General features: G+C 36.9%; 2 protein-coding genes across 2 annotated transcripts; one reads left to right on the plus strand and one right to left on the minus strand.

The window, feature by feature from the left end:
* Positions 1 to 16,129: 16,129 nt before the first annotated feature.
* LOC149579474 (P-loop containing nucleoside triphosphate hydrolases superfamily protein) lies at positions 16,130 to 72,965 on the plus strand. Its single transcript, XM_089833008.1, has 13 exons — positions 16,130 to 16,967; positions 19,866 to 20,051; positions 35,491 to 35,676; positions 47,931 to 48,014; positions 48,194 to 48,235; positions 48,442 to 48,513; positions 48,627 to 48,725; positions 49,024 to 49,224; positions 71,551 to 71,589; positions 71,685 to 71,789; positions 71,874 to 71,942; positions 72,067 to 72,192; positions 72,313 to 72,965. Exons 1-13 carry the CDS (start codon positions 16,440 to 16,442, stop codon positions 72,520 to 72,522), a joined length of 1,947 nt encoding a protein of 648 aa, XP_089689134.1. The 5' UTR covers positions 16,130 to 16,439; the 3' UTR covers positions 72,523 to 72,965.
* Positions 38,461 to 41,484, minus strand: LOC149579475 (uncharacterized). The gene is made up of 3 exons (XM_089815525.1): positions 41,334 to 41,484; positions 40,684 to 41,237; positions 38,461 to 38,826 (listed from the first exon to the last, which is right to left on the minus strand). The coding sequence occupies exons 1-3, from the start codon at positions 41,482 to 41,484 to the stop codon at positions 38,461 to 38,463; spliced, it is 1,071 nt and encodes a 356-aa protein (XP_089671651.1).
* Positions 72,966 to 144,179: the final 71,214 nt, after the last annotated feature.

Raw genomic sequence — 144,179 nt, forward strand, 5'->3', positions numbered from 1 at the left:
ATAGGTCATCAAAGGAGGCTGTGATCCTGTTTTCTGCTGAAAAGCATGAAACCTAGATTTAGGGTGATTGTTTTGAAAATATTTTTATCATTTTTGTTGCTTTCGTCATTTTCACTAAATTCGCTATTTAATTTATTTCTTTATATTAGTTTAGTTTTTTCTTTAAATATTATTTTTTAGTTTCTATAATTTATTTAGTCAATAGAATATTTGTTAGAACTTTATTTTTTCATATTTTTAAAAATATTTTTCTTATTAATTTTTCATAATAGATTTTTTGATGGGTTTTTTAAAATGATTTTTTTATACATATTTGATAAACTAATTTATTTATTTATTATTATTATTAATCTATTTAAAAGATTTTAATAAATATAATGTTATTAAAATTGAAATTTATTGATAATCTAATTTTTTCACATAAGATTATATTTTTAAAAATAATTACATTGATCTCGTGTTGTGATATCTATTTATTTAACTTTTGATTTTTAAAATTGATTTTGATTTTAGTTTTTTAATTATTTTAATATATATATATATATATATATATATATATATATATATATATATATATATATATATATATATATATATATATATATATATATATATATTTATATTAGTTTAGTTTTTTTCTTTAAATGTTGTTTTTTAGTTTATATATATTGTTTAGTTAATAGAATATTTGTTAGAGACGCATTTTTTCATAGATTTATTTTTTTTCTCTTATTAATTTTTAAATAATTATTTTTTTCATTTTTGATAAATTGAATTTAAATTTTTTAATATTTATTAATCTGTTTAAAATATTTTAGTAAATATTATGTTATTTAAAATAAAAATTATTAATAATCTAATTTGTTCACATAAGATTATATTTTAAATCTCCACTTTTAACTATTGTTTTTGTTTTCTTATTTATTTTTAAAAAATTACTTGTGATCTCCACATTAGCCCATGTTGTGACCTCTATTTATTTAACTTTTGATTTAGGTTTTAGTTTTTTAAATTATTTTTTATATTAGTTTGGTTTTTTCTTTAAATATTGTTTTTTAGTTTCTGTAATTTATTTAGTCAATAGAATATTTGTTAGAACGTTATTTTTTCACTTTTTTTTTTTGTATTTTCTTATTAATTTTTCATAATAGATTTTTTGATGGGGTTTTTTAAATGATTTTTCTTTTTCATATTTGATAAATTGGATTTAAAAAATGGATATTTATTAATCTAGTTAAAAGATTTTAATAAATATTATATTATTTAAATTGAAATTATTAATACTCTAATTTTTCACATAAGATTATATTTTAAAAAACGATTTTATTATCGAGCACTTATCAACTTATTGTTGCAAGCATGGATGCTTTGTAGAGAAAATGGTGTGGGAGCGAGAAATGGCGGGCTATGGCGGAAGGAGGCAACGGTCACCTGGTTTTGAAGCTAGTTACCACAGGAGTCGGGGTGGTTTGAGTTCGAGTTTTTGCCAGATTGGAGGGCATAGCTATGGGCAGGACAGGGGTCCGAAATGGCCTTTCAACCGATATGCGGGAAAGCAAAGACAGAATCCATACGCCTAGTTTACTGCTAGGCAGTTTCAGCCTCCTCAAGGACGCTCAAAGCGTTGGAATGAATGGAATCGGGGTTTCTCATCCCAGGGCAACCAACCGGAGTATAGGAGGTTTGATAAGTTTGATTTCAAAAAAATAGCCCATAAATTTTATAAACCAAAACCACAGCTTGAGCAGGGAGAGAGTTTGAAGAAGGCCACGATGGAACCAAATCAGCCCACAAAGGCGAACATCACCTATGAGGTAATGTTCATAGTGCGCTTGGATAATGTCAAGTGGCAGGAATCTGTGGAGTTTTATAAAGAAAAGGCTTTCTTTTTTAAGTGGCTGGGTCCATGGCCCTCAGTAAGAACTATTAGATTGGGTTGCAAATCTCTATGGGGGGTTGAATGCAGACTAAAAACCCTATCGAATGGCTTTTATATGGGCATAGCTCCAAGAAAAACAGAGAAAAATAACATTCTGGAAAATGGTCCATACTTACTGGAAGGTAGAGGTTTTTTTCTGAAGGACTGGGAACCAAATTTTGACCCTTATAAAGAGAAACTACAGGTTTTCCCCCTATGGATCGATCTAAAGAATCTTCCAGTAGAATATTGAGAGAAGGATGCTTTAGCTGAGATTGGTAACACAATAGGGGCTTTTGTGAAAGCAAAAGGGGTTTTGAACACTTTGGATTCATCCTCTCATCCAAGATTGTTAATCAATATTAAAGAAGGAAACCCATGCCCAGATTTCATAAACATCAGCACAAATCACGGGGTGTGGAAACAAAATATAGAGGTCTGGGATGGTAGAATGGTTTCTAATCAAAATGAAGGGGTGAAAGACTACTTATTTACAAAAGGAAAAGGGTTGATGGAGGATAGGCTTCTTGAATTATTGGAATGGTAGGAAGCTCATAAAACAACTGTCGATAGCAACCCTACAACCCCCATTTATTTGGATCCACCAGTTTGTTAGGATATGATGCATGATGGTTTAGCTGTTCAAAAGGTTATAAATGGTGATGGAGATATATGTCTTCAGATAATAAAGGACTATCAACACAGGAGGTGTTGGAAAACCCCTTAGAACAATGGGCGAATAACAGGGGTGCGGCTGTAAATGTGGAGCTGGAGATATCGAGTCCCAATTCAGGTAATTTGGCTTCTGTACTATGGTTGGTTTAGACATTGGTTCTAGAAAGAAGGCTCAGCATAAGTCGTGTAGGAGGGATGAAGATGTCACCATGTGCTCTGCTCTGGAGGGGCAATTACAGGGCCGAACACCCACGATGGAAAAAGTGTTTGAAAATTTTAAAGACATAGAGATGTCCCCTACAAGGAATTTAAAGGATTCTTTTGAAGGCTCTATGCACAACAACTATTTGAAGGAAGATGGAGGTTCTACTCAAGAATCACTAGAGGATGAAGACTCTCTGAATGATCTAGGCCTTTCAGAAGTTAAAGGGATCCAAGAGGAGAGAACATTAGAACAGTCCAACTCTCTAAAGACAAAGCCTAATGTAGGAAGCAGAAAGAAGAGAGGTCCTAAACCTGTCAGTTTGAAGTTGGAGGCAGCTGGGAACGATGCAAATCAATCCAAAATTTTAAGATCGGGAAAGGGTTTAGCCTTTTCTCGGGCATTATGAAAACCTTATCGTGGAATGTCAGGGGCTGCAATGCCCCTAACAAGATTCGTTTGATCAAGAGATGCTTAGATAAAGCAAAACCTGACTTGGTGCTTTTACAAGAGACTAAAATTAAGGAGGAGGACTTTATGGCTTTCAAAAATAAATTCAAGAGATGGGAGTGCTTATTGTCGGGGTCTAATGGAGCGTCTGGAGGCATGGCCATCCTTTGGAGACTGGAGGTTTTAGAGGTAACTATTTTTTTCTTAGAGTGTAATTGCCAATGGTTTAGATTATACGTTAAACAACTTCACTATTCATTTTCGGTCTTCAATATCTATGGACCAAATAATAATGGTCAGAAGAGATTTTTATGGCAATCTTTATCTACAAGATTGGAAGGGTTAGGGAAAGAGGTAGCCATTTTTGGGGGGGATTTTAATGTTATTCTAAATTCGGGCGATAAAAAAGGGGGTAAAGGGTGGATCTCTGAAAGTCAAAAAGACTTCAGTAACTTTGTCAATGAAAATGGACTAATTGATGTTCAGTTTAAAAAAGGTGAATTTACTTGGACAAATAGAAGAGAAGGTTTTGTTCACATTGCAGAAAAGCTTGATAGATTTCTTGTAGCTAGAAATTGGGCAGAGACAGACTGGTCATGCTCAGCGAAAATTCTACCTTTCCAAGGCTCAGATCATTTTCCCATTTGCTTATGGTTTCAAGACGAAAATTCTCCAGAGAGGTGTCCTTTCAAATTTGAAGCAATGTGGATGAAATCAAAAGGGTTTGAAGACCTAATAGCTGATTGGTGGAATTATGCCCCTCAAAGAAAAGGAAATAAAGCTTTTATCTTTTTCAAAAAATTGCAATATTTAAAGGAGCAACTGAAGATATGGAACGGGACCATTTTGGGAACATCTTCAGCAAGAAGGGTGAGATCGAAGAGAAACTGAAAAACTTGAGTCTTAAAGTAATTGAAAAGGGGATGTTCGAGGATGATTTTAGGGAGGAGAAGATGCTGAAGAAGGATCTTGAGGTTTGCTTGAGCAAGGAGGAAATTTTTTCGAAGCAGAAATCCAGAGAGATGTGGTTACGTGAGGGGGATAGAAATACAAAAATTTTCCATAATTCAGTCAAAATTCGAAGGGCCAACAATAAAAATTTTGATATTCAAAAAGAGGATGGTTCTATTTTGTAGGAAAGGGATGAGATAAATGTAGAAGCAATTAACTTCTTCTCACATAGAGGTTAGTTGAGGGATCTGAATCAAGCTGTAGTGGAGGAGGCTCTTAATGTAATCCCAAGAACAATTATAGATGAACAAAATAAAGTACTGATGGAACCTATTCGGGAATGTGAAGTGGTAGATGCTTTAAATGGTTTGGGAGGGGATAAAGCCCCTGGCTCTGATGGGTTTCGAGCAATGGTGTTCAAAAAGTTAAGTTCCATTTTTCTAAAAGATATTTGGGATGTTGTTGAAGAATCTAGACAAGGTGGTTACATTCTTAGAGATTTCAATAATACTTTCATAACCTTAGTGCCAAAAAAGGAAAATCCAACTACCTTTAAAGACTTCCGACTGATATCCTTATGTAACACAGTGTATAAGATCATTTCAAAGGTTTTGGCCAATAGGCTGAAAAAGGTGATGGGTTCTATTATTTCAGAGGAACAGAGTGGTTTCCTGCTAGGGAGGTCAATTTTTGAAGGTGTTGTTGTTGCACATGAGGCAGTGCATTCGGTCAGGACTTCTAAATCACAAAATATGATGGTGAAACTTGATATCAAAAGGACCTATGATGAGGTGGATAGAAGTTTTCTTCTGAAGGTTCTTGAGAAGTTCGATTTTGCTCAGGATTGGTTACAGTGGGTAGAGAGCTGTTTAAGTACTCCAAGGTTCTCGGTACTGGTCAATGGTAGCCCCCAGGGATTCTTTGAACAAGAAAAAGGAATAAGACAAGGGGATCCTCTATCCCCTTTTTTATTCATTATAATGGTGGAAGTTCTAGGGAGACTCATCCTAAAGCAAAAGGAACTAGGCTTATGGAAAGGCATAAAGATTACGAAAATGGTGGAGGCTTTTACCCATCTACAGTTTGTGGACGATACTTTTTTAGCAGGGGTAGGAAGTATAGCAAAGGCTAGAATCATGAAGGAAACTTTAGAAGTTTATGGCAGGATCTTTGGTCAGTTTATAAATTGGAATAAATCAGAGATATTTTTCTTTAACACCCCCCACATTCTTCGTGTTAGGATTTGTAGAATTTTGCAAATGAGAGTAGGTCAGCTGCCAAATAAATATCTAGGTATACCTCTCTTTGAAGGTAGAAACAAATCGGAGTTTTGGGACAGCTTAATAGAGAAATGTCAAAGGAAAATGGAAGGATGGAAGGGGAGATGGTTATCCTCTGCTGGCAGAATCTTAATGCTTCAAACGGTCATCTCAGCAATGCTAGTGTTCTCTATGATGTGTATGGGTATACCCAAAAAGGTAGTCCATATTGTGGAACAAAAAATGCGAAAGTTTTTTTGGAATGGATCTAATGATGGAGACAAAATCCCTCTATTGGCATGGGAAAAAAATGTAAACCAAAAGAAGATGGCGGGGCGGGCATCAGAAATTGGGAAGTGTTGAATAAAGCACTAGGAGCTAAACTGGTCTGGTCCATGTATGAACATCCATTACAATACTGGGTCAGGATCTTGAAAGGAAAATACCTTGACTCAAATGTAGTGCATAGAATTTTTACCATTAAAAATCCTCCCAAAGGGTCAGCAATCTGGAACTTTATGATGTCTTGCAGAGAGCCTATAGTGAAACATATTTCATGGAGGATTGAAAATGGGTTATCTGCTAAATTTTGGGAGGATTCATGGAATGGGTATAAAGTTTTAGGTTTGGAAGAGGAGCATGCAGATTTAAAGGTTTTTTTCAAAAGAAAATGGGGTAATCGTATTGCAGATTACATGGTTAGGAAAAATGGCCCTTTGGGTATGGAATGGAGTTGGAAAGATGTGCCAGTAGGGGAGTTAACAGAGGCACAAGTTGTAAGAATGCAATCTATTTTTCAACATAGAGGGTTAATGGTAAGACCTTCTCAAGATATTATTATTTGGTGTGGTTCAATTTCAGGTAACTACTCAGTAAAACTTGGTTATTTTATGTTAGCAGAACAAAGTATTGATAAATTCACATCTAAAGATTTGTGTTGGAATAAAGATAACCTACCTAAAGCGGGGGCTTTTACATGGCTTGCATATAAAGGTAGAATTCTAACTACAGAAAGGCTAAAGAGGTTTGGAATAAATGGCCCATCAAGATGTCGACTGTGTGAAAAGCATGAAGAATCCATTGATCATCTCCTTGTTCAATGCTACTATGCTAGAAAGTGTTGGGATTATGTGCAAATCAAATTAGGTTGGCAGGGGCCTAGAGATAATAGTGTTAAAGGCGTGTTAAACAGTTGGCCTAGAGGTCAAAGTAACTCAACTCTATCAAGTATTTGGCTAGTAACACCATCCCTTATTCTATGGGAACTCTAGAAAGAACGTAACAGGAGAATTTTCAGGGGAGAGAAAGAAACATTGAGAAGGTTTTTAAACAGAGTGATAAATGCCATTGAAGAAACAATTAGCACTTCAGCAACACACAAACAAACAATGGCTATTCCCTACACTAAGGAAGATAGGAAACTACAGAAAGCTTGGCTAGGCATCAGATTCAAATCCCCCTCAGGAACTCTTGTTTTAAAAAAGAAAAATTTTGGTGTGCAGAAAGTTGTTTGGAAAGCACCTAAGGAAGGATGGGTGAAGGCAAATTTTGATGGAGCAGCTAGCAGCAACCCAGGCTTGTTAGGAATTGAGGTCATCTTACGAGATGATAGTGGTAATATCATCTTACAGGGAGCAAAAAAATTACCCAGGGGAACAAGTAATATTGCGGAATGTAATGCAACTCTTATAGTGGTCAGAATAGCAAAAAGAGAGGGTGTCAAAAAACTTCATCTGGAAGGTGATTCACTATTGGTAGTGCAAGAAATTACAAAATTGCAGATAAATGCATGGCACCTGGAATTGGTAATAAACCAAATTATTGATGAAATCAACCAATTTGAAGATTTTAATATTTCACATATTAAAAGGGCTAGTAATGTCGAAGCAGATTTTTTGTCAAAATGGGCGACTTCACTAAAAGATGATAACCTCAGAATTAGGCATATAAACAGCTCGAAGAATTTGAATTTAAGATTAGAAGAGGATTTAGTGTTAATGAATTATGTTAAGAATGGGGAAAGGACAGGTTTTATTGCTACATAGATAGATTTTGGGGATAATCTTTGAAAATTCAATGTTAATAAATGTGTTAATCAAATTGTGAAGTAAAAGGACGGCCTCATAATGCATGATGGAATTGGTGTGTAATGCATTTATGTTCAAAGCCCATAAGTTTGGCTTCTTTAATATATATGAGCGAAGATAGCACTTTAATGGTAATGTTTTGAGGGAGCGCAAGAAGAGAGTAGTCATTTTAATATGGAGCCAACGTTCACTTTCAGAACTACAAAACAACAAAAAACGTTGTTTGGAGCAGTGGAAGATCTCAGGATTAAGAAGTTGGTTAAATGCCCAACAGAGGCAGTCATCCAGGCTTTTCAAGCCACTTTGGGGCCATTTTTCCATGAAGCCGATCATAGGTGGAAGCTACAAGCTAACATTGCAGCCATGATAATGGCTTGGGGCCTATAGATTGGTGAACATGAGTTAGTGGTGGGTTGGGTGATGAAGGAGCTGTTTGAGAAGGACTTAACCCCAAATTTGGATTCCCTTTTGGAATGGGCTCATCCAGGATGGGCTTTTGATTTCAGTGAGGGTTATGAGGATGAAGCGAAGGGCATAGAGAAAGGAATTGTGCTATTTTTAAATTGGCCAATAGGTTTCAAAAACCAAGAAGCCTACACAAATGAGAGGCGTCAGGCGTGGAATGCATTAAAGTTTGGCATTATGGATTTCAAGGAGGAAGAGCGAAGGAAGATGGTGCCCAGTAATTTCCCCACTTGCAGAGGCTAGTTTTTGCTATCCTAAGGGAAGAAGATACGTGTTGTGCGATCGAATATGTTGAAATTTTTTGGGTGAATACTGCGAATTCAGGATTGTTGCAGGATAATTCAGTTTTGAATGTGTTTAAAGTGGAGGTTTATGCACACTTCCCCTGCTTAAAAGGATGATGAAAGGCGACACTCAGCGGATGAATCTAAGTTGGAGTAGTAGCAGATGTGCGACACTGTTGTTTGTGGAAAGAATGTTTTTGGTTATGACAGTCACAAACCAACTTTTGGCATTTTAGTTGTCCTCTTCACACGCCTTAATGTAAATGTTGTAATTGGCCTAAAAAGAGGTCTTTAAGGTGTTTATGATGTAGAGCTTCTTTTTAGAAAGAAGGTCCAAACTTATAGGTCCTTGTTTATGATGTAACTTTTTTACGATATTAATAAAACTATTTCTATTACCGACCAAAAAAAAAAACTTATTGTTGCAAGCACAAAAATATGCAATAGCTAGCATTATATTATTTTAAATTATATTATATCTATACTATAAATATATAAGTACAAATGTACATAAAGATCAATAACATTCATAGCAGAGCTTTCTCAAGTGGTGATGGCTCTCCCAATGGCTGGAGTGATTGCCTGTGACAAGTGTGGCTAGGGCCTATGTGCCCTAAGCTTGCTCGTCATCGGTGTTGGTGCTCTCCTTATGGACAAGTTCGTTTCTTCCGGGCCAGCGCTGGGGGTTGTTGATGCTACGGAGTGGGGTCGGGGAGTGTTTTCAAGTTTGGTGTGGGGTTTTTTGGGGGTTTTGGTTGAAGAGTGAGATTGGGGTCAGTTGGGGCTACCTAAAGTGTGTGGCCTCTTCTCTTATATTATGCTTTGTGCATGATAATTTGATGGTGCCTGAAGGTAAGGAGATTTTAGATTGGGGTTAGAGTTTTCTCAAGCATTTGACATGGGGCAATCAAAGACTCTTGCGTCTCAAACTTTGTCTGCTGATATGGAGATGGTTGATTCCTCCATGTTGATGCGGGCGAGGGATAAGGGCCAGATTGACTTCTCCCATCTGGGGTGAATGCTTCATCGTTGAAGGGTTTTGTCCATATTAAGAAGATGAATGGGTGTTTGGAGTGATCTGATGATTGACCAGTATTGGTTATTCAACTAGAGCATGTGCTTATCTATAAGTTTTTGGGTCTCCATTTTTCTCTTCTTGTGTTGGAATTGTGGGCGCATCGGATTTGGAATCCTGAAGGGGATATGGAGATTCTTCTGGCTGCTGACAACTATTTTATGGTTATTTTTTAAATATGACTGACAAGAATAAGATGTTTGAAGGTGGTCCATATTTCTTTAACCAGGCTGGGCTTTTTATCAAATTCGAGCACATTGGGTTTAACTCTATTGAGGAGATTCCCTCTCGAGTCCCAGTGTGGGTTCATCTACCAAGGCTACCTCTAGAATTTTGGAGAGAGGACATTCTTCACTTAATCTTGCTTTTGCTTGGGAAATCGGTAGGGTCGGCTACACAAACTCAAGATTGAAAGGTAATTCCAAATGCACAAATTTGTGTAGAGGTTGATCTTAATAATCCACTATCTGATTCTATAGAAATTTTCTTGGGCCCTATCTCATGGATTCAATAATTTGATTATGAGACTTTACCTTTTAGATGCAGGATATGCCATGGGTACGGGCACTTACAACGTAAGTGTCCCCGAAATAAATTCTCTAAAAAATTGGCTTCTACTAAGCTGGCCCCTAAGGATGATAAGGGTGAGGCGCCTATGTCAGAGGGGTTTGTAAACAAAGAGGGTTTTATCCTAGTTAAGCCACACAATAAAGGAAAAGGGAAGAAGAGAACCTAGATGGACAAACAAAATGATGGCACTTTTAACCGGTTTAATGTTCTGGATAACTTAATACAAGAGGAAGGCATACCAGTTGAGCTACCCTCGGGGGATGGATCTCTTCGGGGGCCCTAGGTGGGGGGAGGTAAGGAGTCTAGCCCAAGTATTAGAAGGGGAACAAGGTCAACCAGTTCTTTTGAATAGATTGGATCAGGAGAAAATTTGTGATGTCCCTAGAGGGTCATAACTTAAGGGCAACCCAAATATCACAACTTCTACTCTCCCTATCCAAAATGGGATGCTAAACATCACAATAGGTACTAAATTTGTACCTTCTTTAAGCTTACAACAAAAGCCCTTTTTAAAAGTGCCCTTAGAGAAGTCTACTAAGAGTGGAAGGAAGACTGATCAGAAGAAGGTTAAGATGATGGGAGAGACTTTAGTTGAGTCAAGGTTTGTGAAGCCCATTGATTCCCACTTCTCGTAACCTTCTAAATTATTCTCTCTTGGAATGTGAGGGGGTTGAGCATCATCCTTAGATAAAAGGTTGTTCGTAGATTGATAGATTCTCATTCTTCAGATATCATTTTCATTCAGGAAACTAAGCTTGCAGTTGATGATTTGGATAGTTGCGGGCCAAATTTGTGGTCCCATGGTAGCTAGTGGGGAGTGGGTGCTCAAGGTAGCTCGGGTGGACTTGCCTATCTCTAGAATCCTAGGAAGGTGACTCCTCTATGGTGGATTTCGAGTAGGTCCTCTATCTCTTTGATTGCTTCTCACTTTGAGACAGGAGAAAGGTGCATGTTCTCCAATATTTACGCTCCTAATGATTTGGAGGGTAAATCTCTTATGTGGTCACATATCACCTTTGTTCGCTCCTTAGATCCTTTCCTCCCTTGGATTGTGGCTGGAGATTTTAATGCTATTACTAGTTTAGAGGAAAAAAGAGGCAAGATTGCTCGACTGGGCCCTTCTTTGAGTATGCTTAGAGATAATATTAGTTCTTTGAACCTTATTGATGTTAAACCTAACACTGGTACCTTCACCTAGAATAACAGAAGGAGCGGGACAGAGACCATTTCAGAAAGGCTAGATAGGTTCCTAGTTTCTTGTTTTTGGATGGATATCAGATGGTCTACCAGATTAGAAATTCTTGATTGGAGAGGCTCTGACCATTGGCCTATTAAGCTTTTTGTCACTCCTTTTGAGGCTTCTAAAAATCCCTCTTTTAAGTTTGAGCTAATGTGGTTGAGGGATCCCTCTCTACAGGATCTTATGATATCCTTCTGGCATGAAGGCAGGGCTCCTCGTGGCATAACCATGTTTTCCTTCAAGAAGAGGCTTCAACATGTGAAATTGAGGCTTAAAAAGTGGAACAAATAGTGCTTTGGGAATCTTCAAGACCAAATGCATGCGACCTAGTCTAGGTTGGATAGTGTCACACGCCAGATCAAGGACCAAGGAAAGACTCTTGATTTAATTTTTGCAGAGTCCTCAGCTCTAAGGGCATTAGAGGAATGGGATCTTCAGGAGGAAATCTTTTGGAAGCAAAAGTCTCTTGTGGATTAGCTATAGGAGGGAGACAAAAACACTCCTTTCTTTCATAACACGGTTAAAGCTCGTAGGTCTGGTAATTCTATCTCTTCTCTCGTTTCTGTTTCTGGAGATCAACTCTCATCTAGAGGGGGGATTTCTCTAGAGGCCATTAGATACTTTTCCCAATTTTTCTCTAAGGAGGGACTAGTTCAATGGTGGAGACAAGGGTTATTTTAGATTGTATTCCCCAACTTGTTTCTAGCAATATGAACAGGAATTTGTTAAGACCTATTTTGCTTGAAGAGCTAGAGAAGGTGTTTTTTGGTATGAAGAAAGGTAAAGCCCAGGGCTCGGATGGTTTTCCTATTGAATTTTTCCAAGAATTTTAGGAGATTATTAAATTTGATCTTCTTGAAGTAGTCCATGAATTACATTAGAACAAACAAATGCTCAAGTCTTTGAATGCTACCTTCTTGGCTCTCATTCCCAAGATTGATGGGGCTAACAGTTTGGATCAGTTCAGACCTATTGCTTTGTGCAATGTTTGTTGAGATAATGAGTGTTGCACACATTGCATTATATTGTTATATTTTATTATTTTATTTTTTATGTAATGTTGCACCTAGATGGACGTGCAACATGTAAAGATTCCCATGAAATATTCTTCATGAGTTGTATTGTAACATTGTGATAATATTTTATGTAATTATTTAATATTGGGGAAAAGAATTAAATGCCCAATATTAAATGTGGGGTCAGTGGGTTAGGTAGCACATGGTTTTAGCACATGGTTTATGTAATACCACTTAGTGGTTTTGTGGGACTTGCTACTATATAAGTAGCCACAAGGGTAGTTGTTGTAGAGAGTAAGAGTGAAAAAAAAGGCAAGAGTCAAGTGGGACAAGGCTTGACAGGTTAGCCAAGGGAGCATTTGTGAAGGTTGGAAGCATGGCATGGGATGTGTGGATTCATGCTTGTTCACATAGTTTTCTCGGTTGTGGCTATGGCCATGAAGGCTTCCATGGTTGTATTGCAATGGTATTTTTTGCTGAATAATACATGGTGATGAATGCTTTTGGAGGCTGGGTTTTCCCCTCAATGAGGGTTTCCCAGGGTATATCTTGTGTCACAATTTTTGTGGATATGTTATCTATTCTCTTGTATGTGGATTTCAATTACATATTGATTTTAGATCTATTATGGGTTATGTGGAAACGATTATATTCCTTGTTGCCAAGTTCCTTACAATGTTACTTACAAAAATATCACCAAATTGATTGTTGAAAGGCTCAAGCCTTATTTGGCTACTTTGATATTTGAGGAACAGGGAGGCTTTGTTGGTGGCAAACATATTCTTGATCGAGTGGTTATTGCTTCAGAGGCTATCCACTCTATGACCACGTCTAAGGAAAAGGCTATGTTTATTAAGTTGGATTTAGCAAAAGCATATGAGTGGGTTAGCTAGGAGTTCTTGAGTCATGTGTTTCTAGCTTTTGGATTTGATGTGGAATGAGTTGTTTGGATTCTCAGTTGTGTGACTTCCCCATCCTTTTTGATTCTTATTAATGGAGAATCTACTGAGCTATTTTCTGTGTCTTGGGGACTCTGACAGGGGGATCCTCTCTCTCTATATCTCTTTATCATTATGGTAGAGGGCTTAGGGAGATTTGTAAAATTTCAAGCCGAGCAAGGGCTTGTCTATGGGTGGAAGTGGAGCAATAATATTCTAGCGTACACACACCTCTAGTTTGTGGATGATATTGGATTGATGGGCTTGGCTACAATAAATGAGGCAAGAAATTTTAGAATGATTTTTTAGACACTTATTTGAAAGCTTCTGGGTAGTAAATTAATGAAGGTAACTCATCTATTTTTTTTTTTAACACTCCACAACTGATCTAGCTCAGGATTGCCAAGATTCTCAGGTTTCAAATTGGCTCTTTTCCTCTGATTTACCTTGGAGTCCCCTTAGCTCTAGGGACCTAGTTGAAGGAGTATTGGCATGATCTTTTGGACAAACTTCATAGTAGGGTGAGCCATTGGACTAATAGGTGGCTCTCTTCCATTGGGAGAGTTATCCTCCTCAAGACAATGATTTAGGTTCTTCCCATTTACAGGTGTGTTGTGCAAACTCCTTCTACTAGGGTTATGAAAGAATTTGATGCTCTATCTCGACAATTCCTTTGGTTAGGTAACCTTCTCTCTTCTAAGTGGAGCTTAGTCAATTGGGACACAATTTTCTTGCTGAAGTTTTTTGCGGATCTGGGCCTTAAATGTATGGCTCTTGGTGCCAAGGCTTTAGCTGCTAAGTTATATTGGAGGTGGTGCAATAATCAGGATCATGATTGGGCTAAGATTATGGCCTAAAAGTACTTTCTGAGAGTGGATTATCAATATATTCCTAGATTGGCTCTAGATGGAAAGGGCTTCTTTATTTGGGATACTCTTAAAAAGGGAGCTCCTCTTATGGATATGTAACAAGGGAATCAACAAGATTCTTGGGATGGCCATCCTCACATTCTTTCTAGTTACCTCCACTTCCAACCTCTTTGCCATATTTTTACTACTCTAGGATGGACCAAGGTGGCACACTTCAAGACTGTCAAACAGTGTGGATCAGTGGATGTGGCTTGTTGGAAGGATCCACGAGAGTGGCCTCTGGGGGGTTCCTTGGAGATTCGAGCTAAATTGGCTAGTCTCCTCTCTAATAGGCCGAGTAGCTCCTCTAAAGACAAGGATATCCTTGCTTGGGGTCCATGTCCTAAAGGCAAGTTCAGTGTGGCCCAAGGTTATGCTTGGCTGGATAATCAAAGTCACGGAATAATTGAAGTTCCCTAGTGGAAGAAGGTTTGGAATAAATTTTCTTGGTTGAAGTGTAATTTTTTCTTATGGCTGGTTGCTTAGAGGAAATGTCGTAATTGGGATAACCTTTAAAGAGGAGGGTTCCACGACCCTTCTCTCTGTTCCCTCTGTATGTCGAATGGGGAGAGTGTTTCTCACTTATTCTTCTTATGCCCTCTGTTTAGAGAAATCTAGCATAAGTGGTGGGAGGCATAGTGTCATGGGTGCATCCATGCTGAGTTTCTTATTGAATTTTGGGATAGCCTTGGCAGACCTCTAGTGAAAACAATGTTCCTTTAGGTGGCTTGGGTTGTTGGACCCACTTTTATTCTTTGGAATCTTTGGCTGGAACGTAATCACAAGACTTTTTGTAACTCTAGTTTAGGAGTCACTGAACTATGGTAGATGATTTTGAGCAGACTCTAGGAAACTATCTATGCCAAGTGTGATATGACTAAACCTGTGGACCTTGGTGCCTACATTATAGTTAGGAATTTGGGACTGGTGGACAAAGGATTGGGATGCACAAGCGATAAGAGATCTCAGCCGCTCAAGAGAAAGGTTTGTAGGGTGGGGAGATGGAGACCGCCGCCGATGGATATCCTTAAAATTTATACTGATGGTTCCTCCTATGGGAACCCTGGACCGACAGGTATGGAGGGTATTAGAAGAGGTAAGGACGATAATGTTATTTTTATGTTCTCTATCTATAAAGAAGTTCATTCCAATAACCTGATGGAGGCACTGGCCATTAAGATAGCTATTGAGCGGGGATGCTCTTTAGGTTGGAGGAAGATTTTATGTGTGTCAGATTCTCAGATTGTTGTGGATATGATCAATAACCAGAGTGTGGATGATGTTAACTAGCAGTTAGCCTCTATTATTAGAGAGATTCTTTATCTGAGTAATTTTTTGGATTGGATCTCTTTCTATCATATTCCTAGGGAATGGAATGGAGTGGTTGATGTCTTGGCAAAATGGGTGTCGGAGAAAGGAGATGGTTGGGATATTTCAGGAAGGGATGGACTTCTTGCTGAGTATATTTTGATTTTTGAGTAGTTAGTGGAAAATGATAGGATCTAATTGTTCTTGTGTTTGAGTCTGGTTCTTTTGGGCCTGAGGCCTCTTGTAATTTTTGACTACGATTGAACAAATTTTTACCCCTTTTTCCAATAACATTCATAACATAATCAAATTTAAAAATGAATTATTTATTTAAGCTTACAAATATTTATAATTTTAAGTATAATGCTAATATGATTGAAACCTAAGTTTAACAATAACCATTCACTTAAGAAATATAGAAAAATATTATTTTAATTTAAAAAAAAAACTATATCAAACTTATAATATTAGGTATGTTGATAATGAAAATTGGTTTGATAGACATCTAAAAATAGAGAAGCCTTAGCCGTCATATATTTTTATTAGCACAATACTTTTTCCCCCTTTTTTTTTTTTCTCTTTTTCATATTTGATCTACTATATATTCTAATATTTTTATTATTATAAAATGAAGAATATTTTATAGATTATAGAATAAATTTTTAAGTTAAGATGTCATAGTTCTTTTTGTAACTATCATTTAGACATATTTTATACAAATAAATCTAATTTTATTTATCCTAATTGACGTTATATATCTATTCGACCTTCCCATTACACCTCAAGGTGGCACTCTAGTTAACTATGATCAATACTCTTAAATAATCCAATGATGTAAAAGCGGCTATTTGCCTTTGCCTAGTAATCATTAAACCTAAGTAAAACTCAAAAAAGGAAAATTGTTCTTCCCTAAACCCTAGTGTTACTTTTTGAGGTATACAGTGGAAATTAGTTCTTCCTTTCCCTAAGATCAACTACAGCATTAATTTCGACCAATTCGTGGACAATATAGGGTTTAGCGCTTTGTAGTGCAATTTTTTTCCGATTGATATCGGAAGACAAATTAGTCAAGGTTTGCGGTTGATCGAGTTTCATGGAGGAAATTGAAGTTCAGGATTCGAATCCCGCTGATGAGATAAATGTGGCTTTAACAGAGAAGAAACGGAAAAAATCTTATGAGAAGAAGAAGAAGAAGAAGAAGCACCTCGAAAGTAATGCAGAAGACCTCACACAACAGCTTCAACCCGTAATAAATGGAACGGGTTCAACTGACGAAATGGATGGGATGGATGCAGCAGAGCTAGAACTTGGCGAAGGAGAGAAAAAGAAGAAAAAGAATAAGAAAAGAAAAAGTGACATGAACACTGGACAGGATGAAGTAAAACAAGAGGAAAGCGCACTTGCCGCTGACAAAAACCACGAAATATTAGATGGAGGTGGCGACGTCTCTGATACACTTGAAAAGAAAAAATCGAAGAAGATAAAATTTTCTATCGAGCGGCTTGAAGGGGTGACTGTGAATGTTTCTGGAATCATGAGTAGCGTGTCATTTGAAACACTTAAGCTGTCGGAGCCGACTCTTAATGCCATCAGAGACATGGGATTTGAGAACATGACAGAGGTATGTCTCTTTTGATCGTTGCTATGTTGTTGTGGAAAGAAATACGAGAGTATCAGTGTTTAGTTGCTACGCAATTAAAGGAACTCAATTAATATATCATGATTCAGATTCATAGTAACGGTTAACTTTGTTTTTAAATGTCATGGAGGATATTTTAAACGGTAATATCATTGTTATGCTCGTTAGATTCACGAATAAATTATAAAACAGTTTACTAATCGATATTAGGCAGGCTAAATGGAGTGCACCTTTGTACTAATAAGCATGAAAATGTACATCTGTTCCATTGGTATATGCCAGTCATACCCAAAATTAGCAAAATAGCTGGACTTCAGCAAAAACTACCTAAAACATCCTATTCAGTACGATCTGTATTGCCATCGTGCTATGCCCCTATTAACCAAAATGGAGCTCAATCTATTAAATGAAATGAAATGAAATATTTTAATAATGTCCACGAGGCTAAGGCAGCCTATGGGACCCACACATAGCACCCACCCCCAAAATAGGGGAAAAAATAATCTAGCTGTAATCTTTTTTGATTAACTTGTCTCTCCGTCGATGAATTTTGATAATCAGGGTTGCTGTTCCCTTCAACTGATTCTCCTCAAATAAGTAGTTCAAGTCTCTTTTTTCTAAGATCTCAGCGTATCCAGATCTGAGGTCGCTGTATGCCAGCACTCCGTGACAAAGTGGTGCTCTATCTCCACCACCCCCATATTACAGAATAAACATGTCCTGTCTGCCCACTCTTCTTTTGGAATCTGCCATCTACCGGTTTCACATCTCAGCTGGTGAGAACTAGGTCTGAGTTGAGTTATAAGCATTTTTGCTCTCCATTTAATAGGTGCCCTTATATAGGCCTTTTCATCATGACTAGAAGTAGGGTTAAATTCTTTAATATAGTAAGATTTTTTCTGCCCCTTGTGTCTTGTCCAAATGATATTAAGAATTTTTTCCATAACAAACTTCTTTATTTCTTTATTACTACCCAGGCAAGTATGGATGTTAACATCCCATTTTTGCATCCACTTGTCATTTTGTTTCATCCATGTGCCTGTTAGCCTGTCAAGCTTTTCACCAGTGACGAGCCTAGGCCAATGATGTTTTTCCAAACCTTGAGTTTTCTTCAAATAACTTATCATCTGAACCAATGCGACGGCTTCTAACGGAAAAGAGCCAACCTCAGCCAATAAGATCTCATAGGGCACCATAGTCTTGGTTTTGAGATTGCAGGTAATAAAGCAACACTACACAAGAACATATTAGTCCCTATTTAAACAAAATTGGGCATCCTTTAACAGAAAATGTTCACAGATTTTCAACCTCATCAGAGCTTGCACCTTCTGTCGTAGCAGCCTTTCTGGCCTTCCATGGGCAATCCGACCCATACACGCTATGGTCTGTGCCCACCAATTCATCGTCCTCCTCCATCTGCAGTCCTCCTACCATCACTGGCACCTCTCCTTCGTTCATTTTGACTGGATTTCCCTTGTTTATGAAGGTGTGCAGCCATCCCAACCCCTCCTCCAGGACGGACCTCAAATTCCTAATCAGAAATAGGACTCCCTTCTTGGCAGCTGTTCTTAATATCTTCAGCTCTGCATAGTCTGTCGAGAAGATGGATGAATACTTGTCCATAGCAGGCCTTCTCTTCCAAGTGATATACTAATCTGGTGGCAAACGGATTCCAGATCTGTCCACCATATTGCTCAGCCTGTGCTCCATTCTACTCAGAAACTTATTCCAAATCATTTTTTCACAAAGAACCACTGCCATTTGCTTATTTTAATTCACATGAAGTTTGAGGCCAAGAACATAGCAGAGAGGTTGGAATTGGCTCTATACCTATGGTCTGCTTGTTAATCTAAGGTTGGTACACTTATTAAAATGTGGTTGCTTTAAACATCAACATCTTCTTTTATGTTGTCTTTGCAGCAATTTTTTAATCTACCAAATTCAAACGCTGTGTTCTCCTGCACGGTAGTCAACAAAATCACAATATGGAAGTCAAAGCAATTGCAATGCCTGCTGTTGCCTTTCTTGTATTAATGCTTGTTACAATACGCAGAAATAATAGAGTTGCATTGGAAGATAACCCAAAAAAATGGGTTGCTGAAATAGAAAAACATTTCACATGTCGTTCTCAATTGGTGTAGGTTTTGTCAATAACAAAATAATTTTAAAAATTGCATAGATGAAGTATTTTTAAATTGAGATTGGGAAGATATATGTCAGATTTTTAAAAAAATCAAACACATAGTATTTGGCATGGTTGGAAAATCAAAGTTTTTGGGCACACATGGTATGATATTCGATGAGTATCTGGGCTGTTACAGATCTGTATCCAAATTGGATACAGGGACACTCATGGCGAAGGAGGGTCAGGGGAGTTCTCGGCTACTGGTTTCAAATTATCATCTCTAGATTACATTTGGTTTCTCTTGTTTGTCTTACTTATAGTTTTCTATCACAAAATGCATCGATACACACATAAATTCGTATGTACTCTTTCTTCAGTTATTTTGAAACTTAATATTATACAGGATCATTATATGCAGCTATAAATACATACACAATATTATAGTTTTCTATCACAAAATATATCCATACACACATAAATACGTATGTACTTTTTCTTAAGTTAGTTTGAAACTTAGCATTATACAGGACCATTATATGCAGCTATAAATACATGCAACTAAAAAAGTTATATTGATTCTGAACTTTGATGAATTCTACATCAAGTCTTTATTGATCTTTCTAGTAATGTTGTACACCTTAAGTTATACTTACCATAATTTACTTTTTTGGCTAGTCATCTGAGTTAAGAGAATTATTGATGTTCATAAAATTTGCCTGGGCACTTAATTAATCTTATGAAATGCTTTATTTCAGATTCAATCGAGATCCATTCCAGAGCTAATGAGAGGCTCTGATGTCCTTGGAGCAGCTAGAACGGGTTCAGGAAAGACACTTGCCTTTTTGATCCCAGCTGTAGAATTGCTATATCATATATGTTTTACACCTCGCAATGGTACTGGTGTGATCATCATTTCTCCAACTCGAGAGCTCGCCATGCAGGTAGTGTTTACTATTTGGTCTGTTGATTTTTAACTTAAATGAATACAAATAGTGATTTTGCCATTATCTGATTACCATCATACTGTATGAAAATAATTTGCCTGATGCTATTTAGTTTTGAGATCTAGCGTCAAATTGGACATGCAAATTGAATGTACACTTTACACGAGTAGAATATTCATATTGAAAGCATTCTCTCCATTTAAGTCTTTCTATTAGATTTGTTGATTCAGTGAGTGTATAGAGGAGATGGACATTCGTTGTTGGGCTGTGCTCTTTTGGTGTGGCATTCAATCTCTGATATAACTTGATTGATAGATTGGGATATTGGAACCATAATTGGAAAACTCTCACTTGGCGACAACTCACCAAGCCCCTAAAAGTTTATTTGGGAAAAAATCTGTCAATTTTAATAAAAAACTTGGGAACCTAAAAAAGGGCTAAAATTTAATAAAAAATACATTTAATGAGTTAATTAGTTAATTAAAGAGAACACAAAAGAAACAAGCAGAGTTTAGATAAAGGCAAATTTCAGTGAGAAGATGCATTTAATGAGTTAATTAAAGAGAACACAAAAGAAACAAGTAGAGTTTAGATATATATAAATGCCTCACAACGCAGAAAATTCACTGGCAAACAAAACGATATCGTTTTTCCCTTTATCCTGCTGTCTTCTAACATAGCCGAGTTGTTTTCAAAAACTCGCCGATTACTTGGCAACTAAATGCAAAAAAAGCGGCAACTTTTTACTGTGCGATTAAATCTGCCAAAAACTCGCCTGCGTAAAAAACTCAGTGATTATGCCAACTATGATTGGAATACCTTAGCATTCAAATATAGCTATCTTTGTTACACAAATCAATAAGCAACACATTAAAGGAAACACATGAACTAATAGACAAGTCAAAGATGCACCTGAGACAGAGATTTACATGGGAAATCTTATGGTAAAAAAAGTCATCAGCAAAAGGACATCAACAATTGTATTGCTTAGGAGTGATGCTTCCAATGCAATAGGTCACTTCCACAGGTGCTGATTTATAGACCAACTAGTAGGACTTCACACCTTTAGGATACAACACATCAGATCAGTCTCATTCTGTCCAACCTTGGTGTCTCCATTTCATAGAATACCAACAGTCACATAAACATCTCAAATTTGTATCATGACTTTAGCGTGTTCTACATTTCATGCAACATGATCTCTCCAAATGAATGACCAACACACATAATGAACCACTGCTGCACTTTACTAGTCAAAGTTTGTTGGCCTGCATATTCTAAACTGTGTTCATTTCTTCCTCCACTATAAGCAAACACTGTCTATGGCTTCTGGTAGCAGAGACACATACTTGATTAATGCTAGCTACTTGCTGTACTTTTGGGAATCCTCTAAAACATCACAATGCCTGTAGGCATCTAGCAACACCACAAAGGCCCTTGCACTATCATAAACATTATCAATGACATACCTATAATTATATAGTTGTGAGTTTTCAATCAAATGTCTTGTGGTTGGGAATGCAGCCATGCTGTGCTAAATCATAACACATAATAACTCATCCCAAACTTTGTAATGTCCCCAAACTGGTTTCTATGATTATATTTAGTAATTTTCTGATTGCTGGAAAGAAGAATGGAGCTAAAACAGCAATTTAAATGACACTAAATGATGATTTAAACGACTTTTGGTATTTTTTTTGAAAGTTTGCAAACTGGAATAGATATGAGAGGGAGTATTTAATATAATTACTGAAGAAAACATACAAAATTTGAAAACTCTTATCAACATCTATTTCACAATTCACTGCATACTAAGTTGATGCATGTACAGTAGCTAAAATAACATCATCCTCATATAGATAGCAGCGTTGCTATATATTATATACACTTTAATGGTTATGATCTGGGAACTAAATTTTTTTTGGACAAGAGTACATCAAGTCTTCCATACTTGCATATGGTCATGACAACTCGAAATAATTCACTTTAGAATCTCTATATGGTGGAGTTCTACCTGGCAAAGAAAGTACCTAAGAGCTATTGTACCTCAAAGATAGTGCAAATGCAAGGAGGTGGAATGGCATGGTCAACTTGTTTGAATGATGAAAAATGGTTGATTCCATCCTTTTAAAAAATGTATCTTTAAGGTCAATCTCTCTCTCTCTCTCTCACTATGCTTTTTTTTCTTTCCTATTATGACTTTTATATGCTCTATCATCCTGCCCATGCTGTCATAGACTTCCCCAAAACATGGTGTGTCTATATTAGCAAAGCCTGAGCATACCTGTAATGTCCCCATTTTAGTAGTTGACCAAGTGTGTGTGCGTTAGCCTTGTTCTACATAGTCCCAAGGGCTAACGAAGGGTTTAAAGGGATCCTGGAGTGTTTTGGCCTAGTCATTTCCAGTTTGGGCCAAAACGAAGTTGATTTACTCAGTTTCAGGCATACTTACTATTTTTAGTAAGTCGGCAGGACACAGTGCGGGTCAATTTTGGTGATTGGATTCGATACTCCTCGGTGAGAGCTTTCCGATGAGCTATCACTCGCATTATTCGGAGTCCGATTGCTAATACATTTTAATGCTTGAAGTTTTATTAAAGTAACGTCTAATTTAATTGTAAAATATTAAAGTTTTACTTTAATATTTATTTTATGGTGATGTGTACCCAAGGGAGACATAAGGGGTATTTTAATATATGTTTTATATATTACACATCTTTTATCCCACATTGCCCATATGAGTTGAGCGGACCCTTGAAAATAGAATAAAAGGAAGCATTTGTGGCTTCATTAGGCAGGTTGAATATGAGAAGAAATTGGTGTGTGAGTTGCAGCTCCGTCCTTGGCATTTGAGGACGTTTATCCTCTCTTGTAACATTCTAGACGTCATTCCCTTGGGGTTTGGCCTTTGGAATTCTTTGTTATTGGCTTCATTATCAGGCAGTTTAGTTGCATTTCCGGCTACAGGCAGATTTGGTATTTTGCTCATATCTTCTTCACTACTTGTCCGATGCTTATGCCGCTTTGAGGGAATGGTATTACGAAGGTAGTGGACTGATTGAAGGACAAAGTATTGTAGCAGCAAGTTCAAAAGCATGGGCTGGAGTATTATGTCAATACTGCTGAAGTAATTAGTGAGTTGTTAAATCTGCCATGTATTTGGTTTTATGAATTCTGAAAATAACATTTTATTAGCAGCAGTTCATTTCCACTTTGCATATTATTGTAGTTTCTTTCTTGTTTATGTTGTATGATACTAATTCCATGCACAAAACACAACAAACAAATAAACGTTTGATTTCCGGAGTTATAAGGGGTTTAAAACATTAAACGGAGAAATAAGAGGTTGCATGCAAACTGTTTGACAAAATTCCTTTCAGCAAATTGGTTTAGTTTTTTGGGACATCCAGGGGTGCCCATTACAGTGGTATCAGAGCTATAAGTCCTGCCATCCTGTGGAGGTCTTATAGGGAATTTGGAACAGTCGGATAGAGGGAAAAAGTGTTTGACAAAATGTCAAAACACTAAAATCAGAAATAAATAAAAAACACAGGCTAAGCATTTATGTTTGAGCATGCGACAGGGGTCTTATAATTTCCGCGATACCAGAGCAAGACAAAATAGGATTTCAGACTTGCAAAGCAAACAGTCTAGTACATCCGTGCAGGTGGACATTGAATCCAACCATACAAAGACAGAGGAGATATTCTGTGATCAGGACAATAATATGGGTGATCGAGATGACAGGAATACAGGATTAGGCGGAGGCGGAAATGCTGGTCCAGATCAGGGGGAGGTACTGTTCAGACAGTTATTGGATACATTAGAGCAGGGGCAGCGTATGTAGCAGGAGCAGAATAGGCGAATGGACATGATGTTGCAGCTCATGGCTAGACAGATGGGTGTCAATATTAATCCAGGTGATGCCAACAACAGAAACAATAACAACGAGGGAAACAATAACCATGGAGGCCAAGGCAACAACAATGGTCTTGAGAATAACATTAATGGTAATAATGGACACGGCAACAATGGGAATGAGGCTGATAACTTTAGACACGTTGCACGCCCAGCACGGACTGCGAGCTCGAGACCTCTTCTACCCACTTTCCCACCCAGAGATCCGGTTCAACCAGTAAACGAACCGCAGATTACCGAGTTACAGGATCAGTTCAGGAGGGACTGGGAGGCTAGTGGACTGGAGTTTCAGGCGGATATTTCCCTTAGAGATCATATGGACTTGAGGATGAGACACATGCCTAAAGTAGGAGGGAGGAATCAAAACTTTGAGCTGAGGAAGAAAGTTGGAAAACTTTCTTTACCTTATTATGATGCTTCAGGGAAGATGACTGCACGAGCTTGGGTGCAGAAGGTAGATACATACTTGCAGCTAAATCCTATGCCTGAGGAGGAGGCTATCAAGTATGCGGCTATGCACTTGGATGGCGTTGCACATGAATGGTGGCATCATGGCATGGTGACTTTGGGGCATAATCAGATTACATCCTATGAGGAATTCACCGAAACATTGATTGAGAGATTTGACAGTAAGGATCCCGAGTTACATTTCAAGGAGCTAGCACAGTTAAAACAGTCAGGTTCTATGGATGCTTACATTGCCGAGTTTCAGCGCTTGTCTGTACTTGTTACTGATATCTCTCCTAGGAGATTGGTGGTGTTATTTTGTGATGGTCTTGCTGATCCATTACGAGGTTGGGTGAAGGGACATGATCCACTCACCTTAGCTGAAGCAACTAAAAAGGCACGAGATTTAGCCCCTTCGATATACAAAGGAAAAAACCATTCAACAGATTCTTCCTACCGGTAGGACAAAGACAAAAAACTGTTTCAGAAAGAGTATAGCAAACCCAAAGAAGGATCAAAGGGACTAGACAATGAAACCTTGAATGAACTTCGAAAGAAGAAGCTGTGCTTCCATTGTAGAGAGCCTTGGGACTTATCTCATAAATGTTCTCTTAAGGCTAAGGCAAATCAAATGGAGTATTTTTCAGCAGAAGAGTTAGAGTCAGAAGGGGAGGATCAGCACTCCGATTCAGATGAGGGTAACACTATAGAGGAGAGCAACATTCCTAAGGATGATAGATCGTTGGCACGCTTGACAGGGGCCCAAAAGGCAATCACATTTAAGGTCAGGGGTACTATCCAGGGGCAGAAAGTGATATCTCTTATTGACACTGGGGCTACACATAACTTCATAGATGCACAGTTGGTAGCCAGGAGAGGGTTACAGACAGAGGAGCATGATGGGTTTAGAGTCATGGTGGCTAACGGTGATAAGTTATTATGCACTCGGAAGATATCTAATCTTCGCATCAGGTTTGGAGATGGCTACGAGTTGGAGGATGAGTTCTATGTTGTGGACATGGGAGATTATGATGTCATCCTTGACATGACATGGATGGCTTCACTAGTTGAGTTCACACTCAATCTAGCGAAATTGGAGATGAGATTCCAGCATGAGGGCAGAACTGTGGTACTTAGAGGACTTTTAGATGGAGGTTGCAAAGTAGTGTCCTTGAGGAGAATGCAGAGACTTTTTCGTCATGATGACATAGAGTGGGCAGCAGAATGCTACATTATGCCAACTACACCAGAGCCATAAGAAAAGAGTCATCCACCAGATATCTAGAAGATACTTGATAGACACGCTAAAGTATTTAGCGATATTCCTCATGGGGTTCCTCTTGACAGAGGGATGGAACATGTTATTGAGCTCGAGGAGGGAGCCAAACCAGTTATGATTACTCCTTATCGTCATCCTAAGAAACACAAGGATGAGATAGAGAAGACGATTAAGGATTTGTTGGAGATGGGGCATATCAGGTCCAGTAAGAGCCCCTTTGCTTCAGCAGTAGTATTGGTAAAGAAGAAGGATGGGACGATGCGCATGTGCATCGATTACAGGGCACTGAATAAGAAAACAATTAAAAACAGGTATCCCATTCCTAGGATTGATGAGTTGATTGATGAGTTGCATGGGGCATGCTTCTTCACCAAAATTGATTTGCGATTCGGATACCATCAGATCAGGATGAGAGCAAAGGACATTGAGAAAATAGCCTTCCGATGTCACTATGGCCACTTTGAGTTCATGGTTATGCCATTTGGTCTAACCAATGCACCTGCTACATTTCAAAGTTGTATGAACTAGGTATTCAAGAAGCAGCTAAGGAGATTTGTCTTGATCTTCTTTGATGACATCTTGGTCTTCAGTAAGACCTGGGAGGAGCACTTACATCATCTGGAGGAGGTGTTATCTATTCTGGAGAGAGAGTCATTGTATGCCAAGGAATCTAAATGTGAGTTTTGCATGACTGAGCTCCTTTACCTGGGGCATATCATTAGTGTAGATGGCGTTCGGGTTGATCCCGAAAAGATTAGAGCTATTGTAGAGTGGCCTACTCCCACAAACCTTACACAGCTTAAGGGATTCTTTGGTTTATGTGGTTTTTATAGGAGGTTTGTTAAGGGATTCTCACAGATTGCTACACCCTTGACAGATCTTACCAGGAAAGGAGCCTTCATGTGGACAGGGGCAACACAGAGGTGTTTTGAGCATTTCAAGCAGGTAATGTCTTCATGTCCAGTTCTAGCTCTACCGGATTTCACGAAGCCTTTTGAGCTTCATTATGATGCATCAGGTGATGGGATTGGAGCAGTATTGATGCAGGAGAAGCATCCCATTGCATTCGAGAGTAGGAAGCTCCGGGGAGTTGAGAAAAGTTATTCTGTCTATGACCGGGAGATGTTGGCCATAATGCATGCATTGGCCAAATTTCAATCATATTTGGTAGGTGGACGTTTTGTGATCAAGACTGATCACAACAGTATTAAATACTTCATGAGCTAGCGTGATCTTAATGACCGGCAACAAAAATGGGTGACTAAATTGCAGGCTTATGACTTTGACATAGAGTTTGTCAAAAGTAAGAAAAATGTGGTGGTTGATGCCTTATCTCGGAGACCTCACTTATGTGCTCTGGCAGAGATTTCAGGAGATTGGAGAGATCGGATTATAGCAGAGTATGTCGGAGATGCTTGGGCTTCTGGATTGATTTCAGGTACCATACAGGATGATCGCTATGAGGTGATAGATGGATTGATCAGAGTTCAGGACAGGGTTTATTTGATTCCGTCATCACATTTGAGAGAGGCGATACTGAAGGCATTTCATGATGCACCCACAGCTAGACATCCGGTGGTCTTCAAGACCTACAGGCAGATCCGAGAGCGGTTTTCATGGAAAGGGCTCAAGGATGATGTTCAGAGGTATGTCAGGGAGTGTGTGGTTTGTCAACAGAATAAGGGAGAGCACACATTTCTTGCAGGTTTATTACAGCCCTTGCCTATTCCTGATAGGAAATGGGAAAGTATTTCGATGGACTTCATCACTGGTTTACCACGAGTGCAGGGAAGAGATTGCATCTATGTGGTGGTGGACCGCTTGACGAAGTTTGCTCACTTCTTTGCTATTCTGTCCACTTACACAGTAGCACAGGTGGTAGATCTTTTCTTTAGAGAGATATTCAGGTTACATGGGCTGCCCAGATTCATTGTCAGCGACCGGGATAGTAAGTTTATGAGTGTTTTTTTGGCAAGAGTTGTTTAGGTTGTGTGGTACAGATCTTACACCTAGCACTAGTTATCATCCGCAAATAGATGGGCAAACAAAGATTGTGAATAAATGGGCGGAAGGATATTTGAGGAACTATGTAACTACACAACAAAAGGCTTGGATTAGATGGTTACATATGGGAGAGTATTGTTATAACACCACTTATCATATGTCCATCAAGATGACTCCTTTCATGGCACTCTATGGTTATGAAGCACCTAGCTTCATGGATTTAGTTTTGGGGGACAGTAGAGTGCCCAAAGCCAAAAACTTATTGCAGGATAGTCAAGACATCCTGAAAGTGCTCAAAGAGAATATACAACAGGCCTAGAATCAATAGAAAATGTATGTTGATCAGCACCGAATAGAGCGTAGCTTCGAGGCAGGGGATATGGTTTACTTGAGGCTACAACCATATAGACAGTCATCGCTCAAGAAGAGCAGAGCTGAAAAGTTGAAACCTAGATTTTATGGTCCCTACAGGGTGATTCGCAAAGTGGGCAAAGTCGCCTATGAGCTTGAGCTTCCAGAGGGCAATCGAGTGCACAATGTGTTTCATGTGTCTAGGCTTAAGAAAGCCATTGGTCAGAGTGTAGTGCCTTCTGCAGATTTACCCCCTTTGGATGAGGAGGGGAAGCTTGTGTTAGTACCCGAGGCTATTCTGGACACCAGAGAGAGGAAGCTTAGAAACAGGATAGTGAAGGAGTATTTGGTCAGATGGAAAGACCTGCCGGAGGAAGATTCTACATGGGAGAGTGAGCAGGGTATTCAGCAGGTTGGACTGAGATTGCTTGAGGACAAGCAATTTCAAGGGGGGCGGACTGTAATGTCCCCATTTTAGTAGTTGACCAAGTGTGTGTGCGTTAGCCTTGTTCTACATGGTCCCGAGGGCTAACGAAGGGTTTAAAGGGATCTGGAGTGTTTTGGCCTAGTCATTTCCAGTTTGGGCCAAAACGAAGTTGATTTACTCAGTTTCAGGCATACTTACTATTTTTAGTAAGTCGGCAGGACACAGTGCGGGTCAATTTTGGTGATAGGATTCGATACTCCTCGGTGAGAGCTTTCCGATGAGCTATCACTCGCATTATTCGGAGTCCGATTGCTAATACATTTTAATGCCTGAAGTTTTATTAAAGTAACGTCTACTTTAATTGTAAAATATTAAAGTGTTACTTTAATATTTATTTTATGGTGATGTGTACCCAAGGGAGACATAAGGGGTATTTTAATATATGTTTTATATATTACACATCTTTTATCCCACATTGCCCATATGAGTTGAGCGGACCCTTGGAAATAGAATAAAAGGAAGTATTTGTGGTTTCATTAGGCAAGTTGAATATGAGAAGAAATTGGTGTGTGAGTTGCAGCTCTGTTCTTGGCATTTGAGAACGTTTATCCTCTCTTGTAACATTCTAGACGTCATTCCCTTGGGGTTTGGCCTTTGAAATTCTTTGTTATTGGCTTCATTATCAGGCAGTTTAGTTGCATTTCCGGCTACAGGCAGATTTGGTATTTTGCTCATATTTTCTTCACTACTTTTCCGACGCGTATGCCGCTTTGAGGGAATGGTATTATGAAGGTAGTGGACTGATTGAAGGACAGAGTATTGTAGCAGTAAGTTCAAAAGCATGGGCTGGAGTATTATGTCAATACTACTGAAGTAATTAGTGAGTTGTTAAATCTGCCATGTATTTGGTATTATGAATTCTGAAAATAACATTTTATTAGCAGCAGTTCATTTCCACTTTGCATATTATTGTAGTTTCTTTCTTGTTTATGTTGTATGATACCAATTCCATGCACAAAACACAACAAACAAATAAACATTTGATTTCCGGAGTTATAAGGGGTTTTTAAAACATTAAACAGAGAAATAAGAGGTTGCATGCAAACTGTTTGACAAAATTCCTTTTAGCAAATTGGTTTAGTTTTTTGGGACATCCAGGGGTGCCCATTACAGCATCATAGGCTTGGTGAAATTTAAGATATTCTACACAAGCCCACCAATTGTCGTCCATGATCAGTGACTTGATCTTTTGGGCTCTCTCTGAATTTGATTGCTTCCAAACACCCCATTGGTTGCCAAACGTTTGCAGCCATTGCCGCTTGGCTCTTGCACCTTAGAAAATTGTCTCATAACAATTGTATCTGATGCAAATCGCATCTCAACAATCTAGGATGATGTTAACGACACATTAACAATCTTTAAATAACACATTAAAAAATATTATATACATATTGAACGTGACATAAATATAATTAAATTTACCTTCAACAATTCCAACCTCAAGAAAGTCTTGAAAATGCTTTTTGAGATATGGAGGTTTGACACAAAAATTTGGATCCCCTCATCCTCTTGCTACATTTTTTTACCCACTTTATTCAAGTGCCAATTTTTTGCGTCACCAAATTAAGGAAGTGTAAGATGCATGGTTGTCCAAAAAGCGTGCTCATATCTTTGCTCAACCAAAATACTTGCAGCCTTACAATTTTTTGCATTGTTTGCAATGACTTGGACCACATTCTCATGACCCACCATCTCTATGGATTTAATGAGAATTTTGGAGATGAACTTCACATCGTTGATTTTCCCTTTGAAATCAATGGCCCTCCAAAACATCGTTCCTTTGGGGGGACACTGCAATACCATTTGTTAATGGGTGGTTTTTGCAATCTTTCCATCCATGGGAAATAATAAAAACTTCTGGTTCTAGAATTGCTGACACCATATTCCACTGTTATGATGATCTCACGAAGTTGAGAGGAAGACCACTGGCCTAAATGCAATGCACATTTTTTTGTTCTACAATATCTGTTGCTCCCATTTTGAATGCCTTGTCCAATGGGCTTCTTTTGCAGGAAAGATTGGGATTTTCTACTTCATCTTGCATAGAGGGTAGGCCCTTAATGAATTCGTAGGTAAAGGCATTATTTTATTTTTGCTGAAAAATGAGCTCTTAGTCTTGCTCTTTCAACCATACTATCAACTTCTTGTTCTGTAAGGTATTCTACTATTTGTTTGTCAAACAACCCCGTCTTGTTTGGCTGTTCACAGTTTCTAATCCCTTTGCTTGGAGGGCCAAAGAAAATTAAGTTTTACTTGATAATATGAGCTCCTAAAATTGGTAGTACATGTTAGAGTTCCAAAGATATAGATCACCTCCTAGAAGTTGTTCAAGCATTATAAAGCAGATCCCTTATCAATTTTAACTTTTTGGTTTGTGGTTGCATCCACACTTGCAATCTGATTTTGCTATTATAAGAAATTATCTAATTTTTCATTAGCAACAAACAATTAAACGCAAGCATATAAGATCAAAAAAACAAAGAGTGAAACTTTTTTTTTATTAAAAAAATCTATTAAAAAAATTGAAAAAATTCAGCAAAGACAAAAAATGTAATGTCCCCTTGTTGGCTCTCTTAGGGTTTCAAACCGAGTCCTTGTAGTTCCAATTGCAATAGACTTCTTTCTACCTATAACTTGTACACAACTCTTCTATTTATCGCAAGTGATTGTCTTGATATGGATGAAGACTAATTTGTAAGGGATATGTTGCCCAACAATGATTCTGATTCTTAATTTGCTGATGGAATAATTACACTATATAGTGGAATTCATCATTGATCAAAAAGATTGACTTTATGTCCAAATGCTTTATACAAGTTAAACATTGTTGTAACAAAGGTGGATTTGATTATACATGAGCTGGTATGCCTTATGTCAATCTGAATACGATATAAGATTAACCCAAATTTGCTGATGAAACCAACATTGATCTGATGTATATATTGTATCATGTGTATTGATCTATATACTGTAGTTTAATGTTGTTCTGAAATATAAGGGCTGGTCTTGGATTTGTAAGAATATCCAATCTATTCTGATATTATTATGGTCTTATATCAATCCAGGGAAGTAGAATTATTTTAACAATCTGTAATATGAATATTGCTGTTCTGGTCTACTACCTATTTGTGTATGTGATGGTCAATTCTCTGATTCAAGTGTTGGTCCTATAGAATAGCCAGTCTGAAGTTCTTTATTGGAAACTTTGATTTGAGGCTTATTGCTTATGCTGTGTTCTGTAGCTCAACTTGAGTGGTCTAGGTACGGATCCACACAGAACTAAGGAAACTGTTCCACAAGCTATCTCATGAGCACGGCTGCCTCTCAAACAAGTCACTGCTCATTCAACCTTTGTAATCTTATTGATTTGATCACTGTTTCTAATGAATTTGCTGCTCATCATGTTGACCTTTTTAAACATATCATTTATAAAGATATCTGATGAAGTTTATTGATTGCTGTGTATAGTCCTTTATCAAATCATCATTCTTGACTTCTGTAGAATAGCTTTATAACTACCACGTGTATCATTAGCAATCTATTTATGTGATCCTTTCTCCATCATAAACTTCTGATTAATGTTTGTTAATCTTAGCATTTCTTTAATATCATAAAGCCATCTTTACATATCTTGAAAAACAAATATTATTCAGGATTATTTCTTTCATAATTGCATTTTCTTATTGTTGCTACTGGCACTTAATGATTGCTGCATATTACTCCTTTTATTTGAGATGGTTCTTTACAGTTGTTTCCTTCTTTATTTACTTACTGCTAATCGTCCCCCTCACAATACTTGTGCTAATGAGACAGCCACATGAGCAAAAGTTTAATTGGAGCAACCATGAAAGCCACTATTTCTTCAGGTTCAGAATCCTTTTTTAAGTTTGATTTGGTAATGCTTGGTCTGCGGATAGTAGCCCTTAAGTTATCTATCTGCTCATAATCTGCTCATTGAACCTGAAATAATCTATTCAGTCTTTGCAAATTTCTGCATCATGAATATTCCATAGATCTGTGCTAAGATCTGTTTAGTGTTTCCCTCGGTCCAGCAGAGAGAATAGGCAAGTGAGATCAATTCCCTACAATTCTATGGCCGAGTTGATGCACAACTCCTCCAACTACTATCCCCTCCCCCCCAAGTGTGGGTGGTACATTAAATCTAGGCATCCGAGAGGCTTATAATTTTAGGGGGGGTGAGTGTTCATGGGCAAGCTCCCATCCTGGGGGCCCATATAATTTGGTGGGCTTTGCTGACCCGTCCTCTGCAGCTGTATTGGCTGGTGCAGAGTGAGGACCTAAGAAGGTGAGGGAACTAATTGTGGGTGAGGGAACTAATCTAATATATGTGTCCCATCCTTTGTTGACCTAGGATAAGCAAGCCGTTGGGGGGGCAGTCTGCATTCAGACCCATACTATGGGTGAGATGAAAAGTAGCGAAAGCACACTCGAGCTAGATTAGTTCTATCTGGTCATCCAAAGTTTCTATCCGGCAACTGGAAGGTAGTAGACAGCTCAGTCGGCTCAAGGGAAGGTGGTTGGATTGTTCGGAAGGCAATAGTTGGTTGGGGGGGGAGGGAATAATAATGCTGGGTGGGCCCCATTATAATTGGCCGATGCCATTGTTGGGTGGGAGGGAAATTTAAGCGGGGTTCGGGGGCCTCTGTTCTCTCTAGCTGCCTCTCAAGTCTTTGCTCTAGGCGCTTCAACTTAACCCATGCAGGGCTGGATCTATGAGGAGCATCTGAACCAATGAAGGTGCAGCATCAGACTCTGCCACGATCACGAAGGTATGCTGCAGGTTAGGAAAATGGAACTGAGTGAAGAGAGAAACTGGTTCATCCTTAAACTACTGCTTCAACGTGTGCTTCAACTACTTCTTCAACTGATGGTAGTTCTGCCTTGAGTCGATCTGGTATTCCTTCCCATCCTCCCTGTTTCCATCCACCTTCCCAAATATATCCTTAGAGGTTGAACCATATAAATTCCTTATGGTATTCATGGCAATGGACTGAGATACCCTTATACTCGGCAATGATCAATGTAAGCCCACGACCCATATTTATAATGATTTCAGAGTCTGCTGTTTTTGAACTTCTCCCTTCTTATTGTTTTGCTTCCCTCTTTGTACCTGTGTGTGGACGGAAAGGTGACCCTTCTTCAAGGGCTGTGACTTCCGAATTTCAGGGAGTTGATGTTCATGACTATGCGTTGGTTGAACATAGTATTTTATATTATAATATATATTATTTCATATATTAGTATATATATATATATTTTGATAGGTAATCGGCCTAAGCCTAGGTTATTTATTATTCATTTAATATTATTATTATGTGTTAATGTTGAGTAGATTCGAACCCAAAACCTCCCCAATGAGAGGCTCACAATTTACCATTGCATATTATTGTAATATTTAATATTTAATATATTTTATAATATATATATTTTAATAGTATATATTGTAGTATATTTCAGGGTTGTATTATGATAATTTTTAATTAATATATTATTAGATTATTGAGTTGTTTTAGCAACTCCACACATTTGTACCACTATTATACTTACCTATTTAACAGACACAACAAATAATGTTTTATGCATCCTATAATGTTCTAAAAAATCACACTAACAAAATAAAATATTATAATTACATAATAATATTTTGTGTTTGTCAACAACTTTATAGATAATTTAAACACCTATGAACGCTAACTCCCAACAGGCTATCAATTAAGAACATAAGGTTTCCACCTTTCAGTGAGAAAAACTTATTGCATTCTTTTATCAATCAATACGATAAGGAATAAGTTTGAAAAGTAAGAGTGCTTTGGAGGTCACTTTTTTGGAAATTTATAGGTTGCTTTTTTCAATATTTACCTCAATATATTTTGGTAGCTTGACATATGGTTTGATTACTAGTAGGAAAATTTTCTTATCCCTATATTTGCAACTGTCACTAGAGTAGGAAGATAATAGAAAGAGGTGTTCTAGTCTAAAGTTTCAGTTTGTGTCTCTTGTTTAAAAATTAATTAATTTTTTCCGAGTGTTGATTATTTAGAATAGTATGCTTAAGTTTCTTCTTCTAGTTTAAAATTTCAGTTTGTGTCTCTTGTTTAAGATATTCAATTTTTTTCCAAGTGTAGATTATTCAGAATAGTATGCTAACTGCTAGAAGGCTTTTCATTATTCGTTATTCTTTTTTAATATTTTTAAGTACTGTTATAAATGATTTATTTTTACTTTTTATAAAAATAAAGACTTTTATTTATAGCAAGAACTTTGACGTGAAATATAAATTTAAAGCAGATGTTATCAAAAAGGCATCAAAATTCTAGGTACAAGATGGGTTTTGATTGAATTGTTCAATAAGAGACCAGACCATTATCTAAAGAGATGCTGATGTAGTTTTAGTAAATATTTGATGTCCTACATATATGGACAACTGGTATTTAGTGTAGGCAGTTTGATAGAAAAGATTTATGCAAGCTGGAAATTAGCTGAAGAAATATATATTATTTTCTTATGGAAGTGTCCACCACAATTTAAGGAGTTAATACATTTTTGTGGATTAAGGCAACATCGGTACGGAGTTTATTGTTTTGTTAGCTGCTATTGTTTCAGTTAGTAATATTTTGAGCATCAGCAAGGGAAGATTCTTTTTTATATTTTCAGAGATGTTTTACCAATGTGATTTCGTAGCACCTTTTTACCAAACAGTAATGATGTTGGGTTCAGAGGGTCAGTCAAAGGATCTTGAAAAGAATAAATGTATTTCAAAAACAGAATCAGTTTAAATAACTGTGGTCTTTTCTTTAAAAATGGGCATATAATTTTTTATCAGATTATTAGAATTGTAAACTCTACTTTTTAAGCCTGTAATTTATTTGCTTGCCCTAGAGACTCCTGCAATTGCAGAGACTAAAATCTTTCTACCTTGAACACCACAGATATACGGTGTGGCGAAGGATCTTATGAAATATCACAAACAAACACATGGCTTAGTCATTGGGGGTGCTGCACGTAGAGTTGAGGCAGAGCGGCTTGCAAAGGGGGTAAACTTATTGGTTGGAACTCCTGGTAGACTTTTGGATCACCTTCAGAACACCAAAGGCTTTATATATAAAAACTTAAAGGTATCAATATGTTCTATTTAGCTCATGCTTTTCAGGTTCACTTTTTTGTAACATCTATTACTATAAGTGACTTATTATATTGGAATTTTGTAATGCAAATATGTTAGATCATTTTGGTTTCTATATACAGTAGACATGATCATATGGGTATCATTGATTTAAAAACATTTTATTGATCTTTCCCTTTAATTACAAATGCAAAATGGCATAATAATGAGACAAAATAGTGCATATTCAGAGGGGTTAAATCTATAATAAATATTAAATATTGGTTGTCCAAAGTTGCTATTCTAAGAAATGCCCAAGGTGAAAATACACTGGGCTTGTTCTTATTAATCTATTCTGCCTGAGAAACAGGATGTGCATCTACAATCTGCATTTTGCTGGTGTAATATTGATTTAATTTTTTTGGATAGACTGAAATAATTGGAGCACATGGTAACTTGTGTAACCATTTAGTAAGGCTTTTTTGGTATCGTTAAAATTTGTAGCATCATTATCTTTTCTAACTTGATGCTTAGCTGCAAGGAGGTACATGTTTGATCTTACCATTGTCTTTACCAACTTTATGTACCTGTGCAACTATTCATACTTGTTGGCTCATCAGTTCTGTCAATGCAGGCTCTAAGTCAAACTCAAATGCACCCTTCTGTTCAGTCATAAGAATAGAATCAAGCAACACCATTGTAGGGGTTGCAGATTGATTTGTGTGACGTAAGCTAACTGATTTACACAGTATACCTTATATATATCAGTTCACACATTCTTTTGATGCAAGCATTCAATCAGTAATTTGCTTGTCTGTTTATATTAAGTGTCATGCCTAAAGTTTGCTTGCTTAAATCAATTAGTGGCAGCTTATGTGACTAATTCCCTTCTGTATTATTATGGCGGGTTTCCTGTTTTGCAAAATCCATGGAATATGTACAAATGGTAGAATATACAGTAATAAATGTAAACATACAAACATCATTAATTAGTTGAATCAATCAATAACATGCAAACTTTAAGAAAATAAACTACACAAAAATAATGCCAATATTCTGCTTTAGTGCTATTTGCTGTAGAATACGAAACACTTTCTTAGAAATTGTAGAGAGATGAACTAGGGTAGATTTTTTTCATCAACTAACATGCAATGTAATCTTGTAGAAATAAATCAAAGATTCTACAAGATTAACTGTTAAATGATAGAGCTCTTAATTGCCATTTAGAGCTTGTAAGGCATCTTCACTTTTATACAATAAGTAGTTGTTTCTTTACAAACATAGAATCTCTCAATAGCTCTTCTTTGGAGGGATAAGGGTCCTCTAAATTGTAACTGCTTGGGTAGTTATTTGTTCTATTGAACTTATAACTACCTAGATAATAACTTTCAGAACTAGTTAAGGAACCCTTTAGTAACTCAAGTTATCACTTAAGTCGCTTTGAAAGTACAAAGTGGAATTGGGTGACTTAAGTGATGATTTAGACTATTTACATATAATCTCATGGTGTGGTCCATGACCTCTATGTGAGAACTTAATGTAAATCTGCATTTATATCTTATTGAACTTAACGATGGATTTAATCTTTTTTTAAGGTAATCAATGGCTTCCAATGACTTCAATGAGTTCTATTTGGCTACGAATTTGCCCATAGCAGTGAGGAAAACTGGGCTAAACTCTCACTAGTGAAGAAATTACCAAAGTCAGATTGTTTCTTCTTCATTCCTAGTTCTTCTATGTGTTTCAGCAAGTCAACAATATGATACATAAAGCAAGATGATGTGTCCTGTATGAGTGCTTGCTGATAACTGCATCAAGGAGAGGATAGGGAAATCTCCGTGTTGCAATTGATCTGAAGGAAGTAGCCCTGTTTGATAAAAAAGTATGCCTCATGTCATTTTGCATCGAGTTTGAGCAATTATTTTGACCAAACTTTTATGTGTATGTGCTTTAAATCTGGATCGTGAATCTCCACACATTGATCGTGTGGAATGACCTTTTTCTCAACTTGTATTGCATGATGCTTCTCAAATATTGAGAGCACAATTGAGTAAATTGGCACTATTCAGTTTTGGATTAAAGAAATTTGATGTTTGAGGAATTATAATGAGGGAAAAAAAAGTGTTCATCCGCTAGGCTCGAGACCTTTTTTCGCATTGCTCCAGTCTGATGAGGATTATGCCCCGATTACATATGTATTACCATGTTCTTTTAATTCATTAATGTTCAGCACATACATTTGCTCTGTATTAGTGAATTTCACTAACCGCCACACTTAGTTAACTATTAATGTATTGCTGCCCAACAAACACAGTATTATCAAACTACTAACTACAGTGGCTATAAGCTTCAACTGCTTGTGCTCAAGTCTTAACGACACCCTGGGTGTTGCCTTGTCATTCAGCGGAAAATAGGTCAACATCAAAGATTCAAAACATAAAAAATAAATCATAGTATCAAGTTCAAGTATCTTTGTTTCACTTTCATTATTCAACTAATGGAATAAAATCTATTAATATTCCAAGTTCTTCAGTCTTCATCTTCTTGTTCATATTCATCTTCTTCTTCTTCTTCTTCTTCTGGAGCATTAGTTGATTCGGCAATAGAGCTAAGGCCAATGGGATCAGCAGCAGCAACAATGGTATTGGCATCAAATTCTTCAAAAAATGACAATGCCAATGAGAGGCCACCAAAAGCATTTTGTAACAAACTTTTATGGTTGTGGATGCCAAAAACTTATTAAATTTTGCAAAAATAACACTTTATTGCTGTCTGCGGGGTCCAGAAAGCACGAGGTTCAAACTTGATTCAATTTTTTTGGCCTGGTTTGCCTGGTTCGAACCAGATCGAACCAGCAGGCAAAAATTGGAACCCTTCCTGAACCAGACTGCGAACCGGACCCAAACTTTGAACCAATTTGAACTTCTGCAGGTCCATGGGGTCCAGGGACGAACGATGGTAACTTAGGGTAATTGACATTACAATTTGTTTGACTTATATGTATATAAAAATCCTGTATCCTCATAAATGCAGGATATATTTCAGGTTTCTTTCTGTGTGCTGTCACTTGTAGACCCTTGCTTCTGCAGCTGCTTGGAGCTGGTGTTCTTGAATTCTTTAACTGTTTTTGCTGGTTGAAGCTTCTGGGATACTTTGCTGTTTCCTTGAGATTGAGATTGAGATATGAACTTTTGCTGCTTTTCACATCTAGATCCTTGGCTTTCCCACTAGCATGTTCTCCTTGTAATGTTTTTTGTGTTCTTGCTCTTCAACCTTGTCTGTCATTCATTGCCTCTGAATGAAGGTTGTACTTTTTGTAATGGGAAAGTGGATTTACTTTGATGGTCATCACTTGGGTGAGAATTTCATTTTGTGGTTAGAGCTTCACTCTGATTTGCTATTGCTTGTCTGATTATTTCTGCCTTTCTTTTAAATCTCCAGCTTCCACCATAGCCGTAATGCCACACCAAGGAACCCTTGGACAAAAACCAAATATGTACTAAGATGAAGATAATGATTTTTTTGAAGCATCAAATACATTAAACATGCATCACAGAACTGTAATTTAGCATAACCAAGAGTAAGGTTAACAGATTACCCTCACACACAAGAGAGATGGAATAACAAATCAGATTATCTAAAGGTCCAATGGCAATGACTATATTTAGATTCCAATAGAATGCCAAGTCACGAGGTTATACGATAATTGGCAGTGCAAACACTATTGTTTAGTTTAAGAGGCAACTAGAAAATATTAGAGATGCAAGCTCAAACATTCTGAAATCTGCAAAAAGGCTCACAAAATTAATTTAGTGGAGACGCCAAAGCAGGCACATTTGGTGATTGGCGCAAATGCCAATCCCCATCAGTCTCAGTTTGGGCAAGTGAAGGTGCTGAAAAGCTTAAACACCAATGTGGAGATGCCAATTAGCTAAAATGCTGTTTGACAAGCACATGCGCCAATGCGGGGTTAGAAAATTTCAGGGTCCAGACAACCTTAGTTCTGTCAGATGCAGCGCCAACAGACAAACAAAGTTGTCGATCTAGCATCGTAGCCCCAAACCAAGGTTTCTAAGCATAATAAAAGGCCAAATTCATAACCGCAAATGTTGTTTAATTAAACCTATGATAATTGAAACTATTAATGCCATTATGAACACAAGGTTTATACAAAAGGGCTAACTTATGATTACATTGCTTATCTTTACGACGCAATGCCAAGACCATACAAGGAGATACATAGACGTGTAATATTCTCGACACACCTTACAGTAAATACTTGATGGAAACCACCCGAGGGAAACCACTTGAGAGTGCTGTGCTGGAGGTAGCCGAAGACGTGTTGGAGGGAGCCTGAGGTCACGTTAGAGGGAACCAGAGGCTGTGCAAGAGGAATCCGAAGGCTATGAAAAGGGAGGCAAAGGCCATGGGGAAGGATTAATGTGAGATTCAACTAATCACTTAATGCTATATATTCACTAGATGCCAAAAGTAAGCCACATACAGAGATGTAATAAATTGTAGACAATTCTCAATATTATATTGCAGATAAGGATGGCACTTGGACTTGCTTGATCCAAACAAGTGGTATAGAGCATAGTTGGAAAACTCGCCAAAGGCAAAAACTTGCCAAGCCCCCCAAAAGTTTAATCGGGAAACACTCGACAATTTAAAAAAAAAACTCGGGAACCTGAAAAACCGCTGAAATTTGATTAAAAATACATTTATTTTGCAAAATTTAATGAGAAGATGCATCTAATAAGTTAATTAAAGACAATACAAGAGAAACAAACAGAGTTTAGATATATATAAATGCATAGTGTGTACAAAATTGCATTCTCATGCGGAATGCTCATGGTAGGAAGCAAAATAGTAAACAGTTTCAATATGTCAAACTAGAAGTAAATACTAAAAGTCTAAATACATCAATACAATGTCAATGACTCAATCACATCGTCCTCTTTCCACTTGCACTAGCAGGAAAGCGAGGGGGTCTAGTCCTAGAAGAAGTGCCCTGCACTGGGATAGGGTGTGAGTTGCGTGACTGTGAACTCTGTGGCTGTGCCCCCTCGCTCGACGTTCCTACTGACTGGCTCAACGTCCTAGAAGAGGATGCATCTCCTCCTAATGGTAATGCCTGATCCTCGCCTGAATCATCCTCGTCCTCGTCCTCGTCCTCATCCTCATCCTCAATGTCATCCATAGTGAATTGAAAATCAGCGTCAACCTCCCCCTCCATGGCCTGCCTCTCCAAATCAGTGATCTCATCTGGTGCAAACAATGGACCTGGCTCCTGTGCTATCCAATCAGAATAAGGATCTATCACATCTAGATCAAGTGGACCAGGTAGTTCTAAGAGCTGTGCCTTTTTTATGCGCAACTCAAGATTATAGTGCACATAAACAAGGTCATTAAGCCGTTTTTGAGTCATTCTGTTTCTTTTCTTTGTGTGGATGGACTCAAATAAGCTCCAATTGCGCTCACAATGAGATGAGCTACAAGGTTGGGATAGGACTCTGAGAGCAAATTTTCTTAAATTGGGGGTATTGCCACCCCAACTTGCCCACCAAGCATCTGCAAAACAAAATAAAAAAAGTTATAAAGCAATAAAAAAAATAATCAAAAGCACAACTTATCAATTAGCAAAAGTTTTAAAGTTTGACGCTTTACCTGGTGCTTGAGTAAATCTTGCTCTCTTTGCTAGCATAGAAGAGAACAAAGGACCCCTCGATTCCACATAGATTTGTTGTTCGGTCACAATAAGGTCTCTCTCCTCTTCACGTGATAGCATTCTCTCAATGCATTTAGAGAGACCTTCCATGACCTCTCCATTAGGATCTGAGTGGGAATCATTAGCCCTAAAACAAATAGAAAATGATATCAAGTTTTACTGCACAACCTTAAAAAGTAAAGTAAAATAAAGTCTTAGTGAAATCCCAACTTCAAGGACAATCAATTATCATGATTCATAGTACTTGAATTTGGGATTGAGGAAGTAGCCTGTTGCATGAATAGGTTGGTGGAGCATATTGTTCCACCTCCTATCAATTATTTCCCAAATGGGGTCAAATCTGAGACTGTCCCCATGATAGTAACTTCTAACAGCCTCTTTCGCCCTATCCATGGCCTCATAAAGACCTCCCATTGGGGATTGCTGCCCATCACATATGCGCAAGACTAGAACCAAGGGCAGAGACATCTACATTTGAAATTTGAAAAATACAAATTAGTTAATAACATAGTAAGTTATGAATTGATAATAAAACTTGAATAAACTAAAATTATAATGTTTTGATTTTTGAAGTTACCTCCACAATCTCCTTAGCCTTTGCAAAAAAGCTATCATCAAAGACTATCCGTGCCATAGCGTCTCCTTCGGGCTTCTTTGAGTAAGGTGAAGCAACCCAATCAGCACACACAAACATTTGCTTCAAAGCCAATATGCGTTCAATAATACTTTGCAATGTCAAGAAGACCATTGCAAACCTTGTCATAGCAGGTCTCATCAAATCTTTGCCTTTAGTGGCTTTTCTTATCAAACTGAGAACCCATGGGTGATTATAGATATATTTCGTGACTCGCCTAGCATCTTCCACAACTAGACTCACCCAATCAAGTTTTCCTATGTCCTCCAAAAGAAGGTCAAGGACATGTGCTGCACAAAGTGACCAAAAAAGTGTGGGATGCCTCTCTTGGAGGATTCTACCTAAAAGATTAGCAAAAAATCAATAATCAGTAACAAACTTTCCATATTTAGTATTTACAAATTACATCAAATATAAATTGAATAATACCATAGCATTACATTTATGATTCATATTGATTCGAATATAAAAAATTGAATTTACTTGCTGCCACATATGCTGCTGCATTATCCGCGATTATTTGCACCACATTCTCTATTCCCATCTCCATGACAACATTCTCCAACATTAAAGCCAATGTGACTGCATTTTTCACTTTGTTGGAGGCATCGACAGATTTCCAAAACACCACATCATCTTTGCAAGCAACCAAGAAATTAATAATGGTTCTACTTCTTCCATTTGTCCACCCATCAGATAAAATGGTGCAACCATACTTCTTCCACTCTTTCTTTTGGTCTTCTATAAATAATGTTGCCCTACCAACCGCTTTGTCAAGCAACCTACAAAATTTAGGTGTAATATTAAATAAAGTGTAAGTGTTAGTAAAAAATAGGAAATAAGTTATAACAATTAAGATTTAAAATATAACAATGAACTAAAATGAATCACAATTATTTACAATTACTAAAATTTAAATAGTAAAATACTAACCTTCCACTCATATCCTTGCGATTAGGCGGCTTGTACCCTTTGCCTGATATTGTTATTGCATTGATCATATTGACCCAATAGGGACTATCAGCGGCATTCATTGAGATATTGTTGAAAAACCAAAAATCAAATGCTGCAATATCAGTTTGCTCATGCACCTCCTTAAACCATGCAGTGCCCTCTAATGATGGCTGTGCTCCAGGTGTGTTCCTGGGCACAAAATAACCCCCTATCCTTGATGGGGATCCGGATGGTGATGAAGAAGTAGGAGATGTAGAAGAAGTGGAACCGGTAAAAGAGAAATTTTGTTTGCGGATCCGTGGGCCACGAAGAGATCCTGGTATGTTCTCAAGTGCTTCTTCTTCCTCTTGCATATCAAAAGGAGCTCCTTCAGATTCAGCTATGGTTGCCCTCATAGCTAATTTTGCCCTCCCCATATTCAATTTTTTCTCTTCAGCAGCTGCAAGTAGGGCATTGATGAATCTTTTTTCTTCATCAGTTACCTTGAGACAAGGATTTGAATCATGTTTCTTTATGCCTGCAAGGTGGTATTTGAGGCGGTTTATGCCTCCAGAAATAATTCTCTCACATGGAATGCATATCAGTTTCCCAACATCATTTGGAGCTTCATAGGCAAACCGCCATGTCTTATCTCTTGCATTTTTAGGCCGAGTGCCTATATATCTAGAAGGGCATGGTGTTTGTGGCCACTCTTCTTGCGGATTTGTCATGTTTTTTTAATGCTTGACCGCTGCCCTACACATAAATTTATTGGAAAATGAATAAGCAAAGTTAGAACTTAGAAGCTAGGGTTTCAAATGATTCAAACTTCAAACTTCAACCATATCCTTAGCAAACAACAAACTTCAACCATATCCTTAGAAGCTAGGGTTTCAAATGATTCAAAATGATTCAAACTTCAACCATATCCTTAGAAGCTAGGGTTTCAAATGATTCAAAATGATTTTAAATGATTTGAAAACATTTACAAACAACAACAAAAACAAAAGAACATTTGTTATAAAACTATAAAAAGTTTTCAAACTATGATAAGATGAACATACCTGGAAAGAAATTTGTCTTCTAAAATCGGTTAGAATCCTCTACAATCCACTCAAATCCGCCTTGAATCATTTGCAATCAGTCAAGAATGCCTCCAAACCTTCTTCTCTTCACTCCTCAAGGCTCTAAACAATGCAAATACAAGAAAGAATGAGAAAAAACACACTCACTGCCGCTTTAACCCGTCACAGGCCGCGGGCAAAATATTCACCAGTAAATCGCGAGTTTTTAATAAAAACTCGCCGAGTTTTTGCCGATTACTCGGCGAGTTTTTACCAGACTGTCGAGTTTTTAAATCGGCAAGTTAACTAGTGAAAAACTCGCCGAGCTAGGAAACTCGGCGAGTTTTAAAAACTCGGCGAGTTTTAAAAACTCGGCGAGTTTTCCATCTATAGAGGACCAAAACTGTAGAAGCCAAATAGGGAAGATCCCTCACTTCCGAAATGGCAAATAACACAAAACTCCAACAGGAATTCACATACAATAAAATAATAAATCGCATCCCTAAAACAACCTACAAGACGACCTTATAAAGGGCTTCAGGGAACCTTCCCAAAGGATTACAAAAATGCCGACAGGCCGACAAGTTATGACAAAATAAAATAAAGAGTGGGCCCCTTTATTAATTAAATAAGTCCTTATTATATTATTTGATTTTTAGGACCATTTAATTAATTAACATAATTAAATATTTTATTAAAATATTGGGGACATCCAATAAGAGACATAAATCATAATTTCATCAATATACTAGCATGAAATGATGCTAATCAATATCAAATCAAATCCAAGATACAAGATTATATAGGATACATCAAAGAATCATTGAGTCCTAAAAGATGAATACATAGATTCTATAGCATCATAATATGCGAAGTACACCATCACATAAACATAATCTATGCTATCCAAGTGAGAACTAATTCCAATAAATGAATTTGCAAGGATATAATTTTAGGGTACATCACCTTGGTGTCACTAGTTTAGAAGTGTGCAAATACTGTTTAGGACTGCTTGATACTCGTACTCCAATTGTTAACAACACTTGGTCACACTAGTTGACCATAAGGAACCCACAAGTCCTCTCTCATCGTACTCATAGAGGTAATCATGTGACCCACACAACACAAGCCAAACAATCACACAAGGTTTACATATATGCAAATCCACAACACCACACAATTCACAAGAGGCATGAATATACAGAATACAGGGTGTCACACACTCCCATTCGAGTATACCACAAGCTAGGTCAAGTTATCAACACCAAGCAAGATACAAGAACTCAACATCACATGACCACTGACTCAATAATCCATCCAAGTGGGTACACAATCCAAGATTGGGAGTGTCATTGCATAGTCCCAATGGGGAATGGAGTAACCCATCGCCTCACCATGTTGTGATTATGCGGCTCCAAGCAACCTCTCGCAAATACAAGGGTCTTGACATGCTGGTGACTCCAAGCCATCTATGGATTGTATCTCTAAGCCTTCTCCAATATGTCCTTGGATAATGGGATCCCACAAGCATGTAGGAGGAATCTTAGTGGGGCTATGCCTCCACTTGCCCACACATACGGAAAATTGATAAGGTCATTCACATTCACACATGAATGGTGAGTTGCCGCCATGATCCTTGACAATATTATACCCATCTCAAAGATGCAGGTTGTTTCCAGTGGTTTTCGCATGCATTCACAAGAACTGATTCTCATTTTTCAAGTATTCTCATGCACATACTTGACCTCATAAGGGGTGAGAAACAAATGCAAAACAACCACGGCCTTGCCATCGCCCTCACATAAATAGAGTGATCCAATTTTACAATGGAAAAGTAATTCAATGACCCAAAAATGCATAAACTTGGATTTGGGCATATTATGATCAAAATTCATCTAAATATTGTTAATGTTTAGACCTAGAAAGAGATAAACAGCAATAAAAGAGCATCAACAATACACAAGATACTCAAAACATTTACCGTGGGAAAACCCTTCAACTTGAAGGGTAAAACCCAACCACACCAGCAAAATATCATGTTTATTGATCAAGAATTGTTCATAGTACAAGGCTTTCACTTCATTCATTTACAATATACCAAGCAATCATATAAATAGATTGTGTAAGACTCTTCATCTTTCCATAGGCATGCCTCTTCACATGACATATGACACATGTCTTTTTACATAATATTAACTTAAATATAATCACAAATATATCTTTCATTTACAACAACATATTTCTATCTCATAAAATCAGAGATAAAGAGATCTATCGCAGCTACAAATTTCAACAAATATCAAGAAATAGTGAAAACCCATTTGCCCTCATGCATTGACAGCCCTAAAATGCATTCAAATTATCAACTCAACCATAATAGTTCCAGCCATGGATGAAGTAAAAACCCGTTTTTTCTACGAATACAACGAATTTATGGAACTCTTCAACAATCATAGAATCTATTCTATAGAACTCATAGCATTGCAGAATAGCAACAATCACAAGCTTTAAGGCAAGATTTGAAGAGAATGAATCAAACTTAACTTTCAATGAGCCAAAACCCCTAATAACTTAAGAGAATGAAGAAAACCTCACCGGAAGCAACAGAATTTGGAGGAGGACAACTGGAATCAAGAAATCCAAAGGAAAAGCACCCAAAATAATCCTTTGTCAAAATTATGCTTTCCCAATCAAATTCGAATTTCACCTATGTTTTGTGAAAAAAAAAAACCTCTAAAATTGGAAAACCAAGTTGAGGAAATGAAGTAAAAGTTACTTTTATAAAATTATCAAAATCACTTTATCTCCACATAAAAATATAAAACCACCATGATAGTAAAATTTCATCAATAATCAAATAGATGTCAAAAACCCTCAAAAAGAAATGTTAAAACTACAATATATTAAAATTTGCTCAGAAATTAGTTGGCAATAGCAATTACGCCCAACTTGCTGACCGGCAACATTGAACACAAAGGTACACATACAATGAGAACAACTACGGTACAACACAGAAACACACCATAACATGCATCCAAGTCATTCATATCAAAATAACAGAGCATTGCCATACTGCAACTGGTGGGTGTATAAGCATATCAGGAGAAACTGCCGTTTAAAAACTGGAATGACAATTCTGGCTGGATATAAGTTGGCCACATGATTACCTCCATATTTAACCATTGATGGGGTTATTTGTATATTATGGGCATACTTAGACCTGCCAATTCGAGTGAAGTTGATGCCTAGTACCTGACCACATAAGTACAATAACCGAAGCACATAGGCACATATATATAATATCTAACAGTGAGTGAGTAACTACGAGTTCGTCCCTTTTTATAGAAACACATCATACAAGCTACGACTTTGTCCTTGAGTTTTGTCTTGGAGAAATTTTCTTTGAACAGGATTTGCATGTTTTCAAAACATATGTGGTGTTTGGTAGATGAGGAGCGATCAATTAGGGCAGATTCAAGAACCCAAGCATGCTTAATGCCAGTTCTATTCTCTTTGATTCTGGTGTTGACAGATGTGGAAGACTATTTCTTGCCCTTCTGAGCAAAGAGATTATTCTGAATTGTCTGATAATGGATAAACTGCTTGTTGAACTGAGTGCTTACTTGTTTCTGATATTTATAATTACCTTGACATATGTTTGGTTTGGTTCTTGAATTTACTTCAATATGCTTATGCATTTTAAACTTTGATATGCATAAGACTTGTGAAGCCAACTGATTTGTCACTATTATGACAACAGCAATTCTTCATAACATCTAATTGCAAAAGAAGCCTTCGTTTGGCCATCTTCAAAATTATAACTACTTGTCATGTTGCCTTTTTTTATATGTTCAGTTGTTTTAATTATCTTCTAATTTCATGGTTTAATATTGCAACTTTTCCAGTACCTAGTAATTGATGAAGCTGATCGGATTCTAGAGATAGGTTTTGAGGAGGAAATGAAACAGATCATCAAAATCCTTCCAAAGGTGAGCTCTGGAATTTTAATTTGATATAAATCCACCAAGTATTTTTTTTTATGTAGAACTGCTGAAATTTGCACAGAAAAGCTATTTTTCTACTTTTCAGTTTATTTAAGTTTAGAAGATTTTCTTAAGTGTTTTTCCAAGAACACAGCTTATAATGATAGAAAAACAAAATTTTGCAGGAGCGGCAAACTGCCCTTTTCTCTGCTACACAAACAACAAAGGTCAGCCCTTTTTTTTGCATGCATAGAAACAGTTGGCTGTATAAATATTTTGGAGCGAGGGAGCAGAACTTCATTTATTATTTATTGTTAGATATTTACAAATTTTTATGGTAGTATGACTGGATTTCATGTTTGTTGCAGAATAGGAACTCTTAAAGTCTTGTTGCTATATTCATTGCCATATATAATATAATTTTCAACTATAGGTTGAAGACCTTGCACGTGTTTCATTTCGGCATGCACCCAAGTATATTGGAGTTGATGATGCAAGATCAAAGGTGATTTGTCTTTTTTGTTTTGAAAGATTAGTGTTTTCCTTTAGTAGGCATTGCACTTTAAACAATTCATCATTAAGATTTAAAAAAATGATATAATGATCTGTTTGTGTCAGGCCACAGTGGAAGGCTTGGAGCAAGGCTACTGTGTTGTGCCAAGTGCAAAGAGATTTCTTCTTTTATTTACATTTTTGAAGAAGAATAAGTCAAAAAAGGTAACATTTCAATTTTCTTGCTTGTTCAAATTCGTAGGAGAGTATACCTTTCTATCTATGATAACCATCTTTTAATAATTATCCTCTTGTCTTTTCTCTTCTCATTTTAGAGTCTGGATTGGTGAATGGTTGTTTTAGTTGCTTTTGATTACGTGCATATTTTCAGTGCATTTACCTTCATTTTCTACACAACAGCTTTATTTTATTTTATGCATATTAAATATTAAATAATGGCAGCATCACATGTCTATAATTTGTTGTTTCTGGTCATTGACTGCCGGCATGTTTATGGTTACAGATAATGGTCTTTTTTTCATCTTGTAACTCTGTAAAGTTCCACAGTGAGCTTTTGAATTACATTGACATGCCATGCCATGATATTCATGGCAAGCAAAAGCAGCAGAAACGAACCACCACTTATTTTGAATTCTGTAGTGCTGAGAAAGGTGTACTACTTTGTACTGATGTTGCAGCTAGAGGACTTGACATTCCAGCTGTGGTATGTTCTTCCATCATTTTGTTTTTCATGTTTTCTCTTCCTAACTTCTTTTTTTCATGTTTAAAGTTGATTTCATCTATGATAGTGGCCTGGTAAGCCTTATGTTACACGTGTGCATGATTAGGTCTGATATTATGAAATGTTAATAATGGTGGGAGCACATAGTGATTTACCTTTTAATACTAAATGAATCCTTCACTTTACATATTCAAAACTCATAGTAACTTTTGAATTTATATTATTCAGTGCAGAAAATTGCCAAGCAATCATCTAGCATGGTTTCAGGCCCCAATGAAATGTGTCTTCCAAATGCTCTCTTGTGAAAGCTCCTTTTTTCACCTCGACCATAAAGAACAAATCAGAGGCCATGACATAGTCTTCGGCAATCCCAAGTTATGATAACACAATCGTTTTTGCCACAACTCATCAAACCGTTATTTCCATACAATTTTAATGCCTACGTTTCTGATGATTAACTTTAGGTGGTGATTGCCCCCTCGTAATTTCCCAACATTTTTTACTAGATCATGGGGATAACTTGAAGACTGCTTAATTTTGCTAATTGACTCACTCAATGATTGATAATTCAGGAGGTTTTACATAGTTGCTCAGTCCTCTTCTCAGCTAAATATGACGAGATAAATACTAAATGCCAACCAATAGCTAAATATTAGATATTTAATATATATCTTTATCAATTAGCATTAAGTGGTGATACTCTTAGCCGTCTTAAGTTCTTGATTTTGGTCTTTACTCTTTGTAATCAAATTTCTTATATGATAAGAGATCCCAATAACTAGTGGGGGTTTGAGAGTGGAGACACTAATGGGTTTTAGTGGCAGCAATGGTAAGCTCTAGAATGTGTTATATGTGAGAAAAACTCAATGAGACAGGGTGTGTGGGGCTATTGAAGTATTATTATAATATTTAATATAATGTTCATGTAACTCTCTTTCTTTTTAATTCAGTCATCTCTTAGTAACTTTCTGTTTTTTGAGTTGTTTAGTTAGTTTAGTAACTTTCCACCAAAGTAACGTGACTCGGACCCGGCTCGGACTCGGCAAGGGTAATTTGACTTGTGACCTGGCTCGGACTTGGAAATGACTCAGCGGTGGCTCGGCGGTGACTCGGAAAAGTGAAAAAATGTCATGTCCCCTTTTCAAATAATTAAAAATAATAACTTTTGCTAAGGCAGGTAGGCCGAAAAAGTGAAGTTTTGGCAAAAGGGGCTAATTTTTGGAAACCAGTGGATTAAGAAATGAAAATTATTATTAAAATATGTATTATTGACTCCTCTTGGTCGTGAGTTAGTGTTATGCTCTCTTTTAAAGAGATTTGGAGGCATTTCAGGCTCATTCTAGAACTTGATTTTTGCTCATTGCTTTGTTGTTCTTCAGAGGCTGCCAAACTTGTGGAGAAGGAGACCCAAGTATGGGAGTTTGCAGGTTTCCAGGGAGGCTAAGGACGGGAGTTTGAGGCCATTCCATGTGCAAGCTCATGCAGAGTTTGTCCTTGTGCTGAACAATGCAAATTTGTGAGTTTTTGGGTGTGTTTCTTGTAAGAGTTTGGTGTTTCCGATTGAGTATTTCATATCAGTTTGGTTTTCTGCTGTGTTGTAGACATTTAGATGTTAAAATAGAGTTGAATACATGTATTCGGTCGTGGTTATACTTCTGTGATAGATTATTAGTGTTATGTGGTGTTTCTGGGCTATTTTGTGTTGTTTTCGGGAGCCCGATGAGCATTGTTTTTGTCCTCCGTTTGGGAGCTGTTGTGTAAACTCTATACAGATCTGGAAATGTCATTTTGTGGGTTGTTATGTTGGCAAAATTTCTGTAAAAATGTCTACTTTCAGATTTATTAATAATATGTGAAGCTATGAAGTTTTTGGCATTATTTTGGGCATACCTGATTTGGTTTTTATTGAGAAATTGGTTGGTCTTTTGAAATATTGGTTGTTTGATTTTAAAAACTGATCAGAGGCTTTAAATATCATATAAAATTAGAAAGGGGACATTTCAGTGGTATCAGAGCTATGATCTTGCCAGCCTGAGGGTTTGTAGAAGCTTGTATGCAACTAAGTGAAAGAGAAAAGAGATATTTGCAGCGAGAAAAGAATAAATAAATTTTGATCAAACCTCTAGTTAAAAGTAAAAGTACAAAATCCAAGGAAGGAAAAAGTATGGCTGACCCAGATGAGATGGCAAATAAATTCTTCCAAGACATCCAAAATACTCAGAAGCAAACAATGGATAGTTTGGCAGAAACTAGAGAGGTTTTGTAGATATTGACAGAAAAACTGCAAGGAGTTGTATCTATTAATGAGAAAGGGAGCACTTCAGAGGAGCCAAGAAATCTGAAACCCACACCCTCTAAATCAACAAAAACTATTTTTCTGCGTGCAGATGAGCCACCGGTACCAAATCCGGCCCTTAGTCCCGTGGAAGAGGTTACAGGTAACTTGATTGCATTAAGAGCTACTTACAATGGCTTAGATGATGACTTTCGCAGTTTGGTTCCTTTTAGAGAATATGTGGATATGATGAACACTTTGATGCCCAAGAAAGAGTACAGGAGGGAGCATGACATAAGTGGAAGAGAGCTCAAAAATAAAATAAGCAAGTTTACAGCACCTACTTTGATGGAACAAATAAAATTTCAGTGAGAGCATGGCTAAAAAAATTATAGACCTTCTTCACACTTAACCCCATGAAGGAGAGTGATGCCGTTCAATTCGCAAGTCTACACTTGGAAGATGCAGCCTTTGATTGGTGGTATCATGGAATGACTACTCAAGGTCATGATCAGGTAACTACATTTGATGATTTCAGTCAAAAAGTGATAGATAGATTTGACCTCAAGAATGATGAAGAGTATTTTAAAGAATTGTCAAAGTTGAAGCAAACCAAATCAGTTAATGAGTATATAGAAGAGTTTCAAAAAGTGGCTGTTATGGTACCTGATATGAGTGAAAAGAGGATTGTTTATCTTTTTCTTGATGGTTTGGAAGATTCTTTTAAGGGTCTAGTTAAGGCTTTCTCACCCTTAACTTTACAGGAAGCTATCAAAAGAAGCTCACAACTTAAAACTTGTGTGCCTATGAAACCAGTCACTAATCAAAAACCCCCAAATCTTTGGCAACATAAGGGGAATTTTCAAAAAAAGACTTTTCTAGCACTACCACCAAAGAATGTGATAAATGTAGCAAAAAAGAAGGTAGATGAAGAGACTAGGAGTGAATTACGAAGGAAATTTTTTTGTTTCACTTGTAGAGAACCATGGGTTCCAGGACACAGATGTTTGGGGAAAGGTCAAGTCCACTATATTGAAGTTGCGTTACAATCTAATTCGGATGAGCATGAGGAATTTCATGACACTGAGGAGGAAGAAGAAGAGAAGGAAAAAGAAATCAGCAAGGATGACACTTTAGCAGCATTATCAGAAGTCTCAAAATACCATCCCTTTCGAATTCGAGGGGTACTAGTAGGGCAAAGGTTGACAGTTCTTCTTGATAGTGGGGCAACTCACAATTTTATTGATGAGGGATTTGTCATGAAAAGAGGGCTTAAAGCAGAAGATTTTGAGGGATTCATTATTGTAGCTAATGGATTCACTATGCCTTGCACATGGGTGGTGAAACAACTCAAGATGACCTTAGGAGATTATGAGTTATGTGATGACTTCTCTGTTGTTGGCATTGGGGAGACAAATCTTTTATTGGTTGTTCAATGGTTGCACTCTATTAGAGGCTATTACATGAACCATCAAACTATGGAGTTTAAATTTCATTCCAATGGGAAAGAAGTCTTATTGAGAGACTTATCGAATGGAGCACCTAAGGTGGTCATTGCAAAGAGGATGGAGAGGACTTTTCGAAGAGGACAAGTAGCATGGGTAGTAGGAGTCATAATCCGTCCAACAAGCTCTCCAAAGAATCAAGGTGATTTCCATTTTGAAATTCTAAATTTTCTTGATAAGCATAGTATAGTTTTCAATGATTTGCCTCTAGGATTACCACCAGATAGAGGTTTTGAACATGTTATAGAGTTAGAACAGGGTGCCAAACTAGTTATAACAACTCCATACCGCCATCCAAGAGGTTATAAGGAAGAAATAGAAAAAAACTATTAAGAAACTCCTAGATATGGGATTCATAAGGCCTCGCTCTAGTCCATTTGCATCATCTGTGGTACTTGTCAAGAAAAAGGATGGTACAATGAGAATGTGTATAGACTACAGGGCTCTAAACAAGAAGACCATAAAAAATAGGTATCCCATACCATGCATAGATGAAGTCATTGATGAGTTACATGGTGATGTATACTTCTCAAAAATTGACTTAAGATCAGGGTACCATCAAATCCGAATGAGGAGGGAAGATGTGGAAAAGACCGCTTTCAGATGTCACTATGGGCACTTTGAATTTCTTGTTATGCCATTTGGCCTCACTAATGCACCAACAACATTCCAATCTTGTATGAATAAGGTATTCAGTAAGCATTTTCGAAAATTTGTTTTGGTATTTTTTGATGATATCTTGATTTACAGTAAAACATGGGAAGAGCATCTAAAGCACATAGACGCTATTTTGGGAATCTTGGAGCAGCAATCCTTCTATGCTAAGCTATCTAAATGTGAGTTTGGTTTGACAGAGATCCTATATTTGGGACACATTATAAGTTCTAAAGGAGTACAGGTTGATCAACAAAAAATTCAGGCAATTTTGGATTGGCCTCCACCCACTAATCTTGCACAATTGAGAGGTTTCTTCGGGTTGTGTAGCTACTATAGGAGATTTGCCAAGAGATTTTCTCAGCTTGCTGCCCCCTTGACAGATTTGACAAAGAAAGGAGCTTTTGTTTGGACAGAAGAGGCACAAAAAACATTTGATAAACTTAAGGAGGTAATGAGTTCATGCCCTGTGCTTGCAATTCCAGATTTCTCTTTACCTTTTGTTGTTGAATGTGATGCTTTTGGAGAAGGTATAGGGGTTGTCTTAACTCAAAGGGGACATCCAATAGCATTTGAGAGTAGAAAATTAAATCAATCAGAGAAAGGTTACTCTATCTATGATAAGGAAATCTTGGCAATCATGCATGCACTTCATAAGTTTAGATAATATTTGGTATGTGGGAGATTCATTGTAAAGACAGACGATAATAGCCTCAGGTTCTTCTTGAATCAAAAGGATTTGAATAATCACAACAAAAATGGGTAAGCAAATTGCAAGCTTATGATTTTGATATTGAATACATGAAAGTAAAGAATAATGTGGTTGTTGATACTCTCTTAAGAAAGCCCACTTTGTGTTTCTTAACATCTATCTCTGCTGATTGGAAAGTCTCCATAATTTCAGAGTATGCTAAAGATTCCTTTGCCACCAAGATTTTGGATAAGTTAGTGGATGATAACAGGTACAAGGTTGTTGATGAATTGATTTATTACAAGAATAGGATCTTCTTAGTGCCAGGATCAAAAATTAAGGAGAGGATATGGAGGGCCTTTTATGACACTCCTTTGGCTGGTCATCAAGGATACTTCAAGACATATAGGCAACTTCGAGAGCGGTTTGCATGGAAGGCTATGAAGGAGGATGTCCTTAAACACATTAAGGAATGTATGGTATGCCAACAAAACAAGAGTGAGCAAATTTTTCCTGCAGGGTTGTTGCAGCCACTTCCTATTCCTGAACAAAAATGGGAAAGTATTTCCATGGACTTTTATCACTGGGTTGCTCAAGGTTCAAGGTAAGGATTGCATATATGTGGTGGTAGATAGATTAACTAAGTATGCACATTTCTTTCCCATCACATCTGATTTCAAGGCATCACAAGTGGCCGAATTGTTCTTAAAGGAAATTTTTAGATTACATGACTTGCCTAGAAACATCGTTAGTGACCGGAACAGTAGATTCCTTAGCTCTTTTTAGAAGGAGCTCTTTAATTTGGCAGGAACTGAACTCACTCTCAGTACTAGCTATCACCCTCAAACAGATGGACAAACAAAGATAGTTATTAAATGGATTGAGGGATATTTGAGGAACTATGTTTCAAATCAACAACATGCTTGGCTGAAATGGTTGCACCTAGGGGAGTATTGTTAGAATACATCTCATCACATGTCTATTGGTATGCCTCCTTTTCGTGCTCTTTATGGTTATGATGCCATTTCCTTTGTTGATCTAGTGCTTTCAGATAGCAGAGTACCTGCAACAAGTGATTTTGTCAAGCAAAGCCAAGACATAATAAGGTCCCTCAAGGATAATCTATAACATGCACAGAACCAACAGAAGTTGTATGCTGATAGGAAAAGGACTGAAAGATCTTTTGAGGTGGGAGATTTGGTATTTGTTAGGTTGCAACCATGTAAGCAAAGCACCTTGAAGAGGAGTGGGGCACAAAAGCTCAAGCCAAGGTTTTATGGGCCTTATAAGATCATCAGGAAGGTAGGAGAGGTAGCTTATGAATTGGAGCTCCCACCAAACAACAAAATACATAATGTTTTCCATGTCTTTTGCTTGAAGAAGGTTCTAGACCAGCAAACCATAGTATCTACAAAATTACCACTTCTTGATGATGAAGGGAAATTAGTTTTGATACCAGAAGAGGTTTTGGATACAAGAGAGAAAATATTGAGAAATAGGAGCATCATAGAGCATTTGGTCAAATGGAAAGGATTACCTTTGGAGGATGCAACTTGGAAAGGAGCACATATTCTTGAGCATCCCAACCTTCATTGCTTGAGGACAAGCAATATTTGGGAGGGGAGCACTTGTCATGTTCCCTTTTCAAATAATTAAAAATAATAAATTTTGCTAAGGCAGGCAGGCTCAAAAAGTGAAGTTTCGGCAAAAGGGGCTAATCTTTTGAAACCATGGATTAATAAATGAAAATTATTATTAAAATATGTATTATTAACCCCTCTTGGTTGTGAGTTAGGGTTATGCCCTCTTTTAAAGGGATTTGGATGCATTTTGAGCTCATTTTAGAACTTGAATTTTATTCATTGCTTAGTTGTTCTTCAGAGGCTGCCAAACTTGTGGAGGAGAAGACCCAAGGACGGGAGTTTGCAGGTTTCTAGGGAGGCTAAAGATGAGAGTTTGAGGCCATTCCATGTACAAGCTTATGCAGAGTTTTCCCTTGTGCTGAACAATGCAAATTTGTGAGTTTTCGAGTGTGTTTCTTGTAAGAGTTTAGTGTTTCCGGTTGAGTATTTCATTTCTGCTGTGTTGCAGAGATTTAGATGTTAAAATAGAGCAGAATACATGTATTTGGTCGTGGTTATACTTCTATGATAGATTATTAGTGTTTTGCGATGTTTCTGAGCTATTTTGTGTTGTTTTCGGGAGCCCGATGAGCATTGTTTTTGTCCTCTGTTTGGGAGCTACTGTGTAAACTCTATATAGATCTGGAAATGTCATTTTGTGGGCTGTTATGTTGGCAAATTTTTTGTAGAAATGTCTACTTTCAGATTTATTAATAATATGTGAAGCTGTGAAGTTTTTGGCACTATTTCGAGCATACCCGATTTGGGTTTTATTGAGAAATTGGTTGGTCTTTTGAAATATGGGTTTGATTTTAAAATCTGATTAGAAGTTTTAAATATCATATAAAATCAGAAGGGGGACATTTCAAAAAACTTCGAAATTTTGAGATTTTTTGGGATTTAAAGAACATTCCATGCACCCATTATTAAATAAAGCTTAAACACACAATAACATCATTAAATAGAAGATAATTTGATCATAATGCACATAGTTAAAAATCTAACATACATTGATTACATAAGTACTATTAGAAATGCTTTAGAATAACTGAGAGGGGGGGTGAATCAGTTATTCAAGGTCCAAATGTCCAATGAAAACTTTTTTCATGAAATAAAGTGAGCTTTTAAAACTGTTCATTCATCCAAGCTTACACTTTCCTACTTAGCAAGTTACTGTAAACCAACATGCAAGCATAACACATGAAAGATCAACACATAACACAGTGATTTACGTGGAAACCCAATTTGGGAAAAACCACCAGTAACATGCTACTCAATTCTCACTCTTTTGAAGTGATGCCCTGTGAAAGGCCTGCTCTGTTAAAGGCTACAACACTGTTAAATGTGACCTGGTTAAAGGATTTATCCACCCTATTAGAAGTGGACCTGGTTAGAGGACTTTAGAACATTCAGTTGGAATGCCATCCTGTTAAAAGATTTACAAATGGCTGCTAAACCAACCTAAGTCCATAAGATTTTACCCTAGCTTGCACAATTGTTAGACAGTAACAACAAGGGCTTATGATCTGATACAACTCACAACTTATCTTGTAGATTTCAGATCACAGTTCAACTCTTCACAATTTGCCTGGCTTTCAGTCTCTGCAACTCTGACAGCTTGTCCTCCTTTCAAGCTTGGTCTCCTTGAGTCTCCATGCTCGATGTACCAATGCAATCTCCTATATGACCACTAATTGAAGCAGTCTCCGTGCTTTGTTCTTCCTTCTCCTCTTGATGTCTTTTCTTTGACACCTTTCAACCACTTTGCAATTTTGGCACACCAACAACTCTTACTTCTTGGCCTGTGACTCCTTAAATAGAAGTTTGGAATTGCTTTTCCCGTTCGATTCTTCCCTCTTTTAATTTTAGTTCGAATGGATTAGGTAGGATTCATTGAATCTAACCTATATCTTGTTCTTTCTAGAAACATCATGAAGAATCCTCTTGAATTCTCTAAAAAACTGTTTACATAAAATTTTGTGCCACTAGCTCATCATCCTTATCCTCCATTTGGTTCACAAAATTCAAGGTAACAAATTTGTCGGCTCAGATTTGGCGAATCTTTGACTTTTCAAATAATGCAAAAGCTCGACACTATTGAAATTTTGGTGTTCGGCACATACTGTGTTACTCGGCATCAACTACGTTTTACTGATGCTCGACACCTATTGTGGATTCACTCAGCATCCACTAAGTTTTTACTTTGCTCGGCACCTGTTACTTTGCTCGGCACCTGAACATGCTCGGCTCCTTCTGTATCACTCGACACACACTAGATTTTTCATTTGCTTGGCACTAACTGAAAATCTGCTCAACTCGAACTAGCTTGCTTGGCACTCACTAATGAACTTAGTTAAGCTTTGCAGTCAACCTTGTTTCAACTTATTCTTCTAGTGTTTCTAAGTGTGGCTAGCCTTTGTATCTTCAAGTATATTATCAATACATCATTACCATTGTTTTAACTGATCCTTGCACTTCATTACAAAACCATAAGTCAACCTTTCCCTTAGGTGCTTTTGTTACATTTTGTTGATTAAATCCTCTTCATCAATCAATTAAGTGATAGTACTTGGATCTTATAAGCAATTGCCATTCTAGCAAATAGCAAGTTTGACATCAATGACAAAACAATGATTGAAAACATTCTTTATCAACCATTGTTCTTCTTTGCAACAATTTCTCTTTGCAATCAGTCTTCTTCTTATAATATCTTTTCAATCAGATTTCCAACAATCTCCCTCTTTGGCATTGATGGCAAATCAAACTGATCAACCAAGTTAACAAATGCTAACTAGGTTAAAACAGTAAATCAAATGCCAAAAAAAAAACTTTATTCAAAACTATTCATTTTATCAGCAACATAAACTAGCTTATGACTCCATCTAAATTCTTTGCTGATAAACTGTCTTCCTCTGATTGATTTTTTTTTGTACTGATTTCTCCTTTTGAGCTGCTATTTCCTTTTACATATTTGAACATTCTTTTTCTTTTTGCTACACTAGACTCCTTACATTATTTCTCCCTCTGCATGCATTGATCATGTTCTGGTATCGGCTACTCTCTTTGTCCATTTGATCCTGTCGATCAGTTTCTTACATAATTTCTCCCTCTTTGACAACAATGCCAAAGACATACTGTTTTAGCATCTTAATATGCAAGTGAAGTATTTGCAGGTACTCCAATTTCTCCTCTGTCACCTTGCTTGTGACTGATTTGGAACTTAAGCACTTTGATTACTTCAGGCATGACCCTAAAGTAAACATCCTCTGCATCAATGTATGATATGCCGATCAATCAACTCATTTGATGTAGGGCAGTCTTGTTTTATCTCAAGTAGCCTTGGCTAGGGGTATCACCCCTAACTTACCTCTAAGATACTCAAAAACATCTTTAGGTAGTGCTTTTGTAAAGATGTTAGCAATCTGTTCTTTTGAATTGACATATTCCATCTTTATTTGCTTGTCCTCCACCAATTCTGACATAGTGATACGTGATTGCAATATGCTTTGTTTTGGCATGCATTACAAGATTTTTTGATATGTTGATGGCACTTGTATTATCACAATAGAGTATCACAGGTTCAGTTACTTTTTCCTTCATACCTTGCAACAGATGTTTGATTCATACAATATTAGTGCAGTTGATAGCAGCATCAACATATTCAGCTTATGTTGTGGATTGTGAGGTACAACTTTGCTTTTTGCTAGTCCAAGTAATCAATCTTTTCCCTAAGAAAAGTGCTCCTCCACTGGTGCTCTTTCTGTCATCAATATTACCTCCCTAGTTTGCATTAGTTTAGGCTTTTAACTCAAACTTTTCACTTCTCTTGTAGTATAAACCAAAGTCATCAGTTCTTTTTAGGTACCTCAGTATTCTCTCTATTGCTATTAGATGATTCTCTCTTGGATTAGCAAAAAATTTTGCCACTATTCCAACAGCTAATGCAATGTCTTGTCTACTATGTACAACATACTGCAACTTTCCAATCATTAATTTATACATTGTCTGATTCACTTAAGCTGACTCATTATTTTTCGATAACTTATGTCCTATTACCATTGGTGTACTGACTAGTTTTGATTCTTCTAATCCAAATGTCTTGAGTATCTCCTTGATGTATTTTGATTGGATCACAAATATGCCATGCTTTAGTTGATGTACTTGTAATCCAACAAAGAAATTGATTTCTCCAAACATTGACATCTCAAACTCATGTTTCATTTGATCAACAAAATCTTTGCATAGAACATCTTTTTCTCCAAATATTATATCATCAACAAAGATTTTAGATATCAAAATGTCTTTACCTTTCTCTACCTTGATATACAGGTTGTTGTTGTCATCTGTTCTCTCAAACCCTATCTTCACAAGGTATTTATGCAGTCTCTCATGCCATGCTCTAGGTGCTTGTTTCAAACAATGAAGTGCTTTATGCAATTTGCAGATCATATCCTTGTTGCTGTCATTAACAAATCCCTCTGGCTGTTCTATGTAGACTTCCTCTTCTAGTATACCATTCAGAAAAGCAGACTTTACATCCATTTGGTAGACTTTGAAACTTTTATAGGCAGCATATGCAAGTAGTGTTCTTACTCCTTCCATTCTTGCAATAGGGGCAAATGTTTCTCCACAGTCCAATCCTTCTTCTTGTGCATAGCCTTTGCAGACTAGTTTGGCCTTATTTCTTGTTATCTCTCTATTCTCATCAAGTTTGTTTCTAAAGACCCATTTGGTACCAATTACATTTTTATCAGCTGGTCTTGGAACTAGGGTCCAAGTATTGTTCTTCTCAATTTGATCTATCTCCTCTTCCATAGCTTTATGCCAATTATCATCTTGTATTGCATCTTTCACTGTTTTGGGCTCAACCTTGCTGAGCAGACATGATTCATTCCTTAGTCTGTTTCTTGTCATTGGTCTTGCATCCTTGTCACTAATGATTTGTTCTGCAAGGTGATGTTTTCTCACATACCTGGATAGTCTTAGTTTTATCTTTCTTTCCATGTTTAGTCCTTCAGCGTCAGAGTCACTTTGCACATCACTTTCTGGTATTTCATTATCTCTTCCATGTGTATTGATTTCAGAATCAGAATGTGCATTTTCTTCATTCTGCAACTCGGCTTTTGAATGCAGCTTGGCATTCACTGGCTTTGACTCGGCTAATACTGAGATTTGTTGTTGATTCCCAACTTGATTGGTAACATCATCTTCAGTTGGTATTCCTTCATAGAAGTATACAAAAGATCTATAATTTTCTAGTTTCTTGGATTCAACAACTTGGACTTCTACATGCTCATCAAAATTTACATTTGCACTCTCCACAATCTTGTTAGTGTTAGTATTCAAAAACTTATATGCTTTGCTTCTAGTGGAGTAACCAAGGAATATGCCTTCATCACTCTTTGCATCAAATTTGCCATTTTTAGTATCTTTAAGAATATAACATTTACAACCAAACACTTTGAAATGTTTTACATTAGGTGAGTGTCCATACCATAGTTCAAAAGGTGTTGCATTTATTCTTTTTTTGACTTGTACTTGACTCAGGGTGTAAATAACAGTACTTACAGCTTCTCTCCAACACTTCAGAGCAACATTTTTCTCCATCATTAATGTTTTGACAGTTTATTACTGATTTATTCCTTCTTTCTGCAATGCCATTTTGTGGTGGAGTTCTTGGTGCTGATGTTTGCCTTTTGATACCTTTATCATTGCAAAATGCTTCAAATTCTTTTGATGTAAACTCTCCTCCTCTGTCTGATTTCAGGCACTTTAGACTCTTTTCTGTTTCTTTCTCAACCTTGACCAAATACCATTTAAATATTTGAAATGCATCACATTTTTGCTTTAAAAACATGACAGTCATCATCCTAGAGTAGTCATCCACAAATAGCATTGTGTATCTATCTCCTTGGTAGCTCTGTTGAGCTTAAGAACTTCTCTCTTGGACATTTTGATCTTCCTGCTTCTAGTACCTTTAAACTAAATCAGCAGATGACTCTGATACCAATTGTTAGAAATGCTTTAGAATAATTGAGGTGGGGGTGAATCAGTTATTCAAAGTCCAAATGTCCAATTAAAATTTTATTCATCAAGTAAAGTGAGCCTTTAAAACTGTTCATTCATCCAAGCTTAAACTTTCCTACTTAGCAAGTTACTGTAAACCAATGCAAGCATAACACATGAAAGATCAACACATAACACAGTGATTTATGTAGAAACCCAATTTTGGAAAAACCACCAGTAACATGCTACTCAATTCTCACTCTTTTGAAGTGATGCCCTATGAAAGACTTGCCTTGTTAAAGGCTATAACACACTGTTAAATGTGACCTGGTTAAAGGATTTATCCACCTTGTTAGAAGTGGGCTTGGTTAGAGGACTTTATAACATTCAGTTGGAATTCCACCCTGTTAAAGGATTTACAAATGGCTATTAAACCAACCTAAGTCCATAGGATTTTACCCTAGCTTACACAATTGTTAGAGAGTAACAACAAGGGCTTTTGATCTGATACAACTCACAACTTATCTTGCAGATTTTAGATCATAGTTCAACTCTTCACAATTTGCTTGGCTTTCAGTCTCTACAGCTTTGACAACTTGTCCTTTCAAGCTTGGTCTCCTTTAGTTTCTATGCTCGATGTACTAGTGCAATCTCCTATATGACCACTAATCGAAGCAGTCTCTGTGCTTTGTTCTTCCTTCTCCTCTTGATGTCTTCTCCTTAACACCGTTCAACCACTTCGCAATTTTGGCACACCAGCAACTCTTACTTCTTGGCCTGTGACTCCTTAAATAGAAGTCTGAAATTGCTTTTCCCGCTCGATTCGTCCTTCCTTTAATTTTAGTTCGAATGGATTAGGTAGGATTCATTGAATCTAACCTATATCTTATTCCTTCTAGAAACATCATGAAGAATCCTCTTGAATTCTCTAAAAAACTGTTTACATAAAATTTTGTGCCACTAGCGCATTATCTTTATCCTCCATCTGGTTCACAAAATTCAAGGTAACAAATTTGTTGGCTCAGATCTGGCGAATCTTTGAATTTTCAAATAATGCAACAGCTCGACACTATTGAAATTCTAGTGTTCGGCACATACTGTGTTACTTGGCATCAACTACATTTTACTGATGCTCGACACCTACTGTGGATTCACTCGGCATCCACTAAATTTTTCTGATGCTTGACACCTGTTACTTTGCTCAGCACTTGAACATGCTCGACTCCTTCTGTACCACTCGACACATACCAAATTTTTCATTTGCTCGACACTAATTGAAAATTTGCCCATCTGGAACTAGCTTGCTCGACACTCACTAATGAACTTAGTTAAGCTTTGCAGTCAACCTTGTTTCAACTTATTCTTCTAGTGTTTCTAAGTGTGGCCAGCCTTTTTATTTTCAAGTATATTATCAATACATCATTTTACCATTGTCTTAACTGATCCTTGCACTTCATTACAAAACCATAACTCAACCTTTCCCTTAGGTGCTTTTGTTACATCTTGTTGATTAAATCCTCTTCATCAATCAACTAAGTGATAGTGCTTGGATCTTATAAGCAATTGTCATTTTAGCAAATAGCAGGTTTGACATCAATGACAAAACAATGATTGAAAACATTCTTTATCAACCATCTTTCTTTTTTGCAACAATCTCCTTTTCTGCAATCAATTTTCTTATAATGATCTTTTCAATCAGATTTTCAACAAGTACAATACTACAAAGGTAAATTGCTAAATACTATATTACTAGTAATTAAAGTTTAAACAATAGTTGAAGGAAATATTATAAAAGTAAAACATAGAATCATATATAAAATAATAAATCCATGCAACCCATCAAAATGTATATGTATTATGAAATCCAACACATCAAGATTCAATAGTCATCATCAAATGTCCCTCATCAATGTATATGTTCCAAATTTTGATCATATGTTAAGTTAAACAAAAAGTTAAAACAAGACTATAGCTATGGCTCCTAGTCGGAGTCCTCATCATCATCCTCATCCTCATCCTCATCTTCATCCCCAACCTCAACCTCAATCTCAAGCTTAGTATAATCTATAAAATGCCTCTTAGTAAGGCGTCTAAGGTACGCCTTAGATGATTGATTAGCCATAGCATCAGCCTGTGAGGTGCCTCTAGGATCAACTGTAGTCTCTGGCTTTGCCAATGCCTGTGAGGTGCCACTAGGATCAACTGTAGTCTTTGGCTCTGCCAATGCCTGTGAGGTGCCACTAGGAGCAATTGGAGCTCTCTGGTCCTTTGCTGCCATAGCCACAGCCTCAGCCTGGCTCTCTCTATTTGCCTGGTCAACCCACTGTAGGTCCTCATCATCAAAGACAGGATTAGTAGCCTTAGTGATCTACTCAGACTCTGGATCAACCTCCTCTAGAGTATTCGAAGAGGTGTCACCATCCAAAATCTCCCTGGTCCTAATGCGCAGGTTGTAACGCACAAAGACTAGCCTATTCATTTTCTCCATAGACAACCTGTTATGTCTTTTCGAGTGGATGTGCTTGAACATGCTTCAGTTGCGCTCACATCTAGAAGCGCTACTTGGCTAGCTCATAATGTAGATGGCGATTTGCTGAAGGTTTTTGGTTGAAGGCCCAAACATTTGCCACCATCTATCTGAATTTTGAAAAAAGGAAAAGAAAAAAATATTAGTCTCATTTCAAAAATTTCACTTGAAAAAATGGGCCTTGATGCATTATTATAGGCATCCATCTCAAGCAATATACATGTGGCATTAGTGGCCATTTTCAATATCACAGTGTATAGGCCACTAAGAACCTCCTCATCTTCCTTGAAATCTTCATGGAAACGGTATGCTAGATTGAGGTAATAGGCTGCTGCGTGGATGGGCTTATGAAGCTGATTTTGCCATCTTCTATCAATTATGTCCCAAATAGGGCCATAGTTTTCCTCAACTCATACATATTTGGCCTTAATAGCCTCCTTGGCCCTATCCATGCCCTCTTATATGTAGCCCATAGAGGGCTTCTCCCCATCAACAACTCGTAAGAGGGCTACAAGGGGCTCAGTGATCTACTAAACATTTAAATAAAAAAACAATTTAGTGAATGATGAAACTTTGCAAAGTTGCACAATGAAAATAAAACAAAAATATGTATGAGATAAATTAATTTATAAAATTTTAAGACTCAAGCTTTTAAAATTTAAATTACCTCTACAATCTTCGAACATGGCTCCCAAAAACCTTCATCATCATAAATGCATTTTGTTGCATCTATCCTTACAGGGCTAGTGGCAAAGGAGGAGGAACTCCATTCTGGACCAGCAAATATGCACCTCAAAGCTAACCTTGAACTCAGCAAAGATTTTAGTGTGATAAAATTAGAGGCAAATCTTGTGATACCAGGACGAGCCAACTCCTTTCCCTTCATGTATTGCCTTATAGTGTTGAGTACCAAGGCATGATAATAGATGAACTTACAAAGATTTTTGGCCTTAGCAACACATGATTTCACCCATACAAGCTTTGCTAATATCTTCTAACATGAGGTTGATGCAATGGGCCGCACATGAAGTCCAAAAGATTTTGGGTGTCTCTCCATCAAAAGTTTTCCTGCAGCAATTTTAAATTAGTTAGTAAACAATAAAATTTTTTGATGTATTAAAAAAACTTTTAATATTCAAAATTTAATGAAAAACTAAAACAATTTATTTAGAACTTAGAAAGTTAGAAATTAAAATTTTACTTGCAGCAACATAATTAGCTGCATTATCAAGTAGGATCCAACATAATTAGCTGCATTATCTATAGACCTCAAAAAATGGTGGATCCTGAAAGTGAAAATTAAACAAAATATTATCATTCAAGAATCAATAGTCAATAAAACAAAATTTTCGTTATTCAATAATACATTAAATTTTAGACTTCAAGAAGTAGAGGATGATGAATTACCTCCGCTAGAAACAAAAAAATTGAGGAGGGTCATATTCCTCCTATCTGTCCATCCATCCGTCATAATGATACACCCCTTTTGGCTCCAAATCTTTCTATGGTCCTCCAACTCAAGTTTTATCTCCTCAACCATATTTAGTAAAAGGAGGCCACTCAACTCATCTTCAGTGGGGGCTTTAAACCTGGCACCACAGATGGACACTGCATCAATCATCCCCTGCCAATAAGGAGTCCTGTTACATTTATAAAAATATTTTAATTAGCATATTTCAAATTTTCAACATTAAGTTAAAAGTGTAAAATTGAATTTAAATTTTAAAACTTAAAAGTTTAAAACGTAAAACAATTAAATATAAATGAAGTTGAAGTACTTGGCTGTTATAAATGGAATGTTGCAGAAAAACCAAAACTTGCAAATTGCTCTTATTCCAATTCCATGTATCTCCTTATTCTAGCCCAAGCTCTCAAGTGAGGGTTGTGCACTAGGAGTGGAACACGGTACAAAAGAATTGTCCAACCTAGATTTTTTGACTGTAGGACGAAAGGTAAAGCCAGTAATACTAGAAGGGGCAGCAGTCGCAGCATCACTATCAGTGCAAGGAATAGATGTAGAAGAAGTACGACTAGTAGAAGCACTGAGACGATAGTGGGGAAGGGAAGAACCTTCTCCAACACAACCTATTGACTCAGAAACATTTCCAGATGAGCGTGGAAGGGAATTGGAACCAATCTGAGCTAACTCTGCTAATTATTATTTTTTAATTCCTTTTCTTGTTCATATTTTTCTAAGGCAACGTAACAAAAACGTTGAGCCTCAACAGTTGCACCTCTACAAGGCTTAGTATCATGACCACGTATGCTAGCAATTTGGTATTTCAATCTATTTATCCCCCCACTATTAATGGTTTTACAAAATAGGCATTTTGTTTGGGTTCTAGCTCTACCCGGAAAGTCTATGGTGTACTTCCAACACTCATCTTTTTTGTTGCCTATAGAGAGCCTGGGTTTTTTTACCTCCAGGAACCATTACGAGTAAGGAAAAATGTAAAAGTTGTTGCAATAAGACATTTTAGACCAAATATTACCATTTAAGCATTGTATTTTATGAAGATCTAAAGTAAAAAAACCCATAAACAAACAAAAACAATTCATCCAAAAAACCCATAAGCATAGAGAAAAAAATCGTCAAAATCTAAAAAATCAACTCTTACCTCTTTCAAATGCTTTGGGAAGTGTTGAGAAGAGCTCTTATAAATTCTTTGATGATCTAAATGCAAGCTCCAATATCACAAATGCAAGTTTTTCTCTTCTTCCTTTCAGCTGGTTGCAAAACAAGGACACTCTATTTCTCTTCTACCCCTCTCTCTCTTTCTTCTTCTCACAATAGAGTGTTATGAAAGCCCTTTTAGGGTTATAAGAATAAGAAAGAAAAAAAAAAACATTAAAAAAAATGAGTTTTTTAATTTTTTTCGCCACCCAATTTCTTGCTGCCGTGGCCAGGTCAGCTTGCTCGTGATCCGTGTGTCACGATGTGACCCGCAAGTCAAGCGAGACACGTTACCTGACTCGCCGCTCACTGGTCACGGGTCATTATGATTGGGCTACCAGGTGGTGACTCGCTGACTCGTGTGACTCGCCCGACTCACTGTGAGTCACGTTACTCTGCTTTCTACTGTTTGTAGTTCTCGATTGTTTCAATAGTGGAAATATCTTGTTATCTCTTATTTGAGGATTATTCCTCTTCTTTGTTTAATATTGAATATCGAGATATTGTCATTTCATCGTATTGCAGCTAATATTGTTTTTGGCCATGACAAATTGTTATGTTATTACTTGAAGTATTTTTAGAAGTTTTTAGAATGGTTTTTGAATAAAATTGTGCATTTTTTTGAAAATTTTTCAGAAGTTTTTTCCGTTTTTTACCTAAACAAGAGTCAAGTTGGGTTCCTCAGCACCGTATTTCAGCTCACAAAGGTTATTTTTTGGATGAGATTTTCCACACAAATTGTGGTTTTTTGTTTTTATATGAATTTTTAAGAACAAAAATCGTGGCTTCTGCAGCTTTCTCTTTATATTTCTGCAAGGGTTTTTTGTTTGTGCGATAGGTTTTTGCAGTTCTGCAGTACCACAAAATAATGGTTTTTGTGACCATTGTAGGGCTTTGCATCTTGTTTCCCCCAAAAATGTGATTTTTCTGATCTAAGAGGGTGTCACACAACAGGTTATTGTGATATTTTCCCTAAAAATCATGTCATATTTTCCCAGTAATAATTTTGATTTTAATAAATGGATAAAGCCACATTGCATAAAGCAGAAAGAAAATAACTGCACTAGCTTTGACCTTACATCAATTGAACATCTGCCCTGGAGAACCTAACCCCCAAAACCAGCTACTGTCGTTACAGAGCAGACCAACCCCATGAGTACTTCCTCAACCTTTACAGAAAGATGTTACATTACAAACCAGTACAATGCTAAGAAACTGGGCTTTCAGCCATGCCCTGACCACTCCACCAAACTCAGACCATGAACATTGCTGTGATAACAAATACTTTGTCATTTGCAGTTATATGATAGAAGAAAATTGTGACTTTAAAGCACACAGACCTGTTCCTTGCACCTTCCTTAATCATTGCTGAATGATTTTGGATTTTGCCTCAGTAAGTTTTATCCCAAATTGGGCCTTAAACCTGCCCTAACCAGACCCTTGACCAAACCATTACCTATCAATGCTTGCAAACAAAATTGGCATTTACGTTTATGCCATTAAGGTTGTCTTTAAAAACCAGATCCATTCTTACCACCAACTATAGTACCAACCAGCTAGATTTGCAAAGTTTTTACAAAAAGCTTCTGAACACTTTAATTTAACCGACAACAGCACAAAGAGAGCAAACACCAGGATACCAAAGGGAAGAGAAGGATCAACAAGAATTCATTGAAGGGCTTGTGGGATAAAGCCCTGAATTCTTGCTCCCAGCATTGCATTGATGCAGTCCTCAGACAAATCTTCCTCAGCTTTGTTTGTTTTCGCCCTAGCGCACGAGTTCTTGAAACCTTTCTTCATCTGCAGCAGTCCAACCTACTGGAGCCTTCATTTTAGTAATGCCTTCACCAATTATTTGTTGTGTAACTAGTAATTTTAGGGTGTACCAAGCCTTCCTAGCTTCCCTAAAACTTTTGTTCCTCAACCCTTCCTCAAATCTCTTGACAAATGGTGTGTACTTTGTTCCTGGAATCTTTTCCAGTCCACTCTGCTTGATACCCAAATTGATTCCAATGCCTGGGATGGATGCCTCCAGGATTTTATCCATGCCCAACAATGCCCCTTGTGGAACTAGCTTCGTCATCATAAATCTAACTGTCTTTGCCTTCTCCCAACTGTTATGCCCATGCCATGATCATCGAGTAGATGTCTGTGTTAGTTTGATGGCAGTTTTCCACTTGGTAAGCATCTCACCCCATAACTGATTGACCACCATGGGAAGTCTGTGGTGAACAAAATTGAACATTTTGTCTAGGCAAACCTTCCTGCTATGCCCATAAAGTGTATTTTTTTGGTTCTGACATTGGAGTGTGAATGCAATTTCCATCTTGCTCAAACCAGAACAAATCCTGGACCATTAATTAATTCTCTGCAAGCTGCAGTCTTTTTTGGTTTTGAGGGCACACAGCTCAATCACTTATCACGATTATCTATGGAAAGGTAATTAAAAACCTGTCACATCCACTGCTGTACTTTACACAGACATCACCTTAAAACCATCTGCTGCATACCGCATTTATGGGAGGGAGCATGGTGACATTCGCAATGTGTTTGAGAATCAATGTTCGAATGATTTCATTCCTCCCAAATGATATCAAGAAAATTCTCGATAACAACTTCAAACATCTTAAGACATACATGATATTAGCCTCTTTGTTCCCTTGCCTTTTGATGCACGATAACTTAAAATCTTCAAAGGATGCCAACTCATCATTAATTTTGGTAATGAAGTTCTGTAGGTGCCAGGCCACCATGTCACATTTGACAATAGCTTTGATAATAACCTGGGAGTCACCTTCAACATGTAACTTTCTGGCTCCTAACTTTTTGGATGCTCTGATTGCCAAGAGAGCCACTTCAGCTTCCGCTACATTGTCTGTTCCATCCATTAGATGCATTCCTCCACAAGTAATGAAATCCCCATTTGAATCTCTAATTATGAATCCTGCATAGGAAGGACCAGGGATCCCTTTTGAAGCATCATCAAAATTATGTTTCCACATCCTTCTTTAGGCCTTTCCCATTGGACAATGTCAAGCAGCGGGAGAGGGATTAACCTCTAGACACCCATTCATGGGAAAATCATGTTATTTTTTTGTAAAAAGGTTTTTCTCTAATTTTTATTTCCCAGAAATCGTGGTCTACTTTGTTGTAGTTTTGCTGGATTTTCGGTTTTTACTGTTTTTCCTCAAAATGAAGTTTTTGATGATTATTTTCACAAAATTGTGGCTTTCAGTCATTTGACAAAATGTTTGGAGTCTTGATGATTTTTTATAAAATTGTGTTTTTTTGTAGAGTTTCTTGGGTTAGACCTAGGGTTTTTGGGGCAAACTGTGCTGTTGCAAATGAATTGGAACTTTAGTGTGATTTCTGTACAAAATCACGTGTTTTGCTATTTTTGTATAAATTTCTGACCCTAGAATAGATAGGGAAAACTCCTTTGTTACTGCAAAGCAATTCTAGAAATGAACACCATGATTTTTCTCTTGTATTTCTGAGATACAGAAGAATAAAGTATGCAAATTTAGATACTAAGTACCTTACATATTTTTCTCAAACTGTCCTTCAAAAAGATTCGAGTCCTAGTTGACCTTGTCAAACTCCCAATAAAGCAGAGCTAGGTCTGACAAACTTGTCCATTCTGTTGCCAACCTCAATGATGCTTAGAAATAGCTAAGCACATTGCTGAAGGCTATCAAACTGAACCCATAGCTCTAAATTTCATCTCCAAATCTGTCTCCAAACAATAATTAATTGAGCCAGCACTAAACTTTGTGCTTCAACAATAATATAAATAATTTTCCAAACAAAATTACTTTATTCTGAAAGTAGCAGCAGTACCTTTATTTCTGAATCAAATCATTAAACCCTGTAAATTTTTCTCTAATGAGGACTCCACAAATTTGTCCTAATTGTGAACTTCATCACAAATCCACCCTTAGAAAGAGCTAGTGTTTCGTCCTACCCTTGTTGATGTACTGAAGGTTCTTGTCCTCAGCTTATTAATCCTCACTAATTCGTCACATCAAATCCATAAAGCATGCTTACTACAGCTCAATGAGGCTCCTTATAAAGAACGCCAACCTTTATGATTAGGTCACATTTAATTTTTGTAAGGCCTCATTGAATATTTGTCATGAGCTGACAACTTTGTTTAATAAAGTGATTCAAATTATTATTTTGTCTTTTTCACTTAATTTTATAATTAATTTAATCAATTAAAGTTGTTCCTGTTATAGTAATAATTTTTTTGGAGAATGTATTTAAATAATTTAATTAAGTTACTTTATAAAATTTTGGGACATTAGAAGTTGGTACTCAAGCTGCTTTTGATGAAGTTAATTCATTCATGCAGGATTGGATTATTCAATATGACCCTCCTGACGATCCAAAGGTTTGCCATGTGTTTTCTCTGTTTTTAGTTGACTCACGTCTATTTAAATAATAAAAAGAGAATACATTTTACATGTGAAATATATGGAATTGCAGGAGTACATCCACAGAGTTGGTCGAACGGCTCGTGGTGAGGGTGGAAGAGGCAAAGCTTTGTTGTTTCTCATACCCGAGGAGTTGCAGTTTCTTCGGTATTTAAAGGTTTGCCCTCTCTTACAAGTGTATTCAATTCAGTCCTTTGATAGACAGTAACTGTTGATTTGATATCCCATGGTTGATTTGTAGGGTGCCAAAGTGCCACTGCATGAATATCAGTATGATGAGAAGAAGACTGCAAATGTGCAGTCACAACTGGTATGATTCTGTGCCCTTAAGTGCAATATTTGTGACTTCATTATTGTTGCAGGTGTTTATATGCTGTCATTTTGAAATGGGAAGTTTTGTAGTCTTCTAAAAGCTATAGTTGGTGTGGCTGTAGGAAAAATTGATTGAAAAGAACTATTACCTTCACCAGTCTGCCCGTGATGCGTACAGATCATATATTTTGGCATATAATTCCCACTCTATGAAGGATATATTCAATGTTCATCGTCTTGACCTTCAGGTAAAACTCTATCCTTCTAATATGAATGGTAAACTATGTATGAATCTCTTCATAGGTTTGAAATTTTATGTGCACTGTATTATATAACAGTATAATTTATTGACACCTACTTGATTGTAGGCTGTGGCTACTTCGTTTGGTTTCAGTTGCCCACCGAAGGTCAACCTTAACATTGATAGCAATGCAGCTAAGTTCAGAAAGAAGGTTGGACATTCAGTAAATGGTGGCAAAGGAAAACTTGATAGTAGAAAGAGTGGTCATTATTTCAGTTCAAATAATCCATATGGTAAACGACCAGAGGGAGATAAGAGGCAGTTTGTGCGTTATTAAGAGCAGCAGTCTTCAAACAAAAGCTTCACAAGTTGATAGCCTGGCCATAAAGATATATCAAATTTAGGATGCAATTACTTCCCCGGAGAGGTTTTCAGCCCTCTATTATTATCAGCTTCCCGACAATCGTCCTCTATGTTACTCTATCATTTCACCAGTGGTGAAATGATTTGTCTGTTTTGGAGAAACAGATGTCTCGCGCATCTCTGATTTTGTACCACTAGTCTACTTTCACATTTAATTCTGCATTTCACATTCTGTAATTTTGTTCTACCAGTTTTGAAGGCCATAATGTGGCATTTTTTTACTTAACCCACATTTATAAACGCCAACTGTAGTTGACAGTTTGCCGTGCGGATTTTTTTCTTGAAGGGGTTTGCCAATTTATGTATGCTTGCCAAATTAGATCCAAGCAATATAATTTTGAATCAATTGTTTAAAAAGTTTTTTCTCTGTGTGGGTGGGATTACTTGTACATGTAATGTCCCCTTTTTGACAGGGATCAGCTACTTATTTTATTTTAGCCTTTATTTTGTCTGGAGGCTAAAAAAGAAGAAATAAGGGGGAAAAGATATATTAAATTAATTACTTATAAGGTTACTAAACAATGAAATATTAAAAAGTAACTTTATATTTAATTGATTTAATATTAAAGTGACTAACATAATAAAATATCAAAAAGTCACTTAAAAGAATAAGGTGTTGGATTCCTCTAGAAGCTTCTTAGAGTTGCTTGTGAAATTTTTATAAGGAGCTTTTGGGGTTTCATTTTACACATCTTGAGTTGCATATTCATCTATTGTGCTAAGAGCCTTAGTGCTTGCATACTTGCCTGAGGGTTTGAAGATTCTAAGGTGCCAATTTCAGTTTTGAGATATCAACCTTAGTTGGGAGTGGAGGAATTGGTATTCAGCCGATTCATTTGTGATTAATTGGGAGAAAATATTCAGTGATTTTTGTTCAGCCCGTGTATCTAATTTTTGACATCAGTTGGCAAGGAGAAAGGTTTCAGTTTTCGCAGTGAATCCGAAAAAGCAAAATGAAAAAGCAGAGCTGAAAAAGTAGATCCGAAAAAATAGTCCAAAAAAGCAGATCTGAAAAAGCAGTTCGAAAAAGCAAAGTGAAAAAGCAACGTCGAAAAAATCGATTCAAAAAAGTAGTTCGAAAAAGTAAATTCGAAAAAAGCAAAGCAAAAAAGCATGTCATCTCAGCTACTTATTCTAGGTTCTTTTGGTATTTACATTTGGCAATTGTAGATGGATACATTTGACAAGTGATATATGTCTTTTTGTTATCAAAGTATTCAGTCATTGTAAACATTGAAGTATTGAAGGGAAATCAACTTAATTCAGCTATTCAATTTTTATGCCAAATGTTTGTAAAAACATCTCATTGCATAGTCATTCATAGGATGCATGCCAAGTGTTTGTGAAAATATCTCTTGGCTGTAGGTGTGCATTTTACATCAGAATCTCATGTACTTGCATTTGGAAAATAATAAAAAGAAGTTGCATATCACTTTGATTTCCAATTAGTTATTTTGTAATAATTTGTATTCATCAATATCATTGGCATTCAAAAATCATAGCAAAACAACAAACATCAGCAAACTGAGGCTGCAAGGGAAGTGTTTGACAAAATTCCTAAGGCAAAAAAAAGGGATAAAATTTCAAAAATTGTCAAGGCACTTTACAGTGGTATCAAAGCTAAAGTTCTTGCCATCCTGTACGGGTTATGAGTGAAGAGTTTTCAAATGTTCCATTCATAAATCCTTTGGATAAATTCTATAACAGGGCAAGAAAGGGTTTAAGTCTTTTAGAACTCATGGAAGAAAGCAGTACTCAGCAAATGCTTAATGCTCTTGCAAGAGGGCAACAGGAGTTGAGAGATGAAATGGCAAGAGGAAGAGAAGAACCGTCACTTATCCTTGGACAGCTGGTAGATAACAGAAACAATGGAAATGATAGGAACCATAACAAGACTAATGGGCAGAATGGACACAATGGGGGTCAAGAAAACAATGACACAGCTCAAAGCAATGCTAGAACAACAAGTAGAGCTACTCCTAGGCCTCTTGTGCCTACATTTTTGAGAGAACAGGGTGCTGCAAATCACGACCAACAAGTAAGAGAAGAGGGATATGGTGATTATTTGAGGGAGTACAACTCTCTAGGTGATGATTTCAAGGCTGACATGTCACTAGTAAACTTTTGTGGTCTTAAATTGAGAAATAGACCAAGAACAAATCAATGGGGAGTGCAAAATCAAGACTTGCAGCGTAAGGTGGGAAAACTAACTTTACCATCATTTGATGGAAGTAACAAAAGTACAATTAGAGCGTGGGTTTAGAAGCTCGACACATATTTGCAGCTCAATCCTATGTTGGAAACAGAGGCTATCCAGTACGCCACACTCCATTTGGAAGGTGAAGCACATGAATGGTGGTACCATGGACTTGTCACTTTGGGGCATGCCAACATTACTTCATATTTGAAATTCACCCAGAAGCTCATTGACAGGTTTGATCGTAAGGATCCTGAACTCCACTTTAGGGAGTTAGCACAACTCAGGTAGACTAATTCAGCGGATGCTTACATCACAGAGTTTCAACAGTTGGCAGTTATGGTGACAGATATTTCAGAACAGCGGTTGGTTATGCTTTTCATTGAGGGATTGACAGAGCCTCTTTGTGGTTGGGTTAAGGCTTTCAAACCAGATTCTCTCTAGGATGCTATCACGAAGACTAGAGACATGGAATATTCTACATCTAGCATTTGGGCTCCTAGCAAGCCTTTCACATCCCATAAGGATAAGGGGAAGAAGCCATTCTAGAAAAAAAGTAATAAGGAGAACTTTGATGAAGCCTATAGACAGGAGTGTCGGCTTAAGGGGATTTGCTATCATTGCAAGGAGAAATGGTCTAGTGGACACCGTTGCCTAGGGAAAGACAAAGCTCACTTAATTGAGGTGATATTAGATGATGAGAGTAGTTCTGAGGAAGAGGAACCTCAAAGGGAAGACAATAACGGTTTAGATGGGGAAAATCATGATGAGATCATTGCTTCTATCTCGAGTGCTCCTAAGTTCAACTCTTTCAAAGTTCGTGGGGTCCTACAAGGTCATTAGATAGCAGTATTGATTGACAATGGAGCTACTCATAACTTCATTGATGCAGCATTGGTGAACAAGCGACAAATTCCTCTAGAGGATTTTGAGGGATTCAATGTGATGGTGGCTGATGGGCGTAAGATAGCTTATACTCAATGGATTCCACAGTTGTCTATTATGATGGGCAACCACACAGTTACAGATGATTTCTATGTGGTTGACTTGGGTGATATCCATGCCATACTTGGGGTCCAATGGTTGCAGTCATTAGGGAAGTACTCACAGAACTTCCAAACCATAGAACTCAAGTTTAGAGATGTTGATGGGCGTAGAGTGGTGCTTAGAGGTATGGCATCTAAAGCACCTAAGATTGTTTCAGCTAGACGTATGGAGAGTATTTTCAGGCATGATGACATAGTTTGGGCAGCAGAGTGTGTGATCACTCCTAAGGAATCTATAGATTCAGGACAACCAGTCCACATTGACATCAAGGAGCTATTGGGAAAACATGACAAGGTTTTTGGTGAGATACCCCCAAGGAGGCCACCGGACAGAGGCTTCGAGCATACTATTGGGTTGGAAGAAGGGGCCAAGTCAGTGACTACTACCCCTTATCGCCATCCTAAGAAATTTGAGGATGAGATCGAGAAAGCAATCAAGGATTTGCTTGATATGAGACACATTCGTCCTAGCTCCAGCCCTTTCGCTTCTTTAGTGGTCCTGGTGAAGAAGAAAGATGGGACCATGAGAATGTGTATAGATTACCGAGCCCTCAATAAGAAAACAATCAAGAACAGGTACCCGATACCCAAGATCAATGAGTTATTGGATGAGTTACATGGGGCAGTATATTTTTCAAAGATTGATCCTTGATCGAGTTACCATCAGATTAGAGTGAGGGAACAAGATGTGCACAAGACTGCTTTCCAATGCCACTATGGGCACTATGAGTTCTTGGTGATGCCATTTGGATTAAATAACGCACATGCCACATTCTAGTATTGTATGAATCATATCTTCAACAAATAGTTGCATAAGTTCCTCTTGGTATTCTTTGATGATTTGCTCATATACAGTAAAACTTGGGAATAACACTTGCAGTAGCTTGATGAGATCCTTACCATCATGGAGGAGCAGTCCTTGTACGCTAAGGCTTTGAAATGTGAGTTCGGCCTTAGAGAGATACTTTATTTGGGACACGTGATCAGTGCAAAGGGTGTCCAAGTGCACCAAGAGAAAATACAGGCTATTCTAGATTGGCCCACACCACGGTCACTTACAGAGCTACGGGGCTTCTTTGGACTGTGCAGTTACTACAAGTGTTTTGTTAAGGGGTTCTCACTGTTGGGGGCACCTTTGACAGATTTGACCAAGAAGGGTGCATTTTGTTGGACAGTAGAGGCGCAACGAGCTTTTGATAAGCTCAAGGAGGTGATGAGCAGTTGTCCAGTGTTGGCACTTCCTGATTTCACGCAGCCTTTCATTCTAGAGTGTGATGCTTCAGGTGAAGGTATTGGTGCAATATTGATGCAGAATCGACACCCTATCGCCTTTGAGAGCCATAAGTTGAGGGGAGTTGAGAGACTGTACTCCATCTATGATAAGGAGATGCTTGCCATTATGCATGGCTTAGCGAAGTTCAGATAGTATCTAGTTGGGGGGAAATTTGTGGTGAGGACAGATCATAATAGTCTCAAATACTTCTTAGAGCAGAAGGACTTGAACGAGAGCCAATAGAAGTGGGTTAGCAGGATACAGGCATATGATTTCGACATAGAGTATGTTAAGGGGAAGAAGAACATTGTTGCAGATGCTCTCTCCAAGAGGCCTTTAGCTTGCTCACTCTCTGAGATTTCAACAGATTGGAAATCCATCTTACTGGTGGAGTACTCCAAGAATACATTTGCTTGTGAGTTGATGGATGGATTGATTCGGGATGACAGGTACAAGATAGTTGATGATGTGATTTACTACAAGGATAGGATCTACTTGGTACTAGAATCAAAATTGAAAGAGAAAATACTACAATCTTGCCATGATACACCCCTAGCAGGCCATCAGGGCTACTTCAAAACTTATAGACAGATTAGAGAGAGGTTTTCATGGAAAGGCCTCAAGTATGATGTGTTGAAGCATGTGAAGGAGTGCACGACTTGCCAACAGAATAAGTTCGAGCATACACATCCAGCTGGTTTACTTTAGCCTTTGCCCATTCCTGAGCGGAAGTGGGAGAGCATTTCAATGGACTTTATCACAGGCCTACCCAAGGTACAGGGGAGAGACAACATCTTTGTTGTGGTAGACCAGCTCACAAAATATGCACATTTCTTTGCTATTCCGACAGAGTACAGGGCTTCACAGGTGGCTGAGCTATTTTTCAGGGAGATCTTTAGATTGCATGGGCTACCTAAGAACATTGTTAGCGACAGGGATAGCAGGTTTATGAGTGCTTTTTGGCAGGAGCTGTTTAGACTGACAGGTACTGAGTTGACACCCAGTACCAGTTATCACCCTCAAACTGATGGGCAAACATAAATTGTTAATAAGTGGGTTGAGGGGTACTTGCGTAATTATGTGGCAGGACAATAGCAGGCTTGGATCAGGTGGTTGCATTTAGGAGAGTATTGTTATAATACCACACACCATATGTCCATTGGAATGAGTCCTTTCAGAGCCTTGCATGGGTATGATGCACCTTCATTCGTGGAGATGGCTTTTGGTGAGAGTAGGGCACCTAAAGCAAAAGATTGGATTCAGGAAAGCCAATATATATTGAAGGCACTCAAGGATAATTTGGTAATGGCACAGAATCAACAAAAGACTTATGCAGATAAACACAGGGTAGAGCATAGCTTTGAGATTGGTGATATGGTATATCTACAATTGCAGCCCTATAGATAGTCCTCTCTTAAAAAGAGTGGAGCAAAGAAACTAAGACCAAGGCTCTACGGTCCATACAGGGTTACCAGGAGGATTGGGGAGGTAGCATATGAGTTAGAGCTGCCTGCGAGCAGCAAGATTCATAATGTATTTCATGTTTCATGCCTCAAGAAGGCATTAGGTCAGCAGGTTATCTCTTCCATGGATTTTCCACCACTTGATGAGGAGGGACATTTGGTCTTGGTGCCTAAAGAGATCATTGATGTCAGAGAGAGGAAATTGTGGAACATAGTGATTATGGAGTACTTGGTGAGATGGAAGAATCTGCCTGTAGAGGACACCACATGGGAGAATGAGCAGATTTTACAGCACCCGAGTTTGCAATTGCTTGAGGACAAGCAATTTTGGGAAGGGAGGACTGTAATGTCCCCTTTTTGACAAGCACCAGCTACTTATTTTATTTTAGCCTTTATTTTCCCCGGAGGTTAAATAGGAAGAAATAAGGGGGAAAAGATATATTAAATTAATTACTTATAAGGTTACTAAACAATGAAATATTAAAAAGTAACTTTATATTTAATTGATTTAATATTACAGTGACTAACATAATAAAATATCAAAAAGTCAGTTAAAAGAATGAAGTGTTGGATTCCTCTAGAAGCTTCTTGGAGTTGCTTGTGAAATCTTTATAAGGAGCCTTTGGGAGGTCATTTTACACATCTTGAGTTGCATATTCATCTATTGTGCTGAGAGTCTTAGTGCTTGCATACTTGCCTGAGGGTTTGAAGACTTTAAGGTGCCAATTTCAGTTGTGAGATGTCAACCCTAGTTGGGAGTGGAGGAATTGGTATTCAGTCAATTCATTTGTGATCAATTGGGAGAAAATATTTAGTGATTTTTGTTCAGCTCGTGCATCTAATTTTTGACATCAGTTGGCAAGGAGAAAGGTTTCAGTTTTCGTAGCGGATCTGAAAAAGCAAAGCGAAAAAGTAGAGCTGAAAAAGAAGATCCAAAAAAGTAGTCCGAAAAAGCAAAGCGAAAAAGCTGTTTAAAAAAGCAAAGCAAAAAAGTAGAGCCCAAAAAGCAGTCCGGAAAAGCAGATCCGAGAAAGCAGTTTGAAAAAGAAAATCCGAAAAAAACAAAGCCAAAAAGCATGTCATCTCAGCTACTTATTTTAGGTTCTTTTGGTATTTACATTTGGCAATTGTAGATGGATACATTTGACAAGTAATACATGTCTTTTTGTTACCAAAGTATTCAGTCATTGTAAACATTGAAGTATTGAAGGGAAATCAACTTAATTCAACTGTTCAGTTTGTATGCCAAATGTTTGTAAAAACGTCTCATTGCATAGTCATTCATAGGATGCATGCCAAGTGTTTGTGAAAATATCTCTTGGCTGTAGGTGTGCATTTTACATCAGAATCTCATGTACTTGCATTTGGAAAATAATAAAAAGAAGTTGCATATGACTTTGATTTCCAATTAGTTATTTTGCAATCATTTGTATTCATCAATATCATTGGCATTCAAAAATCATAGCAAAACAACAAACATCAACAAATTGAGGCTGCAAGGGAAGTGTTTGACAAAATTCCTAAGGCAAAAAAAATAGGGATAAAACTTCAAAAATTGTCGAGGCACTTTACAATACATGTGTCTACATTATTGAAGTTGAAACTGTAAAAAGTAAAAAACCCAGCCATGAGAACAATTTTTTTTTCTTTTCATACAAACCAAATGTAATCATCTACATGAAAGATTTAGTGCGTACAATTACAAAGCCATGTAATCAAATAATCAGAGTGAAAGATCATGACATCGAACACTTGGAGGTGGATATAAAATTGACTGGTCATGATTGGCACCTTTTTGCCTGAGCCTCCATTTACCCTTTTTGGAGGTGCATTAAACCCAACCAGATATACCACTGCCCTGTTCATCCCAACCAAGTGGACCTACCAATCTATTTTGGGAACAATCTTATGAAGGACCAAGTTGGTAGATTCAAGTGATGATTGATTTTAATCAAGGATCAATCGGGGAGTGAATTCAATGTATCATGTACTACATTAGGAGTACTTTCTCAAGCCATTAGGGTCAAGTACACATCAAACAATTTGGAAGAGGGTTTGATGTATTGCAAACTATATCCGAGGGTCCATCAATTAGAAAATGGTCATATACGTACAATAGAGATTTCCCAAGTAGTGAACCTATCCAACCAAGTAGATTCCAACTTCAATTGCCCCTTGGGCCAGCAACAAGTTTGTCCACCCAAGAAAAAGTTGCTTCTAACTTACCATCTTGCGAATTTAGTGCTATTGTGAGCTATCTTCACAATGGCTAGCAATGGTCATTGATGACCCCCGTGCTAGAGGTGACTGTTTACTAGCCTTCTCGATACATTGTTATTTGAATATTGTTAACTGCATGGCAAGGTAGCTACCTACAGGTCATGAGGTTTTATTGCAGTTTGGACTTTGGAGTGCCATTTTTCCGCAAAACCTACAAAGTTGCGTTGTTCAAAGACGACATGGACACCATGTCATAATTGGCACAACCTTGCCAAAGCCTATGCCGCCACCATTAGTGCCTGTTTTTCTTCTCGTCTGCAAAATAGTCTTCAGTGAGTGTTAATGGGAGATGGAGGAGTTAAATTAACTACACGACTGGTTAGGGACACTACTAACAGGAATGAGGAACTCACTGTGATGGTGTGACATAAGGCGATTCAACCTCCTAATTGCCATACTAGGTTAGGAGGTAGAAGGTTAGTTCTCAAGTTTTTGCAAAACCTATTCCAATGCTCTCACACAACACATACTTGTAATTGCAATCATGTAGAACCACTAAATTCACACACCTCCATTACTTGATGATTAGACCAATGGACAATAAAAGTAAGGTTAAGACATTTGTCTATGCAAACTTTACAACCATAATCAATGCTTGTGTTCCATCTTTGTGTTAGATGATTATCACAAATGGAACTACAGAATTTGTAGGGATATGACATAATCTAGTACTTGAGCGGACCAGTTTTATTATGCGTAGATTAATTAGTGTATTAGAATTGCTTCATTTTAGATATTCCAATGCCTTCCATTTATTTTTAAAAGTTAATTCACACGTTAAGCAAAATATGACTTTTTTAGAATCAGTTCAAGAGTCTGGGTTTGGATTCAATCTTCTTTTTTTGAAGGGTTTGGGTTTGTCTGTATAGAAACATATAATTAACAAATAAAAATAAAATATACACATCAATAAATAAGTACAGAATACATCACCCTACTAGCATTTAAAATAACATGACAAAATACACCACCATACATATTATGTTATGGCTCAAAGAACACAAATGCCAAATACAGCACCATACCAATATCAGTTAAAAAATAATAATGTCAACTTCAACTGTCAACCATCATTGATAAAATATAAGCAAAAGTCGTCAAACATATCATCATCTTCCTACTGTGGCAAATTAGGAACACAAATAGTGCCATTACTTTTGGTACTAGCAATCTTAGCCTCAAGATTAGCCTTACGATAACTAGGTAGCTCACGGTCATCATCAACTCCAAGTGCACCAAGGTGAACAACTGAATCATCCAACTCTGTGCGGTCTAGTTCAACATCTTACTCCTTTGTCTCCATTTTTTGTAGGTATTTTCTTTGTGTATTATAAGCTCAAGTTTGAATGCACACAGACCAAGTTTTCTGCCTTCTAAGTGTAGTTTATTGTGCTTTATTGAGCTTATGGAGGACTATGTGCTCCATTTCGTCAAGGATGATGATTAACTAACAACCTATCAAGATTTACAATTTTGAAACAAGAGAGTTAGAGAGTAATTAATAATATTTTTAGATTTAAATTCAATATTCATCGACAAAAATATAGAATATAGAATTTTATTTGGATCAATAAAAGGCAAGTGCCCATATTTTATTAATATCAAAATATTTACAGAATGACATGAACCCTGTTCAAGTGTAGGCATTGGGGGAAAAAGAAAAGGGTGAAGAAAACTGCTTGTGTAGCCTGGGACCGAAGTCTTGCACAAGTACAAATGCTCAAAATAGGGACTTGAAGAGGGCATGCCCTCTTTTACTGAACTTTACAAATATATTAATGAAGTTTGGCTATTATACTACATAGATCTTCTCTTTAGAGAGTAATATAGTGAAGAAAGAGAATTAAAATCCTTTGATATGCCATCTGGAGGAGAACTTGGAGAAGAAGACTTCAGCTATAGGAGACCCATCGAAGATAAGACCCCAACTATTCTGAACCAAACCTACCAAAACAACTAGTACAAACTTTTTTCTGGACTAGGAAGGAATGTTAAGAGTCTTATAAAGTCATCCACATCAAGTTAGGAGCTCGTAAAATTTTAGAGAGGAAAAAATAAAGCAAACAAGAGATTATTATTAACTTTCTTCAACAAGTAGTCTTGACCTAGTATCCAATTTGGATACTAAAAATAACTGCAGCATGAAAAGAAATCAAAGTACGAGGATCCTTTGAGAAGGGGGACCAGTTTCAGTAGGTAAGGAGGATTATACCCAAACCTCAACAGTACATCTCTGTTAAGGCCACTCTTAGTCATCTACTTGAGAATGCCCCAAATAAAGAAGAGCAGAAATCAAACCATCTTAGAATCAATGCCTATCATCTTGGTTAGAAGCGACCTAGACCTTCCAGCCACCAGTGAAGACCAAAATCAGGGTATAGCCTTACTGGTTGATTAGTGGGCTAACCTTATAAAGGTCTTATACCTAGGTTATAAATATACAATATGGTTCATAAACATTCCTAGTTAAAAGATAAGCATGAGTACTAAAAATTCGAAATTAAACATTGAACATTTGAACAAAGTTAGAAGCATTCCTTGACTGGCTCAATATTTAATAGTAGCCCAATTAATATTTTAATGATTGAATTTTTACGAATGAGAAAAACAAGAAAGCACCTCAATTGTTGCTAAAGATGCTAAAGCAAAATATAACCAGCAATATTTGATGACAAAAGTAAGATTTGATATTCATGCTAATTGGGAAAAACTTTAAGGGTACCTTAACTCTAATAATCTAGTCCCTATGGAGAAAATAACCAAAAAGTATAGTTTGGTTCAACAGTCATAACTTATATCTTTTACAAAAAATCACCGAGTTTGTATTCTTTCGACATTCAAAAACATATATTTTAAAAACAATTGTTCAAAAGGAGAAAATAGCAGTTCCTATAACTAAAAGATGTTGCTAAAGACATTAATCTTCCTTGAAAGCTTCAAGAAGGTCTTCAATGGATGCCCTTAGGGAACACTCATGCATAATCCCCTCCTCTTCAGAGTAATACTCCAACCAGTCTTCATTAGTGGAGTTCAAAATAGAAAAGAAGAAGATAAGATAAGATAAGATAAATTTATTAATGTCCAACAAGAGACCAGAAGGGTCTATGGGATTGAAAAGTGTACAAGAAACTAGACTGCTAGCAACAAGATCACCAAATGGTGCCAAGGAAAGAAGAAAACAAGAAAAACAAGAGAAACAAAAAGAAGCAAGGAGCACAAGAATGAGGCAAGGACTAAGGGTCATTCCTTGGTAAAAAGAAGCCAAGCATCGAAGGGTACAAACTAGTGAACTAGGAATCTTAAGTTCCTATGGTAAACTTCTTTGTCCTCCCAGAAGCCTGTCAAATGTTCAGTGAAGATTATCGGGTAGGTGGGGATTGGAACATCTCTGATGTCAAGCACATTTTAATTGGCCAATAGGGGAGTTGTAAGGTCCCCTCTAATATTAACAAGCATTGTATCAAGATTACCCAATAACTGTTCGTCCACTCACGACAAAGACTAGCAATGAACTTGTTATCATCGTAAAAATTGTAGGCAACTACTATAAACATAGCCACTATATTTGCATTAGAGCAGAACTTATTAGGAAAATTTATGTATTGGGTTCCCAAGCATTTGAAAACAACCCTCCAAATTATTTTGTTTCTAATAGAGACAATTTGCATGATTCTTTCTATCTTGATGGGATGATCAAAGGCCATGGGATGAGCAAGAGAGGTAAGTTTAATAGGAGTATCCATGTTATCGAATGAAAATAACAACCAAATATTCCTTCATAAATAAAAGAAAAGAATGCTCAAGTCATTTGCCTTTCTCAGGAAATTAAATGTAATTAAGGCTTGCATGAAGATTAGGGTGTACTTAGATGCACGGTAGGTGCTTGCCACCTTGTCAAAGTATTAAATTGACATTAATTTGAAAGTACAACCAAGATTAAAATTAAATGGAAGAGGGATACTTGGGAAAAGAAAAATAATTTCCTTCTAAATGAAATCCATAAGGTACCTTTGGAAATTGAGCAAATAAAATGGAAAAGCAGTACAAAAAATGTGAGGATGACTTGCTACCCCACCCATATCGGGCTTGAAATAGAAAGATATCAATAAAAGATGAACATAGGTTAGATTAATTAATAAAATAATATATTATTAAGATGGTTAAGTTAAACTAAGAGAGAGTCCAAGAAGGATAAAGAGGGAACCTCTAGGTTCCACCCTTCCTTATTCATCCATTATAAGCCATATAATCTACTAGGTTTACATATACTTGGAACCACTATTCTATTGATGTCAAAGAGGTTATAAAGAGGGGAGAATTGGGAAGTCCTTATTAATTTCACTTAGGCCAGGTTGGCCGTTTGATCAAATGCTTTGAATTATACTAGTCGTATTAGAACCATCAACTCCTTCATTTGCCAGGTGATCGCTAGGCTATTCCCATCTCTATAGATATGGTTAATTGTAATATGTTTGAATAATTGAAGGAGCTCTAAGGCTTTTGCTAGCAGTGTTTCTAATTTCCAATTAGGCATGGAGCCCTTGCAGAGGGCATTAATGATGATGGATGAATCACCCTCAATTTCAATATATTTGAAATTGAATATTGAACATAGCCACATGCCTTCCACAAAGGGCTTTTAATTTTGCCTCATTATTAGATGCAATACTAATATATTTGCAACATTTGAGCAGTATGTCTCCCTTATGGTTCCTAATACAACAACCAATGCTAGCAATTCTCAGGTTCCTCTTGGAGGCTCCATCAAAATTAAATTTCATCCAGTGCTTTTGTGGAGGGGTCCAAACACGCCTTTCCCTTTCACTCTTATTCTTCCCTATTCCTATGAAGGGAGGAAGTTTAAGTCTCGTCCATCTATTTCTCATAGATCCGTCCCACTAAGTTATAGATAAATGAGATACTCCATTACTGTAGACCTTACTGTTGATTACTTCAATGATCATGGTTTTAATTTTTACTATTAGCTATTGGTAATCCATCTTCATGTTCGTAAAGATCCTCATATTCCTTTCCTTCCATAATTCCCATAGAATTATGGAAGGAGATATTATCCATAGTCCTATGAAAATGTTCTCTTTGTTCAGAATAGGTGAAGATAAGAAGAGAGAGAAAATATAGTTTGGAAGAGATGTCTTCAAGGATATTTTCTTAAAGAACCAATTCCAACACATGATAGCATAGTCACAATTTGCTAATAAGTGGTTGGGATCGCCCTCCTCCTTTTCACGAAGCAGACATGAAGGGGGCCTTCATATCCTATTCTTCTGAATTTGTTAGAAGTCAGATTTTTCCCTTGAAGAACGAGCCAAGAGGAAGCTCTAGCCTTGGGAAGACAAAGGGCATCCCATCACAAGGTCTGGGGCAGTTTCGATTTGGGATGATCTCCTTTCCATCAGGTAGTTATAACCTTCTTTTACTGTAAACTCCCCTGATTTAGAGCCTTTCCAAATCAATTTATCTTCTCTACTAGATAAGTAAAAGGTCTTGCTTTTAAGGATGGACATAATAAGTTCCTTTTCAGATTGGGGAACATTGAAATTATGGATGGATTTTCCTCGCCAACCCCCCATAGATTATTTGTCTATAACTACATAATTACAAAGGTAAGGACCCCAAGCTTCTTCCAAGGTTTCTCTATTTATATAGAATTTTCCTATCTTATTAATAATAGGATGACCTTCCCAAGAGTCTGTCCAAAATCTTGCCTTATCTCCTTTCGCTATTCTCCATGTAACTTTGTCTAAGATGATAAATCTGCAATTGATCATGAAATTCCATATACCAGATCCCATTGGAGGAGATTGAGGGGATCATTTGGATCAAGGTAATTTTTGTATATAATTCTTGCCCATTTCAAGTGTGGGTTCCTAAACATTCTCCAGGCTAGTTTTGTCACACAAAGCAAGGCTTGATCTTTGATGTTTCTTATGCCAAAGCCTCCATTTACTTTGGGCCTGTAGACCTTCCAATCCAATAGTGAAGTCCCTAATTTTTTAATTAAAAATATCTCTTTTCTAAGTAGGCAGACTGGAGACTGAAAGGTGGTAGATAGGTATATTGTTGATAGCCATTTTTAGCAAGGTTAGTCTTGCTACCAAAGAAAGCCATTTTCCTTTGATTGGATTCTTGCTTTAATATTTCCTATTAGACCATCCCAGCTAGCTAACAATTTCATCCCAGTCTCTAGATGGATGCCAAGGTATTTGCAAGGAAAAATACCTTTTCTAATATTAATGACTTTCTTGATACATACTTCTAAAGAAGGATTGGTGTTTAAAAAGACAACTTCTTATTTGGCCAAATTTACCTCTTGACATGATATCTTTACATAATTATTAAGAATGATTTTAATGTTTCTGGCTTCCCCATATAGCATTATGTCATCCAAAAATTGCTTGCATGTAGTAGGTTCATCATCCCTTGCTGGTGGAATTCCTTTAAGCATTGTGTTAGAACAATTAGCTTGGAATGCTCTACCTAGGGCTTCTGATATTAGGATAAATAGGAAAGGATACAAAGGGTTCCCTTGCCTTAGCCCCCTTGAAGGATTAAAGTATCCTTCTAGGGATCCATTAACTAGTACTAAGAATCTTTGAATAGATATACATTTGAAGATTAAGTTGACCCAAGTTTTAGCAAAGCCAAATGCTTGGAGACATTTCAATAGGAAGTTCCACTTTACTCTACCATAAGCTTTGCTTGTCTAGTTTTATGAGCATCCCAAATTTTCCTGGTTAATTGTAGAGAGTGCATAATATCTTGAGCAATAACAACCCCATCATATATTGATTTTCCAGGGACAAAACCAGTTTGTTCTTTATTAATGAGAGATGATAGTAGCCTTTGAAGCCTATTGGCTATGGTTTTTGTTAGTAGTTTATACAACATATTACAAAGAACTATAGGTCTATAATCCTAAAGCTCTCAGGAGATTCCTTCTTAGGGATTAAAGAAATGATGTGTGTTTAACTTCCTTGAGAAGCCCTCTAGAGTTACAAACTCCTTCCAAAGCCTCTGTAACTTCTTCTCCTAAGAAATACTGGCATTTTTGAAAAAAGCTAGTCGGGAAACTATTTGGCCTTTGGGACTTAGCCATATTCATTTGATTTATAATAGTTGCCACTTCTTCTTTAGTGAATCTTTCCATGGGGGCTTTATTTTGACTCAAGGATATTATGTTAGGAATGTTTTTGAGGAATTCTTGTTGATTTAAATTTGAAAATTTTTCATTGAGAATAATATTAAAGAAGGAAAAGGCCTCCTCTACCACCTCTGAGGGATTTTCCAAAAAATATCCATCCTCCGCTTGGATCCTAGTAATCTTATTCTGAGCCCTTTGAAGCTTCGTACTGTTATGATTTTTTTTGTTTTTTGTGTTCTTATCCCTAGATTTCCGCCTCTAGTAAACTTCTTATATCACTAGAATTTCTTCTAGCTTTAATTTTAGGATTTTTTCACAGGTATAAAGTTCTTCCCCCATGCCCACTACCATGACTTCCAAGTTTACTTGTTCTAGTTCAGCCTCCACTTCCCTTTTCTGATCAAAGATATTTCTGATCTTGGATTTATTCCACTAAACGAGCTAATTCTTGATGATTTTTAATTTTTGCACCACCTTATACATTTTGGATCCTGAGACTTCTGCTTCCTTCCACCAAGTTTCCAATTAGGGTAGAAGAGAGGAGTCAAGAAATCACATTTGTTCAAATTTGATAGGGTTTCTAATTGGTGCTTTTCCCATACTCATATTGAGGAGAACTCGGCAATGATAAGAACCTAAAAATGGTAAGGTCTTTGAGCTAAGATAGGAGATTTGGTTTGGAAAGATACCCCAAGAGTAAATCCTATCTAATCTTTTTATTATTTGACTGAAGGCTTGCCTTCTATTATTCCAAGTAAGGGATTTGTTTACTATGGTTACTTCCACCAAGGCATTGGTGCTAATTCAGTGATCAAAATCTATAGAGGTTTGAGGAAGTTTTGACAAACTTCCTCTTTTTTCTCAAGGCGAGGTTATTGCATTGAAATCTCCTCCTACAATACAAAATTGAGTAAGGGCCTGAAGATGTGTACCTAAGTCCTGCCATGCCTTCCTTTTATTAGAGGTAGAGGTGGGGCCATATACATTAAACAATGAAAAAAAAAATTCTTATTAAGATCTTTAACTTGATCCAACATCTAATGTTTATCTGCCAAAATAGGAGGGATGTCAATGTTGTGGGGGTTCCATATGGAGGCCATAATCCCTGAAGCATCTTCAACTGGGTTTTCCCAAATACTTTTGAAACCCAATTTCTTGTTAATCTTAGACAATTCCTCTACTCATTTTAGCTTCTTGAATAATAGCCATATAATGTGTATATTTATTAAGACAAAACTTTAGAAGGTGTTGTTCGTTAGGGGTATTGAGGCCCCTAACATTCTAGGTAGGACTAACATTGCCCCTTGGGAAGGCTCTTCCCCTTCCCTACTTCAAAGAGATCGGTTAATTTATTGTCCTTCAGCTTCAGCAACCTGAGTTCTAGTTCATTCAAGGATTTCCTCGCTCTTTTTTGGATAGCCTTGTCTAGGTTAGGGGAGGCTGGAGGAGCATCTGATTGTTCAATGCCTCTAGTTTTTTCTAATTCCTCCAATTTTAGAAGATTTGCGTGAAGGTTATCCATAGGGTAGCCTTCCCCACCTGGGCAAGCAATTGATCAATGAGAATCTTCTTGTGAAGATCTAAACCATCCTTAACTACATCCTTTGTAAAAGTGTTGATAAGATCCTTTCTCAACTTTTCACAGAGGGCTTCTTTCTCTTCATTACTCAACCTTTTGTGAGAGAAGCCTCTACTATTAGAGGGGGAGGATCTTTCTTTGAAAGAGATTCTAGGAGATCCTTCCATTTGAGCATTGTGATATTGATCCCCCACACTGAAGGGCTGAGGAGGAGTTTGCCTAGGATTATCCATGGAACTATGAGCTATTACTAGGTTCTTATCATGGTTAAGGACCTCTATGTGTTTTCTAGTAGCCATAGAATAAGGAATACATCCTCATTCACTAGAAGGATTCTTCCCTCTAATAATATAAAATCCTCCACCCGAAGGGTTGAGAGAAACAAAAAAAATTCCATATTATTTCCCTCATATGAAGGAGGATGGGAGGAAGATGGCAAGATCCCATTTAGGGCATCCCTTAAGTTATCCTTATTGCCGAGAGTAGGGGTCAGTGGAGAGCTCGCCCTAGGAAATGATAGACTAATCTTTGTCCAACATTCCCTAGAAAGATTGATTTTGTGGGAAATACCTTTAGTAAAATGATTATTAGAGCTGGTTGGTAGCTACAATAGATGACTCTCATAAGTTCCCATGAAAATCTTTGGATTAAGATTATATATATATATATATATATATATATATATATATATATATAATGATTCATGATAATTTTGAGGGGTTTTGGAGAAGATTCATTAAGATTCAGGTCAACTAAAATTTTGACATCAACAAAATTTAAAAATTTTTCTTCTAACTCTCAAAATTCCCCCAAAGAATCACTGATTTGTCACAAAATGTCCTCTTGGAGGAGCTCTACAGGAAGATTTTTGAAAGTAAGCGATTTCATAATTTTATGATTATTTAAATTTTGAACATTAAAATTTGGCACCCATTCAATGAATTTTACATGTTCTCCATCCAAAAAGAATGAGACATCATAAAGCAATTTATCTCTAAGTTCCTTAGTTTTATAGTTGATAAAAAATGTATTATTGAGCAAGTTACAAATACTTACCTATTCTCTGAATACTGATATCATTCAAACAAACAACTTTGTCAGTAGTGGACTCGATCCACTCCATTTGGCAAAAAGGCCATAGGTTTTGCATTGTTCCCACATTTAAAAAAAAAATTCATTGCTGAGGATTAGGGTTTGAATTTCTTCTTGTTTGTTAAGGAGAACATTTGACACCAGGTGGGTCACCCACTTAAAATCTCAATGCAGGCAATTACTAGAAAGTGGGTTAGGGTTTTCATTAACCCTTCAATGGAGATTAATAAATTAACATTCTTTCTTGCCACTCCATGCCCCAACGTAATAGAATTGGCTCTCGTTGCAACAAAAGAGATTCGAGTTGACACCACCCACAAGTTATTGTTTCTAGCTATCCCTAGATTTCGAGGAGGGATTTCGTTTGGAGATAAATTTTGAAAACCGTTGGGAATTTCCTTTGTGCTTCTTCATGAGAAGGACGATGATTCGTAATAGTAGATTCATTGCATTTAGCCATAGCCTTATGACCGACCCTAGACCCTTCGTTGAAGTAGGACAATCCCTCTCCAAAGTAGAAAATGAGTTCTTGTTAGGAATAGAAGCCCTAGTAATGCCATATTTAACCCCAGGAATTTGAGGAGTAGCCAGATCGCCCTAAGGAGTTGAAGGGGCATAGGAGTAATTGCCTTGTGCAAATTTCCCCTATCAAAAAGCGATAGACCTTTTCACTATTTTTCTCACCATACATAGAATTTAGATTATTAAGAGCTAAGTGCTTGTGATAAATTTTTTATTGCAATGGGTTGTAGGCATTGGTATTCTTCTCCACGGAATCACAACCATTTATGAACATCAATGTTTCATTTATCAACAATAGCATCAAGACCACCATCATCTGTGTGGAAAACTCATAAATTCATACCTCCCCATAGGTCGTACATCATTAAGAAAGCTATGAAGGGCTTCCTTGTACCCTTGATAAATTTAAAGATCTCTATATGAGGCAGTTGTAATGCTACCATCATCAAGAACCACCCAAAGATAGTACATACTTGGGGCTCAATGCAAAGGCAATGAGTTGTAAAGTAGTAGTCATTTTGTTTCATCTCTCCATTATGATTTTGTATGGTACCTTGAAGAATGTATCATCAAGGTCTTGTTTTTTCCCTTTTATGTTTATATTTCACATCTCAATAATTGGGTCGATGCCATTTCATACCTCACCCAAGAAATGCCTATCCGTGTCAGTGTATCATGTCATATTCAATATGGGCTCATTAAAGCTTAGGAGGTACCCAACATGACCCCCTCAAAAGTCATATATTATCATTGCAATAATGACAATCGTCCTTTTATATTTAGATTGCCTCCATACACTCCAATTAACACTACTTACCTTTATAGGTAATGGCTTATACATATTCACAAGGTGCTTCAAAATAATCATGTTGGAGAAAAAATTGGTCTCATTGACCTATTTCAAAAATAAAAATAAAAATAAAAAACTAAAAAACTAAAAAAAACTCAAAAAGTTTACTATAGTAAAAGACATTTATAACCTAAATAATTTGACTTGTCTTCAAGAGCTCAATCTTGAGAATTATCAAAACATGCCATGTACCTTATGGTGGTTGATGACGATTATTTGGATGTCATCGACATCAACATACATTTGTTTGATCCAGTCAATTTTGCTCCTAATATTTTGCAACATTAGGTTGAGTGGATAACATAAGGTGTTAAAAAACTATGATCATAACACTCGTCAAGCAATAACCTAATGACCCTATAATTTTTAGCATCGTCTGTTATCATCTAAACAACTTTTCCAACACTAACTTTCTCATTAGTGTGGAAAATAATGTTGGCAATAAATGGACCAGATCACTTGACATTAACAATCCATTGCTTATAAAAACATTGCACATTTTATTAACAATGCATAACATTGATTGAAGGTTGATTTCATGCACACTTCCATTTAGGAAATACTATGGACACTCTTGTTTTGATCCATGAATCTTTAATCAGGTTCAAGGCACCGTCTACATATTTTATTTGTTTGTCCAATAAGGTAGTGCACACCTTCTCATGACATAGGATTTTGAACCCATTTGGAAACTCATTAATTGATCTCACCATTTTTTGCCAATACAATGAGTCAGTACGATTAAATGTCATTTATGCATTTGTCTATCTTCTATGATAATCTTGCTACCCTCATTCTGAAATGTCATTCCGAAGGACCTCCTTTCTTTATTGTTGAATGCCAATTCTTGAGGAACAATCAAGAATGGATGACCCTCTACATGTTCTTGATTGGAAATTGATGTAAAAGTGCCTTCGATCCCTTTTTACTTCTAGACTTTTTCAAACGCTGAGGTATTACTTTGCCTACTTCAATAGATTTCATCACAATAGAGTTTGCAAGAACACTCTTACTTTGAGGCCTTTCAACAAATTTTGACTTGTCTTGTACAAAAAATTGATAGGTTTTTGAGGGATATAGCACAAATGTGCTTTCACTTGACTATAATAATTGTTTTATTCCTCTTTGCAATGGCTACAAATCTAAATGTTACTTCCACCACTTGGTAGGTGTTGTACAATTTTCACATATTTTCATAGTGAAGAGTTTTTGTCTATTTTACACACAGACTCCTAGAGTTAGAAGCCCTTGCCCTTCTATGAATAAATAAACAATATACAAAGCTAGAATCCAAAATAAAAACCAAAAAACAAAATTAGAGAAGTTCATTTCATTTTATAAAAAAAACATAAAATTAAAAATTAAAAAACCAAACACAAACAATAAAAGGCCACCTCTTTTATTGAAATCTTCCTCTTCATTGTCTTTTTGGATTTCTCAACACTTGTTACTATGCAGGGATATCCCACAAACCAACCTAGAACATGCAACAATCATGCCTCAACACTCCTTGAGAAATGACAAATAAACAAGAAAGTTCAACAATTAGTGTAAGACGTTTTGTTTTTATCCGCAAATATACAAATAAGATAAGTTTCACCCTTTTATTATTTTAAGTGCTCAATTTTAGATTAGGAGATTGTGTTGACCCAAAAAGAAGAAAACAAGTTATTAGAAAAAAGTTTGAAAACTTAATTTTTTTTTTCTTGGGGTTCCTTTGGTAAAAGATATTTTTCATTTGAATATTTTGGAAAATCAAACAAGCCTTTACAAGTCAACCAATTTAATCTCTATCAAAGGTTGTGAGGAATATTAGCAGTTTAATCTCCATCAAAGGTAGTGAGGAGTGTTAGTGTTTGTTAAATTTTATTCATACTTTGAATCTTTGTTATTACTAACTCCTCTAAATGTTTTAAGTCTGACTAAACAGACTGAAGATTGCTCCGTAGACATTTTGACTTGCCTGAAGGAACCCACATCCCTAATAAAATCTTAAAAATCCTGGAAATCCTTAACTCACACATCCAGTCTACACGTCGACGTCTCCAGCTACATAAAGACATCTTTGCTCTCTTTTCACCATCCACGCAGATCGATGTCTTAGATCTGAGACTGATATATTCTCTCTGTTAATAAAGTTCATATTTTTTTGGTGTACTTTTGGAAGTTAACATTCAGTTTTATGATTGTCAACTAGTTTTACGAAACTAGATGCTGTCAAAAAAATCAAACTTCTTAAGTCACAATGAGCTAACTTTGTCTGTTTACAGATCGGTGTCTCCATAGTCCAATTGATGTCTCCCCTTTTCAAAGTTCATGGAGGTATTGTGACATGTGTGAGTTAAGCTCTGTATTTTACTACCTTTTTCAGTTGATCGCTGTATGCACAGATCATCGTCTGTGCAGATTGTCGTCTCTCACATGTCATACAGAACTTCAAAATTGTATTGATTTTGTGTTACTAATTTGGTTGTCATTCACAAAATTTAGGATTGAATTTTTAAAATTACTATCAATTTTCATGTAGGTTCCATAGAGTGATTTTTTTGAAATAAAACAAACTTGAATGAAATAACTATTGTCTTGGAAAGAATGTTGTTCATAAATGAAAATTTACCTCATGTCATTCTTGAATGTTTAAGGGAAAAAATACACTATCATGAATTAATTAAAGGAAAATCACATACACATTTTTACAAGTTTTCATATTTGCTGTGTGTGGGAAGCAAATCGGACATGGATGTTTAATCATAATAATGGTTCTTTTTTAAAACTAATCACATTTGGTTTCTCTAATTAGGTTCAATTTAGAAATGAACTCTTCTTGGGGTCCAAAATTATTTTTCAACACTTCTTTTGAGCTATTTGTCATAGATAAATCCCTTTATTCTAAGTGAGACAAATGATTAAACTGTACTTGTATCATCTCCCCTCGCCTTCATGGATTTTGGGTAAAGAGAAATCTTAGATTAATCATTGCTTTTAGTGAGAACTGTCTAGTGGGGGAGCTTACCCCTTTAGTGGATGCCCTCAAACCAATAATTTGTTTGCCCATATAGAAATTAGACTGTAAGTAAACTCTGGTTTTATTTCCTCAAGCTTGGGTGAGGAGCATCGATGATAGTCTAGATTAGGTGGATATCACTAAGAAATCAACATGGTCAACTAGGCTCTTACATGAGTCACACACATATAAACCGATTGGGGTGACACTATGAATCTAACTAAGAGTTGTTAGATTAGTAGCCTACTCAAATCACCTCTAAAAGTGTCATAATCTTTGTGCAAGGATGAGGAAGAATGTCTCCTAACAAAACTCATTATATTTATCCTCTTGAAATATTTAAAGCAAATAATATAACATTAGAGGTCTCTTTGTGTAGCTCCTTTGACTGTATTGCACACATCTCTTGCAAAAGGAAAAACACAACTTCCCTTTAGGGGGTGACATGAATGTGTGAAGGGATTTTTTGTGGCCGACAAAGTTTTTGATCACTCAACCAATTCCTTAGGGTAGAAATTGCTTGTATTGTTTTCAATGTTTTAAATCATGTAAACACACAAAATAACTTGAAAAGGTCATTTCATAACATACACAAACAAAGTATCAAAGTGGTATCATACTTTTCCAAAGTCACAATTACTTGCCTCATACAAAGTTGCTTTCTCCCTTGCAGGATTGTTTTCAAGAACTACTCGTTATGCCTAAAATTTGAGTCAAGGTATAGCTAGCGTAGTCAATGCCTTTTATGTATTCTTTATAACTAATTCTTTCCTAATGGACAAATCCAAATTAGTCAGTGCCTAATCACTCTAAACATTTGGTAGTTGAAAATTATCACAAAATACCCAATTGTTGTCCATGCCTTGGCATAATTGTTTTCACAAATCATCATTTGTGTCTGAAAATATTGTCTCCAAAAAGAAACTACGAGCTTCAAACTTTGCTGAAATCTTGGATTTCTATTTTACTAATGGTCCTCAAAATATTTTGTCCTTATTAATCAAATTGGTCGATTGAAAATACAAATTTCTCTAGGCTATGTTTGATTCAGTGAAATATAAGATGCTCAAGATCCAACAACCTTTAGCCTATGAAGAGAAGAAAGTAGCCAACCAAGATGCCAAGACAAATCAACACCTTATAAAATCAATCTTAGAAGAAATCCAAGAACGTGAGAAATACATCAAAATCATCTTCAAGAACAAGCTTTCACACTTTATCAGAAAATTTCACTTTAACTATGCCTTTGTGAACTTCAAAACATATGACCAGACTTATCCTTTTTCTCACCACGGTCTTGCATCAACATAATTACAAAGGGAGTTTCCATTAGGAATTTCACTACTACATTTGGGCCCAAATTTGTTGGGCATCAAACTTTTGCCGTCACAAATTGCGATGGCAAAAGCTTCCATCTCAATTGTGACACCAAAAGCTGTCGTGAATTGAAGTCAGATAGGGCCATACACCGTCAAAATTGCGGTGGCTATCCATCAGAGTTACCATTTGTAAGTGCGACGTTTAAGAGAAAACAATGTTGTGGATCAGATGGCTATCCGTCGAAGATGACGTCACATGTGAGACATTTATGTGACAACAATGTGGGTCCGATCACTAGTTGTCAAAATTGTGATGACATCACAATAGAAAAAAAAATGGAATGTGTGACATTGGAGAGAGTGCTTTTCTAACAAATCTATTTCTAAAATTTGAATTTGGTTATGAACATTATCAGGAGACTGCAACGCTCTTACCCTTATAACTAGTTTTCCTTTTATTTTTATCTTTTGGGAGAGACCAGATGATTCTTGTGATTGTCAAATTCTGCACATTGCGGGGAGGATCAAAGACTAATGGAAAAAAGGTGTCTGCATATTGAAGCTTGATATAGACAACCTTTTGCCATTAGTCTTTGATCCTCCCCACAATGGGCAGAATTTAATAGTCACAAGAATCATCTGGTCTCTCCCAAAATATAAAAATAACAGGAAAACTAGTTATAGGGTTAAGAGAGTTGTAATCTCCTGATAATGTTCATAACCAAAGTTAAATTTTAGAAATAGATTTGTTAGGAAAGCACTCTCTCCAACATCACACATTCCATTTTTTTCTATTATGATTGCAAAATTTAAAGTTACTGGAGTTTTGTTGGTCTATATATACATACATATACATATACATACATAAGCGACAACAATGTTGTGGGCCCGATGGCTATCTGTCGAAGACGCGGTCGCATGCGAGACATTTATGTGACAATAATGTGGGTCCAATGACTAGCCATCGAAATTGCGATGACATCACAATAGAAAAAAAAAATGGAATGTGTGATGTTGGAAAGAGTGCTTTCCTAACAAATCTATTTCTAAAATTTGACTTTGGTTATGAACATTATCAGGAGACTGCAATGCTCTTACCACTATAATTGGTTTTCCGTTTATTTTTATCTTTTGGGAGAGACCAGATGATTCTTGTGACTATCAAATTCTACCCATCGTAGAGAGGATCAAAGACTAATGGCAAAATGACATTTGTATAATCAAGCTTGATATAGACAACTTTTTGCCATTAGTCTTAGATCTTCCCTGCAATGGGTAGAATTTGATAGTCACAAGAATCATCTAGTCTCTCCCAAAAGATAAAACTAACAATAAAAATAGTTATAGGGGTAAGAGCATTGTAGTCTCTTGATGATGTTCATAACCAAAGTTAAATTTTAGAAATAGATTTGTTAGGAAAGCACTCTCTCCAACATCACACATTCCATATTTTTTTCTATTATGATTCCAAAATTTAAAGTTATTAGAGTTTTCCTGGTCTATACATACACACATACATACATACATACATGTACATACATATATACATAGAAGTAGAACTTGCTTCTTCAACTCCTTACACTCAATTCTTCACTGAAGTTATTCTTCTAGTAGTGAGAATAGCTGCTACAAATTCCTGGGAGCCAAGGGACCCTGAACCTATGCTATGTTTTCTAGAGACATGAGAGGAGTTTTCATAACATTCTAGATCATATAGTGATGCCCAAATTAACAACAACAATAGATACTTGGGATCCTCGCAGAGAGAGCGTGCCAATACATGTATAGTTACATTCTTGGCTTCCACTATTGGGGCAACGTATGGAGCCTTTATATTGAACCATTCATTATAAATTGGGGAATGCAATTCATGCCTAACATTCAAGTGATGCATCTGCATATGCAATTTTATCACCTTAGAAATCTGTAACTTTGTTCATTTTATCATGCCTAATCTAATGATAGTTATATAGGAATTTGTAATCAACCCACCTAATCAGCAACTAGACCAATGAATCACAGTGACAAAGGCATAAAATCTATGACTAAACTTCCTAAGAAAAGAGATTTAGACAATGAATCATTTGAGATGGTACTGGGAAAAAAGGGAAAAAAGGAGAAGATATGATCATGACCATGATAGCGAAAATAAAAACTATCAACATACTGGAATGAATTCTAAGAAAGGTTCTAATCAGAGCAATGAGATTTATGGAGGTACCGAACACGATGATATTATATATGATGTAGCTCGAGAAAATACAAGAACAAAGATATGGAAAAGAATTTTTCTGATCGTAGAACTGGTAAGCATCATACCTTTGTAAAAAGTCAAGATGATACAGAGCCTAGAAGGGTTGAGACAATGGGAGAAAGAAGTAATTGGGGTAGAGATGCTGAGGATGATAGGTAAAAAAGCACAAGGAAGACAGTAATAAATAATTTCTGCTAGCTAGGAATAGCTGATTGTTCATTTTATCGTACCTAATCTGATGATAGTTCTATAGGAATTTGTAATCAATCCAGCTAATCAGCAACTAGACCAATGAATCGTAGTGACAAAGGCATAAAATTTGTGACTGAAGTTAGAGAATGTTTGCACGAGCCTGCAAGCTCCTTGAGATATTATTTTGTACAATTTAGTATGTACATGGTATGGGATTTATTTTATCTTTCTATAGACATGTTACTAAGAAGTAAAAGGTTTTATATTTTAGTTTTCCATTGACTCATAATCTGGTATGGTGGGTTACATATTAGAATTTGGTAACTGCAATATTTGTTTTTTACTATATTTCAAAATAGATTTCTATTTGTAGATTGGCCAAAAAACATTTAAGGGCTTGCCATTTTGAAAATAATTAGAAGGTTGTTTGATTAATATCAACAATGTACTTCACTTGAAACTTCATTTTTACCTTAAATGAATCATGCAACTTGAAATTCAGTTTGAAAAGTGTATGGGCAACTCATTTTTTTGTGGTACTATTTCTTAAGTTATTGAAAGTTAACTTCTTTTTGGTTCATGTTGGATTAGAATGTATCTAAAAGGAAACAATGAATTTCCAAGATTTCATGTCAAACTACTTGTTACTTATAAGCTGTTACAAAAAATGAAAATGCAAGTAGAAGTGGCGACTCTCACTCTTGTAATAATGTTTTTACTAAAGTCTTCATAAAAGCAAACTCATACTGAAAAAGCAAAAATAGTCTTGGTGAAATAAAAACCACTTTAGGAAAACCGACGTTGAATTAAAATTCAAGAGCCATTTACTTAATCTTTTTTGTGATGTATATACATAACTGTTGGTGTAAATAAGTATTTACTATTTACACTTACTTAAGTTTCCTTAGGTTAATGCATTATTTTATTATTTATTTATTAGTCACCTAGGTGTATGTGCACTCTTGTGAGTTGTCATGTTGACAACATAGGAGTACACACCTCTTTTATGCACATGGTGTCTACAACACAAGAGTTAGCACACTAATTAAAGACATTGTGTCTACAACCTTCTCATTCTTATCCACTCATCTAGAATGTTGGATAAGGTGTGTGCTTAGTTGTCAATGCTTATCTTATCTCCTAGTTCTTTCTAGAGACATTCTAGGTGCTGAGAGGCCTTTATATATAGGCACTCCTAGTGTGTTTGAACATCACATACTAAAAAAAGTAATGTATTAGGACATACTCTGAATAATTGATCATATCCATTTTTGGTCTATAGTTGTGCTTGTGTTTGGGTTCTTAGTTCCTGGGTGAATTTTGCCCTTAGGAAAATTCTTACAATAACTTAGTTAGGCATGACCCAGTTGAGGGTATTATATCAAATAGGAGATGTTCCATTTTTTGGAATCTAGGACTACACATAGACAGACAGACAAACAAACACACACATACATCCTTTTCATGGTTTAGAGGTAATGTCATTGTGATAGAGGCTTTTGCAAGGGAATGAGCCTCGAGATTTAACATATAATATCTTAAAATAGTTAAGTGCTACCTAACTATGTCTAAGGCATCTGCACATGGGAGGCATACTCTGCCTACCAGGCTGCCTACATACCCGTATCTACAAGATCAAGACCCTTGAACTGCTCACTCTAATGAATATGTAGTTCTGGTTTCTAATTGATTTGATGTAGCTATATTCCTAGCAATAACCACTGGTGAGCTTTACTCACCTAATACAACTCTTCGCCATCATACACCCACTTGGGCATATCAAACGATTTTTAATAATTACAATATTGTAATACCCTGGTGCAATATTTGTGTTGTAGTTTATAGTTAATGTAAGGTTAACCTATATACGTCCTAACTCACTCCTTATATAGTTATTGACAATAATCAATGTGACAAAAGCTTGTTTAAAAGTACATATTCCTTTTATTAAATGTAAGGTTGGTTACTTGAATATCCATACGTGTATAAGCATGGTAAGTTACCTGGAACTTCATGAGATCAATCTTTAAAGTACCTAGAATATTCTCATCGCCTCCTACTACTCTTAGGGGAAGTCCATCTTCATTGTTCACAAGCAATTCATCACACAGGTACGTCTAGGAATGTCCTCATCACCTCCTACATAAAATGATTGCAATATTACAAAATGCCCCCAAGTAATAATAGTTCAAGTGAAATAAACACATGAAAAATGAGAGAGAAAAAAGGAATCTACTTACCAATAGGTGTTGTCATTGTATTTGTGGCCATGCTACCTATTGAGTGAGTTTTATTTTTTTTCTCTTATGCCAAGATATCTCTATTTATATACATACATACATATGTATATACATGCATGCATGCATGCATACATACATACATACATACATACTATATGAACAAGAGCACGAAGATCACAAGGGTACAACATGACAACAAAATGCAGCGATCATAAGGGAACGACAACAAAATCCTAGATCTCCACTGATCTCCACCAACATTCAGAACTCTCCACCCTCGTTCGAGGCTCTCCACCCTCTTTCACACACAAATCTCCATAATCAATCAAACAAATAGGAGCCATTGGATAGAATCTAGGAAAGTGTTGTGGTAGGTACTATGACATTGGAATCACAACTTGCAAGTGTCTTTGAGAATTTACAGTCCAATATCAAATGATTATAAGAGTGTTTCAAGTATTGGCACAGTCTCCCTGCGATGATCCCAAGTATCAAATGCTTATAAGAGTGTTTCAAGGTTGGGAACTACTTCAACATCCTTTGCATAATTTAGAGGTAATGTCATTGTGGCAAAGGCTTCTGCAAGGGAATGAGCCTTGTGATTATGACATTTACACATAAGCAAAACTTGCTTCTTCAACTCCTTACACTCAACTCTTCACTGAAGTTATTCTTGCGGCAGTGAGAATAGTTATTACAAATTCCTGGAAGCTAAGGACCCTAAACCTATGCTACATTTTATGGAGATATGGGAGAATTTACTACCAGCTTCAATACTTCATAACATTCTGGATCATATAGTGATGCCCAAATTAACAACAACAGTAGATAGTTGGGATCCTCGCAAGAAGAGTATTCCAATACATGCACGGTTACATCCTTGGCTTCCATTGTTGGAAAAATGTATGGAGCCTTTATATCCAACCATTCATTATAAATTGGGGAATATGTTTCATGCCTAACATTCAAGTGATGTATCTGCATACACAATTCTATCACCATGAAAAACTATATTTGATCTTACTAGATGGGAACAGATGATTATTCGTTTTATTGTACCTAATCTAATGATAGTTCTACAAGAATTTATAATCAACCTAGCTGATTAACAACTAGGCCCAATTTACTTGGTTATGGCTAGTTTCTTTCTAAAAATATCTGCTATGATATGTTTTTGTAAATTTTATTGCAAACTTTGCCCATTTTTCCTAGTCTGCATTATTTTTGTGGGGGATCTTGAGGTAAGTCACTTAGCATGGGTTGAGTGAGTTTTATTGTTTTTTTATTTGGATTCTGGAATATGAATGCAATTGGATCAATTTTTCTATTGTGCTAATATGTAATAAGCACCTTAAAAAATATCTCTAAATATACATGTTTCGAAGGAAAGATAAAGAGATACCTATTTAGCAAGGAGGAGATGCAGAAGAAATGATTGGGATAATTAGCTTCCAAGTGTCATCAAATGTATGTTTTGTTCAGTGGTTAATATTTGTCAAGTCAGATGTTGCCCAATTTTGGCAAAAGTGTGGGCTTAGAAATGTACTTGTAATGGTTCCCCAGGGTCGATAGAAAAGTATGATAGCCTACGAGGAAGACTGCAAAGTTTACTATATTGCATATAGGAGATAAATTTTGGAGACTGGTGTCATGGAAAGAATAATATGCCAAGAGAAATAGTGGAAAAAGCAATGTAATTTTGAATTTCTAATACAATATTAATACAAAATATATTACCGATCAAAAAAACCAAAGAGAAGCAGTTGTTGATTGTTGTCTTAAAATATCTAATAACTATCAATGACATCATTTAATAAGTTAGTCTGATAGAAAATACAAAACAAATTACCACTTCTATGCTTGCTCTTTTACAAGTTATTTTATTCTTTTCTATCTTTTTTTTGATTTATTTATTTGAATTTGCTATTAACATTTAAAGCTATTATTTTGTGATAGATTGTGTTATAATAACAAACACAAATTCAAACTAAGTTTTCATACCCAGACTCATAAACATAAAGGTGGCACAATCTTAAAAACATTTTTGAATACAACTTTAAAGTCTAAGTTTTCTATAGCAAGGCATTTTCTAAATACTTCTAGATAGCTTAATTTTATGCTCTTGTATTGAATTGAACCGAAGCTTGAAAAGGAACAACTACTGCATAACCAAAGTTACCTACACCTATTCTTGATAAATTCCTTCAAAGAAGTTGCCCACTAAGTACTTTTTCACACTTTTTCCACCTGATACAGTGTGACGATACATTAAAAATGGTTAAATAGAACAAGCGAACCACAACAATTCATAAACTACAAGGCATTATAATCTTTAAAAAAAAGGGCATCAACAATTCACTCACTCTCGTTCTGGCTAGTAATATAATTAACCCATTCATTGAACTCTATCTACAAGTTGCTATGGCACATGAAATTCTCCACGAAGATCCTCAAGATAGTAGCAACACCTCCCCTTTGGATACTGCTTACCAGAAATTCTTTTGGTATGTCCTCCATCACAAGCCAGGGCACATAAAAAATGAAATGAATAAAAAAATGCTCCAAATATAAGGGTTTCAATGCATAAAAGCCCAAACACCTTGTTTCAGAAAATACAAGAAAGCAATTTAGAGTTCCAAGAATAAAAGAGAAAGAAATGAATATGAATTGAATGCATAGACTTTTCCTTTACCTTTGGTTGTAGTATCGCTGAAAACCAACTAAATTTCCATTGTTTTATTGATTTTTTTCAGCTCAGCTCACTGCTATTGTTTTTCAAAGGCATTTTGATAGTAGTGATGTCCAATGTTCTATGTCGTGGTAGGAATTGGACACTGATTGTGAAGGAGAAATTTACTCCAATTTGAGTAATATCATTAATTTAAGTCGTTTGTCAAAGATTATAAATTGTTAAGGGAAAGTACTCCTTACACAATACTATAATAATATAAAACGATATTCAACTATGAAGGTTAAAATTATAACTAATTGGATGACATTACCCTAAAAAAGAGGAAAACAACTTCATATTAAAATTATAAGTTTTTGTAAAATTTCTTGTGAACTCTGCCCATTTTTTTTGGTTTGCATTATTTTTGTGGAGGATTTTGAGGTAAGTCACTTAGCACGGGTTGAGTGAGTTTTATTGTTTTATTATTTGGATATGCAATTTTATCACCTTAGAAAACTATATTTGATCCTGCTAGCTTGGAAAAACTGATTGTTTATTTTATTGTACCTAATCTAATGATAGTTCTATATAAATTTTTAATCAACCCAACTAATCAACAACTAGATCCAATTAATTGGTTATGGCTAGTTTCTTTCTAAAAATATCTACTATGATATGTTTTTGAAAAAATTCTTGCGAACTATGCCCATTTTTCCTAGTCTGCATTATTTCTGTGGAGGATCTTGAAGTAAGTCACTTAACACAAGTTGAGTGAGTTATTATTATTATTATTATATGGATTCTAAAATATGTATGTAGCTGGATCAATTTTTCTGTTGTGCTAAGATTTAATAAGCACATTAAAAAGATCTCTAAATATACATGTTCAGAAGGAGATATAAAGAGATACTTGTTTAGAAGGAAAAGAAACCAACATTTACATACCCTTGAAGAAAATCATAGAGCTAGGGCATGGCAACAAAATTACAGAGCGAAGACAGAACACAGAAGTGAAATCACAGATCAAGGGCACGACATGGTAACAAAATCACAGAGAAAGGTCATGACACTGAAATCACAAAGCAAGGGCACAACAACTAAACACAGAGATGACAAGGGCATGAAAACCAAATTGCAGAGAAAGGGAACGACAACGAAACACAAAGATCACAAGGGCATGACAACCAAATCACAGAGCAAAGGCACAACAACTGTTGAGATAATGGGTGTTGCACACATTGCATAATATTGTTATATTGTATTATTTTATTTTATTATGTAATGTTGCACCTAGCTGGACTTACAACATGTAAAGATTCCCATGGGATATACTTGATGAATTGTATTGCAACATTGTGATAATATTTGATGTAATTATTTAAATTGGGAAAAAATAATTAAAATTCTAATATTAAATGTGGGGTTAATGGGTTAGGTACCACATGGTTTATGTAATACCACTTGATGGTTGTGTGAGACTTGATACTATATAAGTAGCCACAAGGGTAGTTGTTGGTATGAGAAGAAAAAAAGGAAGAAGGGAAAGAGTCGAGCAGGACAAGGCTTGACAAGTTAGCCAAGGGAGCATTTGTGAAGGTTAGAAGCATGGCATGAGATGTGTGGATTTATGCTTATTCACATGGATTTCTTGGTAGTGGCTATGGCTTTGAAGGCTCCCATGGTTGTATTGAAATGCTATTTTTTTGTTAAATAATACACAGTGATGGATGCTTTTGGAGGTTGGGTTTTTCCCTCAATGAGGGTTTCCCAAGGTATATCTTGTGTCATAATTTTTTTGGGTATGTTGTCTATTCTCTTGCATATGAATTTTAATTGCATATTTATTTCAAATCTATTATGGGTTATGTGGAAACGGTTATATCATTTCTTGCAAGTTTCGTTACAAGTGGTATCAGAGCTATGATTGTGTTGTTGTAACCATAGATTGAATCCATGAGAATGCATGAGAGGATAAAAGGAAGGGCAAGATATATGAGTTGTTTATTGAAGATTTGAGAGTTTAGGGCTTGCTATTATGATGGGATGTTGGTATAATTTTGGGCATGTGAAATTGTTGGACAAAATGATTTTTCAGATATTTCATTTAAATGAGGGTTTTAGGGGGAGCTTGTAGAAATGATCTCCTAGGCAGAAACAAACCTCACCATTAGATTCGGGCCAATGTTTTCATAAATTTTAATATATAACATGCCCTAGTTTGGCCATGTTGAGACAAAATGAAAGTGTTGTTTAGTTTCAACCCGTGATGGCCATCAAATTTAATCTTGTCGGAATTTTTGTCACACAAAAAAAAAATCACAGTGAAAATGGTAAAAAGATTGTCTTAATAAAATGACCATAACTTTCTCTCAAGATATCAGATTTTAGACTTCTTATAGGCGTTGGAAAGCTAATTTAGAGCACTACAATATGTTGTAGGTTTGGTTTTGTTATTTTGACATTTTGTTAGGTTTTAGAGCCCAAAAGTTAGATGTTATTTATTTTAAGCATAGATTAGGGCATAACTTGGGCATATAGAATCGGATTTTGGATTTTGAGTAGTCAATGGAAAGCTCTTGAAGAGCTCTACACATTGATTTAGATTTGGTGTAGGTTTGGTATGGTTCATTTGGTGATATATTAATTTGAATAATTTATGATATATATTGGCTATGGTAGTATTATGAGTTTATGACATTGTATGTTTAAAGATTTAAGATTTGATGTCATTGTATACTTAGTTCATATTTCAGATTGGTCTCATGATGATATAGTTATCAATGTTTGATTTGGATATGTATCATGACTTGTTGCGTCTATAAGTTGTGCAGTGTTATAAGTGATCTATACTTACAAATTGCATTTATGGCTTAGATATGGGTTGTCTTTTCTCATTGATCTTTCATTATTGATGCAAATTCAGATTGGTGGCTTAGATTTGGGTTTTTTATGCTCCAAGTCACATGATTTGTTGATTTTTTTTCATGTAGAAGGGATGAGATGTTGTTACCAGGTATAATCATGGTAGAGGATTATGGTTCACTATTTTATGCTAACATGTTGGACATATTGAGAGTCAGATGCTCAGTTCATGGATGTGATCATGGTGTCATAGATTTTGGCATGACATGATTGAATATATAGGTACATCCTTGATATTCATTGGTTTGAATTCTTGATTTGGTTATGGTGGTATATCTTCTTGGTTGAGGATCATGGTTATTTGGTTTCTTTTGAGGAGCTCATGATGTGCACTTTGAGTTTTTTGATGGTTTCATGCCTTGGTTGATTTTCATGGTTAGAGGATGATTTTTCATCATGATGTCATGGATAGCTTGGATACACAGTTTAGTGAGAGCTTGTGACAGTGATCAAATGACAGTGTAGGATTAGTTCATGGTTTGGAGATCTTGGTTTCACTTGGTGCTAAAACTTTTGTTGTGTGAGTGTAGACCTGCTGGATCTTCATGTAGGAGATGGATTTTATGATGCCTTGGTACCATGGTTGAGTGAGATTTTTTTTTTTTTTTGGCATTGATATATTTATTGAGTGTTTGTAGATGTCAGAGGTTTGTCTTAGATCATGTTGTTGCAAAAGCGTCTTTGATATTTGCATGGTGCACTTGTTATCTTCATGGTGTTTGAAGATGGTTAAATATTGAGGAATCATGGAGTTCTTGGTTATCTTAATGGTGTGTGGAGGTGGTTCTTCATGGTATGTGGAGATGGTTTTTTTCATGGTGTATGGAGATGGTTGCATCTTTAGGACTCACAAAATTCTTGGTAAAAGTGTGGTTTATGCTTTCATTTGACATGTTATCCTTGGTATGAGGATGGTTTCATTATTATGTCATTATATACTCTTGATACACATTTAGAGTTGTGACATATTATAGTGTGTTCATATGAAGCATGTTATCTCTTTTAGTTGAGATGGTTAAGATCATGTTGCCATGTTTATGTTCTTGAGGCCATGGTTGGAACTTTGAGATTGATCTTGGTTTAGTTTCTTGGTCTTGAGTACATTGATCATAAGTTGGATACTTTATGATATTGCTATGTTACATTTGGAGTTGGCATGGATTGATTGGTTATATGTGCTCATGAATATTTAGAGATGGTGGTGATGTCGATTTCTCTTGGATTAGAGATGTGTTTGTTGGGATAGTTGATGGTTTCAGCAGGAGAGTTTGAGGGGCATTCACATGTTATGGACTTGAGAGGAAATTATTCTTAGACGAGTCTTGGATATTTTGATAAGCATTCTCATTCCCCACTCTTGTTCTAATCGACAGTTTTTCTACTTGAGAGGTATAGCCCATTATTTCTCTCATGTGCATTATGTTTATACTTGTCTTTCATGGATATGTAACTTGAACTATGGTACATGAGTTAGTTCTAGAGGGTTCATTTGAAAGATGGTTTAGAATTGTTTATCTCCATTTGCATATGTTGTTATGCTAGTTGAGTTTGGGAGATGGTTTTATATTGGGCATATTCCTTGGATTAGGAATGACTTATGAGTTTGATCTTCTTGTGAGAGGCTTACATCTGTGATTATTCATATGGTATGGTTTGGGTGTTGTTGAGGCTTCTTGGTTGGGGTTTTATGGAGGAGATCATACTTGCATAGTTTATGTCTACAGGTGTGTATAGAAGGACATGATACATGTTATGATTTGCATGGTTTCTCTTTGGTCTTGGTTATCTTCTTGAATGTTTGATTTCACTTACATTAAGTTTGAGATTGGTTGGAGATTGTGATCACTGGTTTTTGCTCATGTATGTCATGTGAGAGATGACATGGTTATTTCTTTATCTCTTTCCTTTGTTGTTTGTGGAGAGCTTGAGAGAGTGTTGGAGACTTGTTATGAGAATTATTTTTGTAGGCTATTGCTTTATGTAATGTTGATGTCATTGAGATTACATGGATTCACTTCTTTGAAATGGTGTGAGTGGATTAGTTATAGATTTGACATTATCTTTTTGCAATGGGAGCTTCTTAGTATATATGTGGCAGTTACAGGTATTACTCTTGAGGTTCGTGATTGTAGGTTACAGATTAGATATGTTGATGATGTGAGATTCACTTGGTATGCCTTTGGAGGTATGGATAGTTGGATGGGTTTGGCACTTGCTATGGGTTCTATTTCAACTATGGGTATTTTGACAATTACAGATACATGTGATTATCTCTGGATCATGTTTTTTGTGCTTGGCATTTTAGTCGGTACATGATTTTATGATCTTCTAATGAGACAGGTTGGGTAGCTTTCTCTTTAGGTGGCTTCTATGTATGTTTGGTGGCAGTGACATAATAGGAGGTGAGTTCATTCATGTTTGAGATGCTGGATACTTTGATTTTGTTGCGGGTACCAGGATGAAACACATGACGTACTTTGATCTATGATGATGGATGTTTTAGGAGGGATTATTCCCTTGTTCATTTATGTGTCTACAGGTTGACCTTATGAAATGTATACAACAAGTGGGATATTGTTGAGATAATGGGTATTGCACAAATTGCATAATATTGTTATATTGTATTATTTTATATTTTATTATGTAATGTTGCACCTAGATGGACATGCAACATGTAAAGATTCCCATGGAATATACTTGATGAGTTGTATTGTAACATTGTGATAATATTTGATGTAATTATTTAATATTGGAGAAAAATAATTAAAATTCTAATATTAAATGTGGGGTCAATGGGTTAGCTAGCACATAGTTTATGTAATACCACTTGATGGTTTTGTGGGACTTTCTACTATATAAGAAACCACAAGGGTGGCTGTTGGTATGAGAAGAAAAAAGGGCAAAAGGGAAAGGGTCGAGCAGGATAAGGCTTGACAAGTTAGCCACGAGAGCATTTATGAAGGTTAGAAGCATGGCATGGGATGTGTGGATTTATTCTTGTTCACATGGATTGCTTTGTAGTGGCTATGGCTTTGAAGTCTTCCATAGTTGTATTTCAATGGTGTTTTTTTGCTGAATAATATATGGTGATGGATGCTTTTGGAGGCTAGGTTTTCCCCTCAATGATGGTTTCCTAGGGTATATCTTGTGTCACAATTTTTGTGGGTATGTTGTCTATTCTCTTGCATGTGGATTTTAATTGCATATTTATTTCAGATCTATGATGGGTTATGTGGAAACGATTATATTATTTCTTGCAAGTTTCCTTACACCAACGAAATGCAGAGATCACAACAACAAAATTGTAGAGCAAGGGCACGAAAATGAAATGCAGAGATATATCACAAGAACAAAATACACCAAACACAAGGGCATAACAACATTTAGAGCTCTCCACCCTCATTTAGAGCTCTCCACCTTCTTTGACGTACAACTCTCCACAATCAAAACAAATGGGGAATGTTTTATGTTGTGTTTTCTTTTTTTTGGTTTATACTTATGCGGGCATCACAATTATGACCCTTACATCGGTATTGCGATGATGTTGGGAAAGATTGCAAAAAATAAATGAAAATCACCACAAATTATACCATTGTCGCAAATTGTCATCGCAATTTGACTCCAAATGTTGTAGTGTTTAATCATCATTTTAGGTAGCATCACATATTCAAACCCACCATACCAATTGAATACCCATTTAAATCAAAAATTCCCACTTGGCATCACATCCTTTTGAGTTGTTCCATACCTACATCTTAATCAAACTATCTTTTATATCTACTATTTGAATAATCATTTTTTAGTGTATCTTATCTTTTTCTTATAGACCTCACTACCTTGATGTAAAGTTGATTTCACATTGAAAATCTCATCCTCTAAAGACCATCAATTTGTCCTAGGTTGAAAATTATATCCATCTCAATCTGCACTAGGTACCATCTCACTCCCTTTTTGACACCAAGTTACCCTTTAGATCCTTAAGATATTCCATCTGTAACTCTTGCATCATCATCATCATCATCATCCTTATTTAATCTTTTCAACATCATACTTAGTCTCATTTTTTATCCAAAAAATCCTCCATACATATCATAACATCATGTGTAAGTGAGTCTTCAAATTGGTTGTGTGATTGACACAAATTTGGTAGGTTTGTGCCTACTGTGTGGATAATTATTCGTTCAATGGACCCTTGAGACAAGAGTTGAGTGCTTTTTCTATTTGGTTTCCATATTGCCAGCACATTTAATTTGTATGTTTCATTCTTACCATCTCTTGGATACTGATATGTGTAATTTTTCCTTTCATTTTAGATTATTTTGTATGTAGGTTTTAATTTAAGTATGGTGTTCGCTACTTAAGCACTGATTGGAAACTCAATTTCCTTTCACATTTACATGTACTAGAAAGCCTAAATTTCCTATCAAGTGTTGAAAGGAAACCCAATTTCCTTTAAAAACCCTAATTTCCCTACTAACTACTGAATGAAACCCCAAATTCCTTCACATTTTCATGTAGTAAAAATCTAGATTTCCTTACTAAGTACCAACTGGAAACCCAATTATAACATGTTAAAGAGAAATCATCTTACCCAATAGACCCAATTTCTTTTAATAGAAGGGAAGAAAATGGATATTTACAAGGGTTGCACCTTGATGGTCCATCCTAAGGGACTGATAAGTGGCAACAAGTTTTTGGAAATGTAAGAGGAATAACTGAGAGGCGATGGTAAAATTAGTTACCACAAAAACAAATCTTAGTCCCTTAAGATGTTAGTACAAAACATAACCAAACTTTGCTGCTGCAACTTAATTTACATTGAATCACTTGGTTAGCATAGTAATACTCGATTTACACTAAGAATAACTATCACTTGATAAACACTTGATTAATACTGAATATAAGTATTGTTACTTTGTTAACATTGAATATAAAGATCTTATGATATTAAGTGTGATTAACCTTAATTAACTTAGTTGCAGAAACATAAAGCAAATAGCATGAACACATGAGACACCAAGATTTAACGTGAAAATCCAATTTGGGAAAAACCACCAATTGCAACTAATTACTATTTTTCACTCTTCTAAAGTGAGCCCTATTATGACTAAACCCTATTAAAAGTTTCAAAACACACTGTTAGGTGTGACCCTATTAAAGGATTTATATCATCTTGTTAGGAGTGGCCTTGTTAGAGGTCTTCAAACACTTCAATCTAGAAATGCCACCTTGTTAGAGGATTTGACAAATAGCTATTAAGCTAACTTTGTTAAGATATTTTGAATCATTGCTACAATTATTAGAGAGTAACAATGACTTAACCTAATTATTGATGCAACTAACTTGCTGATTTCAGATCTCAGTTCTGGCTTGATTACTTGATCCTCTTTGATCAGATTATTCTTTGCAGCTCGATCAACAAGGATACTCTACTTATCCTTCCAATTCACTTCTTCTATTCATCTTCTTCTATTTCACATATTCTCTCTTCAATCCTCAACTTTACCTTATACTTAAATGAGTTACATTGTCAAGTTAGCTTGAATACACTTACAAATATTCAATAATGAACCCTCGAGTCGACTAGAACAAACAAATTAATCCAACAAACTCAATATACTGAAACAGAAAAATCCTTCATTAGCTGACCCAACTCGATCAAAACTAACTTAGAAAAGACTTTTCTTTGTTAATCAAGTAAGCTCAGTTAACACTGCATCCTGAATTGAATTTCCTTTGGTGATCGAGTGAGCATAGTTAACACTGGTTCCATGCCAACTTTCCTTTGTTAACATTGAACTTCTAAAAAATTCTCTTTGGTGCTTGAGTGAACTCGATAGACATTGTCTTATGAACTTGGTAAATACTAGAACACTCGACAAACATAGGAAACTACCTTCACCGTTTGAGTGAGCTCGACAGACACTGACTGGTAAAAACTTGAGATTTTGTGTAACATCAAAGACAATATACAATTTATCAATTATTTTCAACAATCTAACTCTTTGGCATTGATGGCAACAAAAAAATGTCATAATACAATGAAATTTTAGAGAAAAATAAAAATAAGGATAATATCCTTAGTTTGATTCAGATTCTCATCCATGAGAACTCCCTAGATCAGAATGAGATCCCTTTGACATCAATCTCTCCCTCTGGAACGATTCTTTGATTTCAGTGTCTCCCTTTGTTAGAAAACTCTCCATGTTTACTCTTCAACTGATTTGACAACAAACTCTTCCTCTTTGACATCTCATGCCAAAAGCATAAATGATCACAAAATTTCTCTGATATGTGACATCAAACTCTCCCTCTTTGAGATTATATGCCAAAGAGAACATTCAGTGGACTTTCCATGTACCTGATGTATTGATTCATATGCAATGTGCTCTTCAATACTACTGCATCAACCTTGACTGATCTTCAAATGCTTGGTTGATGCATCACTAAAATTTATTTAGTGAGCTTCAAATAAGGGAATAACCCCTTGCTTACCTCTTAGATACAAAATTGCATCCTTAGTCAATGGATTGGTGAATATTTCTGCAAATTATTCTTTTGTATTCACATATTCCGATCTCACCTCTTGGTCTTGCACTAATTCATCTCAAAAAATGATACTTTATTGCAATGTGTTTGGTCTTAGTATGCATTACAAGATTCTAGGAAATTTTAATTTAACTATTGTTATCATAGAAAACAATTTCTGGATCCTTGATTTCTTTCCTCATAACTAACAATAGTTGTTTGACCCAAAAAATGTTTGAGCAATTGACTACTGCTGCAACATATTCTGCTTTTGCTATGGACTGAGAGATGTAATTCTACTTCTTTCTTATCCAAGATACTATCCTCTTTCCAAGAAAGAATGCTCCACCACTAGTGCTCTTCCTATCGTCAATACTTCCTTCCCAATCAACATCAGTGAAGGCTTTCAATTCAAAGTTGCCTCTTTTCTTGTACCATAGTCTGTAATCTTCAGTACCCTTTAGATACCTCATGATTCTTTTTATTGCCATCATATGATTTTCTTTTGGATTAGTAAAAAATCTTGCCACCATACCAATTGCTAGTGCAATATCAGGTCTTGTATGCAGTACATATTGAAGTTTTCCAATCATAGATCTATATGTAGTTTGATCTACCTCTTTGGAATCATCATTTTTGGAAAGCTAATGTTTAGTAGACATAGTTGTTCCAACTGGTCTAGAATCCTCCATTCCAAATTTCTTTAGTATCTTCTTGATGTATTTTGATTGAGTAATGTAGATACCATCCTTCTTCTATTGAATCTGCATGCCAACAAAGAATTTGATCCCTCCAAACATTGACATTTCAGATTCCTTATTCATTTCATCAAAAAAATATTTGCACAAGTCATCATGTCTAGTAAGTTACAATATGTCATCTACAAAAAATTATACCAGTAATATCTTCTTTTTTGGTCCTTCCTTAATGTAGACTGATGTTATCATTTTTTCTTTGGAAACCAATATTTAACAAATAACTATACAATCTTTCATACAGGCTCTGGGGGCTTGTTTGAGACCATATAAAACTTTGTGTAGTTTGCAAACCATATTCTTCTTGTTAGGATCAATGAAACTTTCAAGTTGTTCTATGTAGACTTCCTCTTCTAGAATTCCATTCAAGAATGTTGACTTCACATCCATCTTATACACTTTGAATCCTTTATATGAAACATAAGCAAGTAGTCTTCTAACACATTCTAGTCTAGCATCAGGAGCAAAAGTTTCTGCATAGTCAATTACAATACCTTCCTCTTGAGCATAACCCTTGCATACTAGCCTTGCATTTTTTCTTGATACTTCTCCATTTTCATTCAACTTATTTATGAATACCCATTTTGTGCTAATTACATTCTTATCCTTGGGTCTAGGAACAAGAGACCACGTCTTATTCCTCTCAATTTGTTCTATATCTTCATTCATATCTTCAATCCAACTTTCATTATTCAATGCATCTTTAACATTTCTAGGTTCAAATTGAGTAAGCAAACATGTAACTTTCAGATTTTTTCTTGTCATTGTACCTTCCAACTTATCTCCAATGATTTTCTTAGGTGCATGATGCCTTCTAACATATTAATCAAGAACTGGTATATTCTCCTTGGATTTAGGAATTGAATGCCTTGGTTCACCTTGCACAAAATGATCTTCTAAATCATGCTCAGGTCTCACTGTCTATGACTTGGGTCCTTCAGACTTAGACTCAGTTTCCACTAGCTAAACTCGGGTTGCATTGTCTGCAACTTAGGTTGAATTGGAGATTTTGGGGATGCATGTGGTAAAGATTGCTAATTCCCAATTGTATTAGCTTGAGCTTTAGGTAAAGTATCAGATTCATAGTAAACAAATCTTGTATAGTCTTTAAGTTCTTTGCTACTTTTTTCTCCACTCTTTTATGCAAATTCATCAATGTTCATATGTGCACTTTCTATAACTTTATGAGTAGATAGATTCAAACATTTATATGCTTTTCTTTTGTTAGAGTATCCTAGAAATACACCTTCATCACTTTTCACATCAAATTTCCATTTTCTTGATTGGTTTAGGATATACCATTTGCTTCCAAATACTTTGAAGTAATAGACAGTAATTTTATAGCCATACCATAATTCATAAGGTGTATTCTCTGAATCTTTCTTCAACTAAACATTGTTCAAGGTATGAACTGTAGTACCGATTTCTTCTTTCCAGTATTTGATTGCAACATTTTTCTCTATCATCAGGGTCCTTGCACAATCCATGATGGATCTATTCATTATTTGTACTATGCCATTCTACTGATGATACTTGTCTTTTGATTCCTTTCTCTTTACATAATTCATTGAATTCATTAGAGATGAATTCTCCTCCTCTATCTGACCTTAAACACATCAGTTTCTTTCCTGTTTCTTTCTCTACTCTAGCCATATACCACTTGAATTTTTGAAATTCTTCTGATTTATCCTTCAAGTACATTGTTCTCATCATCCTAGAATAATCATCAACAAATAAAATAAAGTACTTATTTCCAAAGTAGCTTTCTAGGCCAATAGGTCTACAAAGGTATGTATGAATCAATGCTAGCACTTTTCCAAAATGATAGTTCTTCTCTTGAAACTTGTATTTCCCATTTTACCTATTTGACAATTCTTGCACATGCCCATGTTAGGTTTTTTGAGGCTAGGAATGCCTCTCACTCTGCCTTTTATGCCATAACCAACTTTCTTCTACTTGAGTTGGGAAACATGAACTTTCAGTTAGATCAAGATAGAATAGATTACCTTTTGTTTGATCGCCAATCCCAACTAGATTTCCTTTCTTATTTAGTAGTTTGGCCTTACCATTCATGGATTCTACCTTAAATCCAATGTTGTTCAATTGTGCCACACTAAGTAGATTATGTTTTAGTCCTTCAACCCAATAAGCATTATCACACCTGAGTTCATTAGTTAATGCAATGCATCATTTTCCTTTTACATAACATGGTTCATCATTGCCAAATCTAACACTTCCACCATCATAGTGTTCCTATAGAACCAGAATCAGTATGCAAAGAACATTAACAAATAAAGTAAACATTCACAAACCAAAAACTAAATTCACATATATGCTTAGACAAAGGAAGAAAACAAGAAGTGCAAACCTCACAAGAAAAAGCACTCCATGCTTTCTTGATTCTGTAGATGTGTCCTTTTGCTGTGGATGTATGCTCAAGATGCTCAAAAGCTGCTTCAATGGAGATGGGTAATGGAAAATTGGTAGCTTTGTGAGCTCTCAATTTGGCATTATAAGGGTATGGTTGATGGCTTTGGTTCTCAAAATAGCATGGTAACTTTAGCTCAAAGATTGTTGATAAAATGGCTTGGGATGAGATTCAATTTATAGGCTAAGGGGTAGAGGGATGGAGGGCTTAGATGCAAGGATGGATGAAGGCTTAAGGAGGGCTAGGATGCACTCAAAGGAGAGCACATGGATTGTGCTTGTTTAGCACCAATGGGAAGGTGACACTTGTCACAAGGAGGATGAGTGTGAGAGGGTAGGGTAAAGGGTTGGTTAAAGGCATGATGAGTGGGGTTGAGTATGTAAGAGGGATGTAAGAGGAATGAGTGTGGAAGAGGGAAGAGTGTGGAAGATGGGTGTAAGAGTCATGAGTGGGCTTGTGAGAGTCTTTATGTTTTGTAAGAGCACTCATGACTTATTGGTTGGGTTTTTTGAGGGGAGACTTTGGTTTGGATTAGGAAAGTCTTAAACTTGTTTAAGGAATGTGACAACATTAGGGGGTGGATTAGGCTTGGGTTTAGGATTAGCTTAGGGATGTTAGAGATGTGCAAGTGGATGGCATTAATGAGGGTGGGTGAGTTAGTGGCTAAGATTGGTTAGTATGGGTGGATGGGGTGGATTAGGCTAAATGGAGGATTAGAGATAGGTTAGGGGTTTTTGAATTTGAGGATTTCATTTATCAAATAGATTTATTTAATAAATGGGGATTTTTGGAATTAGATAGAAGAATAGGATTTAATTGATAAATAATAGATTATTTGATTTATCAATTAGGACTATAGATGATTAATAAAATTAATCAACTAGGGGATGACAAAGGATTAATTAAATAGAAATTTAATTAATAATGCTTTTTTAGATAACTAAATAGGATTACTAAAATAGTGTAATCAAATTTAGGTGTCTACATTTTGTCCCTCTTTGACATAGTGTTGAGACAACACTATTTCAAAGAAGTTTAAATGAAGACGACACGAGGAAGATGTTTTAGCAACAAGGTTGCCCCAGTCTCGGATAAGAAGAGGAGAGACTAGACTTAGATGATACCCCCTCAAGAAGGCAACGGGGAGATAAATGAGGCTTGACGACTTCTTGAAAAGTACAAGAAATTGAGATGAGCTAAGACACAGGTTGGCAAAGAGAAGGGGCTGAATTAGCTCAAACTCTCACTACGGGAGAATGATAAAGGGAAATCAGAGGCACAAAAGTAAAGCAAGCTTAAGACTTTCCAAGATTGGTGGGGGGAGATGGAGGAGCAGAGCGCTATAAAAGGAATCCATGGTAGGGAGATGGATGATAGAATGATAAAAGTTGATGCAACAGGATTTCAAAGAGTCAGACTAGTGGAAGATGGGCTTCGGAGATCCCTAGGACTAGGATTGTGGATCTCGAAAGATGAGGCTTGGTGGATTGATTTGATTGGTGGATCCCTAAGACTAGGATTGTGGATTCCTAAAGCTAAGCATGAGGAGTGATTCAAAGAGATACTGATGCATAATCTGGGGTAGGAGCGACAGATGTAGGATATGGATGGGGGATAATGGAGATGAAGGGAATCCATTGAAGCTTTTTGAGCGGGGGGATACTTCAAAGAGAAGTACCACCATGTAGTTGAGCACTAGATTTTCTATAGGACTGTTGGTTAATTTCCAAGGTTACCAAGAACATCAAGGCCTTTTCACCAACCGTCCAGAGGACTGACAAAATGACTCAAAACAAACACGCAAGGATTGCCCCAGTATCACACATGAATCCCAGAGGAAGCAGCATGGAAACGACACTAGGTAACCCACAAGCAGAAAAAGAAAACAAGCAAAAGACCTGATCAAGACCTTACGCTCTAATTGCCCCATTCGCAGCATACCATGATATGAAAGATCGTGGCAACCTTGAGGAGAGAACAAGGAGATTGCTTGGAAAAGATATTTCAAGACCCAAAAGGGAAGATCCCAAACCAAAAGAAAGCGAAAATCCAAAAGAGAACTGTTTGCCAATGAGATGGGTAGGACGAGGTACTAACGGACCAAGATTAGACATGAGGAAAGCTATATCCTGCAAGGACCTATCGGAGAGCACCTAAGCTGATGGATCGGGATGAATAATGCATCTGGCAAGCTGAACTAAGAAGGATAACACTTTGGTGACATGAGATCTAGCTAAACGATGCATTGGAATAGCTAACCAAGGTGTGCGATGTGTGCAAGATGTTGATCAAGGACAAACTGACACGAACGCTGGATAGATACAATGATACTAAGCTAAAGAGGATATACAAGCTAATAGACCAAGATATGTTACAAATGTACAAGTTTGTTCATGTTTTGTTTTTTTGTGAGATGGAAATGTTTGTGAAGGATGGGATGTCTATAATAGTTGATAGGTGGATAGGTAAATGGTTTGTGAAAAGCTTAAGGAAAATAGGATTTTGTGTGTGCATGTGATAGGATACAGGCTAGGATACAAGATTATTTACAAGCTGGAATATGGTACAAGCTTTGGACAAGATTCGAATATATACAAGGTATGGTACAAGATTTACAAGGTATAATACAAGCTTTGGTACAAGATTTACAAGCTGTACAGGAGGTATTGACAAGCTCCATCAGATTTTGGATATTTGATTGGAACACCAAGGGAACAAGCAGGTGTTTTATGGGATGGTGGGTGGATGGATGAGGGATAGGATAGTGATAGATAATGGATTAGTCTTTAACACACAAGGCACCTGAATTACCAGGTTTTCATCGAGGTACCTATCCAAGGCGCTTGAATTGCCAAGTTTTCACCATTGGACGCTTATTTCTCTTTACTATTTTTTTTTTTGTATTTTTCAAAAGCTAGGTATACCAAGGATCTTCAAGCATAGAACTTCTTGAGATGAATGATGTTAGTGGGATCATTCAAGAGTTCTCCTTCTGGTGTAGATAATTGATAGGCTCCGGAGCCAAAGGAGGCAGTAACCACATAGGGACCAAGCCATGTAGGTTCAAACTTGCCTTTCTTTTCTCGATCTGCTTGGACTTTCATATTTTCTTTGAGGACCATGTCACCTGGCTGAAAGTGTCGTGGGAGCATCTTCTTGTTGAAATTCCTTTTGAGACGAGTTTGATAGACTGTGAGATGGTCATAGGATTGTTGTCTCTTCTCGTCTAAGAGATCTAGCTGGGTGAGTCGAGCTACTCTGTATTCTTCATCTGAGATTTGCCCTCGCAAAGATATGCGTAGTGAGGGAAGTTCAACTTCTATAGGTAATACCGCTTTGGCACCATAGACTAGGGAGTATGGAGTTGTGCCTGTGGATGTACGGAAGGAAGTTCGATAGGCCCATAGAGCTGGATTTATTTGAAGGTGCCAATCACGGCCGGAATCATTGACAACTTTCTTTAGGATTTTGAGGAGGGTTTTATTAGTTGCCTTTGCCTGGCCGTTACCTTGTGGGAAATATGGGCTAGAAAAGCGATGATGGATGCGGAGGGAAGTGCATAATTCTTCCATGTTGAGATTTTCAAAGTTACCTCCGTGGTCAGTGAAGATGGTGGATGGGATGCCGAAGCGGCAAACAATGTGGTACAAGATGAACTTGGAGACTTGAACTCCTGTAGCTGAGACTAGGGGGACTGCTTCCACCCACTTAGTGAAATAGTCTGTAGCTGTTATTATCCATTTATGTCCATCAGATGAGAGAGGTGTGATAGTTCCAACTAGATCAAGGCCCCAACAAGCAAAAGGCCAAGGTGGTGCAATAGGCTGTAGATCCTGTGCTGGAGCGTGCACAAGATTTGCATGTTGCTGACATGGGAGACACTTTCTGACAAATTCACAAGAGTCTTCTTCAATGGTAGGCCAATAGTAGCCTGCTTTAAGGATTTGTCGTGCTAGGACAATACCACTCGTGTGGGCACCGCAAAGTCCAGAATGTACTTCTTTTAATGCCATCGCGGCCTCATTTTCATCTAAACATCGAGAGAGAGTATCGTGATAACCCCGACGATATAGGGTATTGGCTATGATAACATAGCGGGATGATTTTCGGATGAGGTTCTGGCGTTGGGTGCGTGTGAGGTGAGGGGATATGATACCATCGTTAAGGTAAGCGTGAATTTCATGGTACCAAGGGGATTAGGGACCAACCAAGATACAAACACGGTTTGAATACTCATTCGCATAAGCAAGTGTGAGGAGCTACTCAACTAAAAATTCATACTGCGTAGCATCTTGGGGAATTTCCAAGAGTGAGCCGATAGTGGCCATGGCATCTGCTGCCTTATTCTGCATTCGAGGTACTTGTGTAAACTGAAGCTTTGTAAAATGCTGGGTCAGCTGATCAACTAGCTCTTTGTAGGGTAATAGCTTTTCATCTTTGGTTTGATATTCATTTAAGACTTGTTTGATGATGAGCTGGGAATCGCCAAAGATTTCTAACTCAGTGATATTCCATTCTACAACTATCTTTAATCCTGCTACAAGAGCTTCATATTCTGCTATATTGTTGGTGCTAGGGAATTGTAGCTTGAAGGCTTTTGAAATGTAATCTCCTTGAGGTGTAACTAATAATATTCCTGCCCCTGATCCATGAGAGGTGTATGAGCCATCAAAATAAAGCTTCCATGGGGGCTATTCTTCAATTAGGCAAATATGCTCATTTGGAAATTTTGTGAGCAAAGGATATGCATTTACTAGAGGTGCATCAGCTAGGTGATCTGCTATAGCTTGCCCTTTGATTGCCTTTCTGTCCACATACTGGATGTCAAACTCACTTAGTAGCATAACCCATTTGGCCAAATGGCCTGTAAGTGCTGTTCTGGAGAGCATATACTTGAGAGGGTCAATCTTGGAGACTAGTTGGATGGTATGACTTAGCATGTAGTGGCGAAGCTTTTGAGTTGAGAAAACAACTGCCAAACAAGCTTTTTCCATAGGAGTGTAATTGAGTTCATAACCAACTAGGGTTCTACTGATATAGTAGATGGCTCTCTCTCTGCTATAATCATCATGTTGTGCTAGAAGTGCCCCTAGAGCAGTAGGTGTTGCTGATATATACAAGATCAAGGGACGACCAGGAACTGGTGGAACCAAGATAGGGGGATTGGTGAGATACTGCTTGAGCTGATCGAAGCTGCGCTGACATAAAAGATCCCACTTGAAGTTCTCATTCTTCTTTAGCAAGTGTGAAAACGGTGTACACTTATTTGCAAGTTGGGAGATGAAGCGCCGGACAGATTGAAGTTTTCCCTGAAGAGAGCGAAGCTGTCGCAGTGTCTGGGGAGGAGGCATGTTTAAGATAGCCTTGACCTTTTTGGGGTCGATCTCTATACCTCGTTTAGAAACTATGAAGCCTAGAAGCTTGCCAGATGTGACCCCAAAGACACACTTCTTGGGATTTAGCATGAGATGATATTGGGCCAACCTATCAAAGACTTTCTCCAGGTCAGCAAGATGATCCATGAAGGTGTGAGATTTGACTAGGATATCGTCCACATAATCCTCCAAAATGCTATGGATAAGATCATGGAAAATGGTTGTCATAGCTCTTTGATAGGTAGCCCCAACATTCTTTAGGCCAAAAGGCATCATGGTGTAGCAAAAGGTTCCCCAAGGGGTAGTGAATGCTGTCTTATGCTGGTCCTCTTCTGCAATCCTGATCTGATTATACCTAGAAAATCCATCCATAAGGGACAAAATTTCATGTCTAGCTGTAAGATCTACAATCATATCTATGTTGGGCAAGGGAAAATCATCCTTTGGACAAGCTTTGTTAAGATCTCTAAAATCAGTGCAGATTTTGATGTCACCGTAAGGCTTAGTGACAGGGACCATGTTGGAGATCCATTCTGAGTAGTCGATAGGTTGGATAACCTTAGCAGCTAACATTCTTTCTAGTTCAGCTTTGACTAGTAATGCCACCTTGGGGTGCATTTTTCTAAGCTTTTGTTTGACAGGCTTGATCTTTGGATCGATTGCAAGATGATGAACTACAAGCTTTGGATCAAGTCCTGGCATGTCCTGATATGACCATGCAAATTGGCTAATGTTCTCTCATAAAACCTCAAAGAGGAGGTCAGCTTGGTCTTGTGATCGGGATGCAGCAATGTGAACAATTGTAGGGATCTCTGAAGAACCAATGTTGACTTCTCTAGTATCCTTTATTAGAATAGAAGACACCTCTGGTCGATTATCTTGAGGAAGCAATACTAAATCCTCATGTTCTGATTGTGGCTCTGGATTTTCTTGTTGAGGGGTTCTCTTCGCTGCCTTAGCTAGTCCCAGATTTACCTTAGTTGCAGTTTTGGGTGTATCGAAACTAGGTTGGGGATTTTCTCCAAAATACCCCTTGGGATCTAGCTTGTAGATGTAGGCAGAATCTGGCTTTGTCTTCTTATGAGGAGTTTCAGCTCCCATGAATCTTAGAAGCGCTTCCTCTGATGCGAACTCATCAATATGTATGACTTTTGGTTGGTCAATGAGATGGATGGATAGTTCTCAGAGAACAGAGTCTCCTAGGAAGATTTGGTCTGGGATATCGTCGTAGGCTCTCTTTTCAACTTCCTCAGGAATGTCTTCGATTTCGACAAGGTCGCGGTAGATGTTCGAAAAAGCGTGACCGTTCTCGTTGGTGCCCCCAGTTGTGGGTATGCCAAAGCCAAGACCTGACTTTATTTCCCAATTATGTGCTTCGATGGGACATTGCATGCCCCTTTCTTCTGGTCCTAGTCCACCTCCTTGATAGTTCCATTTTTCAATGATGAGCTTATGTTGTTGGGGATACCTCTGGCTGAAGTGATCAAGGCGTGCTTGATTTCTTGGAAGTGCATCCTTATGTAGCCAATTGTTGATATTTGGAGTGAGCTCCTCATGAAGAGGGGTTTTTGAGGACATAAAGGTGGTTGGGCCAAACTGTTTGTATCGAGGAGGTGGAATCTCCTTAGCTTTGTGATATGTTGGTCGTCCATGGGTATGTGGATCAAGTGGGATTGTTCCGACAGCAAATGCATCTGATAGACTATATTCTCCACAACCTTTGTTGTTGATCTTTACAGTAGAGAGGGTGGAGGCAAGGATGGTTTCTACGTCATTACAAGTGTGGGATGAGCTGGCGATGGCTATGCTGATGTCTATTCCAAGGCAATGGTTTGTATATGAAGCTTCAACCATATTGCAGTAAGCAAAGGGTTTTGGATCGGCATGGATGGTTACCTCAGTGCCCTGATGTGGAAATTTGATGCACTGATGGTAGGTGGATGGAACGGTCTTCATAGCATGAATCCATGGGCGACCGAGGAGGATGTTAAATGGTAGGTTTAGATCAACAACATGGAAAACTGTCTCTTGGATGACCGGCCCAACCTTGATTGGTAGCAAAATAGTCCCTTCTGTGGTCCTTTCCAAGTTGTCATAAGCTTTGATGGTGATAACCTCACTGATCATATCTGCCTCAGTATACCCAGCTTGTTTTATAAATTTTAGGGTGCAAATGTTCAAGGCTGATCTATTTCTATCATTACTCTTTTCACGGCAAAATTGGATACCATGATGGCTATGCGAAGCGGAAGGGTGTGATCTGGCTCAACCGCGGGTATGTCGGTGGGTTTGAAAGATAGGGCACATGAGGATGAAAGGTTTCCAACAAGATTACGAAAATCAGTAGCATTGATATCAAAAGGGACACGAGATTCTATGAGAGCACTGTCAAGGATGTCTTTGTACACAGGACTAGTGCAGAGAAGGTCTAAAATGGATATTTGGGCTGGCATGTTCCCAACGTGTTCCAAGATATTGTACCAGCTTTTTGATGGAGCTGATGGTGTTGATGAAACTGGTGGGCCTGCGATGTTAAATCGCGCTCTTCGAGTGGTGACCGCACACTCATTGTCTGGTCCTCGGATATTGATAACATTGACAGAAGGCTCTTTCTCAGATATACAACCTATAAGGCTACCATAGTCTATATAGGATGAAGTGTGGTCATTGTTCTTCCCATGCTGTTGGTTTGGCTAGCGGTTGTTGGTGTTGTTTTGGATAGGTGCTTTTCCAGGATTTTGGTTGTTGTGTGGAGGAAAAACATTTTGATAAATCTATAAGCCTGGATTGGGAGAGGTTTGGGCACCAACAGTGATTTCCTTCCGATCAATGAGGTCTTGCACATAGTCTTTCAGTTTCATGCATCTGAGGGTGGTGTGACCGCTTACCCAATGGAACTTGCAATACTCATTGTCCTTGTACCATGTAGCTTTGGATTGGCTTGGATCAATTTGCTGGGTAGGAGGAAATTTGATGAGGTTTTCTTTAGCCAATTTCTCAAAAATAACATCCAATGGCTCACCAAGGGGTGTATAGTTTCTAGGTGCAGGTTGGAATCTGGGCTTTTGCCCTGCAGCTACATTGATGGCATTAGCTTGATTGTTAGACCCTTGAAAGTTGGGTCTTGTATTGTGGTTTTGATAGCTTTGGTTATTTCGTTGTTGGTAATTGATAGCTTGTTGGTTGTTTGTTTGATATGGTGGGTTAGACTAGTTTTGAGAAGGACCAACGATATTCACATGTCTGGTGTCAGTAACCCCATCTGTTGCAACATGCTTGTTTTTGTTCCAATACCTAGACTTGTCATTGGAATGTGATTGATTTTGGTTGGCCTCTTTGTAAATCTTTACCACACCATCTTTGATGAGTCCTTGCTCAAGGATCATTCCTTTCTCTTTGATATCCTTATAGGTCTGTAAACAGTTCATGGTCATGTGGTGAGCCAAGCTGGGATGTGCATTATCAATAAGCATTTTCACCACATGGCGTTCTGGCAAGGTGCAGGATATGCGGGTGGTAAGGGTTTGCCATCTTTGCAGGTATTCGGCAAGGCTTTCTCCACCTTTTTGCTTGGTGTGGACAAGATCAACTATTGATAGCTCTGTTTCAACAAGATGGGCATATTGGGCTACAAATGCCTCAGATAATTCAGCAAAGTTTTTAATTGTGCCATAGGGGATTCTATAAAACCATTCAAGAGCTGGTCCAGCCAAGCTTTTGGGAAAAAGGCGCAAGAGGAAGACATCATTGTATGCCACATCCTGGCAATGCATGTAAAATTCTTTGATATGTGTGACAGGGTATCATTTTCCTCTGAATTTGTCAAATTTAGGTACCTCAAAGTGTTTGGGAAATGGTGTCGTGGTAATGGCTCTATCAAATGGGTAAGGACACACATTCTCAAACTTGAATGTCTTTGGATCATTCCCTTCTTGGATGGCTTTCAGAGCTGTCTTCATTTGCTCCCACTTTGAATTGATAGGTGATGGTTGGGGTGCCTCCAATGTAGGAGTGCCTTGAGGTAGGTATGTGCTGGATGGGGCCACTGAATATGGATGGCTATGAGGGATTTGCTGATAGGGATTGTACATTGTTTGGGCAGTTGCATGGTGGATGACAGGTTGTTGAGGGGGAGGTGGCGCATATTGCTGCATGTGCTGTGAGGCTTGCTGTTGATATGGGATTTGAGGAACATAAGCTAGCTGTGGGATAAATGGATTGCTTTGTGGAGGTAAGGTATAAGATGGTTGTGAGGCTTGGGGAAAGGATCAGAGGGCTTGTGGGGTTTGACCAATATATGTGGGTTGTGCCCCCATTTGGGATGGTATCTGCAAATAATTGGTGGTTGGCTGGGGTGGCGAATTACCTCGTAGAAGTGGCATTGAAAAGTAGTTGGTAATTGGAGGTAATGGATTAGTTGGTGGTGGAGGTGGTGGGAATTGAAAGCTTGGGAATGGAACTGATGGGCTTTGATAGCTTTGTGGCTGGATTTGGAAGCTTGGTAGAGTGGTGGTGGGAGCTGGGATCACTTGGGAGCTTGGTAGAAGATTGGCAGTAGCTTGTGGGTTTTGATAGCTTTGTGGAGTGAAGGTAGTAGCTTGTGGATTTGTGGCTGGTGGTATTGAGCTCCTAAGACTTAATGGAAATGATGGGATTGTACTTTGGGCTATGGTGAACAAGCTGGGGGCGATGAAAGGTTGATTACTTGGCCCCATGGGTGGCATCCCTGTTGTATATTGCTGAGGTTGGCCAAAGATGCTAGCACTAATTTGGGAGATGGGTGGATTTGGAAGGCTAGGTGTGGGAGCAGCAGCAATAGTGGAGGGGGTGAACGGTGAGGTGTTTTGAGTAAAGGGGATTTGGAGCGGAGAAGTATGAACCAAGGATGGAGTGGTGGTGGCTGGGTTGGCTTGCGGTGTGGAGATTTCAACTTGGGTGGATGATGGTATGTTTGGGTCTGTTGGGTCATATGGATTGGCTGGAGGCTCTTCTTTTGGAATATATTGAGGATAATTTGGATCATAAGAGCCTATGGGTGGTGGCAGCTGCCCAAACAATGGGTGAGATGGATCTGATAATGGAGGGGGTCTTCCAAATTCAAAGGTTCCTACATTGTCCCTTCGAAAATTAGCCATGATTGTCTCTTTATTTTTGTCTATAATGGCATTTACCAATACTGCATTTCCTGGTTGGTTCATGAAAGCTTCAATGTCAGTAGGTGATGGCATAGCTTGCTCTGGGCTGAAGGATGGCTGAGTGCTCAAGGGGGGTGAGGCTGTTCGATCCAAATGATAGGGCTCCATTGTTTCTTTCTTCTTGGCTAAGCGAGTGACGGGTGGCATGAAAAATGCTCCTAGGGATGAGATGCAATAATGCTGATGGATGCAAAAGGGGGAAGGCTTTTCTATGCAAATGATTTCCTAGGTTGAGGCAAAGCTATATGAAAAAACCTAAGGAGGATCGGGTTGGGGATTCTAACTTCAAAGATATGTTGTCAAAGCACAAAGGTCTGCTTTCCTATGTGCAAGCTTGGTGGTGATTGTGTCAACTTAAGGATAGACTGATGATCCTTTAGGAAGAACACGAGATTGACCACTTGCGAATCCCAACCTTTAGCTCAAGGTGATGAGGGATAACAAGTGACAAAGCTAGATTACCCTAGACAAAGCTCTGTCAAAGAGATAACCTTGGTGAGATTGGTGGATTTGGAAGATTTTAGGAATGGCAAACTTTTAGCAAGGTGACAACAATTTTGAAAGCTTAGATGTGCAAATTTTCGATTACTAGCTAGATGGTATGATTCTAAATGAGATGGATGAGCTAATAATGCTTAAGGGGATAACCTAAGATGGCTGGCTTTTCTACAAAGATGACTCTAGAGTGAAGCTTATCCAAGAAGATGTGGAGAAACAAGGGTGTCTAATCATAGAAATCATGCCTAGTTGGTAAGGCATAAGAAGGATTAACTCCTGGATGTTGGCTAAATTTGATGGTGCGCTCTAACCAGGCCTCTTGAAGTGCTTCGTCGGTAGCTTTGTCCTCTGCTTTGTGGAGTTTGGAAATTCGTGGGCTTGGTGTTATTTCTTTTCTCTTGGCTGAAAGTTCTTGGTATGCTAGAGATGGCTTGAGTTTGACCTTGTGAAACTTTTGTTTGGTTTTGGGTTGTTCCGACATAAATTCCTGAATTTTCTTGGCTTTGGGAAAAATCTCAGTTGTTTTGCTTCAACTTGTTCAACTTCCAAAATAGGCAGTGACTACGCTAAGTGTGCCCTAAGCTAGGATTGACCAAGTTTGGCAAACATTCATTCAACAAGTAAAATAAGCAATAGATAGGAACACCCAGATAGAAGTTTGTGGTTCTCAGAATGTGATACTTGCGCCAAGGAGTGTGTATGTTCTACAAATGTTTCGATCAGTCACTCCAAACACATTAACATCCTAGATGGTTTTCTGCAAGGCTGACAATTGGTTTAGCTAGGGAGTCCTCGATATACGCAAGGTACGTGAGGCCCAAATCCGTAGATGAGACCAAAAGGATGTCACACAGCTGAGAGGAGCAGTAACCCACTTCTCCTCTTTCACTTCTCAAGGGTATAAAGTTCCTTGAGGCTTAGCCCGAATGACAAAATCTTGATCCCAAGAGAGGTGTCTTTCGATTCACCTCCCGATTCTTATACTCCACCGGAGCGCTGGAGTTGAGGTCATCCAAAGGGTGATGAAATCCCCAAGCAGGCCTCCTAAAAAGAAACAAGGTTTTGGATCCTAATCTTATGCACTCAAGATGGCCTCGAAAGACGACAAGGGGAGAGAAGACTCGGATGACCTTGGGCTAAAAAACACGCTTGTTCTTTTACCAACTGACTCTTATGTGTGCTAATCTAGACTTTGCAAGCACTCATGTTTAAGAGACAATGTTCAATTCCAACTTGAAGTGCCAACAAAAGTAAATCGATCGAAGAATGCAAACAATAAGAAGAGTTAGGGTCAACAAAAGCAAACTCGCGCGCCCAGAGGCCCTCCATGTCAAGTATCGATTAATTTTCTTTAAGGCATTCAAGATTGAGTGTGAGTTTGTTTTAAGCCCAAAACAAAAGTGTGTGAGATTCGATTTCAAGCGGGCGCCCGGAGGCTCTCCACGTCAGTTGTTGTTCAATTCTAGTGCCCAAACTTGAAGTGTGATCGATTTAATCTAGAGTTTTGGCCATTTAAGAATTTTGATAAAGTTAAAGCAAACGTTCAAAGACCAAGTGAGTGAGTTAGATTGTGGAACATTTAACACCTTTTTCAAGTAGACCCATCCCCATAAATGGCGCTGAGATTGCAACCAATGGTTAATATTTGATGGGTGATTAGAAAAGAGGTGAGTCCAAGGAACTACTCAAATTGATTTTTGTAAATTTGTATTTTAACTTAACAAAGTTTCTTAAATGTCCAAAAATCAAACTTTACCTAGATTGCATGTGAAAAAGAGATTTGTTTTGTTCAATTTTAGAAGCTCCAAATGAAGTGTTTGATATTGTAATGGTTAATTGATCCTTGGCATTCAAGATTGGATTTTTTGTTTTAAGCATGCATTCCAAAGAAAGTTGATTTTAATCCATGACATTCAAGAGTGTGTTTTGAGCAACATTCATTCAATGGAAAATGTGTTTAACCATTCAAGTTCATTTTTTTTTTAGCAACATGCATTCAAAGACAAATGGTTAAACATTCAAGTTCATTTTTTATCAACATGAAAACCTGCAAGAAACATGGTTAGTGGTTCCATATGTGCTCCAACCTGCAATGAGACAAAAAAAAAGCAATTTAGTTAGTTAGCCAAAATCTTAAAAAATGAGAGCTTAACTATGAGAGCTTAGCAAGCAGAGAAGACAGTCTGTCAAATTACGAAGACGCTGAAATACAGAGACGCCAAAATATGAAGAGGACAAAATAGATTTGCAGCACAAAACACAGGTGACAAGCAGAAACGCCGATTTGCGCAGATGCGAATTTTCGCAGACGACGATTTTCGCAGACACAGATTTTCGCAGATGTTGATTTTTGCAGACGCGGATTTTCGCAGACGTCGATTTTCGCATACGCGGATTTTCGCAGATGTCAATTTTCGCAGACAGAACAGGTTGCAGATGCCAAAACTGTGCCAAAAAAGATGAAAAATGCAAATTTTTTTTTTAGATGGTATTTCTTCTTCCTAAGTGCGTTCTTTAACCTGCAAAAACAAGCAAAACACCCTCACAACAAACTCAAACAACAACAAACATTAGATGGTTAGAAAAATGACATATAGATGATTAAATGACCCATAGTGGGGTCCCACCAGGCATGCCAAAATGTAGAACCAAAATCAGTATGCAAAGAACATTAACAAATAAAGTAAACATTCACAAACCAAAAACTAAATTCACATATATGCTTAGACAAAGGAAGAAAACAAGAAGTGCAAACCTCACAAGAAAAAGCACTCCATGCTTTCTTGATTCTGTAGATGTGTCCTTTTGCTGTGGATGTATGCTCAAGATGCTCAAAAGCTGCTTCAATGGAGATGGGTAATGGCAAATTGGTAGCTTTGTGAGCTCTCAATTTGGCATTATAAGGGTATGGTTGATGGCTTTGGTTCTCAAAATAGCATGGTAACTTTAGCTCAAAGATTGTTGATGAAATGGCTTGGGATGGGATTCAATTTATAGGCTAAGGGGTAGAGGGATGGAGGGCTTAGATGCAAGGATGGATGAAGGCTTAAGGAGGGCTAGGATGCACTCAAAGGAGAGCACATGTATTGTGCTTGTTTAGCACCAATGGGAAGGTGACACTTGTCACAAGGAGGATGAGTGTGAGAGGGTAGGGTAAAGGGTTGGTTAAAGGCATGATGAGTGGGGTTGAGTATGTAAGAGGGATGTACGAGGAATGAGTGTGGAAGAGGGAAGAGTGTGGAAGATGGGTGTAAGAGTCATGAGTGGGCTTGTAAGAGTCTTTATGTTTTGTAAGAGCACTCATGACTTAGTGGTTGGGTTTTTTGAGGGGAGACTTTGGTTTGGATTAGAAAAGTCTTAAACTTGTTTAAGGAATGTGACAACATTAGAGGGTGGATTAGGCTTGGGTTTAGGATTAGCTTAGGGATGTTAGAGATGTGCAAGTGGATGGCATTAATGAGGGTGGGTGAGTTAGTGGCTAAGCTTGGTTAGTATGGGTGGATGGGGTGGATTAGGCTAAATGGAGGATTAGAGATAGGTTAGGGGTTTTTGAATTTGAGGATTTCATTTATCAAATAGATTTATTTAATAAATGGGGATTTTTGGAATTAGATAGAAGAATAGGATTTAATTGATAAATAATAGATTATTTGTTTTATCAATTAGGACTATAGATGATTAATTAAATTAATCAACTAGGGGATGACAAAGGATTAATTAAATAGAAATTTAATTAATAATGCCTTTTTAGATAACTAAATAGGATTACTAAAATAGTGTAATCAAATTTAGGTGTCTACAGTTCCAAGTTCTCAAACTTTGATTTATCATTAATCATATGGTGAGAACAACCACTATCTATGATCAATGTGTCATTCTTGCTAACATGAGAAATGAGAGCCATCTTATCACTTTCATCATCTAATTCATCTTTAATAGCAATATAAACCATTTCATCCTCATCACTACTATCAGAGTCTTTAGCCATATAACAAGATTTCTTACCTTTATCTTTGTTCTTTTTGTTGCTTTTGAAATCTTTCTTGTCTTTATAATTTTTGACTTCTTTTCTTCTTTGTGTTCTTTTTTGGACACCTTGTAGAAATGTGACCAACTTCTTCACACGAGAAACAAATTAGAGGTATTTTGCCTTTGTACTTTCCTTTGCCTTTAGGAAATCTCCTTGCAAGTGATGCTTCAATAGTTTCAAGATCATCATTAGAATCTTCTTCATCTTCACTGTCAAACTACTTTCTAGATTTTCCAACTTTCTTGTTCAGTGATAGGTTAGCTTGAAATGCAGACTCACTGTTACTAGTGTTAGGAACATAGTTATCATAGTTATCCAATTCAAAGGATGTCAAAATTTCTAGTCTACCTCACAATAGGTATGTGATAATCATGCCCAAGGCCTTACTTAGGAATAGTTTGTGCAATCCAAGGATTACTTCTTCCACCATGAGGTGCATTTAATTTGTCAACCTAGGGATGTATACTTGAAATGGTTAGCATAGTATGTGCACTAGGTTTCTTAAGGAGTCATTATGCTTATGCTGTAGGAAAGTAACACACTTAACTCTTTATTGAAATGAATGCTGGAAATAAAACTCTATGTTAACCTATATTTCAACTCAAACCATCTACTATAACTACTCTTGCAGATGCTACAGGAACATTCATAGAGTATGATGCTATAGGAAGAAACTTATAACTTCTACCTAAAATACTAGAAGTGATGGAAGTAAATCTACACTACTCTAATTTGATCCACTCCAAAGTAGGCCCCCTTGGTTGGCTTCTATTAATCTACTAACATAGAATGTAAACCAAGAATTGCTTCATTATATTTCAAAACTCCTTACATAAGAACAATACATAAAACTGTAAAACAACTCATTACAAGAGTCAACAATGTTTTTCCATAAACTTTTCTCAACCTCCAAAACTATCGATCCAGTCCCTATAAATAGATGATCGACATTTATTTTAAAATCTGAAAGAAAACAAACTGACTAAAAATTTGCCAGAGAAGAAGGAAATAAAATAGCTCATGGTATAAGAAATAAAGTTTGGGTAACCAATTCAACACAATATTAAACATAGAGGGAATATAGCAACATTTCATCCCTGCATTCCTAGAATAATAGCTCCTCCTTTGTAGCAGTCATGTCTCCTGGTGCCATTATGATTCTTCCACCATAGCTGGGCCTTGACGCTCCTCCTTGAATGTCGATGACCATTCTCTAGATTCTCTCTTTCCTAACAAGTTAGTTGTGATGCATAAATATTTATGTAAATAAGAATAATCAAATTAAATCCAAATATTAGAACACACATTCTGATGGTTATATGAAATACTGCATTATATGTATAATATTGGCAAAATATGACATAACTATCTACCCATGGGTTAATGGTTCTATCTGGACTTTATCATAAGTTTAGTTAGTTATAAGTTCACAAATGTCCTGGTAGTATTAAAAATAGAGTATTAAAATTAACATAAAATGGAGGCAATAATTGGCCTCATCATCTGCCCACTGGTAAGTTTAATGCTTTTCCTCAAGCATTGCATCTTCTGGCCATTTATTGAAAGTCTCCAACCTTAGTTCTCCCTCACCTATTACTCCTGAAAGTGTAGTAGAATCATCTTGTTCTTTCCCAGACTTCCCTTCTATGGTCCTCTTACAATCTATCAAGTTTTTCAAAGTTGATGTCATATAGGGGCCAAAGGAGCTTAGGTAGCTGCATCGTTAATGGACACCAATGTTCTAGTCTAGTTTGCCTTCCCAGTTGTATGTATTTTGGTGCTCGGTGAAGGGTTGCCTCTAGGTTCATAGGGCTATGTGGTTCTATCCTTCTGACTCCCTCGAGCAGTCTACCCCATCTTCTTTTGACATCGGCCATGGATTTGAAAGAAAAAGTAGGGCATATTGTCATACTCTGCATACACTTTTGTTTTGGCCTCGAAGATTTGTTTTCTTATTTCGTTGTGAACATCTCCATAGGTTAGCCTGAACCAATCCCTAAGGATTTCTTTTGGTTTATTGCTCTCTACTCTTAATGGTAGGGGTTTTGTTCTCTCCTCATCTTTGTAATTACTCAATTGTCTATCATAATTGGCCTCATTGTGCATCCAAGACATTAGGGCCCTAAGGTGTATATCTCCTATATAAATTAGAGATTTACATTGAGTTTCCGTAGGGACAATGAAATTATGCACATACAATTCACAGAGTAAATTTTGTTGCCATGATGGAAGAGTTTGGTACAAACCATAGAATTCTTGAGCTAACCTGAATTATGTATCTATATCTTTGAGGGTCATCACCAACTAGAATAAAAGGAATTGTTCTTTTAAATAGATGGCATAGATCCTAGGTGGTGGCTTATAGGTAATTATTTGGTCAGCTAGTTTAAGGGCATGATCCATCTTTTGCTTATGTCTTGCCAATTGCTCTTTTAATTCTGCAATTTCTTCACCTTGGTCTATTATTACCTTCTCCATTTCCTTTTTCTCTTATTTCCATAACACATGTTTATTATATAACTAAAAAAGAAACATTTGTAAGGTAATCATGCAACTTTTCTCTTCCCAGTTATTTTTCTTCCTCTGTTCCCTCCATGACCATTCCAAGAAGCTTGTAAACCATGTTTGCTTATAGGAAACTAGGGCAGTTTTTGAATAGGCTAACTAGTGTGTTATTGGGTCTTTTTCTTCTTTATGACATGAGGTATCCTGTTGGCTTACTTGGGAATTATTTTAGCATTCATTCATCTCAACTTTACATTTCTCATCAAGATTCTAAGGAATGTCTAGAATTTTAGGCTAATTGGGGGAATCATCTGAGATAACTTGTATTGGACATTCTTCATCATATTTTTAGGTGAAGTGGACTGGGTTTCTGAGGGCACTTTAGGAATTTTTCGTCTCATTCTAGGGCTTCTTTGCATAGGGTTTTCTTCAAGCACCACAAAATTTTTCCTGCTAACCCTTCTCGATGTCTTTATTGTAGGAGTGACTACTACAGGAACTAATTTTATTTTCTTTTGTTTTGAGATTTTAGGGTTTCATTTTTCTGCTGCCAGAACCAAAGTTTCTTATTGTAACTTTTGTTTTCTCTTTGCTCAGAAAGAAGTAGGTACATTTCTCATTTTATTGGGTAAAGGCACATTTTCTTGCACATTTTTGGTTTTCGCACCTTGGGTGCCTTGCTTAGTAGTTGTATCAATAGGGACTACATTATCTTGGCTGGGCTACACATTAGAGTCAATATGAGGCTGCAGGGTTTAAAGTTGGACAAATTCTGCCCATGACATAGGAGAGACATCCCTAAGAGATCTTTCTATGAGAAATTTAATTAGGGCATGGTGAGTAACATAACTATCCTTTCCTTTCTGGGTTTCCTTAGCACTAATGCATAACATATTGTACAAGAAATTGGGTACAGTTACTGGAAAATTATGCCTTACATAACTAAGTAACTTAAAATGATGTGCATGTAAATTAGAAAATCTTTCTTCACAAGTAAAATACCTAATAATATTCATGGCCAACTCATTGTACGGTAGTGGAAGATACATTCTTTTGCATCCCTACTTAGTAATATCCAATGGAGGGTCACCTGGTAGGAAAAATTGGGCCCTAGCTGATCTAGCATCCTGCACATTCGAGTAGTGTTCTCCTACTACTGGAAACCTGGTTACTTTCACTATTCATTCGTCTGTGGCAATGAATGTCAATCCCCATACTGTTGCTTCACCTTCCTCAAATGTATGTATAAATTCAGTAGCTTCTTCTTCATCAAACTCCATTAGTTTCAAGAAATATCCTAGCCAACCACATGCATTAAACCTTCTTATTGCTTTTACATTAGAAAGTAAAACACTATGTTCTATTGGTTCATGTCGCTGCAACTGTCCTGTCATTTGTGCTTATTAATCTCAACTTCCACTCCATTTGCAACAATTACTTCTTCCCTTCTATGAATTTCAGACTCTTATTTTTTTGAAAATCACAGACCCTTTTCACATTCTTTTTTGTGAATTTCCATCATGAACAATACATAATAAACAATAATAATGTGGTTTTAATGGGAATAAATCATAGATATGCGAGAATTGCTTCATAATTTAATTCAGGTCACATCTTAGTCTGACAATGAGGGATTATTTGGTAATAAAGGTACGCCACTTGACACTTGTGTACTATGGCAACTAGATTTTAATCAAACAAAGAGAGAGTATAGATTTCAGGATCTTTAATGGATAAATAGAAATGTCATTAGGAATTAGAAACCTTCCTTGCCTCCTACCAAACATGGACAAGTGCGCTCACTTGTTATACTTGGGATGAGGTAAATAATTGGCATAACACTACAATGATATGTTTAATGCAATTATAGATATAACCAACTAAATCTATGCACTAAAAATGAACAAAATTTGAAAAGCTTATACTTGCAAATTTGATCATTGGACATGCCAGATGAAGTGGTGAGATTCAAAGAACAACAATGACAACATACGCTAGCAAACTTGCTATATTATTGAAAGCATAATAAAATGATGATGTGGAAGGTGGGTGGGTGGTAGAGAAAGAAATGAGATGAGTTGAAAAAGAAGAATTGAGAAAGTGAATGGAGAATTAAACTTTATGTAAACATAAATTTTTTATTAGGGGCATGCTCGAAGGAATTCTTATTGAAGAGTTATGGGTAGAAGGTGTCAACCTTTTGCTGTAGGAATTTTTCTTTCTTTGGGGGCTATTTATACAACTTTAGCTAATGCCCATTAACTAATAACTTGAAGTGTACTAGATCAATTATGGTTAACTAGATGGTCCATTTGCAAATACATGGCTTATTTCATAGGGATGCAACCATCGTGTCTGTAGCTTGCTTGGTATGTCTTTAAATCTGGAATCATAAAGTAATGCCCAATCTCCAATTTGAAATTGCTTACTCTTAATGTGGGAGTCATGCCATTTTTTCCTTTGCTTTTGAATGATTTCTATGTGTTCCATGGGAAACTTGCACATTCCATCCAAAGAATTAAGATGTAGTAAGTGCTCTCTATGTGCTGTAGGAAGATCAATGTTTAACTCTAGTATTGTTCTTAAAGTTTTGTGTTCAAATTCAAATTCAATGGGTAGCATTGTTGCTTTTCCATACAATAATTTGAATAGTGTGAATCCTGTGGTGGTCTTCCATGTTGTTCGATATGCCTAGACAACTTTTGGTAGTCTGTTGCTCCAACCTCTGCAGTGCAAATGAACTTCTTTGTCAAGATGGCTTCTATCTCTTGAATTGTAACTTCTACTTGACCATTAGTTTGAGGGTGATAGGGGCTTGATTTCTTATGTCTGATATTATATTCCTTCATGAGTTCTTTGATTAGATTGGAAGTGAATTGAGCACCCTGGTCAGTAATAAGTTCTCTAGGTATGCCATATCAAGTAAAGATTTCTTCATACAGAAATTCAACAACTTTATGGTCGCATACATGTTTCATGGCTTTAACTTTGACCCATTTCGTCAAGTAGTTAGTGCATACAAGGATATATGATTTTCGATTGGATAGAGGATCTATTGGACCAATGAAGTCCATGCCCCATTTGTCAAATGGTGTTAACACCATTTGTGGATTGAGAGGCATTTCATCTATTTTTGTTGGTAGGCCCATCCTCTAACATTTATTACACTTTCATGTATAATTGGATGCATTTTTATGAAGTGTAGGCCAATAGTAATCAGTTGTTAAAATCTTCAATGTTGTTCTTTTTGCTACAAAGTGCCTCCCACATGGTTCATTATGGCATGCATGTAGAATGTCATATGTCTCATCTTCTCATATGCATCTCCTCATAACTTGATCAAATCCAGTGTAAAATAGTGTGCTATCAATCCAAGAGAAATGGAAGCTTTTCTCTACAAGCAACCTCTTATCCTTGTAAGAGAAATGTGTTGGCATTTTATTAGCTACAATGTAATTAGCTATATCTACGTAACATGGGGTTCGGATAGCAATATGAAATAAATGATCATTTGGAAATGTATCATTTATCAAAATAGTATCTTCTTCATCATGGTGGATTTTGGATAGATAATTAGCTACCGCATTCACTTTCCTAGGTTTGTCAATGATTATGCTATCAAATTCTTACAAAAGTAGTCATCTTGCTAACCTGCCTGTAATCATAGGTTTTTTCATTAGATACTTAATTGCTACATGGTCAATATGAACAAATATGGGATAACTAGTTATATAATGCCAAAATTTGTTTTAAGCATAAACTACTGCTAACAGTTCTTTTTCAATCATTGTATAGTTCAACTTTGGTTCATGAAGGCTCTTACTTATTAGTAGATTGCATTTTCAAGATGTTGAGATTTTTGTCCTAGGACTGCACCTATGGCATAGTCAGAAGCATCTATATGTATTTGAAAGGGGGAAGTCCAATCAGGATCCCTAAGTATTGGTACAAATGTCAACAGTGACTTGAGCTACCAGAAGGAGTCATCACATTCCTTTGTCCAAGAAAATTTAGCCTCTTTGGTAAGAAAAGTATATAGAGGACTAGCTATCTGACTAATTTTTTTTGATAAACCTCCTATAATAGCTAGCATGTCCTAGGAAAGATCTGACTTCTTTTTACTTGTGGGAGTAGGGAGTGTGAGAATGACCTCTACTTTCACAGGGTCTACCTGGATTCTAGCTTAAGAGATAAAATGTCTCAATACTACACCTTCCTGCATCATCAGAAAGAATTTGTCACAGTTAAGAGATAAGTTGTTTTCTTCACATCGGATTAGTACTTTCTCCAAGTTCTCCAAGGCTTCCTCAAATATGACACCAAATGTAGTGAAGTCGTCCATGTATATCTCCATGCAACCATGTGACATGGTAGCAAATATGTTGATTACAACTCTCTGGAAAGTAGCAGGTGCATTGCATAAGCCAAATGGTAATATAGAATAGGCATAGGTACCCCAAGGACATGTAAATGTGGTCTTCTCTTGATCTTCTGGAGCAATACTTATCTAATTGTATCCACTATATCCATCCATAAATGAGAAGCATTTTTTTCCAGCCAAAGTATCCAAAACTTGATCAATAAAGGGTAAAGGAAAGTGATCCTTCTTTGTGGCATTATTTAATTCTCTATAATCTACACATATCCACCACTTTCCTCCTTTCTTAGTTACATTAACTAATGGTGATACCCATTTGTTATTAGAGGTTGGATAGATGAATCCAACATCCAACAACTTCTGTAATTCAGTCTTAACTATTTCGTGCAATGTTGGATTTATTCTCCTCTGAGGCTGATGGAGTGACAAGCTTCCATCATTGATGTAGATCCTATGGATGCAAAGTTTAGGGCTCAGTCTTACCATATCCTTATAATCCCAAGCAAAGGCTTTTTCATGCTAATTGAGGAGCTTGGTTAAGAATTCCAATTGTGATGGGGACAATTTGTTGTTTACATGGGGATTATGACCAAGAGAAAGTTCCACAATAGTTGTTAATTCTACCATTGACCCTTCCAATACTAGACTTGTAGCTACTTCACTTGGCAGTAATTAGTCAATTATCTTAGGGCTTTTTGGGTAGACATAGTCTTCATAGGTACATAGCTTTAAGATAGAAATTTCAGCAATATCTTTGGTCACTATACACTCATTGGTAAGAATGCTCTGTACTACATCATCTTCCTCATGCATTTTCAGAAAAGAGTGCCTACGCAACATCATGAGTTGAGCTACAAAATTTAGTTCTTCCTCTTCATCCCCTAAATTTGGCCAAACGGGGTCTCCCAAGTTTGGTTGGGGTTGGGCAAGTGGATATAGTGCTAATTTCCTTATGATTTGACCATTTAAAATTGTCATACTGCCTAATCTGCAACTAATTTTAGCATCGGTGGTTGCTAACCAGGGTCTCGTAATATGACAGGATAGCCAACAAGTTTTACTTTGGGTGACAGGATAAGAAAATCAGTGGGGTATTCCCATGAATCTAAAGTCACTATCACATCTTCTATGAGACCATTTAGAGTGACAATTGAACTATTAGCAAGTTGTAACATTGTGGGAGTTATTCTTAAACCTTCCATATGTAATCCATGCATTGCATCTTTACTCCTCACATTTATTTCTGCTCCCAAATCAATTAAAGTATTTTTCATAGCCTATCCATTTATGATAAGATTAACTACTGAACTACAAGGATCTGAATACTTTGGTATCACTACCTTCCCTAACATGATATCTGCTAATTGCTCGACAACATGGACTATTTGAGGATCTTTCTTCTTCCGCCTTGGCTTCTTAGGGCATGCTTCCTTAATAACCTTTCCATAAAGAGGGACATCCTTGATAGCTTGGAACAAAGGAATTTGGATATGCATGTTTTATAGCTACTCAACAATATCAAATGTCTCTTCCTCTTAGAATATAGATTTCTCTTTATTTATCCTATGTGGAAAGGGAGGATTCACAAAGGTATGTTCAATAGTCCTATTGGGTACATCAGTTGGTGGGTTGGTATTTGGCAATGTAGCTTCTGGAAGTGGTGTTGCAGGAGTGTCTACAACTACCATGATAATAGGGTATTCTGGTGTAGGAAAAGTTGTACCCAATCTCAAATGGATATCATATATCTCTAGTTAATATTTAGGGCATTACTAAGTATTAGTAGTGTACATATGCTAGTTGTATTGCTTGTTGTTTAGATTTGGCTAAGATTGAGTAGGCAATTGGGTTGGCTTAGGATTAGTATTATTTACTGTAGGAAGTGGCATTATTGCAAGTTGTTGCATTGGAGGAGGTAGTTGTGGGTTACCAAGATTTTGGTTAGGCCATTGAGGAGGCCCCCTCCATTGGTTATTTTGTTGCCAATTTCCTTGCGGTGGTTGCCATTGATTCTATTGATTTTGCCACTAGTTATTTTGCTTATTAGGCCATGGGTTATTTTGTTGGTTTTGCCAGGGAGGTTGGGAGTACTGAAAAGGATTTGGATAACTTTGGTTTTGCCACTGATTACTGTAAGGATTTGAAAATTGTAAAGGATCTTGAGGCATACCTTTTCTTGAAGCCCATGGTCGACATTGAACAATGAAGAGCACTTGATTGTTGTCCTCATCTATCTTCATGTACTTTAGTTGGAAAATGTTGATTCTCCAAGTTGGCTACCAGCTTACATGCGTAGTCTTGCTTCTGTTTGCAACAATGAGGATAGTACTCCACCAATCGTGATTTAGCTTCTGCATGCTTCTTTTTAGTCATGGTGTGGAGATGTGTAGCAACATCATTTATGATGTCCTACTTGAAATCTGAGAGTAAATTAGATATCTCGAGCTTTGAAATGCCCTGACTAATCCTTTAGTGGTTGTGGACTAGTATTCTCTACCTTTCTTCACAGTTGACCTTAAGTAGTTAGGAAATTTTTTATTAAGGTTTTCCCAAGAAGATTGGTATACGTCACCACCAGCCATCAAGTCTAATGCTTCCAAACAATTATTGTTTACCCCTCTCAAGAACACTAGTTTTTGTGAATCCTCCACTAGTACATGTTGGAAGTTCTTCTGCATTGTGTACAAAAAAATGTGAAACATAGTCTTCCAATGTTTCGTCCTCCTTTTGTGATAGTCTAAAAATGTCATCTCCTCTTGAATCACTCCCCTTGCAATAATCTTTGTATTTCTCCAAAAATAGAGTCTGCATTTCATCCCAAGCACCTGCTGCATTGGCTCCTAAGCTCATGAACCATCGTAAGGCTGATTCTTTTAGTGTTGTTGGGAACAACTTGAGCTTGTGGGCATCGGGGCATTGATGCTATAGTCAAAGCTATGACAAAGCATGTCGAACTCAAAAAAGAAAGTATCAGGATCCTCAGTTACAAGTCCATAAAACTTTAGAAGAGCAGTTGTGGGTATATTTTTGAGATTAGCATTGGTTATGAGGCTCAGGAGAGGAAATGGAAAAGTAGGGTGTGCCATTACTGGAGGTATTTTATTATGGGGTTGCTACTGAAAAGGAGCATTGGCTACGAGATTGTTATCAACGAGTGGATTTGGACCAGAACTATCAAGAAAGTTGGCCAAGATTTCATCAAAAGGTTGAAGACCGCTTATATCCAAAGATTCTATTCTAGAGGAAGATGTTGTAGGAAAATCAGGGCTTGCGTCCTCAAGAGGCAACTCAACTTCTTCAATTCGTCATTCAAATTAATAGATCCTCGTGGAAGAAATCTACCATATTCATCTCTTTGTCTTCCTTTTCGATGCATGCAATTGAATTCTTCACACTTATGAAGCAACTTTTAAGATTGCAAATCTCTAAGAAAACTAGCTAAAAAAACTATGACCCAAAAAGATGTTCCTAGCTTGACACCATCTTGACAATGCCTCCAAAAATGGTCCACCTCACAATAAGTATGTGATAATCATGCCCAAGTCCTTACTTAAGAATAGTTTATTCAATCTAAGGATTACTTCTCCCACCATGAGGTGCATTTAATTTGTCAACCTAGGGATGTATACTTAAAATGGTCAGCACGATATGTGCACTAGGTTTCTTAAGGAGTCATTATGCTTATGCTGTAGGAAAGTAACACATTTAGCTCTTTACTGAAATGAATGCTAAAAATAAAACTCTATGCTAACCTATATTTCAATTTAGACCATCCACTATAATTGCTCTTGCAGATGCTGCAGGAACATTCACAGAGTATGATGCTACAGGAAGAAACTTATAACTTCTACCTGAAATACTAAAAATGCTGGAAGTAAATCTACACTACTCTAATTTAATCCACCTCCCAATTGGGTCCCATTGGTTGGCTTCTACTAATCTTCTAACACAAAATGTAAACCGAGAATTACATCATTATATTTCAAAACTCCTTACATAAGAACAATACATAAAATTGCAAAACAACTCACTACAAGAGTCAACATTGTTTTTCCATAAACTTTTCTCAACCTCCAAAACTATCGATCCAATCCCTATGAATAGAGGATGGACACTTATTCTAAAATAAGAAAGAAAACAAACTGACTAAAAATCTGCGAGAGAAGAAGAAGGAAACATAACAGCTCACGGTATAAGCAATAAAGTTTGGGTAACCAATTTAGCACAAAAGTAAATGCAAAGGGAATATAACAACACTTCATCCCTACATTCCTAGAATAATAGCTCCTCCTTTGTAGCAACCATGTCTCAAGGTGCCATTATGATTCTTCCACCGCAACTAAGCCTTGACACTCCTCCTTGAATGTTGTTGACCATTCTCCAACTTCTCCCTTTCCTAACAAGTTAGTTGTGATGCAGAAATATTTACGCAAATAAGCATAATCAAATTAAATCCAAATATTAGAACACACAATCTAATGGTTATATGAAATACTGCATTATATGTATAATATTGGCAAAATATGACATAACTATCTACCCATGGGTTAAGGGTTCTATCTAGACTTTATCATAAGTTCAGCTAATTATAAGTTCACAAATGTCCTGGCAGTATTAAAAACAAAGTATTAAAATTAACATAAAATAGAGACAATAATTGGCCTCACCACTTCCCACTAGTGCATTCACAGTTATATCATTTTTGGGATCACATCTTTTTTCTTGAATTGTTGAAACTCTAATTGCATATATAGGAAGAAGAGTTTTGAGTACCTTGCTTACTATTGTCACATCATTTATTATTCCTCTTGAGGCTCTGATTGAACTTACACTGGCTTTGATTTTTTCACTATATTTTCAATGATTTTATCTTCTCTCATATTCATTTGATCAAATTGACCTTTGAGACTTTCTACCTTGGCTCTCCTTACATTGTCATCTCCTCCATAGATGGCCTTCAGCTTGATCCACATCTCATGAGCAGTTCCACAATCTTTGATTGCATCAAATTCAACATAATTGAGAGCAGAGGCAATCTCAATCATCATAATGTTATGATTTTTCTTTTCTATGATTTCTTCAACAATCATAGTTCCAGTAGGTGTCACATGCTTGGCGTTAAAGTATTTCAGGCCTGAGTCTCCAATGGTTTCCAAATGTAGCTTCACAAGTTCCTACCATTCTTGGAAGTTATCTTTGTTGAACTTAGGAATTTCTGTTCTGTAAGGCATCTTTGATCTTTAGCTTAGGTCCTTGAAATCTTATATGCAAGCACCAAATGCTCTGATACCAATTATTGGAAATGTAAGAGGAGTAACTAAGAGGGGAGGTGTGAATCAGTTACCAAAAAAATAGATCCGGTCCCTTAAGATGCTAGTACAAAATAGAACCAAACTGTACTGATGTAACTTGGTTTACATTGAATCATTCGGTCAACATAGTAACACTCGATTTACACTAAGAATAACTATCACTCAGTAAACATTTGATTAATATTGAATATAAGCATTGTTACTTTGCAAACACTGTACATGTAGATCTTATGATATTAAGTGTGCTTAACCTTAATTAACTTAGTTGTAGAAACATAAAGAAAATAACATGAACACATGAGGCACCAAGATTTAATATGGACACCCAATTTGGGAAAAACCACCAATTGCAACTACTTACTATTTTTCACTCTTCTAAAGTGAGCCCTATTAGGAGCCAACCCTATTAAAGGTTACAAAACACACTGTTAGGTGTGACTTTGTTAGAGGTCTTCAGACACTTCAATCTAGAAAAGGATTTAGATCACCGTGTTAGGAGTG

This window comes from Cupressus sempervirens, chromosome 1 (assembly GCF_028749045.1).
Source record: "Cupressus sempervirens isolate cs-2001-9-10 chromosome 1, ASM2874904v1, whole genome shotgun sequence".
NCBI lineage: Eukaryota > Viridiplantae > Streptophyta > Pinopsida > Cupressales > Cupressaceae > Cupressus > Cupressus sempervirens.

Excerpts from the sequence above, each read along its gene's own strand:
- LOC149579474 (XM_089833008.1), top strand. The coding sequence starts at position 16,440 with ATGGAGGAAATTGAAGTTCAGGATTCGAATCCCGCTGATGAGATAAAT. Across the intron at positions 20,052-35,490 it reads CTCGAGAGCTCGCCATGCAG|ATATACGGTGTGGCGAAGGA; the intron begins GTAGTGTTTACT and ends TGAACACCACAG. Across the intron at positions 71,590-71,684 it reads ACCCTCCTGACGATCCAAAG|GAGTACATCCACAGAGTTGG; the intron begins GTTTGCCATGTG and ends ATGGAATTGCAG.
- LOC149579475 (XM_089815525.1), bottom strand. The coding sequence starts at position 41,484 with ATGGAAGGTCTCTCTAAATGCATTGAGAGAATGCTATCACGTGAAGAG. Across the intron at positions 41,238-41,333 it reads AAGATTTACTCAAGCACCAG|ATGCTTGGTGGGCAAGTTGG; the intron begins GTAAAGCGTCAA and ends TTTGTTTTGCAG. Across the intron at positions 38,827-40,683 it reads GCAACTCACACCCTATCCCA|GAAACAGCAAAGTATCCCAG; the intron begins GTGCAGGGCACT and ends CTCAATCTCAAG.